Below are 130,393 nucleotides of genomic sequence, written 5' to 3' on the forward strand. Positions count from 1 at the left end.
CTTAACTTCTGGAAATTTTAAGAATATTGTATTTATAAGGTGCTTATTTCTCTCTAAGTCAATGAAAATAGAGCTCCTTTAATTTAAGCAATTTCATAATCTGATCTGGCAATACCACGCAGAGGTAGGAAAACATCACACACTCACATAATGAGAAGTCAAGGCCTTTCTGAATGACAGACACAGACCAAGAGCTTATAGCTCCAATTCTAAAATTTCAGCCCTGGGCAGCAGTCAACAGAGATGAACAGAATTCACTAGTCCACATCAAAGAGCTGTTCTCTTCCCAGTGGATACGAATCTTTAATTGATGAGCTCAAAGTAGATGAACAGAAAAGAGTAACAAACAAGACTTCCTGTCTTCTTTTTTTTTTTTTTTTTTGCGGTAGGCGGGCCTCTCACCGTTGTGGCCTCTCCCGTTGCGGAGCACAGGCTCCGGACACACAGGCTCAGCGGCCATGGCTCACGGGCCCAGCCGCTCCGCGGCATGTGGGATCTTCCCGGACTGGGGCACGAACCCGTGTCCCCTGCATCGGCAGGCAGACTCTCAACCACTGCGCCACCAGGGAAGCCCCCTGTCTTCTTTTACCCAACAGAGACCTGATCTCTATAACCCAACTGGTCAGACCATGAAACCAGGTGAGCACTCAAAAAGAATCAAAATAAAACCCTTCTGTGCTACTGATGGACACAGTCCAGAGTACAGGAGCAGAAGTCAGAAATACCATCGGTCCCAAATCTACAGTCAGGAATGAAGAGGCTCCCCATGAGGGTGGAGGAAGCAGGGATCCAAGCACAGGCTTTGCTCCTGAACAAGTCACGGCACCAAAACTATCAAAGACAAAATGCACTGACAACTAAGGAGGTGGTTTCACTCGGGCTGCTATGCTGGGGAGACTGTTCATTAACGAGCAATGTCTCAAACAGGAAGGGGTCTAGGGTATTACAGAGGCAAGTGGAGAAGGGGTCATGGGGATGAGGGGTGGGAGGGGGCCCTGTCCCAGACATAAAGATTGGATTTGAGACACGGGGATCTCTCAACTGCCACTGCTTCCAGGAGCACAGGGCTCAGACAACGTTCAACGTGGTCAACATCTATAAAGCCGACGAAAAGAGAGCTTTTGTCATCTTTTCTTTGCTAATGTATAGTTTTGCCCAGTTCTACGGAGTTGACTCCTGTCTTGCAGACAACAACTCTGCTATACGTCAGTTTCCCTTTTCTGGGATTTTTTTTTTTTTTTTTTTGGCCGTACCATGCGGCATGCAGGATGTCAGTTCCCTGACCAGGGACTGAACCCGGGCCACCACAGTGAAAGCCCAGAATCCTAACCACTCAAAAAGAAGGGGACTCCCTTTTTCAGCATCTTTAGATGTAGATGGTGCAACTGTAGGTTGAGAAAGCATGCCTCCTATTTTACAGTCAAAAATCCATCTTAAAATATAAAAAATTAGTATAAATACATTTTGTTTACTTGAGCATAAAATGTTAACTTCTAAATTAGTAACAGTTTTAGATAAAATGTAAATGTACAAAGGTTTCTGACACAATTTTTTTCAATAATACTGCAAAATAAGAAAACAATTTGTATGTACTTGTGTTCACTTAAGTTCAAGGAAAACGTCAGGATTTCACAGGCTATTAATTGGACAATAGTGAGATTACAGAGCTTGTGGCTGGTATACCAGAAGAGGCCTAGGAAGAGCACAGTACAAGTACTGAGACGAACTGAATTAACTGCTCTACGGTCACACATCCACACGCCCAAAGCCCTACCTCAGCAAGTCCTAGAACACACACACACACGCACTTCCCGAGCGCAGTCGCTGGCCGCGCAGCCCACTGGGTGCTCCTCTGCCCCTGGCTGGGCCACACCTCCGGCAGCTCTGCACCCCGGGGCTGTCCCAGCCGGGCACCGCCAACAGCCACACTGTCACGTCTTCTGCTCCCATGTCCTGTCGGTGGGGGGCTGTGCTCCTGGTCCCCCGGCATCCTGTGCTCTCAGGCCCCCACACAGATCACCCTGCTTCTTCCGTGCCCACCGAGCCTGGGACACAGGGAGAACCGTGGGCCCCTTCCAGGTGACCAGGTCCCACCTCCACCCTGGGGCTCCGAGTGGGAAATGACCCCCAAGGTCCAGTCTTTGGGATCAGTGGGCGGAGGGACAGGTGGGGAGGGTTAAACCAGCACCCTGACCACCGCCCCTCTGAGCCCTCTGCTGGGCTACAGTCAGACCAAGCTGCAAGTGGCAAATAAGACGTCCTGATGAACCCTTTGACAGCGGCAAGAGGTGCGGTGCACCAGGGCAGCTACGGTCACGGCCGGGCCACAGAAAGGGCCCTCACCTCAGCTTGAGTCTCCCCTCAGCCCTCCTTTGGGACTCGGCAGTGCCACCTCGTTGCCCCATGACACCCAACGAGGGCGCCGGTGCCCAGGGTGGCTACCCAAGGAAACAGCACAAGGATGTTTCTCAGGTTAAGCGAGCTGGGCACACAAAGCCCTGCTCAACAGTGAGACACACTGTGATGGGCCCTCATTACGCACAAGGAACTCCTGTGTAGGAGGGCCTGCTTCCCTGGTTTCCCCCAGGGGAGGGCCCCGACTCAAGCAGCCCTGCCACGGAGCAGGCAGCGAGGTCTGCAGAGCTGAGCTGAGAAAACACTGTGTTCTCAGATCAGACGGCTCTGCCAGAACCCCTGTGGAAGAACAAGCCAACCCAGCCCAGACGCTCTGACTTTCACCAAAGCCTGACATTGCAGGCACTGTGGAACAAATGCCTCCGGTGACCGCTGGTCACAGTGATAACCAAAATGTCCATGTTTCCAACGTGCTCCAAGCTGTGCTGTCCAATACAGAAGCCACTGGCCACATGTGGCTCTTATCAATTTGATCATATAATGATGCTATGTTATAATAAATTATATTTTATAAATTATGTTGATAATATAAGTTATAGTATAAATATAATTCATTATAAATAATGAATTAAAATTTAAAATGAAGTTCTTCCAACTCACCAGCCACCTTTCAGGTTGCTCAAACTACATGTGGCTAATGGCTACAGAACTGAACATTCACCAAGAATCTCTCCTCATCAATTTACCAGTGGCATTTTTCACAGAACTAGAACAAAAAATTATACAATTTGTATGGAAACACAAAAGACCCTGAATAGCCAAAGCAATCTCGAAAAAGAAAAATGGAGCTGGAGGAATCAGGCTCCCCAACTTCAGACTACATTACAAAGCTACAGTAGTCAAGACAGTATGGTACTGGCACAAAAACGGAAATATAAATCAATGGTACAAGACAGAAAGCCCAGAGATAAAACCACACACCTATGGTCACCTAATCTATGACAAAGGAGACAAGAATATACATGGAGACAAGACAGCCTCTTCAATAAATGGTGCTGGGAAAACTGGACAACAACATGTAAATGAATGAAATTAGAACACTACCTAACACCGTATACAAAAATAAATTCAAAGTGGATTAAAAACCTAAATATAAGACTGGACACTATAAAACTCTTAGAGGAAAACATAGGAAAAACACTCTTTGACATAAATCACAGCAAGATCTTTTATGACCCACCTCCTAGAGTAATGAAAATAAAAACAAAAATAAGCTAATGGGACCTAATGAAACTTAAAAGGTTTTGCACAGCAAAGGAAACCATAAACAAGACCAAAAGACAACCCTCAGAATGGGAGAAAATATTTGCAAATGAAGAAAAGGACAAAGAATTAATCTCCAAAATATACAAACAGCTCATGCAGCTCAGTATCAAAAAACAAACAACCCAATCAAAAAATGGGCGGGAGACCTAAATAGACATTTCTCCAAAGAAGACATACAGATGGCCAAGAGGCACATGAAAAGATGCTCAACAGCACTAATTATTAGAGAAATGCAAATCAAAACTACAATGAGGTATCACCTCACACCAGTTAGAATGGGCATCATCAGAAAACCTACAAATAATAAATGCTGGAGAGGGTGCAGAGAAAAGGGAACCCTCTTGCACTGGTGGTGGGAATGTAAATTGGTACAGACACTATGGAGAACAGTAGGGAGGTTCCTTAAAAAACTAAAAATAGAACTACCATATGATCCAGCAATCCCACTACTGGGCATATACCCTGAGAAAACCATAATTTAAAAAGACACATGTACCCCAATGTTCACTGCAGCTCTATTTACAATAGCCAGCACATGGAAACAATCTAAATGTCCATCGACAGATGAATGGATAAAGAAGATGTGGTACATATATATACACAATGGAATATTACTCAGCCATAAAGAGAAATGAAATTGGGTCATTTGTAGAGATGTGGATGAAGCTAGTCTGTCATATAGAGTGAAGTCAGTCAGAAAGAGAAAAACAAATATCATATATTAACACATATATGTGGAATCTAGAAAAATGGTACAGATGAACCTATTTGCAAGGCAGGAATAGAAAGGCAGATGTAGAGAACAGACATGTGGACATGGGAGGGGGTAAGGGGAGAGTGGGATGAATTGGGAGATTAGATTTGACATAAATACACTACCATGTGTAAAACAGGTAGCTAGTGGGAACCTGCTGTATAGCACAGGGAGCTCAGCTCAGTGCTGTGGTGACCTAGATGGGTGGGATGGGGGGTGGGAGGGAGGTCCAAGAGGGAGGGGAGATATGTATACATACAGCTGATTCACTTCACTGCACAGCAGAAACTAACACAACATTGTAAAGCAATTATACTCCAATTAAAAAAAAAAATCTCTCCCCATCCTCAAGCCAAACTTACTGCTTGGACTCTGGCTTGACTCCCTGCTCTAGGCACTCCTTGCTCATAAATACAGCCCAGCCCAAACCTCAACAGACTCCCTTGTAGCTGCTACAGTTTGCTTTTCCCGAAATGCAGTTCCTCTGCTATTCCCGAATAAGTTCAATTTCTGGTAACTTAAGCTTGCCTCGGTTTACCCCTTTATTTAGGGTGACACACGTGAGATAACAAATTGGAATGTATTTGAAAAAGCATACTGAAACCAAGCAGGACCCTTCCAGGGAGAGACCTCCCCATGTCTCCACTTCTTGTTTGTAGAAAAGCTTTAGCCTCCTAGGTGTTCCCCGAGTTCCAAAGAGCAAAGTGAGAAAATGAAGAAACAAAGGAAGCGGTCAAGCCAGACAAAATAATAATAGTTTAGCCATAAAACAAAGTTGAGGACCTTTACCTTCTCAAGGGCTGTAGACAATATCCTGAACCATACCCTTGAGCTGTTTTGCAGACACTAAAACCTCCACTAGGTGGAGGAAGTTAACTGCATGCTCACCACCAGCACGTAGACCCCAGACCTGTTAGAACCAGAAGGCTGATGACTGAGATTCCTGAAACATCATCCTCTTGACCTCACCATCAACCAGACAACTGTGCACAAGCTGATCATGCACCCTGTGACCCTCGCCCTCCCGCTGTCTTTAAAAGCTCTTCCCTGAAAGCCACTGGGGAGTGCGGGTCCTCTGAGCATGGTGCTGGGCGCCCTGCAATAAACGCTGCGCTTTCCTCCACCACAATCCAGTGTCAGTGGATTGGCTTTGCTCACATCGGGCAAGTGGAACCAAGTTTGGTTCAGGACCAACAGTAACTGCCAAGATCCAACCAGGAAAACAGAGAGTATTAAGGGGAATTTAATGCGGGAAACAGGTTACACAGGTAACAGGAAGACTGAAAAGTCAGAGACGACAACAGCAGAAAGCCATTAATATCAACCTTTCCATAGAAGAGAGAACAAAGGGGTGTTACCAGCCTATCAGCAGGAGTTGCCCAGGGGAAGCCAGTACAGCCAAAAGCGGCAGACACAGGGGAAATATCCTGGGTTCACCTCCTGCAGTGCCTCCAAAGCCAGGGATACCGGAAACAGCCTAGAGTGGTCAGCCCTGCCTTCCACTCCCAGTACTTCTGGGGCAAGTAAGCCGAACACTTGTACAAGAGTAGACTGCTGTATTATTTAACTGTATCGCACTTTACAGTACAGAAGGACTTCCATGCCATCATGTTCACGTTCACAACAGGCATTTATAAAGTCTAGCAAAATAGGTTTTTCAACCAATAGCTTCTACATCTACAAAAGAAGTATCTACAGGGGACTTCCCTGGTGGTGCAGTGGTTAAGACTCCACGCTCCCAATGCAGGGGTCCCAGGTTCAACCCCTCGTCGGGGAGCTAGATCCCACACACATGCTGCAATTAAAAGTTCGCATGCCACAACTAAGGGGCCAGCAAGGGAGCCTGCATGCCACAACCAAGGAGCCCGACTGCTGCAGCTAAGACTCGGCACAACCAAATAAATAAATAATTTTTTTTAAAAAAAGTATCTACAAAGCCTTTCAGGCAGCTTTACTGTACACAAATTGACAACTGTGTCAATCTGGTCAACATGTTTGTGCGCTTTTGCAGCAGCCTTCCAGGCCCCAGGAAAAGGGAGATAGAAGCGAACCTGTCCTCAAGCTGCTGGCACTGCCTTAAACCAATGAACTTTCACAACTAGAACAGATGAGAACTCAGAAAAAGTGCACCTAAGCGGAATAGGAGTGAACAGCAGGAGGTGCAGCTTGATCCAACGTCCGGGAATGGGAATTAGGTAGAAACCAGAGGGGGATGAAGCCCTGGCAGAGACCCGGAAAGTTGTGACCTACGTGACCACTGGCTGAAGAACTTCAAGGAGGCTCTGAAAAAGAGCAGGGCTGTGGGAGCTACCTCAGAACACCCAGAAGTGCGAGGAGCATGGAAGGCGGGCCAAGGATACATGATAAGGGGCCTGAAAGACTCAAGAATATTTCCAGGCCTCTGCTGAAACGGGGAAGAGAAAAGAAGCAAACTGGTGGGAGTGGGGGGGTTAACTCTTCTTCACCTCTGTAGCTTTCCCAAAGAAACCATCTAAGACCTGCAGTCTGAGCTTCTAAAAACATTGAATTCATTGACATAGATTAGCATGGTTTTAAGAAATATGTAGATCCCGTGAACCCTTTCCCCATTTTCCCCCAATAGCAACATCTTGAAAAGCTATAACACAGTATCACAAGATACTGACATCCATAAGGTCAAGACACGTTAAGTTTCCTTCAAGTTCTTTTATAACCACACCGACTCACGCCCCCCAACTAACTTTTAATGCTGCCATGATTTATCCAGGCCCTCAAAGCGCCTACATCGGACACAGGACAAGGTCCGGGGCTAGGAAGGTAAACGCACAGGAACTAGCAGAGTCCCAAGCCCCGGGTCCAGCGGAGGCAGCTGAAGGAGCGGAGCCGCAGGCCCCGCCCCTTCCGCCAAGGCCGACCAACAGCCGACCGGAGCCGAGCCGCTTCCAACGGCGACCGAGCAAAACCGGAAGTGGGCGGCAGCCCTCCCCTTCCCGGACCCCCCGCCCAAGATGGCGGACCTCCACCGCCAACTGCAGGAGTATCTGGCGCAGGGGAAAGCGGGCGGGCCGGCAGCCGCCGAGCCGCTCCTCGACGCGGGAGAGGCAGAGGAGCCCACGGCCGGGGCCGGGCCGGCGGGGGCGTGGCTCGGCCGCGCGGGCCTGCGCTGGACGTGGGCGCGGAACTCCGCGGAGCCGACGACGGCGGCGGCGGGACCGACGTGCATGCCGAGCGTGACGCGCGCTCAGCGGCTGGCGGCGAGCGGCGTGTGCCTGCTGCTGGCCGCGCTCTGCTTCGGCCTGGCCGCACTCTACGCCCCAGTGTTGCTGTTGCGCGCCCGCAAGTTCGCGCTGCTGTGGTCGCTGGGCTCGGTGCTGGCGCTAGCGGGCGGCACGCTCCTGCGAGGCGGTGCGGCGTGCGGACGCCTGCTGCGCGGCGAGGAGGCGCCGTCGCGGCCCGCGCTGCTCTACGTGGCCGCGCTGGGCGCTACGCTGTACGCGGCGCTGGGTCTGCGCAGCACGTTGCTCACGGCGCTGGGCGCCTGCGCGCAGGTGGCTGCGCTGCTCGCCGTGCTGTTGGGTTTGCTGCCCCGCGGCGCGGGCACCGCGCTGCGCATGGCACTTCGGCGCCTGGGACCGGGCGCCACCCTCACCAAGGCGCTCCCCGTGTGAGAGGCCTGGGGCCCGCGCCGTCGGAAAGGACGCAGAGTCCGCCCCCGGGACGCGCCGTCGGGAGACCACACGGAGCCGGCCCAGGGGCCCAGCGCTCGCCATGCCAAGGACTGCGCCCGCCTTTCCCAGAGCGCGCGGGGTAAAGGCTGCTCCTTTACTGTGCCAGCGAAATCTGTAAACTGAGCAGCAGTTGTAAAACTGAGACATGAGCTGTTTCGGAAGCTCCTCAAGTTCAGCGTTTTGTGCTATACTCAGCAGCAAGTGCTATGAGAACTAAATTTTGTCCTTGAGTTGGTGACATACTGTGAAGCATTTATGATAAATTGCTTTTGCGTTAACCGTGGTCTTAGTTTACACTCAGTTGAAAAAGAAAAAGAACACTAGCTCTTCCGTTTTAATTAACTGCCCTTATTACTTTTCTCAGACTTCTGTTCCACGTTTTGTCACTTTAAAAAATCCAGTGGTAGACTGTAGTAGCTTAGCTACAGTAAACTTGTTCTCTTCGGCTCTTGGAAATTATTTTTCCGTATTCTTCAATGTGAGTGGATCCATAAGAGTTATTAAAATAAATACTGACTTTAGCCACCGGAATTTTTAAAAGTACTTTAGTTAAGACGGTTTATCTCAGTTTTTTCTTTTAGTGGAGTTGTAAACATGGTACCTTATAAAATTAAAGGAAAATTGATTCTGTATTAGATGAGGAAAGCGATGGACCAAGAAGCGTCCTGTAAGAAATACCCAGTAAGGTGCGTGTAACTGCTGTGAGAGGTCCGTGGGCAGAACTGGGCTAGGGGACTCCTGGGAGACACATGATTCTACGTGCGGTTTCCCTATTTGATGGAAACCATGGATTTCTACAAGGCCTAATTTTTTTCATTCCTAATTTTATGATCTGCTTTTTAACTATAATTTACACTTTACAGTCTGATCTTCATGCAATGTAAGATGCTTTTCACATCTAATTGCCAAATTTCCTTCGTTTTAGGTTTAGCACTTAATTTTGTTTAGGACCTTCTTACTTACCTTAATTTATTGCCAGAAAGTATGGGCTCAATATTCTGAGGAGTCCAGAAAACTACATGTTTTGTCACTAGCTGCATATTAACTAGGAAGTAAACTATTTAAAATGTTTAAATCCTACGCCAGTGGTTCTCCGTTCACATGAGAATTACTTGACGACTCAAACCTCCGATCAATTCAGTCTGTCTCTGCGGGGCTGGGGGTGGGAGCCACGCATCAGCATTTTTTTTGAGCTCTCCAGATGATTCCTTTTCCAGCTAAGGTTGTGAACCACTTTTCTGTATGTTGGATTGCACGATTTGAAAATAATTGTCTCCTGGGGCTGGATTCCAGTGTTGCCGAAACTGGGTGTCAGGCAGCAGTCGAGCCTTGCCCCTTTGTCCAACCTCAAAATTTAGATTTTTATCAGTGTCCTAAGCCCTGCTCCAAGAAGTGGACACTAAAGTGACCAACATCCACACTGTAGACTTACCCCAACCCCCCATATTCTCTAAGAATGCTCCCTTGTTCCCCTCTCAGTAAATAGGGTTACCTACCTCAAGAGGAACAACCAAGGGGGTGTTTGTAAAAGCAAATCCACTGTTTTGGGGGAGTGATTTTTTTGACTGGAAAACTTGTACCATTGGCTGCTCTTTCTACCCCCTTGTTAAATCTGCATTCTAGTTCTAAATTTCTCTACAGTTTGCATGGCTGAAGATTTCACAGTGTTGACTTTTATGTTCATGCCACTGTATTTTTAAAAATTGTTTTCCCAACATTTTTTCAAGAATTCACTCTTTGGAAATCTAAGCTTTAATAAAATTCAAAGCACAACATCTGGTATGTATTTTGACAGTGATACTTTAAAATGCATCACTTACTAAGTAATTAATGAATATATAATGCTGAGTTTTCAGTTTTCTCTAAATGAATTCATTCTCAAAATGTGATCTGGTTATCTGCTTACTGAGGTACTGTGTTTTTCAAGTTAAAGCCTTGGAATGTTATGATAAAGTTCTTACCACATAAATCTCAGAAAAAAGGAGCCTAAATCTCTGTATGGATTTGCTCTCTGGATCCCTTTTTAGCTTCTTAGAATTTGATTACAACTTCTTTTTAAGCTATACCAGTGGAGGGCAAATAAAGAATATCCTCAGGGCTTCCCTGGTGGCGCAGTGGTTGAGAGTCCACCTGCCGATGCAGGGGACACGGGTTCGTGCCCCGGTCCGGGAGGATCCCACATGCCGCGGAGCGGCTGGGCCCGTGAGCCATGGCCGCTGAGCCTGCGCGTCCGGAGCCTGTGCTCTGCAACGGGAGAGGCCACAACAGTGAGAGGCCCGCGTACCACACACAAAAAAAGAATATCCTCAAACCTAAAGCAATCCTGAGTCTCCTAAACGTGTGTTTAGAGCAAAGTGCTGGTCAATAGGATGTTTTAAATCGCAAAGTAAAGAGAAAATCTCTTGTAGTCTCTAGGTTCTAACACCCTAAAAAAGCAGTGTGTGTGGTGTCAACATTTTATCTGCAGAGATAACTTAGCACTTACCATTTTTTACATTAATGGAGAATCAGTTACGAGTTTTTTTATATACTCTCCAACTATGTCAGTATCCCTTTCCTAAGCAAGTACTGACACTTTCCAGCACCACTAAATTTGTCAAGGAAACTTTTCTCCTATGCCAAACTGAAGCTGGCAAAGTAATGAGACGTTAGGGTGGCCACAGGACAGTCCTTTGAATAATAAAAGGTTTCTTTTTATAAAAACAAAGTAAGGGGTCAGTATAGAAAGTATGCTGGGGTTATCTCAAACTGAACTTTTCGCTTTCAATTCAAACTGGGCCAAATGTTCCATTTATTTAAAACTAAAGGAACTTGTTGTGGATGAGAACTTCCTGGCTTACTTTAAGTTGGAACAATCCTCTGCCTTAAACACTGGTGTTTCCACAAAGCTAGTGTGGAAGAGGAAGAAATTATTTAAGTTTTGCACAACTGTTTTAAGAGATATTTTGATCCATTCCTTTTCAACTTAGAACCATTTGTGAAATGATTTACAGTATTCAGAAGGTATGTGTAGTTGATTTCTGGTTTATGTCAAGTTCCTCTCTTCAGAAAAAGGCAATGCAAGTCTACGGTGTGATTACTAGGAGATGCAGCCAAGGAAGACCCCTACTTGGAAATCCAGATTTTTTTTTTCCTCTGGTGTATAATTTTCCATCTGCCAGAGTAGATCTAACTAATTATAAGGCTTTGAATCTACTTCAAACCTTGTTATAGTTTTGAAGTATTTTTCACGCTACTACAAAAATGTGACAGAAGTGTGATAAGAACTTGTTTAAAAACAAAAAGTTCACAGGTGACTTTAGATGACTTAGAGATTCCCATCAAGTATGCTCACAAATATAAGCAATAATTGTACCCCCCTCAGCAGACCAGATGCAATGGAAGCTAAGGGTTTCCTTAAGGCAAGCACTTGACGACTAGTTGTTTTCTGTTAATTCTTGCGTAAATCACATTCTGTATTCATACAAAAACAACTTTTTCTCTGACAAACTGTACATATAGAAACAAATTTCCAATTGGACATGAACTTAAATTTGTGGAGGTTCCATGTCTTGTGACACTTTAAAAAAAAAAGAAAAAAAAATTCCAGCTCTTATCTTCACAAGCCCACATGGGATTTAGGGCAGTGTGGGTGGACAGGAAAAAACAAGGCCAGCTACTCTGGGTAGCCAGCTACTCTGGCAGCAGTCTCTTCACCTTGAAGACATCGGGGGCTCCTGGGATTCAGCTGCCCCAGAAAGAGTTCAGGGCTACACGGTGCAGGTTTCCTTTTGTTTCTCTTGGAAAGTCCACAGAAGTTCTTAAATACTGTCCAGAGAGGCCGAGGGGTACTGAGCCCCAACTTCTACCGACCCCTTCCACCCCCCCTCGAAGCTCCTCGCCTTGGCGGGCCAGAGTTCATGTTACTCCCTCTACCCCAGTTACTGCCACTCCGGCCCCCTCTAGAAGGGGTACCACTGCCTGGAGGGCCCCCAAAAGGTTCATCTCTGTGGTATCCATCATGGTGATCTCCATCCAAGGAGCTGGAACGTCCGGACTTTGGCACTCTCTGAGAAGGTCCGGGGCCCCCTCGGCCTGAAACAAAATAATGGTTTTACATGTGACTTTTTTTTCCATCAGAGACTGTTAACAACTCCTGGTACAAACTTTTACTCTATGACGACAGACAGTGGAACACTTCTTTTTAAAAAAAAAAAAACCAGAGTTCTGAGGACATGAGCACAGCCCTCAGAGCACTGAAAGCTGTGCCTCTGCTTTTCTGGACCACCATCTCACTCCTGCCCTGTCTTGTGGCTGTGCACCCCTCAGCCTCACCTACACACGTGTTCCCCGAGGCTGTGACGGAACTGACAGGGAGCCAAGAGATAAACACGGAGCACCTCCTGGAGGTCACCGATCATATGGACCATGCCTACAGTCCATGAGATGTGTATCTTCACCCTCCTACGCCACCAGGGGTATTCCAGGGGAAGGTTTGAAAAGCACTGACTTAACATTGGAAGCAACTAAGAAATACAAACTGTTGATGATGTTAATTATTACAATTGCTCTAACCAGGATAAGTGTTTACTATGATTATCCTACAACTATATAGCACTTTTGATTTCCTTTTAAATAATGAGATAAAACATTTCTTGAAAAACAAAAGCACAAAAAGAAAAACACTGGCTTTTAGTGCTTCTCCCAGGGATACTGTTATTTGTATCAGACTTAGACACACAAACCTCTAGGTATCTTAATGACTTTTAAGATTCTGACCTTTAAGATTTTTTTGTCTTGAGATGATCGGATTTGGACACATCTCCCATAATGCATTATCAGAAGACTACTGCCAACTTCGTCTTAAATTTTTGAATGGAATTTGAATCCAGCTAAGACAAGGAGGTGAGGAAAGCTAGCCAAAATAGCCAAAGGCATTTTGGCTTCTTTTCTTACAAAGCTCAGCCTAGGTACCCTGGCTGAGTACCACCTGAAGGTACCTTGGCAGAGAATTTGTCAGCTAGGACATCATTTCCACACTAGCCACGTGGCCTCAGCCCTGGACCTACAAAGGTGTCCCCAGTGCCCACCCCAACCGGCAACAAAATGAGCGCTTGGGTGGGGGGATCTACTGGTGACACGAGGTAATTTCTGAGGGCTTTGCACTGAGAAGAACGGAACTACCGAGAACAAAAGGCAGAACTTTGTAATGAAGGGACTACAGCCACGAGGCAGGTGAACTGAGGAGTGGAGCACAGGTTGAGGCACACAAGTCTTTCCAGCAGCCTCCAAAGTACACCACATGTGCAACGGCCCAGCCCAACCTGAGACCACAGCTGTAGTTAGCATTTGGTGGCTACTGCTCTGGGCTAAAAGTCAGCGCTGCCTCTAAAATAAAGGTCCAAAGTTTCAAGTAGTAGAAATAATCCACTGCTCCCCCGAAAAGAAAACCCCTTCCAGACCATATTCCCCAAAGTCTTTGTGACTCTGGGCATAAGCCAAATTCCTCCTGGGTTCAGACTCAAAAAAAAAACAAACCACAGAACCTGAGAGAGGACAATTCTTTCTGCCACTGGGGACACCCTTCAAGGTATCAGAGCAGCCACTAGCAGAGAGCACATCTGCCAATTAGAGCAAGAGTCTCACAGATCAGCAGAGAAAGTACTGGGGCAATCTGAAAGAGAGCTGGAGTGGAAAGTGTGAACAAACCAGAGATTCCTGGAAGCAAGAGGAGGAGAACTGCGTAGAGGCTGAGCTTGCAGTCACCCACTGAGAGCTCCAACTGGCTGTACCGCAGCTAGGAACATGTGCCTTTGCACAGTCTAAGCCCTGGAGGGTAGAGTGGAGAAAGGACCCCCAGTACCCCAGTCGGGGACAGACAGAACAGGCATACACTGGGATGGGGCTGGCCCGGAGATGAGGCTCCCCGTGACCCCTGCAGCCTTCTCGGCAGGGCTGTGGCATCCGTAGCTCCTGAGCTGAAATCACCGGCCTCACTTACCTTTGCCTCCTCGATCCTCAGAAGGACCCCCTGGGGCTTCCATTTCTCTATGCTCAGAGGTTCCTGGCCCATCATGCCAGGGGCGCTTTCGGGGTGGTAGGGATGCCATGTCCATGCCTTGGAGAGAAGAGGACCGTTCTCTGCTAGCTGGGGAATGACCGTCGTGAGGGGGATGGTCAGGGCGGGGAGCATCACGGAAATGTTCATGACCTGGCCCTAATATAGAGAACACAGATCCAGAAGGCTAGGAATCTAACCATCTCATTATATCAAAGTACAGTGTGGCTAAAAGCAGACAGGAATTACACTGTTAAGAATAAGTGGCAACTCCAACTACTGAGCCTGCGCGTCTGGAGCCTGTGCTCTGCAACGAGAGAGGCCGCGATAGTGAGAGGCCCGCGCACCGGGATGAAGAGTGGCCCCCGCTCGCCGCAACTAGAGAAAGCCCTGGCGCAGAAACGAAGACCCAACACAGCCAGAAATAAATAAATTGATTAATTTTTTAAAAAAAGAATAAGTGGCAACTCAAAAACCAATACTCACTCATGCAAGAAACATTTCCTGAACACCTAGTCACATCATGAGTACACAAAAAGGGTCAAGATTAGAAATAAACATGCCTCCTGAAATAAGAGAAGGCAGGGAAGGGCCAGAAAAGTGGTTCTCAGACTTTTTAGTTTCAGAGTGTCTTTACACTCTTAAAAATTACTGAGGATCCCAAAGAGAATTCATTTATGAGAGTTCTAACAACATTTGCCATATCAGAAATGAAGACTGAGAAAACTTTAGTTCATTTAACTGTACTTTCCCAAAACGAAACAATTTAGTGAAAAGAGTGGTATTTAGACAAATCTCTTTAATATCTGGCTCAGTAGGAGAAAGCTGGGCTCTCCCATCTGCTCCTGCGTTCAGTCTACACTGTGGGTTGAAGATGTGGGTTGAAGACAATGCGGCCTGCCACGGAGAGGTGAGTCGCTAAAGAGAGAACCCAGTGGATCCCTGGGAGAGTCCTCAGACCACACTCTGTGAACTGTGGGACCCTAAGCCACACGCAGCTCTACTGCCTTACCTGGCTCTCTATTTCCATCCCAGGAGTCTGGTTTCCGACCTCCTTCAAAGCGAGGGAACTCATCAGGAGTGGGAAGTAAACCCTTCCTTCCTCCTACACAATAGAACACAGCAACGCAGCACTCACAGACTATTTCAGGGGTGTCCACAACAACCTACCTCTCCACCCCTGTCCTTCCCACACCCGGGGTTCTCAGCTCACCTCGTGGGGTACCCCGACCTCGACCTCTGAGATCTCTTCCTCGGGCTGTTTCATCAGAAGCATCAAAATTCTCCTCTGGTCCAAAGTCTTCGGGACCAGGAAAACCATCCCTTCCTCTGGGGGGAGCACGGCCCTCATGTCTCGGGGGGGCTCCTCGTCTGAAGCTGTTAGGGAAAAACAACAGAATATCCACCTAATGGAATACCTTGTAGTCCTCAGTTCATGTTTCAAAGAAGCATAATGATGTGAGAAAATATGATACAATGTTAAATGGGAGAAAAACAAAATAAAAGTATGTATTTTTTAAAGTACCCATTTTACAATCCCAATATGGCACATAAAAACAGGCAGGAGGGAAAAGTACCAGAATGTAGGGTTATTTTAATTTTGTTTTAGGCTTTTAGGAATAACAGCAGTGAGCATTTTTTAGGTGCTTATATCATGCCAAGTGCTTTACATGTACTATTTCATTTCATTTTATCCTCACAACCACCTTATGAAACGGACACTATTACTTCCCTGGCAGTCCAGTGGTTAAGACTCCGTGCTTCCATGGCAGGAGGCATGGGTTCGATCCCTGATCAGGGAACTAAGATCCTGCAGGCCATGCAGCACACCAAAAAATAGAAAGGAAAAAAAAAAAGAAAAGAAACTGACACTACTATTCTACCCATGTGTACACTGGGGCTCAGAGAGGTTAAGTCATTTACTTAAGGACTCACAGTAAGTGTTGGGATTTGAACTCAGCCAGTCTTGACACCCAGCCCAGGCTCTTAACCATTGCCTCCCAAATACTTTTCATATTACCATTTATGTTTTTATAATGAGTATTACTTATATTATCAGAAAAAAAGGGGGGCACAGATTCATGCCTGCTAACGGTACCCGACTTGTTTTGGGGCATCTGCTCTGCCATCTGCCCCGGCCCACCTCTACTCAGGGGCAGGCCTGGTGGCCATGAACTTCATCAATGGCCCCAGCCCACAGCTGACTGGTGTACTGGTAGGGCCTCTGGCTTATGGGTAGCCCACCCGCTGGCAAGCTGGCAACCTGGTGCCTGGGCTGGTGGACAATTTCACCACCTCTCAGAAATTCTGGAACTGGGACTAAGTCAGCCAGGAGTGTTACTGAAGCAGGACCATTTATGAGGGGGTACCAGAGCTGTAGCAGAAGCCTGTGGGGAAGCAGGAACAGGGGCCTGCCAGCAGGAAAGGTGTGTGAACACCCAAGAGAGGCCATGGAAACTGGAGAAAGGATCAGAAGGGGGAAAGGGGCTGGGCCATCTGCATGAACTGCCTGCTCGTGGCTTCCTCTCAGGCCAGGCCTTCTGCTTTTTCCTGAGTTTCCACTCAGTTATATTTTACTCCAACATTTTATTTCGAAAAATTTCAAACTTACAGTAAAGATGGAAGTATAGAGCAACAAATGCCCATACATCCTTCACTGCGATCAATCAGTTCTTAAGATTCTGCCACATGAGCCTTTGTCTTTTCTCTATCCATCTATTTATAAATTCATTTTCTAAACCATTTCAAAACCAGTTGTGACATGATGCTTCACCCCTAAATCCTTCAGTAAATTTCTTTAAGAACAAGGACTTTCTCCTACATAATAACACTACTATCACTCTAAATAACATGTAATATTATTTAATATACAGTCCAACTTGAATTTCTCCAATTGTCCTCAAAACGTCCTTTACAGTTGTCTTTATAGATTTCAGTCATCATCACACACTATTATTTAGTGGTCACGTCTCTTTGGTCTACCTTAATCTAGAACAGTCCCCCCACCCCACCCCTCCTGCGTTTTATCTTTCATGACCTCGACTTTACTTACTTATTTATTTTTTAATTTTTACTGAGATAGGCCCCAACATTTTTGAAGGATCCATCCTTCAAAATGGCTCGTTTTACAGAACGTTCCACAATTTGAATTCATGTGATTGCTTCCTCATGATTAGATTCAGGTAAAACACTTCTGGCAAAACGTCTTATACCTTCACAGTGATGCCAGTCTGTCTCATTGCTTACGATGCAAAAGTGGTATGGCAACAAAACTTCATTGTTGCAAAGGTACATTTTCTCCTTTGCAATTAAGTAATCTGTAGGGTGATACTTTGGCAGCATGGGTGATTCTCCACAATCTTTTTACTCAGTGGCTTTTAGCATCCCCACTGATGATCCTTGCCTGAATCAATTATGACACTGGGTGTTAAAAGAAGTGATTTTCTAATTCTATCACTCCTCCTCCATTTATAACTTGGTGTTTCACTGTAAAAAGAGCTTTCCTTTTTTCACTCCACCGTTCCAGCTACTAGCTACCTTTTTAATACCCTTCTTGTCCTGAGGTAACTTAATGAGCCATGCTGCTGCAAGCAAAGGGGGTATGACCCAGACGCTGGCTGAAATAACCACCTAAGGTGAGGGTCGAACTGACACGGGGAGGTAAGTGGAGCAGGGAGAGTATCAGCAGAGGGCGCTGTTCCCCCGAGAGGGATTCAGGGGAGACTCCCCACACGTGGCAGGACCCTTTTCTTGTCCAGGCAGCCATTATACGACTGCCCTAGCTACAAAAGGACAGGGGGAGTCTAATGTGCCCTAATTAGAAAACAGTTCCTGTTATGGACTAAATGTTTGCATCCCCTCCACCAAATTCATATGCTGAAGCCCCATCCCCCAAAGTGACTTTGGAAATGGGCCTTTGAGAGCTATTTAGGTTAGATGAGGTTCTCAGCAGGGGCCCCATGATGGGCTTAGATAAGAAGAGATACCAACAAGAGCTTGCTCACTCTCTTTCCATCATGCAAGGACAAAGGAAGATGGTGGCTGTCTACAGGCCAGGAAAAGAAGTCTCACCAGAAACCCACCCTGCTAGACCTTGATCCGGGACTTCTAGCCTCCAGTACTGTGAGAAAATTCATTTCTGTTGTTTAAGCCCCCCAGTCCGTGGTATTTGTTATGGCAGCCCAAGCTGAGTAGCACACCTCCTAATGAACTGAACCCTGTCAAATACATCTCCCCCTTTAACAGATTCATTTATTCAACAGTTACTGAGAACCTACAGGGCGTCACCACTACTGCTCTAGTTTCTGAGGACCTGCCTTCAGGAAGCTACCATGCTTCTGGGAGATACAAGTAATACAGAAATAAGTATACCACTTAATGTCAAGCAGTGCTAAGTGCTATGCAGAACTATAAAGCAGGGTAAAATAAAGGAACAGGAGGAGAGATCTAAGTGGAGTGAGCCACAAGCATCTGGGAGACTGTGCTCCAGGCAGAGGAAAAAGCAAGCACAACGTGAACAGGACACGTTTGGCACACCTGAAGCGGAGCACAAGCTGGACACAGCACAAGAGTCTAGGTGTGGGTCTGTCACTGACAGATGGAATATGACAAACTGAAGCACAGTAAAATCTGAAACTTTGCACAGGATGCAGAGATTCAAGAACTCAATGAAAGTTATGTTGATGCCAAAGCCATTGGAAATGAGGTTCCTGCAGACTTGTGAACACTTGGGATGTCATTAAGAGAGCTCTTAAATCTTTTTATTAAAAACTCCCCTCTGAGAGCTGCTTCCTTTAACCCCTCTAGTTCACCCTCCCTGGCCATTTTATCAGCCACTCTTTTCTAACACACACCGTGAGAACGGAGATCGCCAACCCTTACTTCAATTACCTGCAAGCGACAGTCATGAGAAGTATGATGGGAAAAGAAGACACAGGAGAGAGGACTGAGGCAGGAAAGGCAGGAGTGCTGGACAGCACAGCTTGGGCACTGCAGTCGGATGGCCCAGGCCTGAAGCTGCTCTTACGCTTACCACCTATAGGACCTTCCAAAGTCAAGAAACTGCACTGACTCTCCATGTCATCCCTTATCTGTAAATGCTGACGGTAGCACCTATCTCACAACTCACTCTAACAGTTAAGTGAAGTAACATCTGGCACAAGGTAAATACTCAATTATTGTATCACTGATTACTCTGAGTCTCACTTGAAATTTCACTAATTCTTGTTTTTTTCTCCCTACTACTTCTATTCCTTTTGTTACCCCAAGCAAGTTGAGTGTTCAAGCCTGACCTCAACCTAATTTAACAGCAAGATTATTTTTCAGTTTGATTGGATTTTGTTAAGATCTTTAGGCAATTACACAGAAACTATCTACTCAGTAATTCCTTTATTCTCAATCTAGATATCTGTCTCCTATTTCATCATTCTAACCAAGAGAACCTGGAGATTTCTATTCAAATCCAAGAAACTTTACAGTACACTGACCCACCTATCTGTTTAAAAGGACCAAGTAATAAGCAAAAAGAAAAAGATTTCTAAATTGTAGAGACAAAAAAGAACCACATAAATGTTAAAGGCATATACATATTTTTAAGTCTAAACACAAAACCTAGAGAGGGGAGGGTACTCTCTCCCCAGGTGAGAGAGGAAAGAGACTTTTGTGGAGAGAACAGGTGGAAAGCTCCAGGGAAGAAGAAACGGACCCATGAAGTATCCATCCCACCTTTCTTCTCTGCGCCCTCGAAACCGTGGGTCCTCAGGATCCCGGGGGAAGCGCTCGTCTCCAGGTCTGCGGCCTTCCCACGCCCCTGGAGGGCCCCGGGCCGCGCCCCGGCCATCCCCCTCACTGAACTCCCTGTGATCAGGAGGAAACGGAGGCCCAGGGCCCCCACGCCTCCACTTCTCTTCTTGCGGTAAAGGTCCTCCTCGCCCCTCAAATTCACGTAACCGGTGGCCAAAGCGCTTGTCGGGGTGGAAGTCATCTGGTCTGCTGAAGTCATCGGGGAAGTCGGGGTGAGGGCCGCGCCTATCAGGGGGACCCCTGCAGTCCTGGCCGCCCCGGAAAGGACCCCTCTCGGGACCGTGCTCGGGACCGCTGCTCTGCTCGTGCCGTCTCTCTGACATTGGGCCCATGTGATGGTTCGGAGGGCCACGTGAGTCACCTAAAGGAAACAAAACTGATTTTTACCTTGTCTTCCAGGAATCCTGCCGACGTAGGTCTGATTTTCAGCATCTTAAAATTTCAGAATACATGCTTTTATTAAGAATGTTTTCCCTTTTTGGTTCCCGGCATACTTAGGAGACAAACGTCCCTAAGGCATCATATGATGAAAAGAACAAGGGTTTTGGGGGTGCAGATTTCATCACTCATTAGCTAAGCAACTCGACCTAGGGCAAATTATTAATCTCAAATGAGATTAGCAACTCAGCTGATATGAAGATTCATTTAGAAAACACAAGAGAGCCTCACCGGCATAAGAACGGGCTTCCCTTCCTGCCCCCATTCCTTCAGTGTTTTTGTTGGGCCCACTCCCCATACCCAGGGAGAAGGCAACAGGGAAAATTCATGCTGAAAGCCGGGGAGCCAAGTACAAGGAATTCACCTCTGCGTTTGTAAAAGCCCGCAAGCTCACCACAGGGCCACAGGCCTACACTGCCATGATGTCTCTCCTTTAACTCCTAGTTCATTTAACTTGATTTGTTAACTCATACTTTGATTCTTAACAAAATCCTCGGTAAGGTACATGGAAGCATGGGCCTCTCTAATAACTGCTTTGTGACCAAACAGCCTTGCTGTACTTCTGTTTCAGGGTTTATATAAACATTTTTTCTGTCCCTTTCTATGAATGATATCCCTCGTCTATAATATCATCACCATTCTTCGCAGATAAGAGCTTGGAAACCCACTAAAGATTTTTTTTTAAATATTTTAATATATGTAATATATTCAGAGTACTGAATAAAAATGGAAAGAGGCCAATTACACTGAGTTTAGTGTGAAGGGATTTGTTTTCCTGGCTACTGAATGATTATTGCAGCCATTGTAAATGTACACCTATTTTCTGTCAACGTACACTTTAAATCATATATTTTTTAATGTAGATGGCAAAGGGACACTCTTGCTTCTAAAACAACTAACTTTTAAAAGTGAAATTCCTCCACTTGCCCAGCTCATGCCTTTTACTGCTTTTCCCTGGCAATCAAGATGAACTTCCTTTCCTTACAGCACAGTCGGCCATAATCCTTACCCTTCTAACAGCCTTCCTCTCTCATTTTTACGCATTTCTCTTGGCCATTTCAATTCCTCCTCACCATTCAACATGTTTAAAATACTTGGAAATCTTAGTATAAAAATACACCATGAGAAGGACTCTCTCTTCTTTCAAGCTTTCTCTGTCCCCTCTACCTTCCCTTCTTTCCTTCCATTAAACCAGTCCTCTCCATGCTGAGGAAAGCGCGTTCGAAGTTGCCTTTTTGTTCAAATACCCCAGGCGTCTTTCCTCCTGGTAAACAGCCCCTCACTTCCCAGTGTGACCCTGCAGCTAATGGCTCCTTCTTTGCCTTCATGTTGCTTGGACTTCGTGTGACCTCAGACACAGCAGACCTTTGACCTGAGGAAGCTGAACACATTCCATTCGAACTTACCTATGAATAATAATCCTCCCATTACCTCTATCTGCTTAAAAGTACCCTGGCTCCTCCAAAGAAAGAAACCCACCACTACAAATCAGAAGGGATGTGGCCCCCGGTGACGGGCGGTGGCGCTGGTTAATCCAGTGGGGGCCGGCAGGGCCACTTTCTCGGCTCTCCCTTCTCCCTTTGGTCCCTGGGAGGAGAAAGGAGGAAGAGAGAGACGGGGGTGTGGTGGGGGTGGGGGTGGTGAAGAGAAAAGGGGAAGAGCAAGGAGGAGAGGGAAGTAGGTGGAGACAGACACAAGGTGGGGGAGAGGGAGAGAGGCAGGCTCTCGGTTTGCTGATGGCTGTACCTTGTGGGAAACAGACTTCTTTTCTTAGGGTCCCCAAATCCAGAATTGGTTCTTGATGCTTTCTTTCTCTTTTTCCCTGTTGGCCACGGCTTCCATAGGATGAGACTAAAATAAACATTTTCCTAATTCCTTTATCTCTCCCTTTCTTACCTCTAGTGACTCATGTAAATTCAGGACTAAGTTTTAAATTCCCAAAGTCCTAGGGCTGAAAATGCTGACAAGGACTTTTCTTAATCTAATCAAATGGGGGCAAGAAACCTAACATGTACCACAAGGTGCTGTGGGCTTAGCCAATTAAAAATTAAAAGGGGTCTAGTTCTTTGTAGTGACGTCTCCACAATGCTCACGATTCTCTGGCTTGTTCCCCCGTGAAAAGGCGCACTGAACGTACAACTCCATCCACCCGCACTCCCTCCCGGTCCCACCCTCTAACTCTCCACCCAGGAGCTGCCCACTCACCGCAGTCCCGCTCCAGCTCTTCCTGCGCGTGTGAGAGCTGAACACCTCGCAAAGCAGGGACTGCGGCTCCTGGGTGTGCCCCCTTCCAACCCTTAGGGGTGACTCAACTTCCACAGAGCCTCACATCTCAACACGGACAATTCTCATCTCTGTGCTTTTCATATCATCGACAGCCTGAGGCACAACACACTGGTACATGGCTTTCTTCTTTTCAAAGGGTACAGAACAATGGAACCAGCTAAAGAATTCAGTATATGACACAATTTCAGGGGAGGAGGGGGTGATATTAAAAACACGGTCAGGGCTTCCCTGGTGGCGCAGTGGTTGAGAGTCCGCCTGCCGATGTGGGGTACACGGGTTCATGCCCCGGTCCAGGAGGATCCCACATGCCGCAGAGCGGCTGGGCCCATGAGCCATGGCCGCTGAGCCTGCGCGTCCGGAGCCTGTGCTCCGCGACGGGAGAGGCCGCAGCAGTGAGAGGCCCGCGTAGCGCAAGAAAAAAAAATAAAATAAAAAAAAACACCGTCAAAATCTCTGAATTCTTTATCCCATCAAAAATTTACACTGAGCCAGTTCAGCTCTCTGGGATGCTAAAAACATACGCTTGCATTCAGTTAGCACAGGAACCACTCCCATTCCCAGGAGATGAGCAAGGCCGGCCTGTGGCCCAGGCCCTGCTCTTGGTGGTTGTCCAAGGGGTTTCACTGCCCACTTCTGGTAGTAAGCAGCTGTTTCCTCTGGGCAGAATTTGGGCTAACTAAAGCAAATCTACGAAAACAACATAAGACAAAGCTATTGCCTGAATTGACTATGCTCTTATTTTTCCTAGAGGTTCATTCTATCCATTACTTACCAGTAAAACTATTGTTAAGATTTACCCAAAGGAGATAGAATATAATCTCTTATTCAGCCAAGCAGATATTTACCTTTGTTAGGGCCAGGTCCTTGTCCAGGGTTAAGAGGGGGGATGCGACCTTGTGCTCCCTGCTGCCCTAGGCCTGGTATCAAGGGTGGGGGGCCTGCGTTCTGTCCTTCCTGAAAAGATGTTTTTAAAGCGGGGGTGTGAAATCAAAGGCTTGTGCTTCATGAACAGCAATTGTATCATAATGTGACAAGATAAAAACACTAGGTTACCCCAAAGCTTCCAGGAGTAAATATACACCTAGTGACATCATAGCAAAATTGTCATTAAATTGGGGGAAAGGAGATACTTCTCTGACCATAATAAAAGGAAACACTTGTATTTTAAACCTGCTGATAAGTTTTATTTAAAGCTAAATCTTTACTTGTAATGCCAAGCAAGAACCTCAGTGGAAAGTCAGAAATCATAACATAAAACAACAACACTCTGCACACAGGCGGAACTTCTAGCAAAAGTAAAGGCTTGGAAACCCGCCAGGATGGGTAAACTCTGCTCTCGCATCCATGACCCCTTTCCAGCTATAGAAAATATCCATCCTCTCAAGAGGTTATGGCCAGGTTTAAAAGGCGGGGAGCAGGAGAGTAAGAAAGGGGTTCCTGATAGCAAGGTGTTCACTCACTGCTTTCTCCTTTCACTCCCTAACCTCTACTGTCTAACTCCCCCGTGCTCAGCACCCACTACGCATTCCCAGCTACGTTACCCGGGACATGGGTTCGGGACATGGGTTCGTGGGTTCTTGCAGCTTCTGTCTGATGCAAACCTACTGCTCTGATCCTCTTAACCTCCTTGCTCTGTAATCCCAGCTTGTCCCCAGTCCTAATATTCTGTATTTTTATCTAGCCATGTCTAAATTCAGATTCCCCACACTGCCCAGTGACCTTGGATCTGGTCTCTTGACAAACAAATAATCAAATATATATCTAGTCATTCCTTCATATAAAAAATGCATTTAGTGACTGGACCTACCATGAGAATAGCAGAGTTTCAAAACCATCAATAGCAAAAGTGCTTTCACATTCCAAACTAGCTACAAGAAAGAGCAGCGTTGATAGGACTCATTTATAGCACTGCAGTTAAATTGCCATCATTAACTCAATACCAGTAATTTCCATATTCCTTTGTTTCTTGTCCCTTTTATTCAAGGGCAGCTCTTATCAACATCTTTCATGCTATCACTGTAACACCTGAAGGCAATTCCATTAAATTTAACCAACTGGTTAAAACAACTGGTTTAAATAACTGACCTGGGGGACTTCCCTGGTGGCTCAGTGGTTAAGAATCCACCTGCCAATTCAGGGGACACGGGTTCGAGCCGTGGTCTGCAAGGATCCCACATGCCGCGGAGCAGCTAAGCCCTCACCACAACTGCTAAGCCTGTGCTCTAGAGCCCGCGAGCCACAACTACTGAGCCCACGTGCCACAACTACTGAAGCCCACGCTCCTGGAGCCCGTGCTCCGCAACAAGAGAAGCCACCTCAATGAGAAGCCCGCACACCGCAACAAGGAGTAGCCCCTGCTCGCTGCAGCTAGAGAAAGCCTGCACACAGCAACAAAGACCCAACACAGCCAAAAATAATAAATAAATAAATAAATAAATAAATAAATAAATAAATAAATAGCTGACCTGGTCAAAGTGAAGAAAGTCAGATATCAGTGTAAGAAATATAAGCAAAAAAAAAAGAAAAAGAAATACAAGCAAAGCTTTTTATCAGACTTCTGAGATGTGAAATGCCCTATAATATATTAATCCTCCATTCTCATGCCACCAATATTTCTATAGGTCAATTAAATTTTTAGAGCCACTTTGCTTTTCACGTGTAAAATCTTTTACTATATGATACAATAAAAACTTATTAAATTGTCCCCAACAGACCTGTCCTCTGGAATATGACATGTTTATATAATTTCAGTCACAAGGTGATAGCTAAAGTTCATTATGTTTTTATCCTCCAAAATGAAAACTGTTCATTCACTAACATAAGGTTAGGTAGGTAAATATTATAAACACACACAAATATACTCTGTATTAATAAAACATATATTACTTTTAAGTCTTAGGACAGTTCTGGAAGGTAAACCTAGATTTATTAAACATCCTAAACTCTGAAAGTGCCCAATAAGTTCTGGAAATAAACTCAAATGCCATCAGATTCTTCATTGGTATGACATTTTTAAGTTCTGGAAGATGTGCTGAAGAGGAACATATAATCTAGTTATTTTAATTCAGTTGAATCCAATGGTCACCTTCCCATTACAGACTCTCTGAGGTGTTGTGTGTTCTACACACAGCATCCACAGCAGGCCCTCTTCCACAGGAACCGAGTGCCTTGCAACACCAGCTCACTCAGTCACTCACTTCCTTTTGGTCCACGACTGACTTCAAGGACACAAACCCAGTTGTTCATACCCAAATAACGCTTTCAGACTATGAAATTCAGAAAAATGTAGACACCACAGAGCCAAACAGTGTTCAATCCACTCACGCCCATGCAGTCTTCTGTAATTCAGCCCAGGCAAACTGAACCCTCATCATACCACCTCTCAAGCACAGCTCAGAGAATGGGTAGAAAAACTTGGCTGACAATAACAGAATCCTCTAAAAAGGGCCAAGAAAATTTCTACAGAAATACTCCCTCCTGTAAACACTTTTATATGTGAGCTAAAAAAAACAACTTGAACAGAACTTCATCCAAAGGGTCACCATTTGAAAATGCACAATTCTGGACTCAAGAGATCTCTAAAAGCATTCACTGAAATGAAAATAGTGAGATCACAGTCTACAGTATACTCATGAGTTAAACACCCCACACTATCTTAACAGTAGAGCCGGCAGGCAGATCAGCAGGCAGATAGGGGGTGGCTCAGCTGTCCGGCAAGCCCATGAAACACCAGCCTACAAAGGCAATAGCCCAGAAAATAGAGCAGGACAGGATCAGAGCCACCCATGCTCCCTCCTCACCCTCCTCAGGGCCACAGCTCTTTTGGAGCCCTGGGACAATTATGAACTGTATTCAACAGGGACTGCATCATTTCTGGAAGAACCTCTATTCAAAAACATAGGTTGAGAAGTAAAGATTCATATTGCGATGTATTTGGTATCTACTTAATTACTCTTATTTCTTTCTTCAGCCATGATGCTATTCTCAAGCCACCATCACTACTTGAGAGACATCTATACCAACTGTGATTGCCTTTCTCAGCATTTGGAAGTGCCACCTCAGTGCAGAGTGTATTTTCCCAAAGTGTAATGCCTACAAATTGGAAAGAAATAATACCTGGTTGAAGGGGGCCCGGGGCCCATCACCTAGCAGAGCTGTTTTCTGCTGCTGGAATGGTATTGGCCCTTGAGATGGATGTGGCCCTCTTGCCGGGTTCTGCTGTCCCTGAGGTCCAGGGGGCCCTTGCATGCCACCCTGGGGTGGAGGTCCCAAAGAGCCCTGGGGCGGCCCCTGCTGACCTTGTGAGCCTGGAGGCCCTCGCAATTCCTGGGGAGGGCCCATCATTGATCCTTGGGGTGGAGGCCCCTGCATGCCTCGCATCTCCTGAGGACCTCGCATCTCCTGAGGGCCATGTCCCAGCAGTCCACTTGGAGGATGAGGTCCTCTCATCTCTTGAGGCGGGTGGCCCAGCATCATCCCTTGGGGAGCAGGACCCTGGTTCTCTCGGGGGCCTGGAGGACCCTGCATTCCTCTTGGATTCAATCCCATCAGAGGTCCCTGAGACACAGGACCTTGGATCCCTTGAGACCCTGGCCCACCTTGCATCCCATGAGGATGGGGAGGTCCTTGCATTCCTCTGGGACCAGGTGGTCCCTGCATACCTTGAGTACCAGGTCCCTGAGGGCCCAAGTGACCCTGGGGACCAGGTGGGCCTTGGGGGCCTATGTGACCTTGTGGGCCAGGTGGGCCCTGAGGACCCATATGACCTTGAGGACCAGAAGTGCCCTGTGGTCCAGGTGGTCCTTGAGGTCCCAAAGGGCCATGAGGTCCAGGATGCCTTTGCATTCCTTGGGGCCCATGCATGTCCTGAGGCCTCGGCAACCCCTGGGGTGGGCCCTGGGGCCCTTGTGGTCCCATGAATCCTTGTGGCCCCCCACCTCCCTGATGCAGTGGAGGACCCTGTGGTCCCATTTGTCCCTGGGGTCCAGGGGGCCTAAACTGTCCCTGTGGTCCTGGAGGCCCCATTTGAGCCATGTTCATTGGCATCTGCTGAGATGGATGAGGCTGTTGAAAACCTTGAGGAATCTGAGACATTGGACCTTGTCCTGGAAAGGGCTGGGGTCCCAGGAGAGGGGTGCCAGATGAAGGAGGAGGCTGAATTTGCTCAGCCTGTTTCTGTGCAAGTCTTTCAATTTTAAGTTGCTGGAAAGAAAGGAAGAAAAAGCATGCTGATAAAAATGCCAGAGCCCTTAAAGATGACAATATTGCTATCACTTATTTCATTAGGGGAGTCTCAAAACAAACATAAGGTACTGAGTGGCCTCTAGAGTCCATATGATATTCAGATGTTCTGAAGGTACTCAGGCTTCCAGACTCTAGAATGCTTCTTTTTAGGTGCTGGGAAACAGCAGTCAGGACTATTTATATCCATCTTGATCAGGGAAAGCCCAACAATTTACTAGTGTTTTATCATTCTTGGTAGCTGCCAAAGGTAGGGAAAATAAGAACAAACCACCTGTTCTAGAGCTGACAGAAAAAAATTTTTTATCCGTGGATAAGTAAATGAATCCAAATTAAAACTATGCTGGTTTATCTTGTCTATTAAAAAACGTATATTCAACTTAGGTCTACTTGCTGCTTGACTGATCTGGTTTTAAAAGTCTAAGAAACACGATTCCTTTAGAAACTAGCTTCCTAATGCAGCAATAAGAAATGATATTGCTCATCAGACCCATCTGAGAGTCCACTCCCTTCTCCTTAAGAGCATATCAATAAACAAAACGTTAATCACTACTTTCTTAGATCATCTCGAATCCCCCAGAAGAGCGTCACACACCTCCAGAAGCTGTGGGTTAGTATACTGTAATGTGGCCATCTCTTGTTCGATTTCTGCTTGTGTTTTTTTCTTCTCTTCCAATTTAATGTCTTCTTTTCTGTCATTCAGTACCTCGTTTGGGGCAGGAATTGGGACTTTATTTTGCATCCAAGCCTTGGGAAAGAAGAGAATATTAAAGTATACTCTAAGTGTGTAAATCATAATGACAGAATGAGAAAGCCATTCTATAATGTCAGTGGCTCATTCCAACCTGGTGAATGCAAGTCGGCTCAGCTGGTAAACTATCTTTATTTCTAATACTAATTCTTAGTGACACAGGAATGGAGTCAGGCAAGCACATCACTAGGTAGAAATTGTAGTTGATAAAAGCTGCAAGATCTCACATGTTATTAAGATGCAACACCTGCCTGCCTCTTCAAAAGGACACGTGCACTCTGTGTTGAGGGAACAAAGTGGAAGACAGACAAAATATGTTGAAGAGGGTCAACATACTCTCCCTGCTCCACGTCTCTTTTTTCCTGCTTCTGATAGCTTGGAATGATAACAAGGAGGTGAGAATAAAAGAAGACCTAGAAAAGATTCATGACAAACTCAGGACTAACTGCAAAGCAACACATGGGAACTATGTCTAATAATGCCTGAAATATGTGAAGAATGCTCAAAAAATGTCTGTAGTACAGAAATACCTTCAACAGATGAGATAATCCAAGAGAAACCTACTTCTGCACTTCAGTTAGACTTACCAAGCGGAGTCTCCCACCAAGTGGGCAGGGGTGCACTTCTAGTTACTCACCTGCTGAAACTGAGCAGGAATAGGTTTTGCATAAGGAACTTTCTTCTGAGGTACTTTTTTCTGATCCTTTTGCATCACCTCCTCCATTCCCCAATCTAAACCTGGAATTGTCATTTCAATTTCGTTTGATTCATCTTTCCCTGAAACCATAAAGAGAAGTAGTTAGCCAAGGAAATAAAAGAAAGTGGTCACTTCATCAATGAACACATTTTCGGAAGAACAGATTCTAAATATCATGCAGTTTACATCACTTTTATCAACATTTCTCAACATACATCATTTTGGCATTTTCAACATAATTTAATATCATGATTATAAGAAATAGGTAAAATTACAGAAAAAGTAAAATTTATAGGTACAACTTCTCTTACCCATCTGTTCTTGTTCCATAGCTAATTTTAGTTGTTCTGGTATTCCCATCCCTGGAATTACTGCCAGGCTATTAGGTTCAAGGTCATCTATACATAGGAATACAGCCAGTGTCAATAGAGATTTTATAAATGTATCAGGCCAATAAAATTAACACTTTATAAAAATGAAAATTATTGCTGGTGATTTATAAATCCATAAACTATAAAACTAAAATTCATTTTGCAAAATCTTCTCAACACCTAACACTTTTATAACAGAATATCAGATTTCAAAGACAGATAAACATGCAAGAACCTCACCGTATTCCACTCCATCTTCAGACATTCCAGGCAACAGGTTTAGATTGTATCGATCTCGCATTTTATCACCTGGTCGGTTTCGGGTCCAAAATTTGCTGTAAAAATAAAAGTATTTGGAGGGGGGAGGAGAGGAGTATGGTTTCAGTGTATTTCTGGGCACTTAACAGTACTTAGCAGTCCTCTGGCAAAAACAACAAAGTTTTACAATGCCTTATTCTAAACATTTTTAATGTAGAAAGACATTTTTTAAATTAGAAGGCAAAACAAAATTCAAATAAGAAAGTCATATTCAATACCCAATCTCCTTGTAATATACGTATTTATAAACCACTACCAACATGTCCTTAAGAGTAAGTTAGAAAACAAATTAATACATTCCTATATGAATAAAATATACATTTATCTCCTGCTGCTCCATAAATACAGTAATTCCTTGTTATTTTTGACATAAAGCTTACCTAGTATGGTCATTTGAGCCTGAGCAGAGAATATGTCCAAGAGGATGCCAAGCCAGACTCCAAATCATTCCTTCATGGGCCATCTCCATCCCACCCACTTCTTTCTCTACCCTGTAATGGCACCACAGAAAGTAGTCTTTCTCACAAAAGTTACCCAACCCCTCCCCCACCAAGAAAGACATTTTCTTTTAGTGCAACACAAAGCTACCAAAGTCAGTTACTTTAAATCTGGTCAATTCCACATGTTTCAGAGGTACTGATTTGTCATCAGGAATACAGTCTTTTATCCAGAGTACCTCAGAGGGGAAATGCTTCAGAAATGACCTCACCACAAGAAACAAGGAAGTTGGTCTTACTCTCCCTTCAAGACTTCCATAGCCAAAAAGAGAGATGCTAAGTTTTCTGTTCCAAACTGGGTTTACAGATACAGGACATATGAACACTCAGAAAAAATACAAAACACTATCATTTTTCTCATGTTCAGGTGCTCTCTTCATAAAACTTACAACTTTTTACATAGTAAGTGCCACATACCCAACATGCCAGAATAACAAAGAGCCATCAGACCCTCCACTGGCAAAAAGTCCTTCATGAACAGGATGCCAGGCCACAGCTGTAAACAAAAACACGGAGAAGGACAAAACTATTAGGATCTCAGAACACTACAGGTAATAGTCAAAATGAGAAGCATATCATAGCCGCTGACCTGTAGCTTCTTTCTTATGACCTCGGAAGACTTGAAGCTCTTCTTTCAGGTTTCGGATGTCGAAAAGTTTACAGAGGTGGTCACGTGATGCTGTGAGTAGCCAGTTACCATTGAGATTTAATTTCACTTCCATTACTGTGTTTTTATGGGCATGACTACAAACAAAGTACCAAGAAAATAATCTGTCAGAATTCAAAACAAGTATAAATCAATATAATGGCCATTTTTCTTGAAAAGCACATGGCAGTCAAGATGGCAAGAACTTTGGCCTAGAAGTAATAAAGCATGTAACATTATAGGACCATGGTTAAAAGTACACGTGAAAGAAATAGGTCAAAGACAGAAAGAAATAATGTCCATTATCTAAGCACAGCTTTCACTAACTAGTTAAAATAGGAGAACTTCAACTGGATAGAAAAGTTTATCTGTGACGCAGGGGAAGCACTTGAACACATAAATTAATATTTGATAAAGCTCATTCAATTTTAAAAATTCAATGAAGCTTCTCTCATTAAGTCAAAGCAATTTTAAAAAGGACACAAGATAGTTTGAGGGTTAATTTGAACTAAAGACTCTGCAACCGCTGAGGCCTGCACAATGCACATCTCCAAGGAGCACCATTCACAAGGCGTCCTATTTGGTTGTGGCCACTGGAGCTGTGCAACAAGGCAGCCTTGCTCCAGCCAGCTCACTCTGGGTATAGCTCAATTCCCAATCAGAAGGACCAGGATACAGCTGCTTAGTCAAAAAAACGTTAACAACATATTCATAGAACTGTGAATGTTTACTGATAATTCAAAGAGAAAATTTTTTATGATGTGGCTGCATCATAACTAAATACCTCAGATAAAAACTGAGAACTGATTCAAATATGAAGGGAAAATTTCTCTATAAGTAGATGTAGTGAGATGGAGAAAGCTGGGCTGTGTCTAACAAATGGCACACATGTCGGGACTTCCCTGGTGGTACAGTGGTTATGACTCCACGATTCCAATGCAGAGAGCGTGGGTTCGATCCCTGGTTGGGGAATATGATCCCACATGCCGTGCAGCCAAAAGTTTAAAAACAATGGCACACACATCAATTCCATACAAAATGTATTATGATGAGGAAACAGTAAAGCTAGAAGAGTAGCAATAACCACCTCCTCCCCACCCCCGTGACGCCCAAATTAAATTTAGATGTATGTGGCAGAACAAAAATCAAGCCTTATTTTATTAGGAATTTAGAGAGAAATCATATTTAATAAATAAGAAGGCTCTAGGTGTAAGTCCATCTGTTGTCTACACTACTTTTTCAGGAATATATGAGAGGAAAGAAAAGCTAAAAGGTAAAGAATACAGGCAGCTTTGCTCCCCTTGGTTTAGGGACCAAGGTGGGGTTCCTATCACTTACAGTGTTGCAAGACTCTGCCCAGTCTTGGGATCCCAGAACTTGATTGGCTGTTGACTATCTTTACTTCCTGAAACAACTAACCCTTTTGTTGGATGCCAGTCTACACACTTCACATCAGCACCGTGCCCTGTCGGAAACAAGTGAAGATAAAAACCTAATCAGCATAGATATTTCAAACAGGACTCCATTCTAAGTTAAACCAAAATAGAGAAACCTATTAAATGTTTTGATCCTAGTACTCAGTCATCTTCAACTTTTAAAACAAACTCTTTTGGCCTTTGTGTCTGGAAGACTTTTGGGTACAGCAACCTCTCCTCCTATGCCACAATGCACAGGGACCATTCCTCTTCTCCTGGAACTAAGCTCACCTTCTCACGTACTTGCTGGTAGGCCGGTCAAGATTTTTGGAAGCCCCTGTAAAGCTGTGCAAACTTTTCATGATCTTCTATGTATTGTCCTAATTATTAGAAACAATGCTTGTCATTCACTTTAGCTTTCCTGCTTTGAAGTAGTCCCTACAGATCAAAAGTCCTAAATTCAGATTGAGACACCACCACTTTCTAGATGTGACAATACGAAAAGTATTCCATCTTTCTGATCCCATTTACTGAAACGCAGAATGGGAAAAATAATCCCTGCTTCATTCACACATATGTCAGATGAGATGCCAATAAAAGTTAGTCTATCGAGTGCTCACTATATGATAGGCAGTGTATCGAGCACCTCTTTAAATCCTCTCAAAACCCTGAGAAAAGCTAGTCAACAATAACAGGAGCTGGAATCTGAACCCTGTCTGTAGGAATAGAGATAGTTCTCTTAACCACTGTGCTAGAGCATGAGGTTGCTTCAAAAACGCAACAGATTAACCGTTACTAAAAATTACGAAAGTGAAAACCAGAATTTACAAAACTGAAAAAAATGAGCATGATTTTTGAAAACTTGTTGCTGTACAAAAAGAGCCTCAAGAGTATTTTATATAGCAAATGCACTAAGAAGCAGGTGAAGAGGGAGGTAAACAGCATTTGAAAGGGCTCCTTCTCTGACCAGGCTCAAATCCAGCTTCTATGGAGTATGAGGTGGGAAGCAGGAAGGATACAGAAGAATAGAAAAATAGGGAAGTAGGGAAGAAGGAAGAGATGGTTCTAGAGGCGCTGGAGAGTGAATGTGCACCATGCAGAAGGGAAATTCGCATCTCAAGTAGGCAAGGACTTATCTAAAGCTCATCCCAGGGCTGGCGCTCGGGAGATACCAACTCTCTGGAGGAGCTTGGCAACGTGTATTAAAAGTTCGGAAAAAGTACGTATCCTGCAACCCGCTAAACTCCACGTCTCAGAATTGATCATCAGGATACAATGGGTGTCCAAAAAGATTGGCATATAATGATGTTGACCGACATAGTTTATTTTTAAATGCTCCTGAATAGGAAATATACTACAGAATAAATTTCAGCATGGCATATGTGCTCAATGGAATATGATGCACCTATTATAAATGATTCTATAGATAATTTAATGGCATGATTAAAATGTTCATGATACTAAGTTTATTAAAAAAAACAAACACCAGTGTGTATAGCATTCCTGATGCCATCACTGTAGAAGGCAAACAAATTAATAACGAGTGACTGTGTGTGCATATCTATATAGAGAAAAAAGGCAGGAAGTCTAGACACCAAGCTGTTATAATACTAAGCTGGATAGGACTTTTAAGGTGATTCTTATTTCTGTGTCTTCTGTTTTTATATTTCCTATAATAAAAATATATTATTTTGTAACTAGGATCTGAAGGTGGGAAAGGGGAAAGAGGTCTCGTTGTTGCCTTAATTTTTTATTAAGAACTGAGGATGGAAAAGTTGGACAGAAATATAATTCAGTCCCCCAGCCCCTTGCTTGCCTTAAGGACTTTTACTGTTATTAACAATTTTATCCTTAAAAGATATGGCCAGGGAATTTTAAAACTTTATGGGCCACTATCACCTGAAATTAAATATTATGTATAGATACGTATGTATTTTTACCAAATTTGAGTACAAAGTGCGTGAGAAAGTATTTTTAAAATGTGATGCACTATGCAAAAATGTTCATATTCTTAGCTGCCACTTCTACCCTCACCTTCTCTGGGACACTTTTATTACATAAAGAAAGTTGAGCTTAGTTTAAAGAAGTATATGCAAAAACAAGAAAACTATCAACCCATAAGAAAAGAACAACAAAATGTATTTTAGCTGCTTCACTTTTGTTTTAGGAAGTTTTCAAAAATATTTCAGTAGAATTCAAACAAGTGAAAAATCCCATCCATCCCTTTCTGTTAAATGAATTTACCCATATCCATATATATCACTAATATACATCAAACTGATTGGAACTGATTCGTGGATGTTATTTTATTGGTCACTGTCCCTAATAATAAAAATAATACTACTGGCAAACACATATACTCCTTATGTATGGTACTATTCTAAGCAAAGAATGTATACTGAGTCATCATTTTACATGATTACAAAGCACAGATAGGTTAAAAAAGTTGCCCACGATTATACAGATGATGTGTGGCAGAGCAGACACCTGAATACAGGGAACCGGCCCCCGAGCCACTGCTCTTAATGCCTATTCTATACTGCCTGATTACGTGTGAAAGGTTACTTTGAGAGTTACAGAAGGAAAACAAAAATATGTACCTTCCTATTTGCTTCTCTATGCATAAAGACTCACCAAAGGGCGGTACATTGCAGACAGGGTACTGAAATAGAAGGGGGACTATTCAAGCCTTTACATTATTTTACTTTTGAAAAATGTATATGTATTATCTACTTTAAAAAAATTAAATACAAATAAAATAATCTAAGAAAATATGTACAAAAAAGTATGTGCAGGTTGCTAACATTTGTGGCTTAAAAAGAGACACACACACACATACACAGAGCACACACATACATTTGCTTAAAAATGCATAAAATAGGGCTTCCCTGGTGGCGCAGTGGTTGAGAGTCCACCTGCCGATGCAGGGGACGTGGGTTCGTGCCCCGGTCCGGGAAGATCCCACATGCCATGGAGCGGCTGGGCCCGTGAGCCACGGCCGCTGAGTCTGTGCATCTGGAGCCTGTGCTCCGCAGCGGGACAGGCCACAACAGTCAGAGGCCCACGTACCGCAAAAAAAAAAAAAACTGCATAGAATATGTCTGAAAGAATATGAAAGAATCTGATAATACTGACTGCTACCAAGAAGGGGAATTGGTACCCTTGTACCCTGGGAACAAGGGTAAGGAGAGTTCACTGTATATTATTTGGTAAAATATTGAAACACATGAAATGATCTATTGAGAAAAATATACAATTAAAAAATTTTATTTACTAGATAACAGATTGATTACCTGTATGAAATCTTTACAAGCAGCATGTCATTTTCATAATTTTTCATGAAAAAGAATAAATAGATTAAGCTGGCATAGAAGCAAATTGATATGCAACTGCTTCCTTCTCCAGGGAAAAAAGTTACTGAATTCCCAATGAAGTGACAAAAACTATTTCAAATGATAAAATTCTACCCTCTCATGTCAATATGATACATTTAGATCCAGAAGAATCTGACTGATAGAAATCTATCCTAAGAAAATAATTTTCAAGGATTTTTAAAAACTCTTATTTTTAAAATATGGTATTTGAAGCCTTGTTCATAAGTTTAAAAGTATAAAAAATTTTAGAAGTGGAATGACTAAATGAACTGTGCCACAGTCCCAAAACAAAAGAAACATACAACTACTACAATGAAGACTCTGGGAACAAAGAAAAACATGCTCATGAAATAAAGGGAACTTTTACAAGCAAACAACACAGGCACAACCTGTGCATATGCTATGAGAATGACTATAAAAATGTACACATATATTTGCAAAAATGTAGATACGAATAAGCAGGAAATGAAAAACATATTGGGATTGTGAGAAAAAAGGTAAAATTTTTCTATCCACATTTCCTCTAATGTTATACTGTGGTTTTAACCATAAATAACATGGGTTAGATTTTTGTGTGTGTGTGTGAACTTTTTGATATGTTTTTAAAATGAGAAAAAAAATGCAAGTTACTTAGCTAGGTAATGTCTTATCCATCAAATTAGCAAAAATTAATTTTGGTGACACCCAGTGTAAGTAAGTTACAGACGCTCTTATGCATAACTGGTTGGAAAGTAAATCAGTACGACTTTGCAGGGAGGCTTTTGGCCCTATCAAAATGTTAAATGCTCACCACCTTTAATTCTGTAATCCCTCTGCTAGGAATTTACCCTATGTTTGTAGCTGTAAAAGCACACCAAGATTTATATACAAAGGTATTTATTACACCGTGTTTGAATTATAAAACTGGAAACAACCTCAATATAAATCAGTGAGGGGATATTTAGAAAAATTAAGATAAATCCATATAATTGAATACTATACGGCTGTTAAAACTGAAGCTGAAACTGAATCTGGAGTGACAGAAGTGTTTTATATCTTGATTATGGTGGTGGTTTCAAAAATGAAGCAGTGAGGGCTTCCCTGGTGGCGCAGTGGTTGAGAGTCCGCCTGCCGATGCAGGGGACACGGGTTTGTGCCCCGGTCCGGGAAGATCCCACATGCCGCGGAGCGGCTGGGCCCGTGAGCCATGGCCGCTGAGCCTGCGCGTCTGGAGCCTGTGCTCCGCAATGGGAGAGGTCACAACAGTGAGAGGCCCGCGTACCGCAAAAAAAAAAAAAAAAAATGAAGCAGTGAGAAGGAACTTTCTGGAGGGACTGAAATGTTATGTATCTTGATTATGGTGTATATATTTGTCAAAATTCATAGAACTGTACACCTAAAGAAAGGTAAATGTTACCATATGTAACTTACACCTCAATAAACCTGACTTCTAAATAATATAAGCAGAAAAGCAAGGTGTAATTTAGCCCCATTTGGAAAAAAGAAAACTTAAGCTGTTAATAGTTTTTTAGGGAGAAGAAATGGTATGGGAATAAGAAGAAGTCATTTACTCTTCTGTACTGCTTGAAGTTTTTAACATGCGCTTTTATTACTTTACTTAATGTCAACTGGCTTTGGTTTCCCTCTATTCAAAACTCAAGGGACTGACTGACATCAATTAGCGCCTGTGTTTGTCAATACAGAACTAACCAGTGCCTGTGGTCCCGGGAAGATGTGCTTCAGAACCTCAGTGGGAATGAAAGTTTTCGTTGAAAGCTCTTGGACTCGCTATGGCTGAACTAAGTTTCAAGGATAATATGGGTTTTGTGACCTGGCATGCTATATATAAAAACTTAATCTTATATAAATTATTATCTCGTAGAAAAACGACTGAGTCCCAAACACATGGCTTATCAATTTCAACCATTAACCCTAAAGAACGCCTTTACAACAATTTTTATCATTTCAAAGGTCCAGAATTTCAGCATAGAATCATTCAAAGTTCTTTGTTACCCCCAAACATGGAAATTTTAAGACTGTAGTATCTGCAGTGCTAAAGCAATTAACACAGACTTAATGGAAAATTCATTCATGTGACAACTGTTTTTTATTGGCCTAGATATTTTAGTACTAAAAACATCTTTCTAATGGCTCAAGATTTTAGGACTGAAAACTTCTTGCCAATGAAAGACCAAGTATTTTTTAAAGTGGCATTTAAACGTTTCAGAATCAAGCCCATAAAAAATACAAAGATACAACTCTCAACACCACCAAACCTCCTCCAGATACTATAAAGCCTAACACAGGAAAACGTAGAGCCCTGCAGGGGACTGACAGGAGTCTAAAGGCAGATTGTAGTAAACACGTACAATCCTTAGTAGGATGGCAGAGCTTTAAGAAGCCAGTGATGTGGGCACAGAGTTACCAAGTAAAAACTCTAGGATCCCCAGGAAAGGTAACAAGTAGCTCGGCCATACTGCAACTACAACTATGCTTAAAGAAAGATTTCAATATTGAGGTTTGGGGGTACAACTGCCAAATTCTAAAATATCCCAACTGCCAAAATCATCAAATAAAAAACAAGACTGTCATGATAAATCTACACGTGACATTCCCTTTGAATGCTTATAAATATTTAAGAACTTAACCTGCACTGTTCAATATAGTAGCTATTAGCCACCTGTGGCTATTTAAATGTTTTAATTTAGATTAAAAATTAGGTCGCTCAGTCACACTAGCGACATTTCAAGTGCTCAACAACCACCTGTGACTAACAGCTAGCATACTGGACAGCATAAACACAGAGTATTTCCATCATCTCAAGAAGTCCTATTAGACAACACTGATTTAGACTGTAATTAGACATTTTAAAGAAAGTCTCCTTGAATTTCCATAATCACATTATTTTTATTCCCTATCTCAGTTACACAATGAATAGCAACAACAAAAAAATTACCTTCAATTGATACTTGAGCTAGTGAAGACCTACAAAGTTATACAGCCTTGTAATTTTTACAAGAGAAAACTGAGGCCTAAAAGGGTTTAGGCCAGTGGCCAGGTGGCCAGGACTGCCTTCTTCCCGTTCCAATCTTCCCTTCACCTCACTAAATATAACATCCAAATGAAGTGGCAGAAGAGGTCCTTTTGTTTTGTTTCACTTATCAAATTCTGCTTGCTCAAATGTAACTGAGGGTGTAGAAGGCAAACTTCTACACACCTTTCCATCTCTCAGAACTGTACAAGAAAAGAATTTAGGGGTAAAATCTAAAGATAAACACATAAAAAAGAATTACTTTTTAACTATCTGAGAAGTAACCAGATTGACTTCGAAGACCAGGGTCCTGTTAAATGTGGCAACCATGACCCAACTCCACCCAAAGAAATTCCAAATTAATCTAACCATACTGGGTTACTCTCAGAGCTTAAGCTTTGAGGGCAATGAGTTCTGCATCATTTCTTTGCTAGCTAAACATTCCCTCAGGGTGCTAGCTAGATGAATAGTGACAGAATTAGCATCTCTGAGACACTGGTGGCATTGCTTTGTGGATTAACCTGTGTCTGACATGCCAGAATTGTTTAGCTTATTATTTCATAATTATTTGCAGAAAGCAACCATTAATTGTGCATTAGAATTTATACCAAATGGGGAGGTAAACAGTAATTTTACTTATTCCACTTGATTATACTTTCACACATTCATCTATCTTTCACTTGTTCACTAATTCAAAATAAGTGTGCTCAACAGCAACATTTATTGGGTTCCTATTATGGGTGCTCAACCTCTAAAATATGTGACCACCAAATGAAATAGAATTGAACACTGGGGAAGTATCTGTGGAATCACACAGTCCAGGTACAATAACTTTCAAAAAAGTTAATACTTAGCATAAATGTTTTCTGAATATAGACTGAAATTAAGCCAGCAAACAATTAATGCAGGTGTTTTAGAGACCCTCTCCACAAAATAAAAACAGAAAAAAAACCTCTTTTAAAAACAATGTTACATGACTATGCTTGAAATAGGAAGGTGCAGAATGCAAAAAATAATAATATTTTTCCTAATGACAAAATGCTTAATGTGGTGTTGTTTTTAAAGGAGATCCTAGAAATATAATGCAGAGACTCCTTAATAAACCCTAAAATTCTGAGAATAACAGGACAGATGGTTAGGTCCTTAGCTGTTTGGCAAACAGCTCTAGACTTACTTTTGTAGAAAGTGGAGTCTTCCTGTTGATTAATAATTTCCAATCTCAGAATCGTAAAGTGTAGTGCAGTGAACGCTAGGAGCCAACAAGGGAACAAGGTCTGTTTTTGTACTCTTCCCTTATCCGAGGAGGTTCCCTGGCCTCTGTGAAGTTGTATGTAGACTTTGTGCCCCTGTGCATTTTTCAAGAACCTCATCTCTCCTCCACAGCCTCACCAGATCCTAAGGGACCTATCATCCCACACAGGTAAACAGCCCTGCCTTAAGACAATGCATATGCCCCCAAGGCTCGGTGAACAGTCTGAAAATCAAGATACAGAGTTTTATTTGAAGGTCAGAAATAGTGTCCATTTTCCCATTTTATTTTTCCTGGATCAGACCATTATATGAACAAATCTTAAGGAAAATTTCTTTTATACATAGCTTACAAAAAGCACCAAGATTTTCTAATACAGGAAGGAAAAAAAGCAAACAAAATTTAAGCGCCACCTTGTACAACATTAACGGCTGAAGAACTGTTACTCAAGAAAGTGTGTCAAACATTAACAAACTCAAGCTACTTCCAGCCACAAGAACATAAAATGTAACAGATCAGTTCAAGGCAAAGGGTATGTGTAGCCATGGTCAATAGCCAAACACTTCAGTAGGTCAGCGGAATCAAGAATTTAAAAAATTAAGGAGCATAAGCAACTTGTATGTTGGTCAATGAATATGCAATTTATTAACATTTTTACCTTCCTTTTTTGCAGAATGATTTTAAATTTGATCGAACACTGAACATCAACTGGAAGTAATTACTATCTTTGTCATTCAAATCTAGAAAGTTACATTAGTAAAAAACTATAAAATTAAATGGAAAATAAATTTTGGAAAGAGTACACCTCTAGGCAGTGTTTACACAAAGCATATTCCAAGCAACAACAGTGCACAGAATCATGGGGGAAGGGTTTCTCCGGTCAAATAGCTGGGCAATGCTGAATTTTAAAAATTGACAAGTTTCTTTTCATGTCTGAGAGCCTTCAGTGCTTTCAATATGTATTACAAATCTGTAGGTGAAAATTTGACCGCAAGCCTTTTTTTCTCAGAATACTTCCAAGTCCCTCAAAAGACCAATCTGTGAAATTTTGAAATGCTAGCTTAGGATGTGGTCTGGCAATGATGAACCTAAATTCAGGTCAGCAGACACCTCTGGAGCAGGAGAGGAGCAACTAAAGGGACCTTTAACCATATCTGCAATGTGTGTAATGTGTACTTCTTTTTAAAATTCAGAAATAAGTATGGCAAAATGTAAGGATCTGACAGAGCTGACACAGAACACAGAAAAGTGTTATAAAAAACAGTTAAACATACGGTGTCAGAAAAGCATCCAGTATACAAACAAAAACAAACTCAAATGGCACAGGGGGTAGGCACATCATAAATTTGCCCATCTTCTACTTAACTTATATATTTAATTTGCATATGCAAGTAAAATGGTTTCTATTTATTTGTACCATGTATTTACATGGTACTGACAAAGGCTGACCTAAATGAAATTGTCAAGTAGGTTAAAAATTGAAATTAAACACACATCTCATAAGATTAATGCCATGTAACTACTTCTGGCATAAAGTGAAAAAAATTATGAATATATGACTAAGTATATAATTTCTGAGTCCAATTAAAAATTTAAAGTATTCAAAAAAGTACAAGGCTATTTTGGAGACTATTTATCAAAGCAGATTAAAGCAAAGGAATGCAACAACCAAATATTCTTTCAGCCTCATTGTTGTTGTACTCCCCCAATTGCTGGATGTTAACAATCAATATATCAAAGCACTTCAGCCATTTGTCTGGGATGGGAGATACCTGGGGTCCCACGCAACGCAGAAACCAGTCACAAAGTCCTTTGTAAGAAAGGGTACACTGGTGTGTGCATGTGTGTGCATGTGTGTGTGTGTGTGTGTGTGTGTGTGTGTGTGAGCACGTGCGTAGTCAAAGTTCTCTAGTAAACATTTCTGCACACATTCAGAATTCAATAGTAATATACAGATGACACAATATTCTTTTAAAGGATCAAGAAGAAAAGCATATAGCCATTGCTTGAAAAATCAGAAAGAAAATGTAAATCCAAAAAATCCTTTAAAAGAATGAGCAGGGGGCTTCCCTGGTGGCGCAGTGGTTGGGAGTCCGCCTGCTGATGCAGGGGACACGGGTTCGTGCCACAGTCCGGGAAGATCCCACATGCTGCAGAGCAGCTGGGCCCGTGAACCATGGCCGCTGAGCCTGCGCGTCCGGAGCCTGTGCTCCGCAACGGGAGAGGCCACAGCAGTGAGAGACCCGCGTACCGCAAAAAAAAAGAATGAGCAGGACTACCAGAAAGTGCAGTACCTATGCGACATTAATAATAAAGTTATTAGTGCCAGCAGGTAGCTTGGCCAAGAATGAACAGAAGTCATGATTGAAACTCCTAATAAAGAAAAAGCAAAACCATTTATAATGATACTTTAGGGTACTTCTAGAGTAAGCCTTCCTTCTGAAAACAAGGTAAAAAATATGGTTCACCCAGTTGGCCATCTTAAGGAGACTGTTTTTTTACATTGAAGTTTAGATACATAAAAGCAACACATAATCTTGGTCAAAGTAGAATTAATTAACCCCATGGCAATCATGGCCATGCACAGCATCAACTGTACTTTGAATCTCTGAGTTTTGCCAGACTATTCTTGGGTATATCTGCACACTTTTGGTAAATGTGGTTCCCTATATAATCCTCTCCATCTGCTACTATTCACCTCTTGGAAGAAAGGAAGGTAACAATGGCAAGATTATAGAAATTTACCCGTACCAGAACAAAAGGGTTATGTGAACCCCTAAACACTGCTGGGGTTAAGTATATATCACATGATTCCCAGCACATTGTGTGATTTCTACCTATAACTAAAACTTTTCCTACAAATGAATATTCTGATATGGCATTACACTCCAACTGGATCTTGGTAATTATCTTCATTTCTGTTTCAAAGCAGAAAATAAGATAATGGAGAAAACCTCAACTGGGAGCTGGTCCTATTATCTAGTTTCCATCATAGTGAAAACATATTCCAATAAAATATTCATTAGCCCATACTGATATAAATAAATAATAAATAAGAGGGGGAGAAGAGCTGAATTTCTCATACGTGAAAATTCCAAATAACTTAGGTTCACCCTCAAGGATGTGGAGCGTAATTCCCAACCCCTCTGGTGTGGGCTGTGCTTCACGACTTCCTTTCAAAGAGAACTGTATGGAGAGGGGGAGAAAGAGTAGCCTTACACTGGAGAACTCTGACAAACACTGCTTCAACCCGTTGACCAAAGTCAACATCAAGTCATGTCGATAGCATACACCCTCTTGCTCTGATGTGATAAAAATGGCACTTCACCTCTGTGGTCTACCTCCCCAAATCCCATAAAACCAAAACCAATCATGAGAAAAATATCAGCTAAAACCCAACTGAGGGCCATTCCACAACCACCATAATACTCATCAAAACACTGGCAGCAAGAAGACAGAGGAACAAAATCTTGATAGTGCTAACGTGGGGGAGAAACTTTGAATCTAGAATTCTGAATCCAGCCAAAGCCTCATTATAAATGAAATGAAGACGTATAATAAATTTTCAAAATTCTGCCCATAAATCTCAGAAAGAAAAAAAATGTTTGACCGTTCTAGAAATGTGGAAACCAAGTAATACTGATTAGGAAATGTGAAAATCCAAACCAGCTCAAATTAAACTTAACATATTATAAAGAATACCATTATTCCCTCGTGGAGGTGTTTTAAAATCTGCCATCTTCTTGTACTTTGTTGAATGAATGAATGAATGAATATATGATGAAAAGCCCAAAGGAAAAAAACCAAAAAACCAAAATTGTGTTCTTAGGAAAAACAGATCAGTGTTTTAGTTTGCCCTCCTCTCTGAGCAGCGTCGTGAATCACAAAAATTCTCATCTCCACCTACAATCTACCATATACTCCCTCCCTCCGGAAGAAATAACCACGAGACAAAGTGAGCTTTGTCCAACAGGCGCACAGGTACAGTGTCAGAACAGTTTTATTTGGAATCAAGGAAAGGATATGTTAAATATAATTTAATTCATGTAGGTACTATGTTTAGTGTTCATGTGCTATACAATGGTTATTAGTAAAAAGATTTGAAGTGAACTTGATCTGTTTAAACCTCAAATGTCATTTACCATCTTATATAATTTACTTAACCCTTGCTAAGCCTTTATATTTCCATGTGTAAAATGGACTACTCAATCTTTGGATTGTTTCAGGAATTAAATGAAATGTATGAAGCACTTATCATCATGCCTAGCACACATTTTGAATAGTCAAATTTTAAGAACTCTTGTTTTGATCCAATCTCTGCCCTGAAAAAGCTCACCATAAGGACAGCGATTTCCATGTAGAGCTAAGAGCAAGAGCTGTCATTACCGTGAACAGAGTATGGGATAGCAGAAAATGGCTCGATTTGAAAGTACTTCCCAAGTGAGACTTCTTAAGACTTCGCTAAATTTCAGTCTTCAAGTGACCCAAGATAAAAAGAACAGAGTTCTAATTACCAACATCCAACCTAAGTATTAGACTTGATCTAACGCCATTTCTGAGAACTGGAAAACCTACAATGGGGGCCATCACTGCCTTTATTATATTATTTTGACTGTGTTTTAAGTAACTAAGAAAAACAGGTAATACTTCTGATGACAGATAATACTGTTAATTCCGCTAGACTAAATGGCAGTCTCCAATACTGAGATAAAACCAATCACTTTTTAAAAATATTTATTAAGTAAATATTTGAAAATTCTCTCTACATTTTTTTCTATTTTTATTAACACATTTCTAGGAAAAAAGAAACCTATGGGAAAAATACTAGGTTTAACTCAAGTGTCTTTCAGTTATTTTAATTGATCACTTACTCTAAATTCCCCTAAATGCCATGGATTACCTTAAACTAGAAATACATGATTAAAAATTTAAATGTATAATATTTCTTAAGAAATGGAGAAGTGACAGAAGTAGGAAGAATACGAGGAGAGATGTAAGGGAAACTGTCTCAAGGTCACTAATGTGAAGAAGGAATTGAGTCTTGGAATAAATCATGATTTTACTACTAAGTTAAATTATGTATGCAAGCCCCTTCCTAAATTACTTTGAAAGATTTACAGTGGATGCACTTATTTCCCACGACTGTCGCTGACCACAAACGTTATGAAAATTTCAAAAAACTTCAACCTAAATGTGGGCAATTCTCCAAAAATAGATGGGCTCAGTGATGAATAAACCATAGCACAGAAATAAAACACAAAATACACAAAGGGCTGTTGGGGCCTTAAAAAGACTCTAGGCTCCAGGACAGCTCAGTGACAAAGGCTGTGATGCTGTAATGAGGGTAATTACAGAACTCTCCACAGAGCAACTTGTCCAGGCCCCTCCTCCTGTCTTCCCATTTATATAGAACAGCTGCACTCAGCTAAAGCCAGACAACGGCTTTCTAAAACAAAGCAATAGTAAGTCTGGGAAGAAATCCCCAAACAGGACTTAAGGCTGGAGGGAAAAGCAGCACAAAGCTTGTGCCAATGCCATACTATGACCCTGGAGGAAGGAAAGGAGAAGGGAGAGGAGAGAAAGAAGGAAAGAGGAGGGGAGATGAGACAGGAGAGGAGGAGGAAAGGAGAGGGGGAAGGGGAGAAAGGAGGGTAGTTCCATCCACCCAAGGGTGAAATAAACTGAGCACTGCATCTCAGAATACAACACACTTACTTTCTTACTTTGGCAATTGTGGCAGGTGCCCGTTTACTCCAAGACTGTCCTTCCCCACACAGCTCACTACACACGTGCACACACATACACACACGCACACAGAGTCCACAGCGAGGTCTATTATTGAGCAGAGAGTCCTTTGGGCCAGTGGACTTACTCAACTGCAAAAGAAATGAAAAACAGCTACTTATACTAACCAACACAAATCTTCATTCAAATATTTGGCCAAGGATCACTGGACATTTGAGAAAAATCAAACAGGAGGAAAGAGAAAGACCAGGAAAAAGAAACAGATTAAGTGGTTCTAGGGAAAACAAATAGGAACAGACTCAACCAGACTAAACACACATATACACTCATACACACACACCTCGATTACTATGCTAAAAGTTTTAAAGGGTATGTGCATTTCAAAAAAACAAACAACAAAACAGGCCACCATGAAAAGTGAAAAGACCAGAGAACCACTAGGGGGTCCTGGAAATTAAACACGGCAGTGGATAAAATAAAAATTTCATCAGAAGGGCTGAATAACAGATTGGGCATGACTGAAGATCATATTCTGGAAGATAAAATAGAAGAAATCTCCCAATACTTGGAGCAAAAGATGGAAACAGAAAATATGAAAGAGGTAATACACGGTAGATACCTCCAAGAGGTCCAAGATTCATATATCAAGTTCCATAATACAAGCAGAGACAGTATGAAATGATAATCAAAGAAAAACCCTTTGACTAGAATAAAGATTTGAGATTGTAGATCAAAGTGAGCCAATGAAGATGAAGTTTAAAATCTTATGCCTATACTCACAGTAAAAATAATAATAAATAAAATAAGTCCACAGAAAAAAAGAGATCATTTAAAAAACATTCAGAAGGGAAAACTAGGGTACCTACAAAATAATGAGAACTGGAATAGCATATGACTTCTCATCAGCAGAACTGACAGAAGATAGTGGAAGCCTTCAAAATCCTGAGGGAAAAGAATTTCACACCTAGAATTTGAAACACAAACTATGAGTCAAGTATGATGGCAAATTATAGACCTCTCCAGACATCAGAATTTTGAAATTTACCTCTCAAGCACTGTTTCGGGAGGGGGGGAGGGGGGGAGTATATTTTTAACTAAATTGAAAAACAAAACAGAGTGGACTTAACAGGGGAAGGCAAAGAAATCCCAGTATGACTGCGGTCACAGGCACAGAAGACAATCAGTCCAAATTAGAGCAGGAAGTCAGAGAACCAGGTGAAGAATATCTTCAAAAATAAAAATAAAATGCATTTACTATAATTGCAAAATTAAAACTTAAAAACTTGCTACAATAAAGGCTTTTAGTGCCATTAAGAAAGAAGGGAAAGTAATTACAAATTATAAGAAAAACTAAAGCAAACTTAATTATGGCATTACTTTCAACAGTTTATAGGACAATCGATTTAAGAAAACAGTCTCACTTGATCTTGATAATCTTCAAGTAGGACAACTTTTAACTGCCACAGAGTTTATTATAAACCTGCTTATACTGCTTGTTTCTGAGGTCAACAGGCTCATTCATATTCAAAATTCTACTTATTGGTTTCATTTTTTTTTTTAGAACTGAAACCTTGGTTAAAAATCCTTGGAGAGATAAAAGGGAGAAAAGTAGAAAAGATATTGAGGGGCATAGATTTCCTTAGGTAACGTAATGGTGAGTCAAGGAACATTGCCTAAAGTTGGTGGCCCCCAAAAGTAAAGAACTAAGAACATTTAAAGCTATATGGGAAACTATCAAAACGACTACAATTCATAACAAAGCCCAGAAGGTAGAAGGCAAGGCTGGTGGTGTAATTACTTGAAATTCTTCACCTTTCATGATAGGTAGTAAACAGACACTGTGTCAGGTAGATATACCAAGAAATATTTTAAATTCTGATGGTAACCACAGGAAATAAACAAATTAGCTTAAAAGGATTATCCACATTCCATCCCTCTACGGTGCTGGAGAAAATATTTTACCATATGTGCATGTTATTTATAAATTTTAAAAAATAAGCTTACATTTCTAAATGGTGGAAATTTCCTCAAATGTTAAGACTATGGTATCTCTAGAATTTCTGGCTGGATCACAACATTCTTAAAGTTTATTGTTAATGACTCCAGGATGGTGAGGACAACTCAGAAGTATCTTCCAAAAGTTTGAATGGCCATGCTCTGATCCATCAAGTTTACTGCTAGGATTCTATCCTAAAGGAAAATTTACTTAAGTGGGAACAAATATAAAGGTACAATGAAGCTTAGTGAACAACTTTGTCTTTGTAAAACTTCTTGCAAATCCTAAATGTCTGTCATTGAGAATGGTAGAATAAGCTATGGTAGATACATGCTATGTAATGTTATAGAGCAGTTACTTTAAAAAGACTGGAATAGTAATGACACGGAAGAATGATCATGATATACTGTGTTGTGAGAAAAGCAAACAGCAGAAGAATATATGTAGTATAATCCCGTTTCTTTTTGTATATGCGTAAGAGTTGTAGAAACATTCACACCAAACTATTAATGGAATAGTGATGACCTCTGAATGTGAGATTGGAAACAGGGAGGGCAAGACACTGACTTGTTTCTTCTAAGTGTTTGAACTTTTTATGAATGTTTATTACCCTTGTAAAAGGCAGAAAATTCTCAAGAAAACATCTTCAACATTAATCCTACCCAATTCTTTCCTTACCTTTCCACCCCTCCATTCCCCCAACACTGATGCATCATAATAGATCTCAGCCTTCCATATGGCACATGGTAGGAATGTGTGAATCCAGACATTACAATTCTCTCCAAATCTCACTTCCACGTGATACACAGAATATACTTGTTGTCATGCATGACTGATGAAAAAAATGCATCTTAAAATGTTGCATGTGGTCTTCGGCTTGGTTGGTTAGGAAATGGTGCTGCTAATAAAGCCAAGGTTGCAAGTGATATCCACATATAGGTCAGTAATTGTTATGAAGTCAGCCTGCATTTGTACTCATCATCTGTCATCTTTCCGGTGACAGGACACGATGTGGAAAAATCAACGTAAACCCATTTGAACTAGTGAGAACACTTCTTAAAAGATACATACTGATAGTGGGCTTCAGTCTCCTGGTTGTATTCTGAACACATTCGTGTAGACGTATGACCGCAGTTTATACATTTCTTTGCCAGTCAACCACACTAAGTTGTGTCATCAGTGTTTCCCAGAGAGAGAATGCCGGTTAACCAGGTATCTGCAGCAACACTGCCTGTCTGTGCTCTGTGGGACCAATGTGATGTTGGGTTGTGTGGGACCACAAAGTTCTCAGTTTCTGGTCTTTAATTCTCATCTTCAGCCTTCATACCAAACACAAAATCAAAGTAATGTGGCAGAGTGAAGGTTTCTCAACCTTAACCGTGCTTGAAGAATGATTTTTCTTTTACTACTCATTTTTAGAAAAGGCAACTATATAAGGAGAAAATCAAAGACTGAAGAAAAACAGAATAAGAACTTATAATGTGACTGCACTGCTAGAAATGGAGTATGTGATTTTGATCTAACTTAAAATGTCTATTTAAAATGCCCAAATAACTCACGCTGCAGAGATCTATCATTTTTCTGGCCGTTATATCCTTTCAAGATATTATAAACCTAGTAAAAAGTAGCAACGGAAAGAAAATTCTGCTGCATCTATAGAATAACTTAGTATATCTTATATTCACCAAATATGAATCTACCTAACTAGAACTCAAAAAAACAGCTAGTGATTCTCAGGAAAGATTCAAACGTATTATCTATTCAAAAACCAAACAAGCAAGCAACCAAAAAAAGGAACAGAACTTTGGGGACAGTGCATGGGGAATGGTGGGAGTGAATTATTGCCTTAAGGTAATGCTGTGATTCTGAGATGACAGTGGAAATAAAGTATGAGGACTTATATAAATAAAGCTTTAAAAAATAAGTCATAGTTCCATTTCAATATAATGTTATTTATTTAAATGTGGCTTACAATACAATTAATTTTATCAATGACACATCTAAACCTAAGAATCACTACTGAAATAGGATAATGACAACCCATCCCAATTCTTGATCTAGTAATCTCCTCTTAAATGAACCCTTTATAATATCTTTCCTAATCAATTCCAACTTCCTCTTAAACCAAATTAACTTAAATGTGTTACTTTCTTTACACCCTCCATGCTTTTTGCATCTTTCCTAGCACATATATGACTTAAGCAACATTTACTTCATGCCTACAACATGAGAAGTGCCTTCTTCTGTGTATTTCTGGGACCCTCACAACAACCCTGTGAGGTAGGTACCATTAGCTCCACTTTACAGAGGAGGAAGCACATACTGAGAGAGATTGACCTGCCCAACAGCAGAGCTGGGATTCAAAGCCATACCTGCTGCTCTCAGATGAGTAATGTTTAAAGTACCCCAGACAAAAAAACAAAGATTGCCCAAGTAGAAACTATGACTGTAGCCAGAATTTTGGAGCAGCTGGAGAAGAGGTTCGACAACATTAATCATTTCTTCTTCCTTGTCACTTAACCACTGTAAACAGCAATTACACTATATTCTCCTATACTTTATTTTAAAAGGAAAAATTTTTTTGGCTGTGCCGCGTGGCATGCAGGATCTTAGTTCCCCGACCAGGGATTGAACCCATGCCCCCTGCAGTGGAAGCGCAGAGTCCTAACCACTGGACCACCAGGGAATTCCTGTATTCTCCTATATTTTAAAGGTAGCAATACACAAACAGAAAATTTACCCCTCCCTTTTTTATAGAAAAAAAAATGACACATTACAAACAGACTTGCACTCAACATTGACTATAAAAAGACATAGTAAACTGGTACTATTTCACAACAACCCTTATGGTAAATGGATAGTTACAAAGAAAACATAGATGCAAGTCTACTGGTTACAGTAAATAATAGGAAAAGAGTTTTGTGGGGATCATGAAAATGGGTTGCTGCCCAGATAGATTTAATTTTAAATTACAAAACCTTATCTGGACACTTTAAATCAAGAGAATGTACCACAAACCTTTGTGCCTAAATTACATGAAGATGTATTCTGGCATCTACATTTGGCCCAAATCAACCATATTCTAATGCTACTACTGCTCTACTAAAAGCATCAAGAGCTCAAAAGTTTTGCAATCTAAATCCTTTCTTAAAGGTTTTTGAGATTCTCATAAACACTCAAAGCTATCATGAAGATTTCAATGACAAAATATGATTATATTCTTTATTTCTACAGGAAAATTCTATAGACCAATGGCAAAACTAGTAGTACCACATAAAGAGACTGGTTTGCCTATAGTGTGTCTTGCTTGTCTAATGGAGCTAGACATTTTGAATTCTCTAATCATGTGACACTATCCTAATGTGCTCTATACTTTTAATAAGTACCCATAGTCAAGTCTTAATTACAAACCTAACTTTTCTAGTATTAAAACTTACTCAGTTTTTACCAAATGACAAAAAGATTCAGTATTAAGAATACTCCCAGTTTATTATTCAAGGTAAAGATTCAACAGAAGAAGCCTATCTTGCAGTTTCCTAGGAGACAAATTTTGTTCTGAGGACCTTCACATTTAAAAAACATTATCTCCAGACTTGCATGAGCAGATGCTCCACAAATACATGATTTTTAAAAGCTACCACTTTCAAAATCACATAGGGATATGTCATAGGGATATTTTTCTATGCACTATAATACAATAATACAATGCTTACTTTAGTATATAAAATTAAGATACCATTAAAAGTGATGCTTTGAAACCAAAAATCTCCAGCTATCACTTGTATTGCTCATGAAGACAAGAATAAGTACTTGACTCCCTCCTCCATACCCAGGGCCTGGCACCTAGCTTGGCACACAGCGCACAGCAATTACTTAAATAAATGAATAAATATACACTTCTTTTCAGTGATCTTTGATGCACATGAATAAACTACAGAGTGGAGTTTCAAAACATGGTCCTTTTTTTTTGCCTTAAGTCAACCTGAGAGTTCATAAAGAATTTTACAATTATTAATTGTAAGGCTTTTTTAAACAGTGTTCATAGTCTTAAAAACCTTTAAAATCCCTTTGGTGTATACTGCTATGTATTATAATAACAAAGACAACAGAGAAAATAAACAGTTGACTCTTCCCAGATCTAAAGAACTCCTAAAGTATGAAAAAGTAATTCCTAGACACTAAATTTAGTAAAATAAACCCTAAGATCCCCAGAGAGATTAATGAAGCAAAACTGACTCATCTTATTTCTTAAAAAGGACATGTTTTTACCCACTAAAGGTACCCCGTGCTTTTCCAAAGTTCGCTTTACACCACTTTGCTTTTATGAAAGATCTACATTAGTACAGACATACCTCCAAGATACTGTGGGTTTGGTTCCAAACCACCACAATTAAGCAAATATTGCAATAAAGCAATTCACACGAATTTCTGGTTTCCCAGTACTTAAGTTATATTTACACATACTGTATCTATTAAGTGCGCAATAACAGTATGTCTTAAAAAAATGTACCTACCTTAATTAAAAATTAACGCTATTGGAAAATGGCGCTAATAGGCTTGCTTGAAACAGGATTGCCACAAACCTTCAATTTGTGAAAAATGCACTATCTGTGAAGTGCAACAAAACGAAGTACAATAAAACAAGGTATGCTTGTACCTGTTTTTGCTAACAGAAAGAAATCCAAAGAGAATTTCTCCTTTTGCAAAAAAAAGGCAAAAAGCATTTGTTTTGCAGCAAAACCAAGATAGAGGCAGTGGACACCCTGAGCAACAAGAGTGGCACCACCAAGCTCCTTCGCTAGGAACTACACTCAGCATCTCAGCAGCAAGCCATGGTAGTCTGCGAGCACCTGTACTTTGTCTCGATTTATTTTGTGCATCCGTTGGCAAGCTGAGTCCTACTTTAGGATAGTGGGGGAAAACTAATTACTTCTAGCCAGCTGAAAACTGGCATGATTCCCAACTGCTCTGCTTTGTAAAAATATACCTGTCAGTATCACCGCAGCTTGTTCAAGTGACAGACCCAACAGGTCACTGATATTAAACCCTGACCTCCCCCAGCTGGTCCCTACATAGTGAGAAGCCAGTTGGACTTAAATGCTATTGCGGGGCGGGGGGGCCGGGGGGGGGTGAAGCAGTTGCTGATCTCTGAGAACTAATCTGAGGCTCACAGCTAAGCTTCCATGTTATTAAAAACTGATCCGACATTTACAGCTAAACCATGTTGTTCTCCTGTTGGACAATCTCACTGAACATCTGTATCAAATTAAGTCATTCTGAGATCACGATGACGTGAAACAAAAACAAGGTCCTGCAAAACCTACAAAATACCAAACATCTCTCTTATGCTAAAAGAGTGAGACCTCACTTCTTTGAACCCTTACCTCAATTACCCAAAGTCCAAATCCTATAATATAATCTTTATAACATCCTCTTACTGAGATACCCCGTGGTTCCCTATGGTCTGTGTTCTTTGCTTACGACGAGTAATAAACCCAATTTGTTCAACTACAGGTATGCTCCTGGTGGTCTCTGACTACAGGCACTTACACTTGTCAATACTAATGGTAGAATAAAACAGACTAAGTGTTCTGGGGTTACAAAATGACTCTAAAACATGCCTTATTAATACACATCTCATAATTCACAGGGAGGGCAGCTTTGGATGATTTTGGCATAAGATTTCTTCCCTTTTGCTTTCAATGTCAAAGCCATGCTAGTATGTGTTGAAGAGTTCAGATAAAATAAAAAGCATTATTGCCAATCACACTGAGAAGGCATAGGAGAAGCCTATCTAGCCAAGATGACCAAGAGAACGAGTTCATCAAGAGTCTATTCAACTGGAGGCATATGCTCAAGTATCTGGGCTACACGGAGATTCAGAAGTATTTTTAAAAAAGGGTTCCAGAAAAATACTCAGCAACAATAAAACCAAAGGTATGTAAGGAAAAGGTGGAAGAAAATAACTCTGAAAAAAAAAAAAGTGCTCACCATAACTACTGGAAAATCTAGACAATAGGTTAGTATGAGAAGAAAATGAAGATTTTCATATGTACTTTTCCACTGAAAGATTTTTTTAGATGTGCAAAAAAATCTCCCAATTTACAGCTGAATGTTACTTTTGTAAGAATTAATCACATCCAGAGGTTAAAAAAACCAAGAATGCCAACTTAAAACAAACAAGTTTCTATAACACAAACAAATCTACTAGACACTAAAATCAGCATTTTGTCAAAAAAAATTTTTTAAAGCTAATCTATTCATAACTATATGTTTAACACAAAAGTTAAAACCTAGAAGTCTTAAAGAACTTGAGGATAATAATTTTAAAAAAGCCCCTCCCTGGCCCAAAGAAAAAACAGAAAACATCTTTTAACTTATCAACTATAAAATCCACTTTAAAAGAAAGAAAGAGGGCTTCCCTGGTGGCGCAGTGGTTGAGAGTCCGCCTGCTGATGCAGGGGACACGGGTTCGTGCCCCGGGTCGGGAAGATCTCACATGCCGCGGAGCAGCTGGGCCCGTGAGCCTTGGCCGCTGGGCCTGCGCGTCCGGAGCCTGTGCTCCGCAACAGGAGAGGCCACAACAGTGAGAGGCCCGCGTACCACAAAAAAAAAAGAAAGAAAGAAAGAAAGAAAAAAACTATGAAAAAAAAAATCACCCATTCCTTACCTTCCAGATATAACCGGAAGATTTTCATGTCTAAGGTTGGGGACATGGGTAAATGTATGCTGTTCCCCTAGCGCCTACTGTGTCCTTCCTGGCCACAGAAGATGTAAGTTTGGAGTCTGAGATCCCAAACATGAAAGTCATTGTCTTCAAAGGCACATCATTTCCTAGGAACCTACATTGTGTGGGCATTTTGTGTGAGGGAAAACATTTTTACCACCACTGCCCTCTAACATGTAGCACACAAAGTGCTGCATATATTACAGTCTGATTTCCCTTGTTATATAGGCATTACCATTTACTTTTTATGGATCATGAAAACCTGGTTATTCAACAAGTAGAAGGAGCAATGATTTAAACTCATCTTCTGATGCCATCATGCAGTTGAAAACCATGACTTCAATATAGCAATAAAAAATGTTTAAAAGTTTGTTCAAAGACAATATATATTACACCATGTAATGTCTGTGTAACTTACAGTAGGAAAAGGAAGTTTGTGGTAAATGAGGTAATAAAAGATTTTAGGGAACAACGGGCTAAATATTCATAAGTTACATTTTACAGTAACCTCCTCCGTAAATCTCTTCTAAATTTATTTTTTCAAGAAATGCAAATTTATTGCCTGCTGGATTTTAGCACATTTATTTCAAATGTGATTGTAAAATAATGATGAAGGAAACACCACAGTACTGACTACTCTCTCTTTACAGTCTAGACCTTAATAACAGTGCCAAGCCTTGTCCTTTACAATTATCACAGTCCTTGGAGAGCCTCCTCCAGGACTGAAACTCTCCTCTACCAAACTGAGTCTTTCAAGCACCTATCATCTCACGGGCTTCAATCTCTAAATATCCAATTCCCAAATCAGAGCTGTGTCAGCATCTTATTTCCTCATGGTGGAAGGATAGCAGATTTTCCTTTTCTTAAAAAAAAAAAAGGTACAAAAGCAATTATACCCCTAAAAAAAAAAGGTACAAAATAAAAAGGAAAAAACTACATTTAAAACACTTAATTCAAAAAGTTAAAGTATTTTATAATAACATTTAATGATTTTTCTGCTAGAATTTAATAAACCAAACAAAATGCCTAGTGTACTCTTGAATCTTTGTTTTAATAAAGATTTTATTTTTACCCAGAAGACCCTTGGTGATTTACATTTGCATGGCACATTAAAACATTAAATCTGTAAAACTAAAAATGTCCTAAAAAATTAGACTAAGCCACTTGAAAAAGATGTAAATGAAAGTTTCCATAAATCTCTGAAAACTAAATTAAATGATCTGATTTGACCATTACAAAAAATATGTAAAATATTAAAAACACCAAACTTCTGAAGTATTTCAAAACATTGAGGGCCTACAGAAAGAACATTAAAAGCGGGTGGTGTACTATATGACCTCAAGAAAGAAGCAGGATTTATGTTCAGAAATCATCAAACTTACAATGAATGCTCTTTAACTTCTAATACCTCCTGTAATATCATCCTGTTTGCTCTTAGAATCACTTTATCAGTCGGGCCCATGTCTGCTACATCCTATGTAAGGATCTAGATCCCACCCTGTAACAAACTCCACCAAAGACTTCTGGGATAGAATAGGCTACACGCCCAGCCAGTTGGCTGTCAGCTGGCAAGCTGGATGGGATGGGGACAGAGGATGATCAGGAGGCTGAAACAGTTGATACTAGATTTCTATATTTAAGTCCTGTCTATTGTGACAAAAAATATGTGGAATACACTTTCCCCAAAACTTCTAACTTACTGCTTATCACATTCCTCATCAAAGATGACAAACAGAAATGACATTTTACCAGAGCTATCACTAGCTCACCCAACTTTACTATATTGCTAAATGGAGTCTGAAGTTTAAAACTGTGATCAAATTCAGTCAATAGGAAAAAAATACCTGTTCTTTCCTCAGAGAAAAATAAATGCTGTCCCAAGGAATCAGACTAGACACCAATTACCACAATCTGCTGCAGTGTGATAAGCTGTGAAGACTGCTGGATTTCAGTTATTCAGCACTATTTCACCATAGTACTAGGTCAATTTACAAAACATCTGAAGAAATGAAAGAACTAGGGAAATGCTGAAAATGCTGCTTAAGAGACAAGATCATGCCTTGTAAACATATCAGCAAAAGAATCAAGCACAGCATCTTGACCAGTAGGTAATCATTAAATATTCAATTCATCTAACAATTAAAATAGAATCTTTAAATGTTTCCATATGAGATCTTAAGATCTAAACTTCCCTTTACTCTTTGCCCAATTCTAAGCGCTGAATTTTTTACACCTGAAAACATTGGAAAATCATGACAACTCTGTTTAAACAAGCGTTCATATTTATGGACTACCTGTAAATAAAAACTTGTACTACTGTAAAAACTAATGACAATGGATGAAAAATATTTAAATGAGAAAAGTAGAATACACTTCTGAAATAACCATTTTAATCCTTAAATAGGCAGAGACAGGGAAACAGGCTCCGAAATTACCTTTGGAAATGACATAAAACCTGGCATCCACTGAACACTCTTTATGGCACTAGTTAAGTGCTTCTTATGAATTAACCCATTTATTTCTTGCAACTTAGTAGGTTGGTACTATTATTAATCCCCATTATACACATGAGGACACAACCACAGTAATGTGATTTACATGGCTGCTAACAGTTAAAATTGTGAATCACATTCAGATTGTGATTGTAGTAATACACAATACTATCTCTTTATACACTAACTTCTGTTATGTAACAGGAAACTAGTAAAAGAAGCTAATCAGAAAAAATAGTAAAACATTATTTTCAAAAGAGTACAGAAGCAAATCAAGGAAAGGAAATTAAGAAAGCTCCACTAAGGGAAAGTGAGATGATAGAAACCACAAAATGACAAAATAAAGAACAGTAGAAAAAAAGGAAAAATAATTTAATGAAAATATCTTGGAAAGTCTAAACTACCTAATAGAAGGCTTAGGTGGAAAAGAGGCAGGAAGGAATCTTTAGAGTGCTGAAAACACTCTGTATCTTGATCTAAGAGGTGGTTAGATGAGTGTGTAAATATGTAAAAATACATCATACTGTACACTTAAGATTTGTGTACTTTACTGTATATGCATAATATGATCTAAAAGTATAAATATTTTAAAATATTTTTTATAAGATGAGATGGCTTTGAGGCTCCATTTATTACTTCAAGCAGTAGGATTAATTAAATGATCTTATGTCTCACCAAAAATATTTTTAGAACAGAAGGTGGCAGTATCTCCTCATGGGATAATATCCCATCCACTTAACCCTTTGTAATGAATGTATCCACATGCTTGACTTTCAGGCTTTTGGCTCTGCCTTAAAACATGAAACTACAGTTAACAGACAACCTAATCCACGTTAATTAATTATTATCAAATAGAACCATCCTTCTGAAAAAGGAGTGCGTTCTATAATCTCCGTAACAGTTGGCAAAGCTAAACGTGGCACAACTTCAGCAAAGAAAAGCCTAACAGCTCACAGAATAGCAGCCCATTCTCTTTTCAACAAAAAAATTCCATAATTAAATCCAAATATGATGTCCTATTTTCTCCCCATCCCCTTTATTCTAGACATATATACAATAAATCCAATCCTACTTCCATACAAAAGCCTTTAAATATTTGAAAATGACAAAACTTTTCTTCAATCTCTTATCGAAGTTGAATACTAAACTTCCCTTTACTCTTCCCCATGATTTCCAGATCCTTCTCCATTCTAATCATCTCCCGTCAATAATTAAGCCCCATCATTCTGAACATCACTTTTACAAATAGGGGAAGGCATGACACCTCAAGAATTCACACTTATCATCTAACACCCATGATCGTTTTCATATGAACTCTCATAAACCAGTCTAATAAACTCCAGAATTGAGGTTGAAAACCTAAATACAGAACTTTACACTCATCTCTATTTAAAATTTAACATAATACTTTTCTATTAAGTTTAACATCACACTATCTTCTTGAATCCTGATGAGATTCAAGAGGTTCTCTCTAGATGAGAATTTCTGCTTGTAATTTTGATTTACCTGTAAATTTGCAAAGCAAGCCATCTTTAATAAAAAATGTTAAACAGGACAGAGGCCAAGTAAAGGATCTTGCAGCACTCTCTGCACACTTGCCTCACAGATAACAAACATCCAATGAAACTTTTTTGGAAATGACCAATCATGCAGCTATAAAGCCATGATCCTCTACCATGACTCACAGATGAATTCAAAAGATTGACTACGGTTTGACTACAATTTCCCTGACCCCCTCTGGTAATTCTAGAAAAACAGGGTTGTTTTAGCATGACCTATTCCAAACCACCGGTTTTCAATGGAAGCAGTAATGTCCCTTAATGAGCATTTTGTAAACTTTTCTTCTCAGAGCCTGTATGCATGTGCACTGGTGCCTTTTTAAAAAATTTTAATGTGTAGCAGTTATGATCAATGAAGTTCATTTCAGAAGAGTTAAAACTATTTATTAGAAAAAGCAATTAATAGGCTTTACAGGACCAAGACCAGCTACTCTAACCTTTGATGACTCCTAGTATCAAAAATTACTTTTGTTTAATAATATATAAAAAGTTTCCACTGCAGATAAAATATTGAGCTCCCAGGTATGAAGTTTCTTGGACTCACCTTTGTACTTTGGTTCTGCACTCATGTTGATTTCCCTCAGTATTTCCTAATTGTTTTAATGTGGTAGAATACTTATGGTTTCCACCTTTGACAAAACAAACCTGGAAACTGAGTAGGGATTCCCACAAGCTGTCAAAGGGAGATGCCAGGTGCAGAAAATGCTCAAGGTTTAACTCTTGAACAGATAATTTAAAAAGGAGAAAAAAATACATACATAGCCTGAAAACAGCAACAACTTGGCCACTTTTAAAGCCACATACCCTAAACTGGATCTCTACATGATGTCTGCACTTTTGCCCACTCAGAACTATAGACAAAGGGGCATACACTAGTCGGGGGAGGGCTCTAATAAAGCAGCACACTGGGCTACGGAGAAGCTCCACCTACCCCTGCTCAAAGGCACCTTGTGGTGGCTGGGCCTTCCCTGGGGTTCCCTAGAACCAGTGCAATACTTAAAAACATCAAGTTAAAGCAGGTACAGTTCACTGGGCTAATGCAAGTAACACGATATTCTAAAATCATGCTAAGAAGGTAAACTTCTCTCAAAGAGAACTATATTAAATTATATTCAGCGGAAAAAAACATCAAGAGGCCTCAGCAGATTGATTTTGAGACATAATAGTGTGTTCTGGACAAATTAAGACTATTTTATGACACAATCTGTAAAAAAGGATAAATGACCAAGAAACTACCATTTCTTCCTTTAAATAGAAATTCTTCTAGTCTCTTTATAACTAAAGAGATCACAGCATGGCAGGTGCTTCTTAGAAATTCCTGAGATATGATTTAAATCAAATTTTAAGATGGTTTTCAAATATATAATAAAAAAGTGAGTAAAGGGAAAAAATGACTATGAAAAAAACAATATTTGTTTTGATACTTAATGTCCCTCATTGGCAAATAACTTATTTGTGGTGATACCATATTTTAATCATATACTTTTATTAAAGGATCTACCCAGTAGAAATGAAGAAGCCAGAAGGGTATTATATATTTATCTACTTTTACCAGCTCTTTCCAAAGCTCTGAAATTTAACTTTAAAAACTATCAAAAACTTGATTAGCTGAGAAGCTCTATAAGAGGGTAACTAATTCCTCAGCAAATAGAAATTTAAGCCTCACTCAAAATAAACTGAAGCAATTACAGAATATTTACTAAATGCAAAGATGAAAACTGACTGCCTGGATTACGAGTCATAGTGATTTGTTGCTGTCAAAAAACTGGAATCTTTATACACAAAAGGATGTCTGGAAATAACTCGACTCTTAATTATAACAGTGGATAAGACAGTAACAGTGTGTAGCACTGGCATCCCAAGAAAGCTAAGATCTATTTTCAACAAGTTTTTGCCACATTTGTGCAATATCTTAAGTGTAGAGTTAGAAAGGACAAAACCCGGCATAAAAATCTAAAACAATTCCTGTAAAACTGTGGATGGATTATATAAAATGACTATTTCAGGACACTACTACACTAATTTCTTCAAATAATTTGCTTTAGAAGTAAATATTAAGTCTTCTTCCCTCTCATGATATACCCAGATAGTTATTTATCAATACATAGGAGAACCTACCATGATCCAGTCTGTTCAGCAGAGCAGAGGAAAAAGAGCCTTAAATGAACGCCTCCTCAAAATAAGGGATCACAGATAAGAGAAAACAGGTGTCAATCTATATATATATGGGCCCACATGATTGTTTGGACGATTATATAAGATGTGCCTGAAGTACTTTTAATATTAAAACATGCTATGTCGGGCTTCCCTGGTGGCGCAGTGGTTGGGAGTCCGCCTGCCGATGCAGGGGATGCGGGTTCATGCCCTGGTCCGGGAAGATCCCACATGCCGCGGAGCGGCTGGGCCCGTGAGCCATGGCCGCTGAGCCTGCGCATCCGGAGCCTGTGCTCCGCAACGGGAGAGGCCATAACAGTGACAGGCCCGCATACCACAAAAAAAAAAAAAAAAAAAACAAACAAACAAAAAAAAAAACATGCTATGTTAGTGGAAGGAGTTATTCTGCTATAGGCTATTTATTTTAAAGGAAGCTGGGTGTTTTTCGTCTTGGAGAGAACAGAAAGGATTTTGTGGAATGTTCTGTACAAATACATTAGGTCCATTCATCATAAACTTCATGGTTTGCCAATTTTACTTTAAATAAGTAAAATTATTTCCAATGAAAAGCATCAGAGGGGACTTCCCTGGTGGTCCAGTGGCCTGCACTTCCACTGCAGGGGGCATGGATTCGATCCCTGGTAGGGGAACTAAGATCCCACATGCCGCAGAGCACGGCCAAAAAAACAAAAAGAAAAAAAAAAAATCAGAGATATTTTTGAACACTCAGACTTTGTAAACATGTCTTTACACAGTTCAAAAACACACTTTTTGAACCAAAAGATCTTTGCAGAGGAGTTTATCTCATTAAGGACCACAGCCAAATACAATCAGGCACGGATAAGCAGAGATTTAGTAAAAATACTAATAGTATTCTATTCCATAAGCTGTGTGTACTCAGGTTCATTTCCTCTCCATGAGTGCTATACTTTAAAACTGAAAACAGATCTTACCTCCTGAGTAAGTCTCAGTACAACTCCTTATGTCCATGTTCTATTTATATAACCTAGCTTATAACTCATCTGCAGTTTGAACTATTCGTTGTGGTTTAATTTTTTTGGTTGTTAAATATACATTGAAAACCTATAGCCTATATGGACAGCTTTAAAGAAGAATGGTAAAATAAACTTGAGTACCTAAATTCTCTCCACCCACACTTCTCTCCTTTCCCCCCAAAAATCTCGACAATTCTGTCATCACAGCTCAGGAAGACATTATTACATCCATGCTGATGATATTTTTAAAACATGAAAGAGGCAGTTTAACATAATGAATAAGAGCATGAACTCTGGAGTGAAATAACATGGGTTCAAATCTGAGCCTCACCTCTTACAAGTTATATTACCTCGGGGAGGTTTACTTAACTTTCTTGTACCTTCGTTACTGATTTGTAAAATGTGGAATAAACAGTATTTATCTCATAGGGTCACTGGGAAGATTAAATGAAGTACTGGTTACTGGTAAGATTAAATGAAGTACTTAAAATATGCCTGATACATAGTAAGTGTAATGTGTCAGCTACTGTTGTTAAAATCAAGAAGGTAAAACAAAATTAAAGCATGCTAAAGCTGGTAAACTGGATTCTTTTTAAGTTATATATAATATACATGTTATATATCATATAATATATAATTATGCTTCTCATTAAAATTTACTCCGTATTCTTACTGATTCTACATTTTCAATCTTTCACATTTTCATTTTAGTCACAAGTGATCTGCTTCTAACTTTACACTGATAAAACTATATATTTTTTTTAAACTACACTTCTAATACTCTCATGACTCTTCTCCCCTAATATCCAACAATATTGTTTGTGACAATATCTTACCTTTCCTACTAAACTTTAAGAAGCAAGAGGGTAGGAGGTCATCATACCTTATTTTCTTTTAAATTTCTTCTACCTATGATAGCATGCATATAATATATGCTAATTAAATAAATGGATTTTAATGCCTCTATTTCTCTTAGAGTCAAGTGCATAAACGCCTAGAGGCTCATTTAGACTCATGTATTCCTGGTGCTTAAATGTTATTTTAATCACAGTCCATAATTTGAGTGCTGCAATTCATAATAGAAAAGGATAAATGTGTATAAATTATGCTGATATGCATATGCTTTGGAAACGGGTGGACATATACATGGTACTTCTCAATGTTGCAGTATATTCAATTTCACAAGTGTTTCCTCTTCCCATCTATGGACCAAACATTACAACTTCAAAGTAGCAAATCTGGCAATAGATCGATGCTCATTTTTTGTTAAAAATACTGATTATTTTCTCTTGTGCAACTTCTTCTTTTTCCAAGAAGCGTAAGAATAATCTCAGTAATGACACTAAAAAGCAACTGTAAATTCTGCACTCACAGGGATCCTGTAAGCTTATAGCTGAAAGACTGCATTAAGAAGACATGAGAGCTGTCTTCAAATACTTAAAGGGCTGCAATGTAGAAGAGTACAGACTTGATTTTTTGTGTTCCAGAAGGTAGGACAAGTTATAAGAAAGTGGGTTTCTGATATAAAGAAAGAACTTTCTGAAAATCAGAGCTACCTAAAATTGAAAAAGAGATTCATGTGCGGTAGTGAATACTGTATCACTAAAAATGTTTTGTGAGTAGAAAACTGGTTTTGGGGAATGATGTAGAAAAGTATTAAAGAGTTGGACTACGTGATCACAAACATCCTCTTCAATCAAAATGTTCTTGGATTTCCTTAACTTAATCCCAAGTGATGGTCTGATGCACAACACTAATATGCCTTAGGAATATACCTACCTGCCTGGCATCACACAGCCTATGTAGGCTACATGAACATCACCCCCTTTCTATAGGGCAACTGACATTTTAGAGGCCACCCTATTTGCTTAACTCTGTGATCTACCTTTCTCTCTACGAACAGAACTAAATTAAGTTCACTTCAAATTTTATTTGAAGAATTTCACATCACCCCTTGAGACAAGTGGAGTTCCATCATCCCCTGATCACCAAGTGAAGAACAGAAAAATTATAACAACACTGGTTTCACTATTTTATAATCATCTCTAAAGTTCAGAAAATTTAGAAAAATGAGGAATGATAGAAAATGGATAATTGGAAAAACCCGTCTACTACACCAGATCCACTATCAGAACTACTACTTGGGTGGTATAATTAACTTGGCTTATATATTTATACTTCTCATATGCTCATTGAGGTACAAAGAAAAAAATCATGACCATAAAGCAAGTAGAATACTGTTTAAAGGAAGTAAAAAACATGAATAAGCTAGAATACAAATCCTAAAAGTACATGCAAGTTCATTATACTCTTGTGCATGTTTGAAATTTTCATAGTGAAAACTTAAAAAGAACACCCACATAAAAAATAAAATTCAACTCTCAGTATAGACATGATATTGGTGTATTTTTAAGCTACGAGAAGAACAGGTAATGACCCAGCATCCACATTATCCAAATCCACCTGGACTCAAATCTGAAAATATTTAACTGCGGACTAATAACTCATGTACACTACATTTCAGAAGAAAAGTTCCTAAGCACTATTTAGAAACAGTTTCATTACCAAAACTGAATAACACTTCATTGGAATTTGGGATCGAAAATGCTATCTTATAGTAGCTTTTCTTCTTCTTCTTTATTTAATCCAAGATGCAGAGTGGTTTTGTATCAGACTTTACAGTTATTATAGTCCTAGGTCACTGTAAAATTAATGGTTTTGATCCTTTAGAATTACTTTCAATAAATAAAATTATTTGGTTTCCTCTATATTTCTTAGGATTTTCAAAGGCTAGAAAAAGTTGTTTCCCTTATCACTGTTTAGCAGCTAAGACTTCTACTAATAGTGAGGAAAGATGCAACATTAGTGTAGCATCAGGCCAGTTGTCAAGTGACAGGATGCTAGTCCTGGCTCTGAACTTCTTTTACCTTGAACATGTCACTTAAGCCTTCTGGGTCATGATGCTCATCCATACAATAACTCAGATTAGATGATTTCAAAGGCTCCACCTAGTTCTGAAGCTGTACAATATTATGACCTCATTGTCAGGACACCCCTTCACTATGACAGGTGAAGGTGCTATATCCTTATGCTAGCTATCACAATACGTTACTGTGGGTAAAACCCACACAAAATGTGCAAAGCCAGGAATGTTTAAAAATTGTGATTAAAAAAAATAACACTGGCTTGAAATATGGGTTAAATATCAAGAATACTTAGCTTCTTGTCTAGAAAGCATCGACACTATATGCTGTAAATAAAGCTCTGAAAAAGGTATAAAAAACTTGTAAGTCAACCAAGGTAACTAACTCTGCCGACTCTTGAACAAAAAGGGCAATCTCTGAATAGTAATTGCTTGACACCCAATGTCTGTGGCACCCATTCTCCCACCCTGCATTTATGTGTCAGAGGAAGATGTTACTTTTATGGCATATTGGAATGAAGAGTATGCAACAGAATGTACGCCTTGTTAAATCAGCATAGGTTCAAATTAAGCACTTGAGAAAACTACCTTCCCAATTAATAATAAACTGATGAGATTTAGTTAAAAGCGTAAATGTTTTTTGTTTCAATGTTTGTATTGAATATATAAAACACACAGTTAATTTCCTTAACTTACTTTAACAGCACTGAATTCACATAAATGGTGTTGATGTACTGTGAGTATTTCAACAGCCCCACCTTAGGAAGTCTAAAACTAAGTTAATCCAAGTGAAAATATGGATTTCTTTTCTAGGATAGAGTAATTTATAGATGTTAGTTTATAATTATGAAATCAATAAAAGTAAATAAAAATCCCTCCAAAGCTTAGTAACAAGTGGGCCATGTAGCACAAATGTGGTATACTGAAAAACCACCTCCTTTCAGAAATACCAATACTGAGAAGTGTAGCTAGTGAGACCTTGGTTAATGCATATTGTAAAAGGCCTGCCAGGAGAATGTGAGTTATATAAATAAAATTATCGTGTCAGTATGTTGGTGAAAGCTATCCTGGGTACAAGGCAGGAAAAGGAATATAGCCCTAACGGATGCATACAGATAAGTAAGTAATTGGGAGGAGAGGGGAGAAGAAGGGGAACATGTGTACTTAATTTATAGCTCAAAGAATTCAAAGATAATATTAGTAGTAAAAATCTACAAAAATGTGAACCAGAGAGTTCAGTTTTCTTTAAAGAGCCTGACTGAGAGGGTGTGTATGTAAAACAACTGAATGAAGATGTAAGCTGGTATTGTGGTATTGTGATGATTTAAACCACAAATGCCTTCCCTATTTAAATATTCCAATCAGTACTGTTAGTACACGTACCTCGGAGAATTCTTTCCTCATGGCAACGAAGAAAGTCCCAGATTCTAACAGTGCCGTCATCAGAGCATGTAGCAAATTTATTATCCGTGGGTGAGAAACTGTTACATGAAGACACACAGCAGGGGAAAGAAGTCAGCATTTAACAGATTATCTGTGCTTCTCAGACAGGGAAAAATAAAAACACTGTGCTGCGTTATAAACAGGAGAGGGAAGTATCCACAGTGAAGAAGCCCTTAAAGAGAATGTTGTCAGCTAACAAATGTATCTCATCAAAAGAAGAACTCAACAGAGTAGCTGCTTCTTAGTTTTCAATCAGCAATATTCAGAGAACTTTATGAGTGTATTATTAGTACTAATGTTACCCACACTCTCCAGTATAGTATTTCCTATGGTACCAACAGAAAACATGGAGCGGATTTAAGTGGAGAAACTAAACAAATTCTATCTTTGCAATATTCCTGTAAAGTCTTTTAAATCACATAGGAATACTGCTCAAAAAATTAGCATCAGCTTCTGCTTCAAACTTCATAAAAGTTTCAGACAGGCTGTTTAAAGACTGGTTGCTACACATCCCTACATATGATGTTTCTGATTTATGTAAAAGGTCTGTGGAAAACGTTCACACCTTCTTCCAGGCAAGCTATCCCATGAATGTTGCACTTTTTGAAGAAAACTAACATGGGGACCTTCTGACTGTTTAAAGCCAAAGAATATGCTTGCAAAGGAGGAATCCATTTTTTCCTCCCTGTAAAAGACCATCAAGTTTCTCATCTAAGAACTCCCCTGAACTTCTGAACCCTTTGCCTAAGAAAGGACCAACTGCGAAAACTCAATGTATGGTCAGGACAATAAGGCAAAGTCTTTGCAGAAGCGTGTTTATCCAATAACTTTTGTTAAGATTCTGAAAGTAGAAACAAGTGACTGCAGTGGATGATGTTTCTATAAAGATGTCAACCTCCTCCCACACGTGGGTGGCACAACGGTCAAGAATGCTGCTTAGCTTTCTTTATTCTTGAGGCTGCAGCAATTCTTCAGGCTTGTTTTTGAAACTTTTTTTTTCCATTTCTACTATACATATCTCACTGATATGTAAAAATATACAACTCACTGAAAATATTTTAAACTCCCACTTATGATACATTTGCATTACTGATGTTATCAACAGTGAATCAGAAGGAAAGTCTTCTTGACATTGGTCTGCTTACAGTTTCAAAGCTTGAAAGAACCCACTCATTAATCCATTAATGTTTGCCACATCCAGAGTTACTTGTGAGAGTTTTTAGTCCTATACTTTCCTTTTGAAGTCGTGGCATAACCAAGCCAACCAGGGTCTTCACTTAAGCCTTTTTTATCTTGTATTTTGTGTGAACTCTGAAGGTGTTTTCTGTAGGCTTTAGATTTTATTCAGTTGTATAATTAAAGACTGAATTCTTTATTTGGAATGAAATATTCTTGTCTTACATAGTAGGTAATAAAAATGAATAACTTATACACATTATTAACCATAAACGAAAAGAGAAAACCAGTGCAAAATGCGGCAGACAATACATCTCTAACATATTGCAAAGGCTGATACCGGGACAACACTACTTCAGAAAAGTGCCAGCAAAATGGTGAATGTGTGAAAACAAAGAAAAATATTGTGTTTATAGGGTGCAGAAAGTTTCCCAGAATCTGACAGAGCCCATGCATCTCTGCACCCAGAATACACTTAGAGAATAATTTAACCATGACAATAGGGACTACAGAAAATGGTATATTGTGTATAAACCTGGCCTCTCTAATCGCCTCCTTATGTGCCTGGAACATCTTGACGTTGTTCATGTTCGACTGCCAATATTTCACATATCCTCCGTGGTCCGCTGTCAACATCCACATGTCATTATGTGACCAAGTCATGGCTCTTACTGGGCTATCGTGAGCCTGTGAAAACACAAAACATTTGTAAACATTATATAAAAGAATGTATGATGGAAGCCTTTACAGGAGCATATATTAACTCATAACAATAAGCTGTGCAATTATAAGTTTAAAATGCCAAGAAAGTAACTATATATCAAGTTCTTTACAGTAACAAAGGATGATGCTACCATCTGATGATTATTGTTACCTGTAATATTGTTTCAAAATTGAAAGTGAGTCCATTCCACAAGGTGAACTCTCCACTAGAGGCTCCAGTGACTAACCGTCTTCCTTCTGGAGTCCACTGGGGAAAAAAAAAAAGACATTATACAAGGTCACGAATCCTCAACCTTAATTTTTAAAACACTTAGAAAGTCTTTATTTATAAAATATCCAATAATTGACATTAAGTGGACAATACTGACTTTCACTTAAGACTATAGCTCAGATTTATAAGCAAGTACTTTGTCAGAAAAGAACTTGTATTAACACAGTGCAAGGAAAGCTCTAGCACTTTAGCTCATTAATTAAATTAATAAGTGCTTTTTTTTTTTTTTTTTTTTTTTTTTTTGCAGTACGTGGGCCTCTCACTGTTGTGGCCTCTCCCGTTGCAGAGCACAGGCTCCCGATGCGCAGGCTCAGCGGCCGTGGCTCACGGGCCCAGCCGCTCTGCGGCATGTGGGATCTAACCGGACCAGGGCACGAACCCGTGTCCCCTGCATCGGCAGGCGGACTCTCAACCACTGCGCCACCAGGGAAGCCCCAATAAGTTCATTTTAAATACCTGTTAAGTTACACACACCTAGGCACTCTAAAGAGCATTTCAAAACAAAATACGCAAAGACTTAATTTTTCTAGAATACATGGCAGACCAACATAAATAAGATGGTCAGTCACCAGAAAAATTCAAAGACTAAATGTATAAAGGATATGGTTTATTACAGCTGTTAGTGAACCAATTCAGGCAAAAATGTTACCAGTGTCTTGTGAAAAAACAGTATTACATACCAATTTAAGGACATCAAAGCTATCAAACTTTTCCTGGAAACTAAACGTACAATATATACTATATACATGTATATATATTTTTTTAAGTTCTTCGTTCACAGTATTAGGCAGTGACAGGTCTTATGCTAATCTAGTCTCCAAAAAAATGTAATACAACAGAGGCATGACTAACAGTACCCCAATATTTCAATGTCACAATTTGCACACTGAAGGGAATCTGTGATATATGCTTATCAACTCAAAATGCAACATATTTTTTCTTACTTTTATTTTCCAGTTTCTATGATAGATTACACGTTCATTTTCCTTAGATGTAAATACATGAAATATCAATATAAGAATCCTATTAGTAAAAAGTGTGACACAGAGTTGAAAACTACAAGTGTGTTTATAGGGTGAGATACACGAAATGAAGTCTGTTTGGTAAATTTCACAGATATATATGACAAGCCAGCCTTTTACTGTTTACCTGCAGATCATGATTTTGATTTTTATTAATAAAATCCTCCTACTTTCCTAGTTTCTGTTATCTGCTTTGTAGACACTACAACCCAGTAGACACTACAAGCAATCAAACTGCTGACACAGGACCCACAGTCTTTATGTCTTTAATACCTTGTAATTTGGACTTACCTCTACTACGTGCAAATTTCTTAAGACCTTATAGCTTGATTCCCAAATGAGAAATTTACCCTTCTAATAAGATACAGGACACAGAATGCTTAGATTTTATTCATTCCAAAAAGGTTTTGTGTTATGCTAACAAGATATTAAAATTAGCTGCCATCATACTCCTTTTCCCAAATTCCCTGGCAAGCAAAATTACACTACATACTGGTTGGCTCTCCTAATATAAAAGCCATTCAAATAATGTTTCTTTACTAATGGTTTCTACTCTAATAGGCCTCTGAAGCAAACAGGAGGCCTAAGACTGACTACCACATTTGTATGGAACTCAAGCCAGAGTCTCTTCCAGCCCCTCTCAGTTCTCCCGGCTGTCTATCACAACAACTCCCTAATAAGAAGACCTGCTTATTTTGCTCATTTGCCACAATGTTTGCCATGACTGTTTTTTCTCTGTCCCATTATTTTTTTCAATTCTTATTTGCTCCACTTTGACTATTAACTTTCCTACATTTCTGGACTTGATATACTGCTAACCAGCAAGTGCATTCTTACTAGCAGACCACAAAAAAATGATTATACCATTATCTATGGAAATATTAACAGGAAGCCTGGGAGACAGAGATGGGAAGACTTTTTTATTGCAAACCCCTTCAAATTTTAATAATTTGAACCATGTTAATATATTATTTATTTTTAAATTATATTTTAAAAATTCTAGTGAAAATGTATAGAGTACCTACAATGTACCTTCATGGAGCTGACAATTATGGTCTACCATTGGTCTTCAGCTCTTCTTAGGTGTTTTCCTTCCTAGTAACCCTAAGAGTTTTCATTCGCCTTGAGATGCTGCTCTCTAAACAGTAACAAAACAATCCTATTCAAGAGCAAGTCAGACACCTGCTGCAATATATATATATATCCATGGCCAGCTCAGAGAGAATTCTATGGAAATTGCAACATGAAGAAAAGCAATCCAAAAGTACTACCTTACTAAATGTGGATATAGTGGATAAATGATTGGATATTTCAAAATAAAAATACAAGCAATACACTGATTTTTATCCCAGATATACATTTAAAATAATGTTTAATTTTCTTTGCAAATATATTTGCAGGCTAACTCAGAGTTAATTTATCCAAAAAATATCAAATACTTACCCTAACAACAAATACTGGACACTTTACTTTATTTGTTGATGTTCGAACAAACTTTGTTGTTACTGCATTCATAGGATTATTCAACATCCCAATAGGTGGAACCAGCTACAAAAAAAAAAAAAAAAAAAAAAAAGGGGTTTAAAGATCACAAACAGGACATAAACCAGGGACATGACAAGGTAATTACTTCAACATTTAAAGACAAATTCAGGACCATATAGGACTTTCAAAACACTATTATAATAGATTACAATTAGTCTATAGTAATTAAATGAAGAAAAAGGAGATACAGGAAAGTTAAATGCCCATAATTACTAAATAAACAATAAAATCAAGTGCCAGATTTCCCCCAATTACTTCTCAAAGTCAACACAATTAAACACATTCATAACAAGCCAAGTTTAAAATTAACTTTCTTGTTACAGAGACTCTGAGGCAGTGCAATCTTTTGCTGGACACTGCTTTAAACCCCAAATCAAAAGTTCATCCGTTACCAGATTAAAAGGAAAATTTAAATTGAGATTTAAAAAAAAAAAAACCCATGGTTTACACAGATATGTTATATTATCCCTTTAGGAATGTTTTAATTATAAAAATGTAAAAAGAAAAGTCCATGTTTGAATTAGAGATCCCATAGTTCAAATGTCCAAGCAAAGAGGTTTCTATTAAGCTAGCATGACATATCTTATACTTACATCATTATAATAACCTGCATCAGGCTGAATTGCCCGCATATCTCTCTGGTCTCTTTGCCATATTCTATTCTGTTAAAAATAAATTAATCAATCAATCAATATATTGTCTAATTATACTCAATCTGAAACATAAGTAAATATTTACAAAATGCAAGCTGTCGTTAAATGGGGAAAAAAGAAGACTAAAACTTTTTCATTATGTTCTAAAACAGATAATAGTGGGTATCTTAAGAGATTTCCCCTCTTATCACACTGACACTGCTTAGAATTTCCCTCCTTTCTTTACTCATATTATGCCCAACCAATCATCCAAGATGCTGCTGACCCCAACACATTCTCACTGACCATACCTTAGCAAAAGGAAAAAGGTCAAGGGGTAGACAGACGTTCCCAATTCCTTCAAAATCCTCAGCACAAAACAATTCCTCTTATCTTGGTGTTGGTTTTCTTAATTCCTCCCAAACTTTCCTAGGCTAGTTTTCCAACTGAAACACCTGAAAAAGCCTAAATCTGTCTTTACCTCTGAATGAATATTTTTGCTATGTGCCTGCAACATACTAATTATGCCCAATATGCATATAGGTCTTTTAACAACTTGTCTCAGGTAATGAAAAGCAGACAGATTTTCTTCACAGGAGGCAGAGCAGACCAAAACCTGATTAACGTGGAGTTAGCAATGAAAAAAGCAAATCACAGAGGCTTAAGACAAGAAAGGTTAAGACAAGTAAATAAAGAAGTCAAAGGGGAGATAAGCCAAGCTGACACAGGTTTAGGCAGACCCCTACTCTGCCGTTATTTGCCATGTCAGGTCGCTTATAAAATAGCTGTAGTAGGTGCTCAACCCTCCAAGTAAATAGAGCCCTTTTCCCTGAGGGGTTTGGAGAGTCGTGTTCTGATGCCAGTGTCTTGGACATGCAAGTCACTATTCTGAACACATGTTCTAATACAAATATTCTTATGTTGGTAGTCTCTTAACATTTCATATACACTGTGGGTTTAACAAGTGTTTTAAAGTTGGCCTAGTTGGACAAAAGTACCCTCTTCTGAAATACAGTGTGAACCTTTAGAACAAAACCTATTTTTAAGTTGGAGTCTAATAATTTTTGAGATTATTCATGCATGCAAAGAGTAAAAAAAAAGTACTCTTTTTTTATTGAGGTGATTGGCCTCATTTGAAATTCTACTTCATCCTACTAATTCAAAAAACACAGGTATACTTATTACCCTGCATTATAAAAACTTTCTTCTTTTTAAGAAACCAAAGTTTGGTCATCTGAAGTACATTAACTATACTTACCTCCAAATACTTAATTACAGATGGATTATAGTCTATGGTTTTTCGGTTTACTGCTTTTCTCATTCGTTTTCCATCAAAGGTAAGCTGTTGCATTGCTTGCTGCTGTGCAAAATCAGGTCGCTTATAAAATAGCTGTCGAGGTGCCTGGTGTTGGAACCTTGGCATATGGAAAAAACGAGGAGGAGAACCAATTTCTGTAGCCATGGTGATGTTCTCCTTCTAGGACACTAGGGTAAGGAAAAAGTACTGTCACTACAAATATATCAGCACTATAACACTGCCTGAAAATATTTTTAAGTGAACATTTTTTTACACTTCTCTTCCTTTTCCTAATATGCACCATTTTTAGCTTTTAGTCAACCTATTTCCAAAATGAACTATTAAATTTAATGGCAGAGACCAGTTACATATTTGAAAAAGGTCAATTCACAGAATAAATGCGAATAAGTATTTGCTGTAAAATTTAGCCTGATGGAAGGAAAAATCACTGTTTATAACAGCTTGGGGCAATTGTGTTGTGCACGTGTGGGGTGGGTAAATTGTGGAGGGTAAGGAAGGTAAAATCACTGAGAACCGTTCACATTTTTAAAATGAAGTTTTCATTAGATGTTTGATAGTAAAACACGTCATTTTAAGTTTATCGTAAGACCCCCATTTTATACAAGAGTCACTAAAAAATTTTAAAACCTGACATTTTGTCCTTTTAAATTTCCTAGGACTAGTGTAAAAAGTGGAATAAACTATCTTACTTCATATGAATGCTAAAAGTATGTATATCTAATTTCAGGCTCAAAGTAACTACCACAGAAACTTATTTCTCAATATGTGGATTTACATATTTATAAGGCAATATTAAGCTAACATCTGAAGAAAAAAATGTTAAGAGCTTACAGTTTTTCAACTTTAGTGTTCTCCAATTAAACTTACATTCCAATAATACAAATATGCATGATTTAAAACCACATTTTCAAGCATATTTTAAAAATCAGACCATGAAAAAAAAAATCAGACCATGAAAAAACACATAAAGGGTGTTATAACCATTTTGGTAATTTTGTTTGAAAATGAGGAATGATTAGACTCTCCATTATTTTTCTATATTCTTACATTTGCCTTTCTTCATTCAAGACACTAAATAGGGCTTCCCTGGTGGCACAGTGGTTGAGAGTCCGCCTGCCGATGCAGGGAACACGGGTTCGTGCCCCGGTCCGGGAAGATCCCACGTGCCGCGGAGCGGCTAGGCCCGTGAGCCATGGCTGCGGAGCCTGTGCTCCGCAACGGGAGAGGCCCCAACAGTGAGAGGTCCGCGTACCGCAAAAAAAAAAAAAAAAAAAAAAGACACTAAATAAAGGACCTGAAAATAAATCTGTGATTTCCTCTGGATGAAAATATTCTTAGTACTAGCTAATTCACCCTTGTCCCTTTAGTATCTCCTGAAACCATTTAATAATGATAACAGAAAGGAAATGGGGCAGGAGGAGGGGTAGGGGTGGGGGTAGGGGTGGGGGTGGGGGTGCAGAGATAAGTCCTGACTCCCAAGACACCAAAAGTAAACAGTGCAATTAAACGTGCATCTAATACATATTACTCCCACTACTCTGGAGCAATCCCAGAAGACCCCTGACAAATGTTCATCTGTAATGAGATGAGACACATTCTCAGGCTGTGTGTATATTAAATTAGAATGCATTTGCCTCAATAAGGTTGGTGAAGGAATCTGTTTATTCAGCTATCCCATAAATCCAACCAAGTTTCAGCATGCAGATTTCAATTAACGGCTTTAATTCAGATGTCTACTCCAGTAATTCTAAAAGGATGCAGCTTTGAAAAGTATATTTTAAAATTACTATTTTTTTCACTTTATAATCATCAAATTTCTAATTTTATTAGAATAAAATTATCCTAATATTCTAGTTTCTAATATTATTGATATCAAATGAGAATAAAGATTTTTACACATATCAAAAGAGGCTTAAAAATTATTCAGCCAAAAAAACAAGGGAATGAAGTGCTGACACATGCTACAACATGAATGAATCTCAAAAACACTACCCAAGTGAAAGAAGCCAGACGTAAAAGGTCACATATTGTATGATTTCATTTATACCCAAATCCAGAACAGGCTAATACATAGTGACAGAAAGCATATTAGTGGTTGCCAGGGGCAGGGGAAGGGCAGAATGGGCAATGACTGCTTAATGGGAATGGGGTTTCCTTTGGGGACGATGAAAATATTTGGAACCAGGCAGAGATGGTGGCTGCACGACACTGTGAATATACTAAGTGGTGCTGAATTACACACTTTAAAATGGTTAAGACAGTGAATTTCATGTTATATGACTTTTACCTCAGTTAAAGAATGGGGGGTTTAAACTGCTGGAAAAACTTTTATATGGAGAGTAGATGAAACATTATCAGAAAGCTGATGGTATTAAAGCTGGGTGACGGGTACCTGGATGTAAAGCACTAACCAAGAGCCAAACCAAGGATCTACTGTACAAATATGAGGAAAATGACTGAAGTCAAATACAAAACAACCAATGTGTTATTACTAACACTCTTGAATAATTCACATGTTAAAGCTAGAAAAAATATTACTCCTTCATTTAAGACCTTTCCATTTACAGATCTGTTGAGCAAAACTTGTTCTGTAAAAAAGGCCTTTAACTTTTCCTTGAATGGTCAAGTACCACTTGTGTTCTAGAAATAAAGGTCCGGCATGGGGACTTACCTCCCTGGTGGCGCAGTCCACATGCCGTGGAGCAACTAAGCCCATGCGCCACAACTACTGAGCTTGTGCCCTAGAGCCCGCAAGCCACAACTACTAAGCCTGAGTGCTGCAACTACGGAAGCCAGCGCGCCTAGAGCCCGTGCTCCGCAACAAGCCTGCGCGCCACAACGAAGAGTAGCGCCCGCTCGCCGCAACTAGAGAAAGCCCGCGCACAGCAACAAAGACCCAACACAGCCAAAAAAAAAAAAAAAAATTAGAAAGGTCCGGCATGAAGAAAACGAAAAAAAAATTATATTCTAAATCAAAATCCAGCCCTAAAATAAAACAAGAAAAGCTCCTAACAATACAGTAACCAGTCTTCATAAACGCCTTACACACTTCAGCTTCACTTCTGCAAACCACTGTAATTTGCCCAAAGTCAAAACAGAGCCTCTTAGTGGCTGTTATGAGCTCAACTGTGTCCCCCAAAAAAGTCGTACATTGGTCCTAACTTCCAGTACCTCAGAATGTGACTGCACTTGGCGATAAAGCCCTAACCCTTGTGACTGGCATCCCAATAAGAGAAGGATATTAGGACACAGGCATGCACAGAAGGAAGGCCATGTGAAAACATGGAAGACGAAAGCCATCTACAAGCCAAGAAGAGAGGTCTCAGAAGAAACCAACCCCCTGCTCACACCTTAATCTCAGACTTCTAACTTCCAAAACTGAGAAAATTAATTTCTGTTGTTTAAGCCACACAGTCTGTGGCACTTTGTCATGGCAACCCTAGCAGACTAACACAGAGGCAGACGCAGAGCAAAATACCTGGACCTCCTGACTCTCCTTCAAATCTTCCTCTGGGTTGCCAAAAGATTTCAGCAATAATGATATAGCAGCTTTCAATGACTGAAACAGCAGAAAATTTGAAACATGAAGTTGAAAAATGAATGACCCAGATAGAAAAACCATCAATCAAATCATTAAAACTATCCTTTTCAGGCTTCACTCAGGACTATACTTCAAGGAACTATATATATAACCAAATACAGAAAAAGAAATAAGAGCTTTATCTTTCATAAAAATAATTACTGTAATTTCTACTCACTGAAGTACTCACACTTGAGCTACACTAACAGAAGAGAACAATTTAAACCAGAAGGCAGGGTTGTCCCCAAAGCATATTCATCTCATATCTGGGGTAGAGCGGAAGGGAGGGATATAAGAGGGGATGGGGTGGGGAGAAGGGGGCTGTAGGCAACACAGAAACTGAGGCAGAATGAGCATAAGTAATTTGCATATGATTATTAAACACATACTAACAATAGAACCAAATTGCTAAGGAAAAAAAATCACCTGAAACATTGAATTCATCATGTCTTTCTCATACACACAAACCTTCAATGTTTAAAGAAATCAGCACAATTTTATCAAATGCCTACTTTTTATTACACCTAGCACAGGGTACAACATATTGTCGTAATTCACTGAATATCACTTCTAAGTTCATAGATTTCATACTTTGTGTTTTTTGGTCCCCATCTCTATTTTTCGCAAATACAAAGACTCCTCTGAAGTCACAAAAGTCTGCAGCATATTCTTAGCCTTCAAGCTTAAAACTACTCTCCAAAATTAGGCAGGTCATGCCACTTCTCTGCATCTGTTTTCTCAACCTGGACAACAAGTCTAATGTAGATAACTTCAAAGATCCTTTTTGCTCAAAGATATTATTTTGCATGAAATGTATTATTCTTTTAGCCAATGTACTGACCAGTCTGTTGAACAAACTGGAATACCCAGACGCGTTTGTGTATGCAAATCCATACAAGCATTATAATTCTGCTTCTTGTCCCAACTATTACAAAATAACCTTTTATAATCTTAGTCATGTGATACTACCAAGGTTATAAATGAAGATAGGGAAAAAACCACAAATGCTTTTTTTTTTAACAGCTTTATTGGGATGTAATTTACATACCATAATTTCAACGCTTTAATGTATACAATTCAGTGGTTCTTAGTGTAACCACTAAAAGACTTGTGTAACCATCACAACATCCAATTTTAGATTTCTGTCCCCCCACAAAAAAACCCATTACACATTTACAATGCTTTTTCATTCTCCTCAACCCTCTCAGTCCTAGGCAATCACCAATCTACTTTCTGCCTCTACAGATTTGCTCTTCTGGGCATTTCATATAAATGGGACCATACAATACGTGATCTTTTGTGAGTGGCTGCTTTTACTTTACATAATGCTTTCATGGTTCATCCATGTTGTAACATGGATCAATATTTCATTCCTTTTTATAGCTGAATGCTATTCTATTGTACGGATATTCCACATTTTGTTTATTCATTTAACAGATTGACATGTTTTTTCCAACTTTTGTTTGTATAAACATGCTTCTGTGAACATTCACGTACAAGCTTTTGTGCAAACATAAGTTTTTATTTCTGTTAGGTATATATTTAGTAGTGGAACTGCTGGGTCATACAGTAACTCTATGTTTAACATTTGGAGGAACTGTCAAGCTGTTCTGCAAAGTGGCCACCCATTTTACATTCCCACCAGCAATGTATGTGGGTTTCAATCTCTTGTCTTTTAGCCTAGCATGTCATCTATGCTGGAAAACGTTTCACATGTAGTTGAGAAGGATGCGTATTTTACTGTTCGGTTGAGTGTTCTGTAGACATTTATTAGGTCTTGATAATTCAGAGTGTTGTCCAAGTCTTCTATATCCTTGTTGATCTTCTACCAAATTGTTCTATCCATTATTGACCGTGGAGTACTGCAGCCTTTACCTAATGTTGTGGAATTATCTATGTCTTCCTTCAATTCTTTGTGTATTTTGCTATTTTCTTCTTCATGTATTTTGGTTTTATCTTATTCAGGACACATATGTTAATAATTTTTGTATCTTCCCTTTTTTATCATAAAATGTCCCTTTTCTTATCTAGTAATTTTTTGTTTGTTTTAAAGTCTATTTTTTCTGGTATTAGTATAGCCACTTCAGCATGCTTATGGTTGCTATATGCATGATGTATATTTTTTCATCCTTTTACTTTGTACACATTAGACCTTTGAATCCAAGGAGTGTCTCCTACAGAAAACATTTTTTTAAACCCAGTTTGACAATATATGACTTTTGATTGTATTGTTTAATTCATTACATGTAGTTTTTATTGTTGATATTGTAGGATTTATTTATGTTTAACACTTTACCTTTGGTTTTCTACATGTCTCATGTATTTGTTTTTTGTTATTGTTCCTCCGTTTTCCTTTTTTTTACATATTAATTTTATGATTAATAACATGATTGTCATGTTCTACCAAATAAACAGACAACTTTTATATATGAATTGCCATTACAGCAAATCTCTAGATCACCTTGGGAAGAATTGATATATTTAAAATATTGATAGTCATTATTTACAAAGATATCTTTTTTAACATCTTTATTGGAGTATAATTGCTTTACAATGGTTAGTTTCTGCTTTATAACAAAGTGAATCAGTTATATATATACATATGTTCCCATATCTCTTCCCTCTTGCATCTCCCTGCCTCCCACCCTCCCTATCCCACCCCTCTAGGTGGTCACAAAGCACCGAGCTGATCTCCCTGTGCTATGTGGCTGCTTCCCACTAGCTATCTATTTTACCTTTGGTAGTGTATATATGTCCATGCCACTCTCTCACTTTGTCCCAGCTTACCCTTCCCCCTCCCCATATCCTCAAGTCCATTCCCTAGTAGGTCTGTGTCTTTATTCCCATCTTGCCCCTAGGTGCTTCATGACCTTTTTTTTTTTCTTAGATTCCATATATACGTGTTAGCATACGCTATTTGTTTTTCTCTTTCTGACTTACTTCACTCTGTATGACAGACTCTAGGTCCATCCACCTCACTACAAATAACTCAGTTTCGTTTCTTTTTATGGCTGAGTAATATTCCATTGTATATATGTGCCACATGTTCTTTATCCATTCACCCGATGATGGACACTTAGGTTGTTTCCATTTCTTGGCTATTGTAAATAGAGCTGCAATCAACATTTTGGTACATGACTCTTTTTGAATTATGGTTTTCTCAGGGTATACGCCCAGTAGTGGGATTGCTGGGTCATATGGTAGTTCTATTTTTAGTTTTTTAAGGAACCTCCATACTGTTCTCTATAGTGGCTGTATCAATTTACATTCCCACCAACAGTGCAAGAGGGTTCCCTTTTCTCCACACCCTCTCCAGCATTTACTGTCTGTAGATTTTTTGATGATGGCCATTCTGACCAGTGAACCACAAATGCTTTTCTTAAAGAAAAGTCATTACAAGTTTCACATTGTAGAATTGTGCTAAACAATAACTCATTTTATTGAACCTAACTTCTAATTAAAGTAATAAAAGCTCTATACTAGTAGTAACACAAGCTCAAAAATTAGAGCAACAATAGCAGAATGAACAGAAAGAGATTTATGAGATGTAAGACTTAAATTGAAAATTATATAGCAAAAGTTATTAATAATGAGCAGGCACCACCAAATTCACTGAGGCAGTTACTAGTTACTAGCTATGAATACATACTTACGAACTGTTGAATTTGTTGAAAAAACCCTGTGACATGGGGAAGCATAACAAGAAATGTAATTCATTTCAAGAAGTAATCAATGAGCACTAACTACTTGACAGGCTAAAGACAGAGACACACATAAAGTCTGTCCTCAAGACTGACAGTTCATCAGAACAGAAGAGCTCATCAAGAAAGCAATGTGAGAATACTACTATATTGAGAATCTACTATGCTTGTTTACCAGGAACTGTTCATAAGCAATAGGGATATAACACAGGATGCTTACTGCACAATTCAGCCTCAAGAAGTTTAAATTCAGGGTGGGGTGGGGGAAGGTTGGAGGAAAAGACAGAAGAAACAAAAATAAGTAACATTCATTCATTCAGCACACCACATCCTGAATAATCTTTTCCCCAACCAAACGTAATCCAAAATAATCTTCCCCAAGCAAACATTTCTGACTCCATGAGAAAAATTTTACCATCACAGCCAATCTGCAACTAAAACACAGGCGGAAATGTGTACAGTTGACTCTTGAACAATGCGGGGTTAACCTGAGTATAACTTATAGTCAGCCCTCCATATCCACGGTTCTTCGCAACTTCTGATTCAACCAACAAATGGACCATGCAGTACTGTAGTATTTACTATTGAAAACTATCTGTGTCTAAGTGGACCTGCACAGATCAAACCCACATTGGTCAAGGGTCAAATGTATTTTTTATTGGAAAATAACATTGCTAAACCTTAACTAACTTGACAAATTCAATCCAAAATGAATTTACTAAATGCTTCACACAATTGAATAAAAATATCTTTACGATTCAGGAGGGTAGATCTGAAAAGAAACCTCCATGGCCTGAAAGTTCATCAATTGCTCTGAAGTAATGTTTTTCCTTTAAACCAGAAGTCATATCCTATTGGTGGTTCCTAAAATCAATGTGGCTGACAACTAGTATTACTTTAATAATTTAAAAAATAGAACAGACAAGATTGAACCACACATTTTAAAGGAAAGAACTGCTTCTGTAAAACTTGTTTTGGTTGTACATGTGTGTACACTAGGTCACAATGTAAAAAAGTATTTCCTTCCTGTTAATTTGTCAAAAGTGAAAGCAGGGCTTCCCTGGTGGCGCAGTGCTTGAGAGTCCGCCTGCCGACGCAGGGGACATGGGTTTGTGCCCCGGTCCGAGAAGATCCCACGTGCCACGGAGCGGCTGGGCCCGTGAGCCATGGCCGCTGAGCCTGCGCATCCAGAGCCTGTGCTCCGCAATGGGGCGGGGGGGGGGGGGGGTGGCCACAACAGTGAGAGGCCCGCATTCCGCCAAAAAAAAAAAAAGGGGGGAAAGCAAATGGTTTAATGTTAACAAACCGTTCAGTGAAGACCACAGTTTCTTATTTATGCTATCTTCTGCTTATGATGACTTAATTTCCGCTGCCACTGAGAATCCATGGCCAAATAAGTTCAAATACAGCATCTGTCTAGTGTGGGTACAGTGCCTGGCTACAGTAGTTATGGCACCAGAATCTGGTTGAACTATGAAATATAACAGTTCTTACCGTGTCAACCACTAATCAGAGCTTTCTGATCAGCACATGAAAGCTTGTTTCCCCAAACTGAGAGGAAAGAATTCTAACCGAAAGCAAACTACCGATGCATTAAATAGTTAGGATAGCAAGTACAATTACTGAAGGGCTTTTAAAAGTAACAAAAGATTTTAAGATCACCACCCTCATTAACACAAACCTGGTCCCCTAGGTCAGAACCTCAGCCTGGGAACCTCTACTGAAGATTATCACCAGACCATTAGGTCCTGAGATGAAGAATCTACCCTAAAAGAGATCTGATACCTAATCTGCCAAAGAACTTTGAGGGGATCTACACGAGTGGTAAAGAAAAAGGCCAATAACACAGTGATCAATACATTCTCTCTTCAATGTCCAATCACTGATAAATATGAATCCTGAACAAATCAGGAGACATTATGTTGAGACCATTCCATCTTTTTTTTTTTTTTTGCGGTATGCGGGCCTCTCACTGTTGTGGCCTCTCCCCTTGCGGAGCACACGCTCCGGACGCGCAGGCTCAGCAGCCATGGCTCAGTGGCCATGGCTTATGGGCCCAGCCGCTCCGCGGCATGTGGGATCTTCCCGGACCAGGACACGAACCCGTGTCCCCTACATCGGCAGGCGGACTCTCTACCACTGCGCCACCAGGGTAGCCCTCCATCTTTTAAAGAATAAACAAGAAGGCAACTGTTTAAATAAGTTTTTAAAAGTTCACGATTCTGTATCTTGCTGATGACTAAATCTGACATTAAAGATCAACTTTACTTAACTCTCAGTGTAGGAGTTTTCCAACTTTTATTGCTTTCAGCCTCAGATTTACCTGCATAATTCTTTGTAACTTGGGGTAAGCAGCTTTGGTTGTATACTTAGGTACAAGGGTACTGAAACATTTTAGTGGATACTGCACTCGACCAGTTTAATATACATGTTACCTGATACTGTATTTGGGCTTTTACATTCAGTTTTCTGTGCCATTTCAAAAGCTAACTTTAATATTTAATGTACATATGACCACAAATCTGACTGTCTACTCAACTGGAAAGTAACAACTCAATATTTCAAAAGTGTGATTCTGGGATAAGGGACCTGTACCATCAACCGTTTTCAATGGAGATAAAGTCAGTGGTTATTGGATATGTTTATTTCCCCTTGTCATTAGCATAGAAAGAGGATTTTCCATTCTTAAACTTTTCAAACTGCATTGCAATTTATCAACTGTCTAAACCAATAAAAACTGGACAAACCAATTCTCACTGGATTAGCGAACTACCTTTGTGAAAGTAAACAGAAACCATGCCCCATTTTCTAGATAAGGTAAGTAATCATAAAGTGACCTCCTAAATTAAAGAGAAGGAATTCAAAGATTCAAGTGTGAGTTGAAGTCAGCAGTTCCTAAGGCCAGACTTTAAGGGTCTCATCTTCATTCTGATTTAATAGTATGAGATATGAACTGGGCAGCAGAGTTTTAAAAGCTCCCAGGTGATACTTTAGTGTGGCAAAATTTGGGAACCACTGGACAAAGTAACTTGGATGGCTTACTTCTGAAAGTTTCTTTTTTTTTTTTAGCTGCACCCTGCAGCTTGTGAGATCTTAGTTCCCCAACCAGGGATCGAACCCCGGCCACAGCAGTGAAAGCGCCAAGTCCTAACCACTGGACCACCAGGGAATTCAATGAAACAGTTTCTTTATAGCAGCAAATTCTTAAAACTTTTTATTTCAGGACCGCTTTACTCTTTTTTGTTGTTGTTGTTGTTGTTTTGTGGTACGTGGGCCTCTCACTGTTGTGGTCTCTCCCGTTGTGGAGCACAGGCTCCGGACGCGCAGGCCCAGCGGCCATGGCTCACGGGCCCAGCCGCTCCACGGCATGTGGGATCTTCTCGGACCAGGGCACGAACCCGTGTCCCCTGCGTCGGCAGGCGGACTCTCAACCACTGCGCCACCAGGGAAGCCCTACTCTTAAAAATTGAGGATTTCCCCCCAATTTTTGTTAATTGTTGTATTTATATCCATAGATACTTGCCATATTAGAAATTAAAACAGAAAAATCCAAAGTATTTATTAATTTAATTTACAATAATGATAAACCTATTAAAATAACTATTTTCTCTTCACCAGAAACAACTAATGAGAGACTGGTATTGTTTTTTACATTTTTGCAAATCTCCTTAATGTCTAGCTTAACTGAAAACAGCTGGATTCTCATGTCTGCTTCTGCATTCAATCTGCTGCAATATGTTATTATTTAGGTTAGAGTACATGAAAAATATCTGGACCCACAGAGATATACATTTGGAAAAAGGAAGATTTTTATTTTAATAGCCTTCTCGGAAAACGATGGGTATTCTTTGATATTCCAACAAAACTTGACAAGTGATAGTTTATTAAATATTAACTGTAATGCAGCCTCTGAAATCACATCAATAAGCTTTCTGTACTCTATTATATTAAAATACACTGGTTTATCTTGCACTTTGGAACTTTAAACCATGCATGGTTTTTCAACACCATGCACTCGTCACTTGGAAAACACTGGTTCCACAAAATCAGGCATTTCATCTGTCCCACTTCTTACAAAACATGTAATAATCATTTTTATTAAAATCAGCATTGATCTCATCATAAAAACTATTAACTACTGGGAAACTCAACCTCACAGACACAAGTTTTCCAAAACTCTAATTCTTGCTTGAAAACTCAATTTTTATCACTGGCAACAAATACTAAGTTTCTTTCCTTGAAGCAACAGTCTACTTACACTCATCTTCAAGAAAAATATTTAACATATACTCAAGAAGTCTGAATGCCATAGCTTGTCATTCTTTTCATTTAAATTTAATATTTTTATATACTTTAAAAAATTACAGTTGATTTACAATATTGTGTTAACTTCTGCTGTACAGCAAAGTGATTCAGTTACACATATGTATACATTTTTTTGTATATTCTTTTCCATTATGGTTTATCACAAGATATTGAATCTAGTTCTCTGTGCTATACTGTAGGACCTCGTTGTTTATCAATTTTACATGTAATGGTTTGCATCTACTAACCCCAAACTCCCACTCCATCTCTCCCCCTCCCCTCCTCCCCCTCTGGCAACCACAAGTCTGTTCTCTATGTCTGTGAATCTGTTTCTGTTTCACAGATAAGTTCATTTGTGTCATATTTTAGATTCCACATACGATAACATACGGTATTTGTCTTTCTCCTTCTGACTTACTTCACTTAATATGATAATCTCTAGGTCCATCCATATTGCTGCAAATGGCATTATTTCATTCTTTTTTGTGGCTGAGTAGCATTCCACTGTATATATGTACCACATCATCTTTATCCATTCATCTGTCGTTGGACATTTAGGTTGCTTCCATGTCTTGGCTATTGTGAATAGTGTTGCTATGAACATAAGGGTACATGTACCTTTTGAATTATAATTTTAACTGGATATATGCCAAGGAGTGGGATTGCTGGATCATATGGCAACTCTATTTTTAGTTTTTTGAGGAACCTCCATACCATTTTCCATAGTGGCTGCACCAATTTACATTCCCACCAATGGTGTAGAAGGGTTCCCTTTTCTCCACACTCTCCAGCATTTGTTATTTGTAGACTTTTTAATGATGGCCATTCTGACCAGTGTGAGGTGATACCTCATGGTAGTTTTGATTTGCATTTCTCTAATAATTAGCAATTTTGAGCATCTTTTCATGTGCCTGTTGGCCGTCTGTATGTCTTATTTGGAGAAATGTCTATTTAAGTTTTCTGCCCATTTTTCGATTGGGTTTTTGTTGTTGAGTTGTATGAGCTGTTTGTATATTTTGGAAATTAATCCCTTGTCGGTCACATAGTTTACAAATATTTTCTCCCATTCCACAGGTTGTCTTTTTGTTTTGTATTGTTTCCTTTGCTGTGCAAAAGCTTGTAAGTTTGATTAGGTCACATTTGTTTATTTTGCTTTTATTTCTATAGCCTTGGGTGACTGATCTAAGAACACTGATACAATTTATGTCGAAGAATGTTTTGCCTATGTTCTCTTTTAGGAGTTTACGGTGCCATGTCTTATACTTAAGGCTTTAAGCCATTTTGAATTTATTTTTGTGTATGGTGTGAGGGTGTGTTCTAACTTTATTGATTTACATGCAGCTGTCTGACTTTCCCAACACCACTTGCTGTAGAGACTATCTTTCTCCCATTGTATGTACTTGCCTCCTCTGATGAAAATTAGTTGACCTTAGTTGTGTGGGTTTGTTTCTGAGTGGTCTTTTCTGTTTCATTGATCCAGATATCTGTTTTTGTGCCAATACCATGCTGTTTTGATTGCTTTAGCTTTGTAATAGTCTCTGAAGTCTGGGAGGGTTATCCCTCCTGCTTTGTTCTTTTTCCTCAGGATTGCTTTGGCAATTCTGGGTCTTTTATGGTTCCATATAAACTTTAGGATTATTTGTTCTAGTTCTGTGAAAATGTAATGGGTAATTTGACTGGGATCACACTGAATCTGTAGATTGCTTTGGGCAGTATGGCCATTTTAACAATATTAATTCTTCCAATCCAAGAGCATGGGATACCTTTCCATTTCTTTGAATCATCTTCAATTTCCTTTATTAGTTTTATAGTCCTCAGCATATAAGTCGTTCACCTCCTTGGGCAGGTTTATTCCTATACACTTTTATCTTTTAAAGCAGTTCTAGGTCCACAGCAAAAGTGAGCAGAAGGCACAGAGTTCCTGCGCACAGTACCCCTCCCTCACAACATTCAGCATCAGACTGAAAGTTAAAATCAGTGTACCAATATTAACACATCACTATCACCCAAAGCCTAAAGTTTATATAAGGGTTCACTCTCGGTGTTGTACATCCTATGGGTTTTGAAAAATGTATTCAGATTGACTTGTTTCACACAGCAGTATGTATTTAAAGTCCCTCCAGGTCTTTTCCACGATAGCTTAGCTCATTTCTTTTTAGCACTGACTAACATTCCATTGTCTGGATGTACCACTCTTTGTTTATCCACTCACCTATAAAGTATATCTTGGTTACCTAAGTTTTGGCAATTAGTAATGAAGTTACTATAAACATTCACATGCAAGCTTTTTCTATGAATTTACTTTCAACTAATTTGGTTAAACACCAAGAAGTGCGATTACTGGATCCTCTGGTAAGAGTATACTTCATTTTGGGACTTCCCTGGTGGTCCAGTGGTTAAGACTCCACACTTCCAGTAGGGGACCTGGGTTCGATCCCTGGTCAGGGAACTAGATCCCACATGCCGCAACTAAGACCCAGCACAGCCAAATAAATAATTTTTTTTAAGTATACTTCATTTTGTAAAAAACTAACAAACCGTCCAAAGTGGCTGCACCATTTTGCATTTCCACCAGCAATGAATGAGACTTTGTGTTGCTCCACAGCCTCACCAGCATTTGGTGATGTCAGTGTTTTGGATTTTAGACATTCTAACAGGTGTGCAGTGGTATCTCGTCGTTTTAATTTGCAATTCCCTAATGATGTATGATGCTAGGCATCTTTCCATATTCTTATTTGTCACCTGTATATCTTCTTTGGAGAGGTGTCCAGATCTTTTGCCCGTTTTTTAAACTGAGTTCTACATTTTCTTACTGTTAAGTTTTAAGAGTTCTCTGCATATATTGGGTAACAGTCTTTTATCAGATATGTTTTCTGCAAATATCTTCTCTCAGTCTGTGGCTTATCTTCTCATACTCTTGATTAATTTATTTTTAAAGTTACATGCAAGGGACTTCCGTGGTGGTTCAGTGGTTAAGAATCTGCCTGCCAATGCAGGGGACACAGGTTTGAGCCCTGCTCCGGGAAGACCCCACATGCCACGGAGCAACTAAGCCCGTGTGCCACAACTACTGAAGCCCATGCTCTAGAGCCAGCATGCCAAACTACTGAAGGCTGAGCGCCTAGAGCCCATGCTCCACAACAAGAGAAACCACCGAAGTGAGAAGCCCACACACAACAAAGAGTAGCCCCCGCTCGCCGCAACTAGAGAAAGACCACGCACAGCAACGAAGACCCAATGCAGCCAAAAATAAATTTATTTTAAAAATAAAATAAACAAAATATACCTGTAAAAAAAAAAAGCTACATGCAGCAAAATTCACTTTTTGGTATACCTTTCTAAGTTTTAACAAATGCATAGAACCATGGAACAATCAAGATGTAGAACAGTTCCACCACCCCCATATACTCCTTCACACTGGCCCGCTGTTACAGCTCTCCTACCACTACTCCTAGCCCCCAGCAACCATTGATCTGTTTCCTATCCCTGTAATTGTGTGTGGTTTTTTTTGGCCGTTAGGTGCGGCATGCAGGATCTAACCTGTGACCCCTGCAGTGGAAGCATGGAGTCGTAACCACTGGACCACCAGGGAAGTCCCCTCATCATTGTAGTTTCTGTCTTTTACAGAATGTCATATAAATAGAATCATACATTGTGTATAGACTTTTAAGTCTGGCATTTTCTATTCAGCATAATACTTTTGAGATTCGCCAACGCTATTGCAAATTCCTTTTTTTACTGTTGAATTCTATGGACATACCACAACTGCTTATCCATTTACCAATTCAGGAACATTTGGATTTTTTGCAGTGCTTGGCAATTTGAACAGAATTGCTATAAACATTCACACGTACTTTTTGTGTGACCTAAGTTTTCATTTTTCATGGGTAAATATCTAGGATTGAAACTGTTGGGTCATGTTAAGTTTATGTTTAACTTTATGGAAAGCAGCCAAACTGTTTCCCAAAGTGGCTGTACCATTTTGCATTCCCAACAGCAATGCATAAAAGTTCCAGTTGCTCTACATCCTCACTTATACTTGGTATAGTCTACTAGGGGGAGGACATGGTTGTTTGTTTTGCTTTTTAGTCATTCTAATTGTAGAGAAGTAGTATCTTGTTGAGGTTTAGTTTGCATTTCCCTAGTGACTAATGATGTAGAAGCCTTTTCAGATATTTGTCACACATGTGTCTTTACCAGCAAAGCTTCTTTTCAAATCTTTTGCCTATTTTTAAATTGGATTTTAGTTTTTTGGGCCATGCCACACCGCTTGCGGGATCTTAGTTCCCTGACCAGGGATTGAACCGAAGCCCTTGGCATTGAGAGGGTGAAGCCCTAATCACTGGACTGCCAGGGAATTCCCTCCGGTTATTTTCTTACCGTTGAGTTCTGAGAGTTCTTTCCATAATCTACCCACAAAATCTTTATCAGATATGTGATTTGAGAATATTGTCTCTCAGTCTGTCACTTCTTTTCATTCTCTTCACCATTTCTTTCAGAGTAGAAGTTTTTCATCTTAATGCAATCAAACTTATCAACTGATTTCGTACTTTCGATTACATCTAAGAAGTCTCTATCTAAGCCAAGCCTACAAAGATTTTCTCCTGTCTTCTCCTCTGTCAATTTTATTGTTTTACATTTTCCAATTGTACTGTAAACAATTATAAAAAAGACTCATCTTTTTTCTACTGAATTGTCTTTCACATTTTGTGGGGGGTCTACCTCAATATCTTGATTACCGTAACTGTAAAGAATATCTTGAAATCAGCCAGATCTCATATCAGATTCTCCAACTATGTTGTTCTTTATCAAGCGTTTCAGCAATCTGTGCTCCTTTGCCATTCTATGATTTTTTAAAGCAGCTTATCATTGATTACCTACAAAAAATGCTCCTGGGATTCTGATCTGGTGAATCAATTTGAGGAGAAATTACACCCTAATGTTTAGTCTTCAAAATCACAAAAAGGTAAACTCTCTACAATTTCTTCGGCCTTCCTTAATTTCTTTAATCAGTTTTGTAGTTTTCGGCTCACAGATCCTGTACACATTTTGCTAGACTTATATCTATTTTTTGGTGCTTTTTAAATGGTACCATTTTTTACATATTTTCATTGCTGCAATTCCAATTAATTGTATTTCCATACTGAAATACAATAATTGTATACACTGTCTATATAACCTGAAATCTTGCTAAACTCACTTATTAGTTCTAGAAGCTTTCCTGTAGATTTCTTGGGGTTTTCTGCACAATCATGTCATCTGCGAATAGGGGCAATTTTATTTCTTCCTTTCTGTTCTAAAAGCCCTTTGTATTTCTCTTTCTTGCCTTATTGCACTGTTCTTAATTTCAGGGGGAAAAGCACTGTCTTCCACTATTAAGTATTCACTATTAAATATGACATTAGCTATAGACTTTTATGATGCCCTTCATGAGTGAAAGAAAATCCCCTCCATTCCTAGTTTGTAAGAATTTTTAGCATGAAAGTATGAAGAATTGTATCAAACGCTTATTCTCTATCTACAAAGACTAGTATATTAATATGGTAGATTACCCCAACTGATTTTCAAATGTTGAACAGCCTTTCATTTCCAAAATAAACCGCATTTATTGTGACATATTATATCCATTTTATAATGAGCTGTATTTGATACAGTCACTAATATTTTGTAACTCTTCCACCCATGTTCGTGAGGAGTATTGGTATAGTTTTATTTTCTTGTATATCTTTATCTGGTTTTGTATCAAGCCTCATATAGTGAGTTGAGAAGTGTTTCTTCTAATATCTCCTGGAAGAGACTCTATAGAACTTGCATTATTTCCTCTTTTTTTTTTTGGCTACGCAGCATGTGGGATCTAAGTTCCCTGACCAGGGATCAAACCCATGCCCCCTGCAGTGGAAGCACGGAGTCTTAACCACCGGACCGCCAGGGAACTCCCATGTATTATTTCCTCCTTACGTGTTTGGTAAACGTCACCTGTGAAACCATCTGAACATCAAGTTTCTTTTTTTGAAAGGATTTTAACTATGTAATCAGTTTCTTTAAAAGATATAGGACTGGGACTTCCCTGGCGGTCCAGTGGTTAAGACTCTGTGCTTCCAACGCAGGGGGCACAGGTTCAATCCCTGGTCGCGGAACTAGGAGCCCACATGCCACGGAGCCAAATAAAAAAAAAGAGAGAGAGGGACTTCCCTAGTGGTCCAGTGGTAAAGAATCCAAGCCAGGAAGAGAGCTCTCACCAGAACTTGACTATGCTGGTACCGTGATTTCAGATTTTCAGCTTCTAGAACTGTGAGAAAACAAATTTCTGTTGTTTAATCACTGTTTCAGTCTGTGGTAATTTGTTATGGCAGCCTGAGGAGACAAATACGTACTGTGTGATGAAATGGGAAGTGTAGATAAAGTGCTTTTTCTCACTTACAAAAGTATGTCATTTCTCTTGAAGGACAATTATGTAATGATAATACTCACTTTTTTTAATGGAACCCATTTTTACTTAAAAGAATGACAGACTGTTCAGACAGAGGTGGGGCAAGTATAGAGAAGGAGGTGCCCAAATGAACCATCAGGAATGAAAGAAGGGCTATCACTACAGAGCTTACAGACATTAAAATGATAATAAGGGAATAATATGAAAATTCTATGCCCTAAAATTTAATAACTTGAGTGAAAATGAACAATTCCTGCAACAACACAAACTACTAAAAGTCACTCAAGAAGAAACAGATAACCTGAATAGTCCTGTCTCTCTTGCTCTTTTTTTTTTTTTTTGGCTGTGTCAGGTCTTAGTTGTGGCATGCGGGATCTTTGTTGAGGCACATGGGATCTTTCATTGCGGTGAGGGCTCTTCATTGTGGTGTGCAGGCTTAATTGCCCCCACGGCATGTGGGATCTTAGTTCCCCAACCAGGGGTTGAACCCATGTCCCCTGCATTGGATAGGGCAGAGAGAAAGAAACAGCAAGTTCTCTGGTGTCTCTTCTTATAAAGACACTAATCCCATCATGAAGGCCCTACCTTCATGATTTCATCTAAACCTAATTATCTCCCAAAGGCCCCATCTCCAAATCCCATCACTGGGTGTTAGTGTTCCAACATAGGATTCTCACAGGGACACAATTCTGTCCACAGTACACTACACTGTATTTTAAAACACACATTCAAGGTTTAACATTTAAATAAATTAATTATTTTTACTGCTTGTCAATGACATTCTTTTTTTTTTTTTTTTTTTTTTGTGGTACACGGGCCTCTCACTGTTGTGGCCTACTCTCCCGTTGCGGAGCACAGGCTCCGGACGCGCAGGCTCAGCGGCCATGGCTCACGGGCCCAGCCGCTCTGCGGCATGTGGGATCTTCCAGGACCGGGGCACGAACCCATGTCCCCTGCATCGGCAGGCGGACTCTCAACCACTGCGCCACCAGGGAAGCCCAATGACATTCTTAAGTAAAATGCTTTTTTCATTTTAACTACCAGTGTGAGGTGACAGTAAACATACAGTGACTACTAACACAGTTGGTACCACTGCCTTGAATCATGTTAAGGAGCCAGCATTTTTATCCATTATTGCTTTTATACCATAAGTGCAAATGTCAACACAGTAAAAAAGCCTAATAATATCTTAGCATTATTATAAAAATAGTTCTGGCCTCACCTTGAGAATTCATCACTGCCTTACAAAGTTAAGTTCAAATAACTACCACAGAAAAAATTTTTACAAACTGCAATATTTATTAGGAATTTAAGATATTCATAGTATTCACAATAGATACAACTAATATTAAAAACTTGATCCATTCCTAAATTTTCCAAATTCACTGATGAAAATGATCAAGCTATGCTTTCATTTGATGAATGTAAACCTTAGAAGGAAATATAAAGTTCTACAGGATCTAAAAAAGAAGAAACTACCTTGGTTGGCTATCTTGGTTGTGATAAAGCAAACAAAAAAATAAATAAAGCAGGCCATTTGTAAGCTATGAGCACACTCATGTTTTTATAGGATTATATCACTTACAGACAGATACTCCAGAAATATTACCAGTGATGACCCCAGGAAGGGAATTAGATGACTTAGGAGAAGAAATTTAGTTTATGTTCTCTTCCAGTTTTATAGGGCCATGTCTTATATTTAGATCTTTAAGCCATTTTGAGTTTATTTGTGTATATGATGTGATGGAACGTTCTAATTTTATTGTTTCACACATAGCTGTACAGCTTTCTCAACACCACTTGAAGAGACTGTCTTTTCTCCATTGTATAGTCTAGCCTCCTTTGTCATAGATTAATTGACCACAGGTGCATGTGTTTATTTCTCAGCTCTATTCTGTTCCATTGATCTATGTATGTGTTTTTGTGCCAATACCATGCTGTTTTGATTACTGTAGCTTTGTAACATAGTCTCAAGTCTGGAAAAGTTACACCTCTAGCTTTGTTCTTTTTTCTCAGGATGACTTTAGCAATTCTGGGTCTTTTGTGGTCCCATATAATAATTCCATCTATGATTATTCGTTCTAGTCCTGTGGAAAATGTCACTGATATTCTGATAGGGATTACACTAAATCTGTAGATTGCTTTGGGTAGTATGGCCTTTTTTTTTTTTTTTTTTTGCGGTATGCGGGCCTCTCACTGTTGTGGCCTCTCCCGTTGCGGAGCACAGGCTCCAGACGCGCAGGCTCAGCGGCCATGGCTCACGGGCCCAGCCACTCCGCGGCATGTGGGCTCTTCCTGGACCGGGGCACGAACCCGTGTCCCCTGCATTGGCAGGCGGACTCTCAACCACTGTGCCACCAGGGAAGCCCTACTATGGCCATTTTAACAATATTAATTCTTCCAATGCAAGAGCAAAGAACATCTTTCCATTTCTTTGAATCATCTTCAATTTCCTTCAACAGTGTTTTATAGTTTTGGGCATATAGGTCTTTCACCTCCTTCGCTAAATCTATTCCTAGGTGTTTAAGTTTTTTCACACAATTTTAAACAGGATTGGTTTTTTTCTTTTTATCTTTCTGACATTTCATTATTAGTGTACAGAAACGCCACAGACTTCTGCATATTAGTCTTACATCCCATTACCTTGTTGAAATCATTTATTAGTTCTAATAGTTTTTGTGTGGAGACCTTAGAATTCTCTATATAGAGTATCATGTCATCTGCAAATATTGACAGTTTTACTTCTTCCCTTCCAATTTGGATAGCTTTTATTTCTTTTCTTGTCTGATTGCTGTGGCTAGGACTTCCAACACTATGTCAAATAGAAGTGATAAGAGTGGGCATCCTTGTCTTGCTCCTGAATTTAGCAGGAAGACTAAACTCCTAGAAAAAAACATAGGCAAAACATTCTTTGACACAAATCATAGCAATATTTTCTTCAATCAGTCTCCCACAGCAAAAGAAATAAAAATAAACAAATGGGACCTAATCAAACTTACAAACTTTTGCTCAGCAAAGGAAACCATCAACAAAGCAAAAAGACAACCTAGGAATGGGAGAAAATATTTACAACCCATGCAACCAACAAGGGATTGATTTCCAAAATATACAAACAGGTCATACAACTCAATATCGAAAACAAACAACCCCGTCAAAAAAAAATGGGCAGAAGATCTAAACAGACATTTCTCCAAAGAAGACATAGATGGCCAACAATCACATGAATAGATGCTCAACATTGCTAATTATTAAAGAAATGCAAATCAAAACCACAATGAGGGGCTTCCCTGGTGGCACAGTGGTTAAGAATCTGCCTACCAATGCAGGGAACACAAGTTTGAGCCCTGTTCCAGGAAGATCCCACATGCTGCGGAACTAAGCCTGTGTGTCACAACTACTGAGCCTGTGCTCTAGAGCCCACAAGCCACAACTACTGAGTCCACGAGCCACAACCACTGAAGCCCACATGCCTAGAGCCTGTGCTCCACAACAAGAGAAGCCACCGCAATGAGAAGCCCGCACATCGTAACAAAGCATAGCCCCCGCTCGCCACAACTAGAGAAAGCCTGTGCGCAGCAATGAAGTCCCAATGCAGCCAAAAATAAATTAAATAAATAAATTTATTTTTTTAATAAAACCCACAATGAGGTATCACCTCACACCAATCAGAATGGCCATCATCAAAAAGTCTACAAGTAAAAAAATCCTAGAGAGGATGTGGAGAAAAGGGATCCCTCCTACACTGTTGGTGGGAATGTAAATTGGTGCAGTCACTATAGAAAACAGTATGGAGGTTCCTTTAAAAACTAAAAACAGAGCTACCATATGATCCAGCAATTCCACTCTCGGGTATACATCTGGAAAAAATGAAAATTCTAATTGTTGAAAAGATACATGCCCTCCAATGTTCATAGCAGCACTATTTACAATAGCCAAAATGTGGGTGCAACCCAAGTGCCCATCAACAGACAACTGGTTTAAGATGTGATAGAGTGCTCAATCATAAAAAAAAAGAATGAAATATTACCACTTGTAGTAAGATGGATGAACCTAGAGAATATTATGCTTAGTAAAATAAGTCAGAGAAAGACAAATTCTGTATGATACACTTACATGTGGAATCTAAAAAGTAATACAAATGAATCTATATACTAAACAGAAATAGATTCAGATACAGAAAACAAATTTATGATTACCAAATTTATGGTTACCAAAGGGAGAGGGGAAGGGACAAATTAGGAGTATGGGATTAACAGATACAAACTACTGTAAATAAAATAGGTAAGCAATAAGGATTACTGTATAGCATAGGGAATTATACTCAATATCTTGTAATAACCTACAATGGAATATTATCTGTGAAAAAAATTGAATCATTATGCTGTACACATGAAACTAACACAATACTGTAAATCAGTTTAAAAAAAAAAGAAATTTAGTTAACACATTTTGAATTTTAGACTATCTATATTACCCCAAAAGTAAATGAAATTTGTTTCACAGTTAATACATAATGATTTCGTACATTAGAAACTCAATTTAAAACACTGTAAAATTTCACCCCCTCACTCAACTTGGGAAACAGAAGCCAGAATTCAGTTTTGTTTTTAAGAAAATATTTTTCTATTCCATAAATGGTATGTGTATAATTTTTCTACAGCAAAAGGGGTCTGACTGGATCTCCTTTAATGACTGGATAGTATCAATTTGTAAGTGACAAAAACATAAATTCAGTTGCTTATTCTACGTTGGATTAAGTTTTCAATCAAAAACCTGAGATAGTTCTCAGCTGGAAGGTCTGTTAAGACTGAAAGGCAGGGCTTCCCTGGTGGTGCAGTGGTTGAGAGTCCGCCTGCCGATGCAGGGGACACGGGTTCGTGCTCTGGTCTGGGAAGATCCCACATGCCGCGGAGCGGCTAGGCCGGTGAGCGATGGCCGCCGAGCCTGCGCGTCCGGAGCCTGTGCTCCGCAACGGGAGAGGCCACAGCAGTAAGAGGTCCGCGTACCGCAAAAAAAAAAGACTGAAAGGCAACATACATGTCATATATGTGGATCAGTCCCTCCAAGGAGAATTCAGTCCAGTATATTTCTGGAGAACTGACAATCAGCTTCATCATAACATTATTTTAAACAAATGAATAAGACACAAATCTAATATCTAGAGTCTATCTTAAACACTTTTAACTAAAATTAACTTAAAACAGGAAATACAACTTTCAAAACAACAGCTGTCCTTTCACATGTGCTTAAGCAATACTTCCTATTCCCAAACTGCAAGCTACTAATAATTTAAAAGCCTCTGGAGATTGATGGCTATCAGTACAAGGGGAGTAAGCTATAAAACAGTGTGGAGGTTTCCACCAAAATTAAAAACAGAACTACCATACGATCCAGCAATTCCATTTCTAGGTATTTATCCAAAGAAAACAAAAATACTAACTCATAAAGATATATGCACCCCATGTTCACTGCAACATTATTTATAACAGCCAAGATACGGAAACAATGTGTCTCTATATATATGTGCGTATACATTACAGACACATATATATGTATCACAAAATTATTCTCAGCCATCAAAAAGAATGAAATCTTGCCATGTGTGACAACATGGATGAACCTTGAGGGCATCATGCTAAGTGAAATAAGTCAAAGACAAATATGTATGATCTCACTTACATGTGGAATCTAAAATACAAACAAAAAACAGAACTCATGCAGAAAACAGACTGGTGGTTGCCAGAGGAGGGGGGTGTACAGTAAGTGAAATGAGTGAAACGGATCAAAAGGTACAAACTTCCAGTTATAAATGTCATGGGAATGTAATGACTAACATGGTGACTACAGTTAATACTACTATATTGCATACATGAAAGTTGCTGAGAGAGTAGATCTTAGAAGTTCTCATCATAAGAACAATAATGTGTAACTATGTAAGGTGACAGACATTAACTAGACTTATTTGGTGATAATTCTGCAATGTATACATAAATCAAATCATTATGTTGTACACCTGAAACTAATAAAATGCTATACGTCAGTGATACCTCAACTTTTTCAGAGTTCAGAAAAAAAATAAACTGAATGAATAAGTGAAAACCATGCTGTACACAGTTTAATCTCTCCCTAATGACTATCAGAAGGCACTTGAAGATCCTGTTCCACCTGTTCAGTGTCACATTAATACAGACACTAATGATATTATATATACTGTGAGCCAAATCTGTATTACCTATCCATAATTTGCACGTTTTAAGCCTTGGTCCACCGTGAAAACAATACATGGTAATGATAGATATCTGGGAAAAGAGGAGAAAGTAAAGAGGAGCGGGAGCAAGTAAATATAGTCAGCCCTCCATATCCACAGGTTCTACATCTGCAGATTCAACCAACTGTGGATGGGAATAAACCTTTTTTAATTCCAGAAAGTTTCAAAAAACCTGAATTTGCCACAAACCAATAACTATTTGCATAGCATTTTTCTTGCATTTACAACTATTCACATAGCATTTACATTGTATTAGTTATAAGTAGTCTAGAGATGATTTAAAATATAGGAGAGGATATGTGTGGGTTATACGCAAATACTATGCCTTTTTATATTAGGGACCCCCACCTCCTCCAGGGATCCTGGAACCAATCCCCCATAGATAGTGAGGGACGACTATATGGCACCATTGTTACTTGTTAACTGTATGTGAAATCATGGATTATACCTAAATTTTTACTCTTTTTTTCCCCCCTTAATAATTACAGCTTAAGAGTTTTGCATGTTACAAAACTATTTGCAAGTGTTTTTAACAACTTCCTAAATGTTCCATTAAATATAACATGATTTACTTAAGACAGTAAAAATGTAGAAAGACCAAGCTGGTTTCTTGGGTACCAGTTTCTTAAGCAGTCCAAATCTAAGCTTAGAAGAAAAGTTTAGCATTAAGCACCTTTACCTTAATGCTAAGTTCCAGCATTGCTCTTGCCAAGAGTACAGTGCTTGAGTTACAGAAGGCATAATTAGTTTGAAGAATTCAGCCTTACATATCAAAATAGATTTTGATATATAAATGAGTTTTGTGAGGTGACGGCTGCCTCTATTCCTATAACCATTTCACCTGGACTGTCTAATCAGTCCTATGAATACATACCTAAACGTGGTTTTTTTTTGCTTTTTTTTTTTTTTTTTTTTTTTTTGCGGTACGCGGGCCTCTCACTGTCGTGGCCTCTCCTGTTGCGGAGCACAGGCTCCGGACGCGCAGGCTCAGCGGCCATGGCTCACAGACCCAGCCACTCTGCGGCATGTGGGATCTTCCCGGACCGGAGCACGAACCCGTGTCCCCTACATCAGCAGGTGGACTCTCAACCACTGCGCCACCAGGGAAGCCCTAAACGTGGTTTTTCTGAAAACCAAAAAGCTGCCTCATGACAATTAAGTACATGTTATTTATGGAGGAAAAGATATTAAATTTTGAATTGAGCATGCAGGCTCCCTAGTCAATGACTTTAACTTAAATTGTATGTGTTTGTAAAGTGTTCATTGTCCTACATCAGACTTTTATTAAATAATTCCATCCACTTATGGAGAAGAGGATGTAGAAGAGGTAGAAGCTGGGCACTAGTTCATGTGCCTATGAGTCAGTAAAGATGGAAATAATGTCCAAGGTGGAGTTGGTTATTTTGAAATATGATAAAGATTATCATTGAGGTAAAAATTCTATTAACTGGAAGATCACAGGATGTATCCATCATATTTTTCAGGACAGGTAGTTTTTCATGTGGGGCAAATAGGTAAAAATTATACTGTATGGTAATTGCAATAAGGTTCTAAAGAAAGAAAAAACTGCAGAGAAATCTATGCAATATATAATTTGTCCAGATTGGTTTTCATTTGGGCAAAGAAGTTCTGAAAAATCTGCAAAGCAGTTTACTCATCAACTGAAAGTCTTCCAAAAACAGAACTATTGGGAAACCGTGGTATGTGGGGATGGAAAAGAAAAGCTCCCTTAGTTTTTTGGAGAGAATAACTTTAAAAATACTTAAACAGCTAAGTTTACTCAGTTCAGTTAATATTAAAATTTGTTGATTTTAACACTGCTGTTACATCTGAAACAAACTTATGTAATATTCTGGGTAGAAAAAAAAATTATATATATATATAATATAAACATGATTTACTTAAATGTCCCACTGTTGGACATTTGAATTGTTTTTAAGATATATCCTACTAAAATGCGATTCAAATGAACATATCTACAAAACAGAAACAGACTCAAAGACACAGACAACAGACTTGTGGTTGCCAGGGGGGAGGGGGGTGGGGGAGGGAAAGATTGGGAGTTTTGGATCAGCAGATGCAAACTAGTTTGTGTAGGACGGATAAACAACAACGCCCTATTGTATAACACTGGGAACTATATTCAATATCCTGTAATAAACCATAACGGAAGAGAATATATATACACATATCCATGTATAACTGAGTCACTTTGCTGTACAGAAGAAATTAACACAACACTGTAAATCAACTATACTTCAATAAAATTAAAAAATAAAATAAAATACATCCTACTAAAACTCAAATCACACTGATCATCTTTGCACATAAAGCTTTTTCTGTAGAACCATTTCCATCATAAGCAAGAGGAACTACTGAAGTCACTTTTTTTGATACTTTAGGTTTAAGAAAGAAAAATCACTTTTTCTTGGTTCTTTTTTTAGTTTTCCTAATTAATAAGTTGAATACTTTTCCAGTTTTCAATCTTATTAACCAGTTTTACTCCCACCAGTGTAAAACTCCCAGTTTTAAAACCAGTGTAAAACTCTCAGTTTTTAAAAGCAGTGAAATAAAACTCCCAGTTTTACACTGTCATGTCTTTCGAATACTGTTTTTGGGAATAAATCTACATTTAGGTCTTTGTTGTTTGTCTCCTACATGATTAGGTTCAGGGAAAAAACTTTCAGTACGCATTTTAGTTGTTTGGATTCTGAACTTAAAAGACATACTTTTTATACTTCTGGAATTTTTATTGTTTCCCTGTGCTCAAACTAGAGTGTATCCTCATTATTCAAAGATTCGGTATTTGCAAATTTGCCTAATAGTTAACTTTTTCTGTAGCCCCAAAATCAACATTTGTACTCTTTGGCAGTCATTTGTACATCATATGCAGAGTTGAATCACCCAGAACTCAAGTTCCCAGCTGAGGTATACCCTCCCCTTCCCCAAGTGTTGTGCTCAAGTGCTGTCTAGTGTTCCGGAGTGCAAGAAAGCTGTGATGTGCCTTATGGATTAAATACAGTTAGATACTAAAGCTGTAAACAACTAATGCTGTTCACCATGAGAACAATGTTAACGGATCAGCAATATACATTAACTAAGGCATCTTTAAACAGAAACACAGGGCTTCCCTGGTGGCTCAGCGGTTAAGAATCCGCCTGCCTATGCAGGGGCATGGGTTCGAGCCCTGCTCCGGGAAGATTCCACATGCTGCGGAGCAACTAGGCCCGTGCACCACAACTACTGAACCTGCGCTCTAGAGTCCGTGAGCCACAACTACTGAGCCCACGTGCCACAACTACTTAAGCCCGTGAGCCACAACTACTGAAGCCCACGTACCTAGAGCCTGTGCTCCGCAACAAGAGAAGCCACCGCAATGAGAAGCCTGTGCACCACAAGAAGAGTAGCTCCCACTCGCCACAACTCGAGAAAGCCTACGTGCAGCAACGAAGACCCAACACAGCCAAAAATAAATTAATCTTAAAAAAAAAAAGTAACTATCCTTAAAAAAAAAAAAAAGAAACACATAAAATAAGGTTATGTTTTGGCTGACTGACTCAAATACTGTCACAGAGGCTCACAGGAATCTAAATTTCCTAGGAACAACAGTTCAGTATTTGCTAGTTCAGTGTTTGTGGCAACTTTATAGAACATAACTACCATGAATAACAAGAATCAACTGGAGTTGGCAGCACTTACTATGTGCCATGCAGGATCTTAGTTTCCCAACCAGGAACTGAACCCAGGCCCTTGGCAGTGAAAGCACAGACTCCTAACCACTGTACAGCCAGGGAATTCCCTCTCATTCTCTCCTTTTAAATCTCCTTCAACTGAAGAACTCCTTCTTCAAGCTACATCTTAAAAGTAAGTTCAAGATAGACTGCAAAGTTGCACCACTCTAATACTATTCACAACTCCTCCACAGAACCCCTAAGCCTTGGGGGAAGGGGATACTGAATCATTAGAGTGCAAAGAACAACAAACTATGGAAGCTAGGACTCTATTTAAGGCTCTCCTATCCTGGAGAAATTTTTGACACCTCTGGGTCTTTTTTTCCTAGATCTCTAAAATGAAGGAACAGGATTAAGAACCATTAATACCACTCAATACTTAAAATGTGTAAAGCACTGAGTGATTATGACTTATAATCTTATATTTGATATTCAAGGAAACTTCTGCAATTTTTAAACCATGTTACAACTAGCTGTGATTTCCAGAAATACCTTTATATGTTTATAAATTTCAGAGAGCCATTCTATGATTTAATAGAGAACTACGTGGGCAACTAAAAAATCCTGTCTTGCAACAAAGTCTTTCAGTTCAGTTCACAAGCATAACAGGCAACCAGAGAGGAATGACTAAATTACTTCTGTGTATCTATATCACGAAATTTTATATAATTAAAAATGTTTGAAATATTTTTAACGAATTGCACATGATCTAATACTATGTGGAAAAATCAGATTATGAAACAATTACAATTATTTTAAAAGAACTATACACTTTTGCTCAAAAGCCAGAAAATGGGAAGAAACACATAATGAAGGTAATAAGAGCATGGACTTATGGTAATATTTTGTTGACTTTTTTTTTTTTAATTTATATATTTTTGGCCGCGTTGGGTCTTAGTTGCTGCGCGTGGGCTTTCTCTAGTTGCAGTGAGCAAGGGCTATGCTCCATTGTGGTGCGTGGGATTCTCATTGCAGTGGCTTCTCTTGTTGCGGAGCACTGGCTCTAGGCATGCGGGCTTCAGTAGTTGTGGCACAAGGGCTCAGTACTTGTGGCTCACGGGCTCAGTTGCTCTGCGGCATGTGGGATATTCCCGGACCAGGGATCGAACCCGTGTCCCCTGCACTAGCAGGCGAATTCTTAACCACTGTACCACCGGCGAAGTCCCCTGTTGTCTTCTTTACACCATGGGTTTTTCCAAGTTGTCCACAACAGACAAGAAGGTCTGTATAAGGAGCTAGGAGTAGTGTTTTTCTGTTTTTTGTTTTAAATGCTATTCTGAAATCTCTAAGTTTGCCAAACATTCTCACAACCTTTGTTGGCATATTCCTAATACTTTTTTTTTTCAGTACGCGGGCCTCTCACTGTTGCGGCCTCTCCCATTGCGGAGCACAGGCTCCTGACGCGCAGGCTCAGCCGCCATGGCTCACGGGCCCAGCCGCTCCACGGCATGTGGGATCTTCCCGGACCGGGGCACGAACCCATGTCCCCTGCATCGGCAGGCAGACTCTCAACCACTGCGCCACCAGGGAAGCCCAATACGAGTGTTCTTAATTACTTTTATAAATTTATGCTTATTTATTACACTCAATTTATTCAGCAGTCTGCACTTCTAAAGTATATTATGCATAATCATGGAAAAGCATGTATCATACTGGTAAAAACCACGTATCTGCCTTTCTGTCTAAACTATAAATTCCTTGTAGGCAAAGACTGAATGTTTCTAATCTCTATATTCTCAGTGCCTTGCATACAGCCTAGCACACATGAAAACGGTAATAAATATATGTTAAAATATATGCTAACAGAAAATTATCATTGGAACACCCATTAATAGTTGCTACTACAGGGTCTACCAATGGATGCTAAAAATTTGAGAACGAACAGTATATTTACACAGTTTCCAAGATACTTACAAAAGAAAAAATATTAACTATACAGTGAGAAGTACAGCAAACACAGTATTTGCTCACAGAACAATTTCTGTGTTTCTGTATTACAGGTAATGAGCTAAGAGAATTTTCACCAAATTAAAAGGGTCTGTTTGCAATGATCTAATTTAAAATACAGAATGTGTAGCATACACAAAATAAACATTTAGAGGTAAGAGGGCAAACCTTAAGACATACAGAGATAAAGTCCATTCTCCAGAACAACTATAACGGAGAAAATATAACAGCCCTCTTAACTGTCCATCAAGAGACATGCCTTCTGTATTAAGACTCTTGGACAGAGAAAGCAAATGGTGGTTTCAACTAGTCTTAATCAGGTTGGCAGAGCACAGAGGCTTGTTCTGCAACTGCGACACTGTAAGTCTTAAAAAAAAAAAAGTATATATATAAAAAATAAAAGAGCAAAAAGACTGCTCCAGTTAAACATGTCCAAGGAGACAACCAAATGATTGTCTGGTTTGGGGGAAAAAAAAGCTATTAAAGACTGTTTGGGGAAAAAAAAAAAAAAGACTGTTTGAATGTGGACCATATATTACATAATATTAGGAAATTATGGCGAATTTTCTTAGATGTGTTACTGCATGTTGATACTGCATGCTGAAGCGTTATTTGTCATGTATGCAATTACTCTCAAATGGTTAAAAAGTATGTATGTATGTCTGTATGTATATAGAGACAGATTGTTACTGGTTGAATTACATCCCCTCAAAATTCACATGGTAAAGTCTTCAACACCACCACCACCCCGTACCTTACTGGGAAACAGGGTCGTTGCAGATATCATTAGTTAAGATGAAGTCATATTGGAGTAGGGTGGGCCAGTAATTCAATATGATTGGTGTCTTTATAAAAAGGGGAAATTTGGACAAATGTAAAGATTGGAGTTATGCTGGCACAGGCCAAGGAACTACCAAAAACTAGGTAGGAAAGGTCTGGAACAGATCTGTCCCTAGCACCTTCAGAGGGACCATGGCCCTGCTGACACCTTGATCTCAGACATCTAACCTCTATCTAGAACTGTAAGACAGTAAATGTCTATTGTTTAGCCACTCAGTCTGTGGTATTTTGATATATCAGCCCTAGCAAGAAAATACAGCAAAACTATAACAAATGTTGAATTTAGGAGGCAAATAAATGGTATTAACTTCTTTCTTCAACTTTGTGTATATCTAAAATGTTTAATACTGTAGGGTAATACTTCAGAATTGTATGAATATTCTGTTCTCTAGTAACCATTCATTTAACAGGCATTGATGAATCTTATCTGACTAAAAGGAGCTCTGTTTGTTTATCAACATCCACAAAATAACTTGCTGGGATTTTGATTGGGAGCATGTTGAATCTATATATCAAGCTGGGAAGAACTGGCATTTTGACAATACTGAATCTTCCTATCCACGTACTTTACATATTTTGCTACGAGAGAGAATGCCATGGGAAGAAACAAGAACTGAGTGGGGGAGCACTGATGTGAAACAAAAGTTTCAGATTAACTAACTTATAAGGGTAATAAAAGAAAGTATACACCAAGTGGAGAAGGGGAAGAGGAGCAATTCCAGGCCGAGGAAACAGTAAGTAGAAGTAAAAGAGAACTACTTTTTGGGTTTTTGTTTTGAGATATAATTGACATATTGGGTTGGCCAAAAAGTTCGTTCAGGTTTTCCATAACATCTTATGGGAAAACCTGAACGAACTTTTTTGGCCAACCCCACCACATTCCATTAGTTTTATTAGGTGTACTCAAGTTTTTTAAAAATGGTTCAAGGACAGGGTAGTGGGGAGAGGGAGCAGCAGAGGAAGAAGCTGAAAACCTGAGTTCATACAGTGGGGCTAGATTCTGAAATGTCCGTTATGCCAATCTAGACACAAGAGTTCATATGTATCGAATAAAGCAGGAGGCCTTAACTGGGGTCTATGGATACATAAATGGGCAAAAGGATTTAAATTACCTCTCCACCTCACAGTTCCATGCAGAGTTCTAACATGGATACTCACATTTTTTATAATGGGAAGAAGTATAAAACTTTCATAAGATTCCTATGGGGTCCAAAAAGGACATAAACCACCATTATAGGTAATGGTGAATCATCCCAGGAATATATATCACATGAAAATTATCAAAAAGGGACAAATTAGTGATTTTAAACTCTCGCTGCTACGCGTGCTACAGAATGACTCATCGTTTACTGAGAAGCAACAAAACTCAAGAAGGCAAAAACTATGATAAGGCTTCCCTGGTGGCACAGTGGTCAGGAATCCTCCTGCCAATGCAGGGGACGCAGGTTCGAGCCCTGGTGCGGGAGAATCCCACATGCCCCGGAGCAGCTAGGCCCATGTGCTGCAGCTGCTGAGCCTGCGCTCTAGAGCCGGCGAGCCACGGCTGCTGAGCCCGCATGCCACAACTACTGAGCCTGCGTGCCACAGCTGCTTAAGTTCGCGTGCTTGGAGCTCACGCTCCGCAACAGGAGAGGCCACCGCAATGAGAGGCCCACACGCCGTGGCGAGGAGTGGCCCCTGCTCACCGCAGCTGGAGAGGGCCCGCGATCAGCAGTGAAGACCCAACGCAGCCAAAAATAAATAAATTTATAAAAAATAAAAAACTAAAAAAATAAAAAAATTTAAAATAAATAAATAAATAAATAACTATGATAATACAAGTGGTGGTTTGGTGCGAAAGAAACCACCATATTCACACACTGATACTGCACCTACTTTGACCAAGCAATCCCACTTCCATGAATTTATCCCTACACATGTGCTCAAACATGCACAAACACATATGCATAAGGTTATTCAATGGAGCACTGTTTTTAATAACAAAAGACTGGAAAACCACCCATGTCTATTAAGTAGAAGACTAGTTAATCATGGAATACCCATACTATATATATAAATTTTTTTTTTTTTTTTTTTTTTTTTTGCGGTACGCAGGCCTCTCACTGCTGTGGCCTCTCCCGTTGCGGAGCACAGGCTCCGGACGCGCAGGCTCATCGGCCATGGCTCATGGGCCCAGCCGCTCCGCGGCATGTGGGATCTTCCCAGACCAGGGCACGAACCCATGTCCCCTGCATCGGCAGGTGGACTCTCAACCACTGCGCCACCAGGGAAGCCCAAATTTTTAAACAGTTTGGCAGTTTCTTTTCTTCTTAATGTTGCGTATATTATTTTTTATTTATTTGTTTTGGCTGCATTGGGTCTTTGTTGCTGCGCGGGGGCTTTCTCTAGTTGTGGTGAGTGGGGGCTCTCTTCCTTTCGGTGTGCGGGCTTCTCATTACGCTGGCTTCTCTCATTGCAGAGCACGGGCTCTAGCATGTGGGCTTCAGTAACTGTGGCACTCGGGCTCAGTAGTTGTGGCTCGCAGGCTCTACAGCACAGGCTCAGCAGTTGTGGTGCATGGGCTTAGTTGCTCCACGGCAAGTGGGATACTCCCAGAGCAGGGATCAAACCTGTGTCCCCTGCATTGGCAGGCGGATTCCTAACCACTGCGCCACCAGGGAAGTCCCCCCATACAATATATATTATGCAACTACTGATATTATCAAGAAGGTAGCTCTATTTAGGATCTCCAAGATATACCGTTAAGTGAAAAAAAGTACAAAACAGTGTATAGACTACAACTGTGTAAGTGAAAAGCAACAAAAAAGGGACACATATACATCTGTAGTAAATACATTTGCTATATAGAACCCAAAACATCTCTGGAAGAATTTACAACGAACTGATAACTTCAACTACTGGATAGATGAAAAAGGATTAGAGAATAGCCATAGGGAAGAGATAGATCACTGTATATCCCCTTGTACTTTTTTTTTCTTTTTTGGTAATTCGTTTATAAATAAATGAATGAATGAATAAATGCATAAAAATAAAATAACTTACATAAGTAATGCTACTAAGTAGTGTTATGAACACAGGCACAGAAATAGAAATGACTAATCTGGGCACAAAACTGCTGTAAAAAACATAGTTGCAAATAAGCATCGTGGGTAGAAAATGTGGGTGAAAAAAACCTCCCTCATACTATCAACTATAGTTTGAGTACATAAAACACATGAGGGAGGCACCTTGCTACACACTTGGGATGTGGTGTGTGTGGATAAAATCTATCAAGAGGGAATTCCCTGTGGTCCAGTGGTTAGGACTCTATGCTTCCCCTGCAGGGGGCACGGGTTCGATCCCTGGTCGGGGAACTAAGATCCCACAAGCCTTGCGGCACGACCTAATTGACTAATTAATTTTTTAAAAATCTACCAAGAAACATTCTGCCAAATCCTATGATTATCTGGCAGAGTTAAAGGCTGAAATCATTAGGTTACTAAAATAGAAACATACCGAAGTCCCAGTTTGATAATCAATTTTGAACAAAGCTAGATATGTCAAGTTCAGGACCACAGAATAATGTCACCACTTACTAACTGATGGAAGATTTTCCTATTTCAGACTTTTCTGGCTATGTAAACTTATAATTTTAGCTCTCTCCCAAAGACGATGAACCAAAAAACTCTCCCAAGTTACACTATGAAATGTTCGGGGGTTTGTTTTCTGTTTGTTTTTTTTGTAAAGGTGGAGAAAAGAACACTAAACTGGTACTCAGGTGACCTGGATTCTTCCACTAACTGTGATTACGAACAAATTTAATCTCCTCAATCCTGTTTCTTTAAGGGTCTAGATCTGATGACTTCCAGAAGTAAAATAATTCTAAAATTTCAAGATTATACAGGGAGTAAGCAACGATTTTCCAGTTTCTTTCAGCTCATTTTTAAATTTGGCTTAACAACTAAATTGAATGTAAAAGCATTTAACAAAATATGTAATCATTACCAAAGGAAGAACCCTAAAGAGATAGTCTTGAATATTTCAAATTTGTCAACAGCAAGATGAAACTGACAAACTTAAGGCTCTGAGTGCCTCTTGATTTTGGAACAGTGGTTCTCAGTTTCTGGTTTTATTACCCACACTGGCCTAAAAGCCTAATTAGTTCCTCAGTCTTTGGCATTTGTATCTTTACCCTACGACACATACTGTCTTAGTTTGGTATTTTCCTCCAAACAAGTCAGTCTGGATTTCAAAAGTACAGTGATTATTAAAGATATAATCAGTGAGATTTAACCAAATACCTAAAAGTGAAGTTAAAAAAATTTAACCAATGAAACATATATCTATTACTTTTTTTTTAAAACGAAGAGTTTTCTTTTTTAACATTTTATTTATTTATTTTTTGGCTGCACCATGTGTTAGCTGTGGCACACAGGATCTTTGTTGAGGCGTGCGGGATCTTTTGTTGCTGCGTGCAGGCTTTCTCTAGTTGTGGTGAGTGGGGGTTACTCTTTGTTGTGGTGCGTGGGCTTCTCACTGCAGTGGCTTTTCTTGTTGCAGAGCACGGGCTCTAGGCACGTGGGCTTCAGTAGTTGTGGTGCACGAGCTCAGCTGCTCCGCAGCATGTGGGATCTTCCCAGACCAGGGATTGAACCCGTGTCCCCCACACTGGCAGGCGGATTCTTAACCACTGCGCCACCAGGGAAGTCCCTGGAATGATTTCTTGGATATATTGTTAGGAAAAAACAAGGGTCCCACACACATAAATGGGACTATATCAATCTCAAAAACTTTTGTGCAGTAAAGGATACAATCAACAGAGTGAAAAGGCAACCTACAGAATGGGAGAAAATATTTGCAAATCTGATAAGGATTTATCAGATTTATCAGATTTTATCAGAATATATAAAGAACTCCTACAACTCAGCAACAAAAAAAATCAAGTAACTCACTTAAATTTTGGGCAAAGGGCTTGAAGAGACATTTCTCCAAAGATGATATACAAATGGCCAACAAGCATATGAAAAAGATGCTCAACATCATTAATCATCAGAGAAATGCAAATTGAAACCACAATGAAGTACTGTAACTTTTGAACACAGTTCTCCGTTCATTTTTAGTAGAATACCTTCTAAGGAAAAAAAGGACTGAAAAGAAATTAACTGCACTCAGCAGGATGTAAACTGAATCTACTTTCTTTGTAGCAAATCCCAATAATAATGTTATAATATAAACTGATGATTTTTGAAAACATGTTTCCTAGCTCTGTCCACTGAAAGGAGCCTAGAAGCAAACACACTCTAGTAACAGCGCATATACTACCTAGCACTCAAATTTTAATTTATAAATATCACTTTCCATCAAAAGAAAGCGGGGCTTTCTGGAGAAATAGAAAAATATAAAAAACAAGAAGAAAGGAAAACACAAGAAAGACCTGGGTTATTCTGTTTTGCAAAAACCAAGAAAGCCCTCAGAGATTAATCAGTCTCAGTCAAAAAGGACATAAGAGGGAATTCCCTGGCGGTCCAATGTTTAGGACTCTGCACTTCTACTGCAGGGGCCATGGGTTTGTTCCGTGGTAGGGGAACTAAGATCCCTGGAAGCCGCATGGCACAGCCAAAAGAAAAAAAAGTGACACAAAAACCAGCTCGAAGAGGGACTCACACTGGCCAAATCTGGAACAACTTAAGCATCAAAAACAATAACAGGGGCTCCCCCAGTGGCGAAGTGGTTAAGAATCTGCCTACCAATGCAGGGGACACGGGTTCCAGCCCTGGTCCGGGAAGATCCCAAATGCCGCGGAGCAACTGAGCCCATGTGCCACAACTACAGAGCCTGCACTCTAGAGCCCAAGAGCCACAACTACTGAGCCCACGCGCCACAACTACTGAAGCCTGCGCACCTAGAACCCGTGCTCCGCAACAAGAGAAGCCCCCTCAATGAGAAGCCCGTGCACTGCAACGAAGAGTAGCCCCGGCTCGCTGCAACTAGAGAAAGCCCACGTGCAGCAACGAAGACCCAACACAGCCAAAATTAAATAAATAAAATTTTTAAAAAAACAGTAACAACTACAACATACCAAAAAACAGTATTAGTAATTCTCCAAAAACGAAAACAAAACTAATAGACTATACTCTAAAAAAAAGTCATTAAGGCTTCCCTGGTGGCGCAGTGGTTGAGAGTCCGCCGGCCGATGCAGGAGACATGGGTTCATGCCCCGGTCCGGGAAGATCCCACATGCTGCGGAGCGGCTAGGCCCGTGAGCCATGCCCGCTAAGCCTGTGCGTCCGGAGCCTGTGCTCCGCAATGGGAGAGGCCACAACAGTGAGAGGCCCACGTACCACACACACACACACACAAAGTCATTAAAAAAAAAAAGACCACAGAACTGGTCTTGATTAAAAACTAAAGAAATATGACAATCAAATACAATGTTCAATTTTAGGTTGGATCCTAAATGACAGGGGGGAAAAAACTCTGTAAGGGACGTTATTGAGACAACTAGAGAAACTGGAATATGAAATTTGAATATCAAATATTGTATCAATGTTAAATGTGTAGAATTTGTTAATACTGTGGGTATTTAAGAGAATGGTGTACTTAGGGGAAAGATGCATGGTGTCTGTGAAGGACTCCAGATGGTTCAGAAAAAATACATGGGCTGGCGGGAATTCCCAGGGAGCCCAGTGGTTAGGACTAGGTGCTTTCACTGCCATGGCCTGGGTTCAATCCCTCGTTGGGGAACTAAGATCCCGCAAGCTGCTCAGCATGGCCAAAAAACAACCAAAAACATGGGATGGGGAAAAAGAAGGGATGGAGGGAAGGAGGGATAAAGCAAATGTGACAAAAAGTTAACAACTGGTGAACAGGGATGAAAAAGTATGAGAGTTCTTTGTACCAGTATTCCAACTCTTCTGTAAGTTCGTATTTATTTCAAAATTTAAAAGTTTAAGCAGAGCGACTTCCCTGGTGGCGCAGTGGATAAGACTCCGCGCTCCCAATGCAGGCGGCCGAGGTTCAATCCCTGGTCAGGGAACTAGGTCCCACATGCATGCCACAACTAAGAGTTCGCGTGCGGCTACTAAGGAGCCTACGTGCTGCAATTAAGGAGTTGGTGAGTGGCAACTAAGAAGCCCTCCTGCCGCAACCAAGACCCAGTGCAACCAAATAAATAATAAAAATTTTTTTGTAAGTTTAAAACATGAAAGAGGGGGAAGCTCTTTTTTTTTTTTTTTTTTACAGAAAACAGCTAATAAATGTAAAGAAATAACAGAGCCATGAGGAGAATTTTTGTAGAAAGTTCACTCATTTAATTTTCATAACCCCCAATTAAATAAATGACTAGGCCAACAATGAACCACCAAATGACGGGGAAAATGTACCTTTTCAACGAAGAAACCTGATGGACACCACACTAACCAAGTAAACTTAGCATAGTAAACAATGGGGCAAACTAACATCTGGTAATCCTCACCACCTTATTGATCACTAGAAACAGGAGAACCAGACATTCTGTCCTTCCTGATGTAACACAATGTAAATTACATATCATCATCTATGAAGTATTTTTGCCAAAAATATCTGACCCAAATTTAATCAAACCTCTCTAGATCTAACGTCCAATTTATAGGAAATTTTAAAAATAGGGAAATAAGTTAAATGCCATTTTAATCATTTAATCAGAAAATCCCAAATGTGGAACATTCTTTAAAAAGTCCATGCCAGAGACTTAATGCTAACTGTCTTAAGCATAATAATGGTTACTGTTTTTATATAGTCTTAGCGGGAGGCTAGTTTGCAATAAAAATACATAAAGTGTAGAAAAATGGCATTACTTTAAAGAGATCCATCCTGAGGTATTCAGGGGACAAACAGCATGATATCTATGTTTAATTTCAACTGGTTGCTGCGGGGAGAGGTATACTGAGAACTAAAGCAAAATGGGTAAATGTTAGTAACAGATAAATCTAAATGAAAGGCAACAGGTGTTCACTGTGTTACTCTTTCAACTTTTCTGGATGTTTGCAGTTTCTCCTAACATAAAAAGATAGGAAAAAGTTACCAGATTATCCCACATACAAATAAAGGGAAATTGCTCCTTAGACGTATCTTACTAAGTGGGACAGTAAATAGAGCAAGTGCCTATAACAAAGTCAGCCTTCAAGCACAGTTGGGCATTTGTCAACCCACCCAACAATCTGTTCAAAACCGTTAAGGCATAGTGCCCGGTAGTATGAAGGCAGTCACACAGACCTTAGATTAACCGGAGAGACAGCTGTAAATAAATAAATACTCACTGAAGACCTCATTAATGGGAAGAGATTTAGTTGGATGTTGAGGAATGGACAAGATATGCATAGTCTGAAAGAGGTCACCAGTAAGGGCCAAGGAGCAGAATAATAAACCAGGTCTGTGTGAAATATGGATCCCAACAGAGTCATGAAGAGAATTTTTGTAGAAAAATCAATCATTCATCCATTTTTATAATGCTTAGGCTTTATGAATATAAAAAAAATATAAGGCTCTGAAACATCTGCCTTCAAAGAGCTGACAAAGTAATGGAAAAGATACTGCTTCAATCAAAATACATCAAAGAGAGATATACACAAAATTCTTTAATAACACAGGGAAAGGAGTAATCAGTTTACCAGAGGAATGAGATTATCAGTAAGTTTTCAACAAAGATATTTGAGTTAGTTTTTAAACAGTGAGAATGGGGAAGGTAGGAATGGGCAAGATGTATGAAGGTGGGCCAAAAGGTGCAAACTTCCAATTCTAAAATAAATAACTTATAAGGATGTAACATATGACATCGTGACTACAGTTAATAACACTATACTTCATATTTAAAAGTTTCTGAATAGATCTTAAAAGTTCTCATGGCAAGAAAACAAAATTGTAACTATGTATGGTGATGGACTTACTGCGATGATCATTTTGCAATATACACTAATAGCGAATCATTATGTTGTACACCTGAAAGTAATACCTCAATTAAAAAAAAAAGTGACCTCATCAATTAAAGTCACAGAAAGAAAAATGCCAAAAATTACTGAATGCTTACTATGTACTAGACACTTTCTTTTACCTTTGAAATAAGTACTATAATTAACATTTTTATATATAAGAAAACTCAAGTTCAGAGAGTGTAAATGACCAAATGTAGAAAAGCTAGTTAGTGGTGAGCCTGGCATTCAAACCTAGGTCTGTCTACTGCTAAAACCCATGGCCTTTACAATACGACCCAGCTCTGGGAATTTACAAGCACTCAAGTTATGAACATAAGGTACAATACAAACGTTATAAAGTCAGTCGCTACCAGAAAATACTAAAATGTTCTAGGGCCAGAAAGGATGAGAGTAATGTAAGGATTTTCCAATACTATACATACTTAAGAGTCTCAGAAATACTTCCATTATTCCAAAGGAAAAAGTTTCAGCACAAGCAAAAGTGTCAACACAAATAAAATCCTGGAATTACAAGCAACAGTTTCAACACAAAATCCTGGAATAATGTTTGGCAGAAAACTACGACAATCTGGAGTCTTAAACAACAAATCTGGAATGCTTAAACAACTGGTAAGTTTATGACATTTAATTAAACATACTTTGATAATGAAGATTTCTAATCTGCAGGCTCTAGCTAATGAATACTACTTTATCTAAAAGTCCTTTTTTCTTTTTTTTTTGGCTGAGCAACCTCAAAAGGATTACATAAATAGATTCTTAAGTGAAAAGCTTTCACTGATATCTTTGTCAATATATTTGTTACAGTTACAAAGCTTTATTTTACCTTACCTTCTTCTTTCTTATTCTGAAATATGAAACAGTTCGAACTTCAGCAATAATCAAATAGCACGTTTTTCCCAAAGTAGTGTGAAAAATATACGGACTTATTACTTAGCAAAGAGAGCTTTGAATAAGCTCCTTAAGTGGTTACTAAAAGTATAATTAAAGCCTTAGGTCGGGGTAAAACTGTGATGGCAAAATCTGTCGTCTTAGTATTTTTCACCAACCTAAGAATGCAGGTTAAGCCATCAACTTCAGGGATAAGGATTTATTTTTTCCTAAAGCACTGTGATGTAAGGCCAACTTTCTATGAAAATTCTTCCCCCATATACACAAAGATAAAAATTTTCCCTAAACTTCAAGAAAAAAGGCCAAATACGAAACTAGACGCCTCAACAAACTGAAACCGATACAGTATTTTGCCGCCTTCTAGGCAAGGAGACCAATTAAAAAGTGCAAAGGTATCTCATGGTTATAAAAGACAGGCGTAAAAAAAAAAAAAAAAGATAGGTGTCAAAAGCAATTAAGATTAGGAACAGAAAAATGCCATCAGGGAAGAATGAACATGTTTCCTTTTAACTAACAGTCTCTAAAAGTTTTGTTTAAACTAAACAGATCTACCACTGCATCACGTTCACAGGCAAAAAATGCTGCGTGCACTGAATCTCCAGAGTGTACTTGAAAGTCAACTCAGTGCTCCCAAGAGGTATTCCTTTTAACATAAGGTTTTTGTTCATACTCGTCTTCGAAATTTCCCGAACAGTCAACTGCATGTCATCTGTGTGGAAATTACTTCAAAACATTCTTGACAGGCTTTCTACAAATAATCCGTGCTTTTCTGACTTGATTTAAACAGGTCCAATTATGGAATTCCCTATCGACCCGCCTCCTTCTTCTTTCTCCGGAAGGACCACCAACCACTAGGGTTTACAACCAAGTAACCAGTTTTTTCCTTTCCGTAAAAAAAAGAGAATACCTTCTAAGAACCTAAATATCTAGTTGCCAGAAGTCTTAAAATCGGAAACGTGCAGGGAGTTCTTAAGGGACACTTGCAGGGACCACGATCTAAACCAAACAAAATACTAATGTAGCTATTGCAAAGGAGCAGGGGATTTCTGCCTGTCAAGCTGTGGACTTAACCCTGTTAAAATACCGACTTCCAGCCACGATAATAACGAGGTTAAACCTTCCGCCGTTTTACAGGTTTCCCATTAACTAACTTCCCGTGACCCCTTCACCCAACCACTCAAAACCACACTCCATTCCACTCTCGGCCCAACCCCTTCCACTCCCGCCCCAAATTCCAGTTTTAACGCGCTTCCCTCCTCCAAACTTCCCAGTTTTCTCCGTGGCCTACCCTACCTACGTCTTCTCGTCGCCACCGGTCCCCAGTCAGGGCCTTGGTCCTACCATGCCTGCCTTTCCCGGTCTGCCTCAAGCCTCCAGCCCCGTCCCCTAAGGCCCGAACCCGCCTCAAAGAGCCCTCGGGAGTTCGATCCTCCCAGCTCTTCCAACCCATCCCCAGGCACCCCCCAGGCCCCCAAAGCACGCAACGGCCGAGCATGAAAATGGCGGAGAGTGCCGCCGCCTGCTGCAGGCGAGCGGTCCCGTGCCGCCGCCGCACTCACCCTGTGGCGCTGAGCAGAGCTCCTAATGACTAGCGAGCGAAATGTTCGTCTTCACAGTCTGGAGTATCTCTCCTGTCTGGCCTCCTCCCTCCCCTCTCAATCCCACTCCTCCAAAAGAGCAGCCGCCATCTTCCCCTATGAGCCACCGAGCGCACGCCCCTGCGTCATCACGCACCGGCGTACGCTACTACGTCACGCGCGCCGGGGCCGCCGGGCTCCCTAGGGCTCAATCTGCGCCTGCGCATAGGTGAGAGGCGGGGCCTGACCGGAACCCCACGCTGCTTAGCTGAGCGACTCCTTTGTTCCAGCTGAGACGAGGACGGAGCCGCAGCCAGAGGAGGGACCGGGAGAGGGTGGTGCTGCCGTACTTTTTTCACATTGTGAGCTAACCTTGATGCTCTCAGAAGTACCCTGTTTTCGAAAATTGAATGAGAAATTTGTTCGAGGGCGGTGCTGGAGTTGCTAAGTCTGTTTATTCATCCGTGGAATTGGGGGTATATCTTAAGAATTTGAAGGAAAGCGCCGAGCTGAGTCAAGCACACAGAGTTTGCGCGTTCCCGGTGCCTCTGAGTTATCGCCTTTCCTCACTGAGTGGAGACCAAGTTATAAAAACTGAGCCCTAGGGTACGACCACTTTGGTAAACTGTTTCCAGTACTAAAACTAAGCCCTCCCTTGAGACTCAGCAGTTCCCCTCCAAGAGGACTGAGTGCATGCGTCCACCAGAGGCTTGCACGGGAATGTTCATAGCAGCTTTCTTTGTGATAACCAAACACTGGTAACCCCAATGTCCATCAGCAGTTGTACTGGTAAATAAATTGTGGTGTGGTCATGCAGTGGGCTGCTATGTAGCGACAGGAAATTCAGGCATACCTCGGAGGTACTGCGTGTTCAGTTCCATACCACCGTAACAAAGCCAATATTGCAGTAAAGTGAGTCACACGATTTTTTTTTTCATTTCTCAGTGCATATAAGTTTATGTTTGCACTGTACTTAGTCTATTAAGTGTGAAATAGCACTAAGTCTAAAAGAAATACATACCTTAATTTCAAAATGCTTTATTGCTAAAATATGCTAACCATCATCTGACAATGCAGGCTTGCCACGAACCTTAAATTTGTAGGGAAAAAAATGCAATATCTGTGAAGCGCAATAAAACAAGGTATGCCTGTAATTACTGATAAATGCAACAAACTGGATGAATATCACAGATACTGTTAAATCAGGCACAAAAGAGGACACGGATGATTCCACTTATATGAAGTTCAGAATACAACTTCAAAACAAAAAAGTTGTCTTCTAACTTTAGGAAAGTAATTTGGCAGTATGAATCAAGAATCTTAAAAATATTTATTACTTTTGCCTCTAATTCCTCTTCTAAGAATCTATTCTAAGGATGGTCACAGAAGTGTGAAAAATATATATATACAAAACTTCATTTAAGTATTATTGATGATAGGAAAAAAAAAAGAGAGCAACTTAAATGTCCAATAGCAGGGAATGGCTAAATAATGGTAGAGTATCTGTACATTACAGAGTATCTATACAACGTTTTTATGATGATATCAGAAATGCTTATTATCTGATTTTAGTGGAACATGAATATGAAGAACTATAAATATGTGTATGTAATGAGAAATAACCTGAGGAAATAATATGGTGGGATTAAGGATGACTATTGTGTTCTGTTTTTGTAATCACTGAGGGGGAAAGGGTGTGTTTTTTTAAAGCAGTAACAGGTTACTGACATGGTATATTAAATTATTAAATGAATCTCTATTAACAATTACAGTTTACAAATTCCTGTTGATTGATTAACATCATACGTCATTTAGGAATTCTTTCTCTTCCCATTTTTTTGGACTAGACTTGGAAGTTCACTGGGCATTATTAACAAATATCAGAACCCCACACCTCCCCAGGTGCCAAAAGTTTAATCTTCATTCCTTCAATTCCAGGAAGGCAGGGATTATCAGAAACTTGGAAGCAACAAGCAAAGATTTAGGAAAGAAGGATTTTACTCCAGGGTAGTGTTAAAAAACAAAATTCAACTGAGTAAATTTTAAAGATCTTATTGGTTTTATTCAATGATTCATGAATCAGGCAGCATCCAATCTAACAGATGGAAAGGAGCTCCAAGGAGAGTATAGGCAGAAGGGTCCAGGAACAAGGAAGTTCTACTAGCAAAAAGTAGATTGGTCACTTTGCTTTAAGGGCTGGGGTTATCAGTCAGGTTACTTAACTAGAGCTGATTATGCGATTCCTGATTGACTGGTTTGAGATTGCATTTGTGGGAGAGCTGAAACTGTAATTAAGTCTCAGTTTGATGAGGTGGGGCTTAGCATAAGTGACTCCATTTTGGGCCTGTTGTCTTGTTTTTATCAATTCCCCCCAAACACTTTCTTTTTTTCTTTTTTTTGGCCATGTCATGTGGCTTATAAATATATGTATGTAATGAGAAATAACCTCTTAATTCCCTGACCAGAGATCAAACCCATGCCCCCTGCATTGGGAGCACAGAGTCTTAACGCCTGGACCTCCTGGACCTCTCTGTGGTGTTTACAGGTCGCTACATTGGGTTCACGTTCTTTAAGTCAGTCATTCTCTTCGTTCCTTTTCTGATGTTCTAGTTTTAGGGAGATCTTTTGCTCTCTGGTTAGTGACTGCAAACATGCATTTGAAGGTTTTGAGAGAATACCAAGCCTCAGGAAGACTACTATGATTATCAAAAGCGGGATAACTCCCAATATCTGGCATGTACTTTGGAGCCATGATCCCCAAGACCCAAATCAATCAGAATCAAATAAGTCAGAGAAAGACCCCATTGAAGGAGTCACTCTCTTAAGACAACTGGCTTGTTCACTGATCTTATGTAGCTGAGTCTCAACTTCTTCAGAAGTGTCAATCCAAGTGCAACAAGTGGTGTTAGCCGTAGCACAAACACCTCCTTGCTCAGTTAAAAGGCAACCAAGGGTTATCCTATTATCAAAAACAGCGTCAGCCAGAGATTCTAGGCATTTTCGTTGGGCAGCTATTGCTTTAGCAGCAGATTCTACAGTACAAGAATTAAGGAGAGGTTCCTGATCACAGCCTCATTTGCGCTTACTCCTAACCAAGGAAGTAGCGACCTGCCAAAGGAAGTGAATTTTGAATCATAAATGCCTTCTGGTAATTCCCATTTGGGTCTGTGGCTCAGGACTGAAAAGCTGATAGCCATGGAGCTCAGTAAAATTTAAGGGTCTGTAAACTACACAGGCAGTTCTCTTAATCCATTCTGATGATCTCTGTCTTGTAATTAATGTTTTTTTCCTTTTTTTTTTTTTTTGCAGTACGCGGGCCTCTCACTGTTGTGGCCTCTCCCGCTGCGGAGCACAGGCTCCGGACATGCAGGCCCAGCGGCCATGGTCCACGGGCCCAGCCGCTCCGCGGCATGTGGGATCCTCCCGGACCGGGGCGCGAACCCGAGTCCCCTGCATCGGCAGGTGGACTCCCAACCACTAGCGCCACCAGGGAAGCCCCTGTAATTAATGTTTTAAGGCCATCCATATTTAAAGTGATTATTGAGATAGTTGGATTAATATATACCATATTTGTAACTATTTTCTATCCTTTGCCCCTGTTCTCTCTTTTTTGTCTTCCACTCTTTTAAACTATTTTTTGCCTCTGATTTTAATCAAAATGTGATTCCATTTTTTCTCTTAACATATCAGTAGTACTTCTTTTAAAATTTTTTAAACGGTTTCCCTACAATTAACAATCTAAATTTACAACTAACCTAAATTCACTTTCAAATAACACTGTATTTCTTTCTTTCTTTCTTTTTTAATATTTATTTACTTATTTGGCTGTGCTGGGTCTTAGCTGCGGCAGGCGGGATCTTCGTTGCCATGTGCGGGATCTTTGGATCTTTAGTTCAGCATGCAGGAACCCCAGTTGTGTCATATAGGATCCAGTTCCCTGACCAGGGATCGAACCCAGGCCCCCTGCATTGGGAGCATGGAGCCTTAGCCAGTGGACCACCAGGGAAGTCCCAACACTGTATTTCTTCATGGTTATGTAGGTATCTTATAACAGAGTTTTCCCAGTTCCTCCCTTCCATCCCTTATAAAATTTCTCTCATACATTTCACTTATCCGTAAACTGTTATCACCAAATGTATTTTTGCAATTATTAATTTGAAGACAGTGAATCTTTTAGATAAATTAAGAATAAGAAAAGTAAAAACTAAAAAATATTTTATTTTGGGACTTCCCTGGCGGTCCAGTGGTTAGGACTCCACACTTCCACTTCAGGGGGCACGGATTCAATCCCTGGTCGGGGAACTAAGATCCCACATAGGCGCAAGGCGCTGCCAAAAAAAAAAAAATTTTATTTTACCTTAATTTATACCTTCTCTAACACTCTTCCTTTCCTTATGTAGCCCCAAGTTCCTGACCTACATCATTTTCTTTCTCTGAAGAACTTTCTTTAACATTTCTTGCAAGGCAGGTCTACTGGAGACAAATTCAGTTTCTATTTATGTTAGAGTCTGTATTTCATCATCACTTTTGAAAGAGAAATTTGATAGATACAGAATTCTAGGTTGGTGGGACTTCCCTGGTGGCGCAGTGGTTAAGAATCCACCTGCCAATGCAGGGGACATGGGTTCAAGCCCTAGTCTGGGAAGATCCCACGTGCCACGGAGCAACTAAGCCCATGTGCCACAACTACTGAGCCTGCGCTCTAGAGCCCACAAGCCACAACTACTGAAGCCCGCACGCCTAGAGCCCATGCTCCGCAACAAAGACAAGCCACTGCAGTGAGAAGCCCGCGCACCGCTTGAAAAGTAGCTCCCGCTTGCCGCAACTAGAGAAAGCCCACGGGCAGCAACGAAAACCCAACGCAGCCAAAAATAAATAAATAAATAAATATATTAAAAAAAGAATTCTAGGTTGGTGGGGTGTTTTTTTTCTTTCAACACTTTAAATATTTCGCTCCACTCTCTGCTTGCTTGCATGGTTTCTGAAGAGAAAATCAATATATTTCTTATACTGGTTTCTCTACACGTAAGATTTTTTCCTTCTGCCTTCTTTCAGGGTTTTCTTTTTGTCTTTGATTTTCTTAAGTTTGAATACGATATACAAAGGTATTGATCACTTGGTGTTTATGCTGCTTGGTGTTCTCTGTGATTCCTGTGGTTTGATGTATGTTAAATAAAAGTTTCCAGCCATTATCAAGTATTTCTTTTCTTTCTTTCTTTCCTTCTTTATTGTTTTATTTCTTTCTTCTTGTATCCCCTTTACACAGATGTTACCCCTTTTATAATTGTCCCACAGTTCCTGGATATTCTTTTCTACTTTATTCAGTCTTTTCTCTCTCGCTCTCTTTTTTTTTAGTTTGAAAAGTTTCTATTGATATATCTTCAAGCTCACTGATTCTTTCCTCAGTCATATCTAGCCTATTCATGAGTTCATCAAAACATTCTCCATTTCTGTTAGTGCTTTTTATTTCTACCGTTTCGTCTTAGAATTTCCATCTCCTTGTTTACACTGCCCATCATGTTCTTGTATGTTGTTCAATTTTCCGTTGGAGCTCTTAGCATATGAATTACACTCATTTTATTATTTATTTTTAATTTATTTACTCATTTTTGGCTGTGTTGGGTCTTTGTTGCTGTGCATGGGCTTTCTCTAGTTGCAGTGAGCGAGGGCTACTCTTTGTTGTGGTGCACAGGCTTCTCATTGCGGTGGCTTCTCTTGTTGCGGAGCACAGGCTCTAGGCACGCAGGCTTCAGTAGTTGTGCCTCACGGGCTCTAGAGCACAGGCTTAGTAGTTGTGGTGCCCGGGCTTAGTTGCCCCGCGGCATGTGGGATCTTCCCAGACCAGGGCTGGAACCCATGTCCCCTGCATTGGCAGGCAGATTCTTAACCACTGTGTCACCAGGGAAGCCCAAATTACACTTACTTTAAATTTCCAGTCTAATATTCCAGAATCTCTATCATATTCCAGTCTGGTTCTGATGCTTGCTCTGTCCCTTCAAATTGTGGGGGGAGAGGGTGGTTGCCTTTTAGTATGCCTTGTAATTTTTGGTTGAAAGCTGGACATGATTAGTGTATTGGGTAAAAAAAAACACCAAACTGAGGTAAATAGGGCTTTAATGTAAGTTTTTTATGTTCTAGGAGTTAAACCATGTTTACTCTTTGCTGCTAGTCATAGGTGTCAGAAGCAATCATTTTCTCTGGGGTGCTTTGTTTTTTGCAGGTTTTTGTTGTTGTTGTTGTTTATTTTGTCTTCCCTGTTCTTTTTGTGATGATAGTTTGCCCCGTGACCTCATCTCTATGATGGATTTAGGAAGAATTGTTGATTTTCAGTTTGTTCAGCTTCTCTTCTTCTTGTGGTAACAGGCGTAATGATCTCTAATCTCCATACATATTGGACCACAAACTGGAAGTCTTTTAATCTTTTATAATTAAAATGAACTAATTTTAGCTTGTTTCCCCTTCATCCCTATTTTTGGAAAAGCAAAGAAATGTAATTCAGGGAGTCGTTTTACTTTTTTAAAGCAGGATGTCACAAACTGCTCAGGGATATGTCACATCCTAGAATTAAAGCTTTCCTTGCTTGTGCTGGCTGAGAAGCTCTAATGCCAGGCCCATTCCCTTTAGGTGAGATTTGTGTGTAGGTAATTTGCCTAGGCCTTTAAAAGCAAAAAAGTAAGAAAAGAAATGGCTACATTAGAAAAGAAAGACTAAACGTGTAGGGTGTGGACTCCTGGTATACACTCAGGGTGATCCAGCCCCTCCAGGTCAGAAAGTGGGGTGACAATTCCAACAGGCAACAATGAGCCTCTGTCTTTATCGCCCCCCACCCCCTGCCCCCGGCCTGTCTTATCGTGGACTTGCACTGAGCTTTAAACTCAAAGTACACTTTTTTTCTCTTCTTTTTTGGCCGCACTGCACGACCTGTGGGACCTTAGTTCCCCGACCAGGGATCAAACCTGGCTCCCCGGCAGTGGAAGCCCAGAGTCCTAACCACTGAACCACCAGGGAATTCCCAAAATGCACTTTCAATATTCAGAAGTTGGCCAGTCTTTCTAGTCATCAAGTTGTGCTACTCTCCACACCTGCTGAGCTGGGCCACAGGAAACTTTAAACAGGTCTGACTTCCCGATCACGACTCATACACGTCAGTGCTTTCCACACGATCTACAGAGTACAGACATGTGAGAATTATGCAAAGCAACAAGACTAAGGCTTAATTATAAGTTACAGAGAAGACCCAAGGGTTCTGGGAGAAAAAATGGTGAGAGGGGAGGAATCCACTGTAGGCAGTAGGAGGGATCCCGCCTGCTCCATCGCTGGAGGGGACAGGACAGGACAAGGACCTCTTACAGACAACAGCCTCAAACTACCCACCTTAGGGGAAAACTGCAGAATACGGGATGGGAATGCTGTTTCTCTGGGTGCCCAGTTTGTTCCAGGATCACAGAGGTCAGGCCTATATGTGTGTATCACATTGAAATGGGGCCCATACGACGTCCAGCCTGGGAGGAAGGAAGACACTGACTACTTCTCCAGGAAGCTATTCAGTCAGGCCAGCATTCACCTCTTAGACCCCAAGGGAGTGCCTGGATCCTGACGTGGAGGAAAATGACTTGGTTGCCCCAGTGGTTTTGTGTCCCACCCTGGACAGGTGGTAAGGGAGCCATAACAGCAAGGTTGCTCATCCCTGTGCCTACTGCAGAGACAGGGCTCCTAGGGGTTGAGACAGGGATGGACGTGCCCCTAAAGGCAGCTTTGCTGGCAGTGGTACTGGGCCCTTGGCTGGAAGGATGGCGGCTCTACTGGGGCATGCCCCTGGGAATGTGACTTAAGATGGGGGCAGTAGTGCCTCCAAACACAGGGCTATTCTTAGTGCTGGGTCCTGGGGTCACCTTGGGGTGCTCTGACCAGGGGGACCCAGGTATTCAGTCCCAGACTTCCCCCATAGCAGTGTGTTGTAGTCAGCAACCCTCCACCCCTCGCCTTGTGTCTGCTATAATGCTGAGTGCTCCAAAGGGGCAGCTTAGATCTGGGGTAAAGCCCATAGGTGCTACTGAAACCCTCAACCTGAAGGGAGCCGGGCTTGTGCTGCCAAACTCCCGGCAGGTGCTGGCCCCCTGTGCCTGGGTGGGGCTGAGGGGCAGAGTCTGCCCAGGTAATTGCCCATAGAGCACTTGGGGAAGTCAGCCCTTGGGTAGAGAGCTAGGCTTCAAGCACTCTTCTTCCGCCGTCAACCTCCAAAGCTCACACTGTCTGGCCTGCTTCTGGGACACAGCTTGGGAATGTGTGAGTCAAGAATGGGCGTGGGTTCACGGAACCCGCTGGCGCAAAAGTCCTGGAGGGATGGCTTGTGTGCAGAGGACGCGCACAGGTGCAGATTCACCTCGGACCCTCCGGCGCTTCCCAGTCCTGGGGTCTGAGGGTTGGAGGTTTTTGCCTTGAGGGTGATGAGGTTATTGGCAGGGCAGTGGCCCCTTCTCCCCTAGCTGGGAGAGCTGTCGGGGAACTAACTGTACAGGACATAGTCCCCGGTCCCCACCCAGCAGAGGGGGAACTCTGGAAAGCAGGGTTCCTGGTTCAGCAGCTCCTACACAAGGTGGCAGCTTTCGATCAGCAGCTGTGTCCTCCTGCCCTTTCCCTCGGTGCCCATACCACCCATATCCTGTTCCAGGGGGCAGCTGAAGTGGCATCCAGGGCAGTTTGGGAGGGACATATATAACATATATATTTCCCAGTGTCTGTGGGAGGGTAGGAGCCTGACTTTGATGGTTACCAAATAGCACACACAGATGTCCTAATCACAGAGAAAAACCATTGCAAACTCAGGAATAACTCAATGTGCTGGACACACCCCACAGATCAACCTCACCTCACACTTAAAACTCTCCACCTCCTGCCTTTGTGTTCAGAGAAGCTGAGCTCAGACTGAGTTCTGGTTCTCTCTTATTGCAGTAGTCTTGAATAACATCTTCCTTGCCTGTTTAACATTCTTGGGTGAATTTTTGTTTTGACAGAAGTAAAATGTAAGCCTTACAGCAATATAGATTCTTTTACTCTTTGTTTTTTTTTTGCGGTACGCGGGCCTCTCCCTGTCGTGGCCTCTCTCGTCGCGGAGCACTGACTCCGGATGCGCAGGCGCAGCGGCCATGGCTCACGGGCCCAGCCGCTCCGCGGCATGTGGGATCTTCCCGGACCGGGGCACGAACCCGTGTTCCCTGCATTGGCAGGCGGACTCTCAACCACTGCGCCACCAGGGAAGCTCTTACTCTTTGTTTTCTATGTTATAGTTGTTGTATTACATCAACACGAATTGAACCCCACCCTCTGAGATTCTCGTATAATTTTTTAATTCAGAAGTCATATGTATATTAAAAGAATTTAAGAAGAGAAAAAAAATAGACTATCTCATTTATCCAGATACTACCGCTTCTGTTGCTCTTCCTTTATCCCTGAAGTTCCAACTTCACAAACTCTTGTGTCATTTCACTTCAGCCTGAAGAAATTGCTTTCACATCATTTTATATTTAGTTAATCATCAGATATGATTAACGCTTCTAGTTTTCTTTCATGTTCATCAGCCTGTTTTGCCTTCAGTGGTAAGGATATCTTTGCCGCATATAATGTCCTGGGTTGGTAGTTTTTTCTTTCACTACTTTAAAGATATTATTCCAATCTTTCCTGGCCTCTGTTTTCTGATAAGAAATTACAGGCTTTTGAATTGATATTCTTTTATGTATAATGTGTCATTTTTCTCTGACTGCTTTCAAGATTTTTTTCTTCACCTTTGGTTTTTAGCAGATTGACTATGTGTTTGAGTGAAGGTTTTCTGAGCTTCCTAGATCTCTGTTTTACATAATTGTGAAGTTTTTGTTTGCCATTTTCCCCTCATATATTTTCTTCTGCACTAACTTCCTTCCTCCAGGAACTCCAGTGGAATGGAAATTATAACTTATTTTCTAAATGAATTAGAGTCGATTTATAGTGTTGCATCAGTTTCAGGTGTACAGCATAGTGATTCAAGTTTGGGTTAGTTTTTCTTTTTGCAGATTATATTCAATTATAGGTTATTACAAGATACTGGGTATTAATTCCCTGTGCTATACAGTAAATCCTTGTTTTTCATCTATTTTACATATAGTAGTTTGTATCTGTTAATCCCATTACTCCTAATTAGTTCTTCCCCCTGGCTTTCATAACCATAAGTTTGTTTTCTATGTCTGTAAGTCTGTTTCTGTTTTGTATATAGATTCATTTGTATTATTTTTTTAGATTCCATGTATAAGTGATATCATATAGAATCTGTCTTTGTCTGACTTATTTCATTAAGCATAATATTCTCTAGGTCCATCCATGTTGCCGCAAATGGTAATATTCATTCTTTTTTGTAGCTTTATATATATTTATGTATGCCATATAAATTTATTTATTTTATTTTTATTTTTGGCTGCATTGGGTCTTTGTTGCTGCATGTGGGCTTTCTCTCGTTGTGGAGAGCAGGGTCCACTCTTCATTGCAGTGCGTGGGCCTCTCACTGCGGTGGCTTCTCCCGTTGCAGAGCACGGGCTCCAGGCGCGCAGGCTTCAGTAGTTGCGGGATGCGGGCTCAGTAGTTGTGGCTCACAGGCTCTAGAGCACAGGCTCAGTAGTTGTGGCACAGGGGCTTGGTTGCTCCGCGGCACGTGGGATCTTCCCGGACCAGGGATCGAATCCATGTCTCCTGCATTGGCAGGTAGATTCTTAACCACTGTGCCACCAGGGAAGTCCCTGCAGTGTTTTTATAGATTCCTGTCTCCATGAGCACCTCCAGGGTGGGCACCAGACACAAACCAGGTTATTCAAAGCCCTTCCCTGGGATTTCTGAATCTGGGTCCAAACAGAGCCTGATCCCAGCCCCTCTCGGGTGGCAGAAGGTCAAGATAACGAAACCCATGAGCAGTTAAAAGCCTGTTCTTTGCTATATGGAAGAAGGCAGGCGGGAACAAGAGAGCAGAGTTGATATAAAGAAACAAGCAGAGGGGGACTTCCCTGGCGGTGCAGGGGTTAAGAATCCGCCTGCCAACAATGCAAGGGACATAGGTTCGAGCCCTGGTCCAGGAAGATCCCACATGCTGCGGAGCAACTAAGCCCATGCACCACAACTACTGAGCCTGCACTCTAGAGCCCACGAGCCACAACTACTGAGCCCGTGTGTCCCAACTACTGAAGCCTGCACGCCTAGAGCCCATGCTCCGCAACAAGAGAGGCCACTGCAATGAGAAGCCTGTGCACCACAACAGAGTAGCCCCCACTCGCCGCAAATAGAGAAAGCCTGTGCACAGCAACGAAGACCCAACGCAGCCAAAAATAAATTTATATTTAAAAAAAAAAAAAAGCAGAGGGACTTCCCTGGTGGTCCAGTGGCTAAGACTTCACGCTCCCAATGCAGGGGGCCCAAGTTTGATCCCTGGTCAGAGAACTAGATCCCACATGCTGAAACTGAGTGTTTGCATGCCGCAGCTAAGACCCGGCGCAGCCAAATAAATAAATATTAAAAAAGAAAAGAAAGAAACAAGCAGAGACCAAGAGGAGACTCATGGCGTGTGTTCCTGCTCTTCCTGAGGCTTGGAAGTTCAATTTCATTTCAATGAAGCCATTACCCTATTAAGAAGTCCCCCTTTTTGTACTTTTGTTGGGTTTCTAGCACTTGTAGTAGCTTAGGGCTTTCAAGACGACTGACTACATTCATCCCCCTGGTCCTTCAACCTGCCACTCTCTAAAATGACTATTTCATACCTTGTCTTCTCTCAGACCTCCCTCTCTGGTAAATCAACTGTTCATTGCAATAGCACTGTCAAGTTTATGAAATGTTCCGTATAAAGCTTGGAGACATGGATACATGCTGACACGAACACACACTGTGGATAAAGCAGAGTGAGGCCTGCTAGTCACAGTGATATCTGTATTAAAAGGAACCCAGAGACACTTGTCTTGGCAGAACCAAGCCTAGGAGCCTACAGGGCTGCCCTCTGTGTCCCCGGGTTCTGCCTGCCTTCTTTTTTTTTTTTTAATAAATTTATTTGTTTATTTATTTGAAGAGTAGAGCGTACAATGAAGAGTAGCCCCCGCTTGCTGCAACTAGAGAAAGCCCACGTGCACAGCAACAAAGACCCAACGCAACCAAAAATAAATAAATAAATTAATTAAAACAAAAATTGGGAACTGAAAGCCAGAGTGAAGTTCCAAGTGACACGACAGCAATCTTGGCTGGGGTCAGAGAGGTGGCATGAGGTCTGATTAGCTAGAGGCTTCAGGTTAGCCTCCAGGTGGGCTGGCCCCCTCCATAAAGCCAGGAACTTGAAAGACTGTCACGTCAGTAAAAGATAGGCTCTGCCCAGAGGCCCAGGAAGACAAGGATGCTTGTCATTATTCATGGCTCCAGGTTAAAAAAAAAAGTCTCATCTGAGGAATCAAAACCTGAAACTTGTGCCACATGTGGGTTTGAATTCAGATTTACACTGCACGTTCCATGTTGTAGGAATCCCTAAGCTGAGAAATTATTGGAAGAAGTATTCCCAGGCTATTGATACTACAGGCCTGGGAGAAGTGCAGACCCCTCTGTTAGAAACACTCCTACAAACAAACGCAGGCACATTTCCATAGTAAAAGCAGTCCCCGTTAAAGATCAAAATAATTACAAAACAAATGGAGAACAAGAACTTGAGATAACCAGTCTGAAAGAGAATATAAATTAAATATGTCTTAAGTTATGAAAGAAGAAATAGAAACCATGATGAAAGAACAAGACACTATGGAAAAAAGAACACTCTGATTTGGACCCGAGTTGAAATACATGAAATAGAAAACTGTAGTCAAATAAGAATCAGTGGACAGGGCTGGCGAGGGTGGGAATAGGGGAGGGGAAGTGACTGATAATGGTACAAGCTTCTCTTTGAAATAATGGAATGTTCTACACTTAGACTGTTGTGATGGCGTCACAGTTCTGTGAATATACTAAAGACCATTAATTTGTAAACTCTAAATGAGTGAACTTTAATGGTATGTAAATTGTACTTCAAAAAAGCTGTTAAAAAAAAACCTCTGTGGGTAATTCCCTGGCGGTCCAGTGCCCCAGGCAACTGTTTGAGGAACCAAGATCCCAGAAGCTGGTTGGGGAACTGCACGGCACAGCCAAAAAAAAAAAAAAAAAAAAAAAAAAAAAAAATCAAGAGGGAGAGAGGAGGGAGCATGGAAAGAAGGTGCAGTTAAAGTGGCAACAACTAAGAACTGCCCCAAATCACAGAGGACATGAATCCACAGGCAGAAGCAACACAATTCCCAAAGAGAGTAAATAAAACTGAATCCATTCCTAGACACCTTGTAGTTAAATTATAAAACGCAAAAAACAAGAAAGAAATCATGAAAGCAATTAGAAAAACAGATTATTTACAAAGGAACATTAAGACTGTCAGAAATCTTACCAGAAACAAATAGCATCCTCAAAGTACTCTGGAAAGTTAGTGTCTATGTAGAATATGGAATTCTACAACTACTACTCAAAATCAGGGTGAAGGACATATTCAGCCAAAGAAAGGCTGAGAATTTACTCTCGTACTCTTATTCAAAAACTACCAAAGGAGCAGCTTTGTGAAAAATAAAACTGAACCCAGGAGGAAGGGGAGATGCATAGATGCAACAATGAGCAAATACGTTGGTAAAAATGTGGATAATGGGAAAAGAATGTGAAAAAAGAATAGATACATATGTAGGTATAACTGAATCACTTTGCTATATACCTAAAACTAACACAACATTGTTAATCAACTATACTACAGTATAAAATTTAAAGTTATTTTCTGAAAAAAAAAAGCTTCCATTTTCCAGTGGGATTGCCCTAGCAACTTTATCTAAAATCATTTAATCATATACGTATGGGTCTCTTGTGGATTCTATTCTGTTCCACTGATCTATTTCTCTACCCTTTACCCATATCACTTTGTCTTGAGACTATAACCTTATAATAAATTTTAAAATCAGAAAAAAAAAGTGGATAAATCTCTGCATTGACTGTAAAACATTGTGTGTGTGTGTGTGTGTGTGTGTGTGTGTGTGTGTGTTGGGGGTAATTAAAAACAGAGTCAAACTAAAGTCCTGGACAAAAAAAAACCACTACAGCATAAAGAGAGGTGGGAGTGTGTGCTCAGGGGTGATTTGGTTGGTCCTTTATTTTTTAATTTTTATTTATTTTTAGTTTTGGCTGCATTGGGTGTTTGTTGCTGTGTGTGGGCTTTCTCTAGTTGCAGCGAGTGGGGGCTGCTCTCCGTTGCGGTGCGTGGCTTCTCATGTTGCGGAGCATGAGCTCTAGGCGCTCAGCCTTCAGTAGTTGCAGCACCCGGGCTCAGCAGTTGTGGCTCGCGGGCTCTAGAGCGCAGGCTCAGTAGTTCTGGCACATGGGCTCAGTTGCTCTGCGGCCCGTGGGATCTTCCCGGACCAGGGAGTGAACTCATGTTCCCTGCATTGGCAGGCGGATTCTTAACCACTGCGCAACCAGGGAAGACCTGATTTTGTGGTCCTTGTATTACTCAGGAGTGTAAAGACTTTAAGCAGGAAGTATGTTTTTATTTGTCCCACTGAGGCAGCACTCTGAAAGCTGGCATTCTTTGTCTCTGTATCCTCATGTGTACAGAATAGCAAGTGACACAAAGAAGTTGCTCACTACATGTAAATAGAGGGCATTCTTTTGTACATTTATTTCTTATAAATTTATTTATTTATTTTTGGCTGCATTGGGTCTTTGTTGCTGCACACAGGCTTTCTCTAGTTGCGGTGAGTGGTGGCTTCTCTTGTTGCAGAGCACGGGATTCAGTAGTTGTGGCTCGCAGGCTCGGTAGTTGTGGCTCGTGGGCTCTAGAGCATAGGCTCAGTAGTTGTGGCACACGGGCGTAGTTGCTCCGCGGCATGTGGGATCTTCCCAGACCAGGGCTTGTACCCGTGTCCCCTGCATTGGCAGGCGGATTCTTAACCACTGCGCCACCAGGGAAGCTCCTTTTGTACATTTTTAATGAGAAAAACATCACCTCATTTTAGATACCTTTGAAAACTAATTAGGGTGAACGTTTCCCCATTAATTTGGTAATTGGTAATTTAGATACCTTTGAAAACTAATTAGGGTGAACGTTTCCCCATTAATTTGGTAATGGGTAATTTG

General features: G+C 40.1%; 2 protein-coding genes across 17 annotated transcripts; one reads left to right on the top strand and one right to left on the bottom strand.

Moving 5' to 3' along the window:
- The first annotated feature begins 7,400 nt into the window (after window positions 1-7,400).
- On the top strand, window positions 7,401-8,673 carry SFT2D3 (SFT2 domain containing 3). Its single transcript, XM_060151546.1, has one exon. The coding sequence runs from the start codon at window positions 7,423-7,425 to the stop codon at window positions 8,080-8,082; it is 660 nt and encodes a 219-aa protein (XP_060007529.1). The 5' UTR covers window positions 7,401-7,422; the 3' UTR covers window positions 8,083-8,673.
- Window positions 8,674-11,400: 2,727 nt separating this feature from the next.
- WDR33 (WD repeat domain 33) lies at window positions 11,401-115,330 on the bottom strand. Of its 16 annotated transcripts, none has more exons than XM_060153084.1 (24): window positions 115,193-115,330; window positions 72,936-73,162; window positions 71,639-71,707; window positions 70,944-71,048; window positions 68,359-68,454; window positions 68,020-68,171; window positions 66,249-66,346; window positions 32,565-32,691; window positions 31,170-31,324; window positions 30,998-31,076; window positions 30,464-30,574; window positions 30,006-30,100; window positions 29,706-29,792; window positions 29,335-29,474; window positions 28,542-28,694; window positions 26,822-27,907; window positions 23,551-23,659; window positions 22,166-22,270; window positions 21,899-22,006; window positions 19,904-20,342; window positions 15,393-15,556; window positions 15,192-15,284; window positions 14,123-14,239; window positions 11,401-12,216 (listed from the first exon to the last, which is right to left on the bottom strand). In XM_060153084.1, exons 2-24 carry the CDS (start codon window positions 73,137-73,139, stop codon window positions 11,987-11,989), a joined length of 4,122 nt encoding a protein of 1,373 aa, XP_060009067.1. In that variant the 5' UTR covers window positions 73,140-73,162; window positions 115,193-115,330; the 3' UTR covers window positions 11,401-11,986. The 16 variants fall into 16 exon arrangements, 15 of the variants coding, with proteins under 15 accessions (XP_060009067.1, XP_060009066.1, XP_060009065.1 ...); XM_060153083.1 differs by having other exon boundaries at window positions 14,123-14,269; XM_060153082.1 differs by having other exon boundaries at window positions 14,123-14,338.
- Between the last annotated feature and the right edge of the window lie 15,063 nt (window positions 115,331-130,393).

Source organism: Lagenorhynchus albirostris, chromosome 6 (assembly GCF_949774975.1).
Source record: "Lagenorhynchus albirostris chromosome 6, mLagAlb1.1, whole genome shotgun sequence".
In the NCBI taxonomy this organism is placed as follows: domain Eukaryota; kingdom Metazoa; phylum Chordata; class Mammalia; order Artiodactyla; family Delphinidae; genus Lagenorhynchus; species Lagenorhynchus albirostris.

Bases quoted from the DNA above. Each gene is read 5' to 3' on its own strand.
- SFT2D3 (XM_060151546.1), top strand. From the start codon at position 7,423: ATGGCGGACCTCCACCGCCAACTGCAGGAGTATCTGGCGCAGGGGAAA.
- WDR33 (XM_060153082.1), bottom strand. From the start codon at position 73,139: ATGGCTACAGAAATTGGTTCTCCTCCTCGTTTTTTCCATATGCCAAGG. The intron at 71,708-72,935 runs GTAAGTATAGTT...TATTTTTAACAG, and splicing joins CTGTAATTAAGTATTTGGAG to AATAGAATATGGCAAAGAGA. The intron at 12,217-14,122 runs GTAAGTGAGGCC...ATTTTGTTTCAG, and splicing joins TGAGGATCGAGGAGGCAAAG to GCCGAGGGGGCCCCGGACCT.